This window comes from Bidens hawaiensis, unplaced genomic scaffold, assembly GCF_021521415.1.
Source record: "Bidens hawaiensis isolate Kalapana, Puna unplaced genomic scaffold, B.hawaiensis_p1.1 tig00000697_1, whole genome shotgun sequence".
Classification (NCBI taxonomy): Eukaryota; Viridiplantae; Streptophyta; class Magnoliopsida; order Asterales; family Asteraceae; genus Bidens; species Bidens hawaiensis.
The window spans coordinates 5,329,666-5,473,844 of NW_027491041.1; the positions used below are offsets into that span (position 1 = coordinate 5,329,666).

Here is a 144,179-nt window from a genome sequence, read left to right on the forward strand (position 1 = left end):
TGCTAGTATATGGTAGGCCTTGTCTTGAGATATATATATATATATATATACACATTATTGCTTGGCCTATATTTGACGATTTTGTAGTCGTTTCGACTACTGATGTTGCGTATGCCTACTTTTTGTTTGCATGCGTTGATGTTACGTGTTTGGCTTGGACGTTTGCTCGACCCTGATGATATACGTGGATGTTATATATATATATTGCTATATATATAGGGATGTACTTGAAAGGATGTTTACATATACATTTTGTATATGTATGTATGAGGATGTTTAGTTTTCGGTAATGATGATTTGATGGATGCACCCTTTTTCTTTTTTTAAAACTTTTTGTATGACTATCATAACTATTACTAGTGATATTATTTACTTAAAACTTGAACTCACTCAGCTCAAGCTGACTTTGTGTGCATGTTAGTGTGAGTTTCAGGTTAGGAAGAAGATGCCTTATCGCTTGGACGTGCACGAAGCTGCTTGGACGGTGAAGGGAATACGTGGATGGAAGAATGTAATTTGAACAATTTTATTTTAAATGGTTTTATGAATTATATTTAAAATTGGTTTTGGGCAAAATTCTCGGGTTTTAGGGAACTTACTTCACTATTATGTTTTCCGCTGAATTTACACTCTGAGATGTTTGTTTTAATGGAAGAAACCGTTTTCAAGTTTAATTGTTTTCATAAGTGTTTTGTATGTGTACCAACTGTGGTGTTCCCAGGGTTCGGGGCCTTACAGGTTGGTATCAGAGCCATGGTTCGAGGGATCTGGGCATCCCCGAATGCTTGAACTCGAACTGTAAGAAAAGAAACTAGTATGCCCGCCGCGAGTAGCAGCACGCCAAGAGGTAACTTTAAATTATTTAGTCATTCCTTTGTATTTGAAAGTTTTCAGTATGTGATTAATTGTAAAGTGTTAGATAGAATGCTAATGTGGGTAGGGGCAGGGGGTGCTTAGAACGGGCCGGTGAAGTAAACGACTAATAACACTTGATCAACGTTATTAGCGGTTTATCCTTACCTTCCATGTTTTAAATACCACTTGTGTCTGACTATGTTAGGGTTCCGTCTTTGTAGGGATAGGATTTAGCTAACTCTCGAGTCGTTAGCGTTAAAGTTTATCTTATTCCCTAAAATCTCCTGTTCATTTCCCATCCTCTCGAACGCTTTGCGTGTAATTGTTTAGCTGAGGCGTAGCATACTGTCACTCTGGGTTCCTTGGTACTTGACCGCTTAAATTTCTCGCTCCTTCAAGAATATATGAGCAACTGTTAGTAGGAGCGTGATGTTATCCCAGATACCTTTCTAGTTGATGAATTACCGGCATCAGTCTTATTTGATTCGGGCACCAGTAGAAGTTTTGTGTCTACCACTTTCTGTTCCTCGTTGAATAAATCACCCGAGCGCGTAGTCGATGGGTTTGAGATTGAGGTCGCCGTAGGAAAATCCATGTCCGTGTCTAGGGCTATTCAGGGTTGTTCCATCGAGTTGTCTGGTTATATATTTCCAATGCGATTGTATTTGATGCCGCTTGGTTGTTTTGATGTGGTGCTCGGGATGGATTGGCTCACGAATGTTGATGCTCAGATCATTTGTGGTCAGAAACTCGTTCGTCTAAGGGCCCCGAATGGGATTCGAATTACGGTCTTTGGTTATCGGAATGCTGTGACGCCACATATTATATCCATGCTTAAGGCGGGGAAGTTGATGCAGCGGGGGTGCGGGGCGTATCTGGCGTATGCTATGAATGTGATGTAAGGCCCCGTTACCGGTAACCCTACTTTCGTGTTGGATTTACTCATAAACACAGTTCTAAATATCAGAGTTAATTAAAACATTTACGCGGAATATAAAACTTTCATAAAACATTACAATATTTCATAACTTGTCTCAAAACGTCCTTTGTCTTTCACATTAAAACATTAAAATTAAAACATCGTAAGTCTTCAGATGCCAGGCTCTTATTCTTCTGCCATGTGTCCCCGCTCAAGCCAGCTGTCTCATCCTACTCACCTGCGTGCATACTAAAAGTCAGCTACGCTGAGTGAGTTCTAGTTAATCACATAATCATACAATACATTCTTTACACTTCATACTTAACCTCTTAACTTTCTTTCATACACACTTAAGTGCTTTTACTTTCATTTTTACCTTCATACTTTCTTTACATACATAATCATACGTTTTAAAGAGCCTTTCGCCCTATAACCTCACAGATATTATAAGGGTCTGGTCCCTAGTTTTCGAATATTAGAAGGGTTCGATTCCCTAACATCACAGATATTATAAGGGTCTGGTCCCTACCATCACAGATATTATAAGGGTCTGATCCCTAGTTTCGAATATTAGAAGGGTTCGATTCCCTAACATCACAGATATTATGAGGGTCTGGTCCCTAACATCACAGATATTATAAGGGTCTGGTCCCTAGTTTCGAATATTAGAAGGGTTCGATTCCCTAACATCACAGATATTATAAGGGTCTGGTCCCTAACATCACAGATATTATAAGGGTCTGGTCCCTACCATCACAGATATTATAAGGGTCTGATCCCTAGTTTCGAATATTAGAAGGGTTCGATTCCCTAACATCACAGATATTATGAGGGTCTGGTCCCTAACATCACAGATATTATAAGGGTCTGGTCCCTAGTTTCGAATATTAGAAGGGTTCGATTCCCTAACATCACAGATATTATAAGGGTCTGGTCCCTAACATCACAGATATTATAAGGGTCTGGTCCCTAGTTTTCGAATATTAGTAGGGTTCGATTCCCTCTTCGTTCCATACATTATACCCCGAGTATTTTTAGGGCTCGGTACCCTTTTCGTAACCATACAAACATACATCATACCTCGAGTATTATTAGGGCTCGGTACCCTTTTCGTAACCATACAACCATACATCATACCTCGAGTATTATTAGGGCTCGGTACCCCTTTTCGTAACCATACGACCATACATCATTATTTCCTTCTTTTATTATCTCTATCACGTTCATACGCATAAGCATTCATATTATACTTACCTTATACATAGCATTACAACCTGACAGTACGTGCAATATCCGAAGATCGTTCACGTACCATCAAGCAATCATTCATACATAACACATATCACATAGGGCATACACTTATCACTTAGGATAAATGTATTAACAACACATCAAGTATGCACACAGCCCCGAAAACATAACAAGGAATGGGGCTAGAAACTCACCTGAACACGGTTACGTTAACCGTTAATCGTAATTCCTTTCTTCAGTTGTGCACGGCTGACTGTATAACAAGTATACGTATCAATTAACTATCACTTTTCATAATGTATGTCTATCTTTATATGACCCACAACGAACGGGGGTCCGGGGGCAGCGCCCCTGGCAGCGGGGTCTAGGGGCGGCAGCCCCTAGCAGGGTCCAAGGGGCAGAGCCCCTGGCTGGGGTCGAGCTGCCAGGTCAGCTTGGAAAAATTTTATTTCCATTAACTGTCTTAACACATTTTTCATTAGATTTTTAGTTTACTTCCTAATCGAACTTGGCTTTAGGCGAAGTTAAACCTTAGGCGAACTTAGCTTTAGGCGAAGTTAAACCTTAGGCGAACTTAGCTTTAGGCGAAGTTGTCATCAGGCGAACTTGGCCTCAGGCGAAGTTGTCATCAGGCGAACTTGGCCTCAGGCGAAGTTGTCATCAGGCGAACTTAGCTTGCAGGCGAAGTTCATCAGGCGAACTTAGCTTGCAGGCGAAGTTCATCGCTTTGAAGGCGAAGTTGCCCAGATGCAGGCGAAGTTGCCCAGACAGCCGCTGTTCGGTTTCTTTCCAGCATTTTGAGCGATTTTAACACCCTTCTTATGGTTCAATATCACCCACTACGCTTCCCGACCATTTTCGGTCGCTTATACACTAAAAAAGCTTGGATCTTTAAACTTCAAAGATCAAGAATCATACCTTTTTGGGCTTGTTTGGATCTCGTTTACTTGCTAGTACACTAATCGCTCTCTCTCGGACCTGCCCGACTCTTCCCTTGGCTCGGCCGGCCGGCGGCGGTATGCGTGTGGTGTGTGTGTGTTTTGGGGTGTTAGGGAGTTTGGTGAAAATGAAGATATTTTGGGATTTTGGGGGTATTTATATCTCTGAAATCCCATTCTCATTTAACCCATCTCAATTAATCCACGTCCAAGACCCGCTCCCTACCCGATATTAATTAATTACGCGAAATCACTAAACATAACTTCCTTTATTCATCATTAAAATTTTTAGGATGTTACATGTGAATACCGAGGTGGCTACCGTCGGTGATGTTCCTATTGTTCGAGATTTCCTGGATGTATTTCCAGATGATTTGTCAACTGTGCCGCAGGATCGCGAGGTCGAGTTCCAGATAGACCTTGTACCGGGCGCCAAGCCCGTTGCCCGAGCTCCCTACCGCCTAGCGCGAATGAAATGAAGGAACTTATGGCTCAGTTGGAAGACTTGCTCGATAAGGTCTTTATTCGACCGAGCATCTCGCCTTGGGGAGCCCCGGTCTTGTTTGTTAAGAAGAAGGACGATAGCATTCGAATGTGCATTGACTACCGTGAGGTGAATAAGCTCACTGTTAAAAATCGGTACCCGCTCCCGAGGATCGACGACTTATTTGATCAACTCCAAGGGGCTAATTGGTTCTCGAAGATCGACCTTAGGTCCGGGTATCATCAGCTGAAGATTCGGAAGGAAGATATTCCTAAGACTGCCTTCCGCACTCATTATGGACATTACGAATTTCTGGTGATGTCTTTCGGTTTGACCAACGCACCGGCTTCGTTCATGGATCTTATGAACCGGGTGTGTAGAACGATGCTCGATCGTTCGGTTATTGTGTTCATCGACGACATTCTTGTGTACTCTAAAAGTGAATCCGATCACGCCGATCATCTCAGGGAAGTGTTGGAGGCTCTGCGGAAGAACAAATGTATGCGAAATTTTCTAAGTGTTCCTTCTGGTTACGTGAGGTTCAGTTCTTGGGCCATGTTATTAACCCGAGTGGTATTCTGGTTGACCCTGCAAAGGTGGAAGCCGTGAATGAATGGGAGTCTCCTACGTCTCCAACTAAAATCCGTAGTTTTCTGGGTTTAGTGGGGTATTACCGCAGTTTTATTCCCGATTTTTAGGAAATTGCTTCTTCACTGACCAAGCTGACTAAGAAGAGTGTTAAGTTCGTTTGGGGTACGGAACAGGAGAAGGCTTTTCTCGAGATGAAGAACAGATTGACGCATGCCCCAATCTTAGCTTTACCTGATGGCACCGATGATTTGGTGGTGTATTCTGATGCCTCTAATCAGGGGCCTGGGAGTGTTTTGATGCAGCGAGGTCGAGTCATCGCTTATGCCTCACAGCAGTTGAAGCCTCATGAGGCGAATTATCCTACCCACGATTTGGAGCTAGCAGCGGTGGTGTTTGCGCTTAAGTTGTGGAGACATTATTTGTACGGTGTTCCTTACGTTATTTATACCGACTATAAAAGTTTAAAATACTTCTTTGAACAAAAGGAACTGAATATGCACCAACGACGATGGTTGGAGTTGATTAAGGATTATGATTTGGATATTATGTACCACCCCGGTAAGGCTAACGTGGTGGCCAACGCGTTGAGCCGGAAGGAGAGACCGAAGCGGATTCATGTGAAATCCTACCAGCTTATTCTCAAACCCGACATTTTGAAACAAATAGCCAACGTCCAGAATGAAGCGTTGCAGGTGGAATGGATTATGTCAGAACGTGTTTGGGGTCAGGAGAAATTGTTGGAAGACATCGATGACGGGGTGAAGTAAAAGGATGGTCGTTTATGGTTACCAAGGGATGGGGGATTCAGAGATAAAATTTTGGATGAGGCACACAAGTCGCGCTATTCTATTCACCCGGGCGCGACCAAGATGTAACAAGACTTGAAGAAAAATTATTGGTGGCCTGCGATGAAATTTGAGGTGGCTCAGTATGTGAGTAAGTGTTTGATGTGTCTACAAGTTAAGGCCAAGCATCAGAAGCCATTTAGGAAACTTCAGTCGTTGGAAATACCTGAGTGGAAATGGGAGCATCTTACTATGGATTTCGTGACTAAACTGCCTCGTACTCATAGGGATAATTATGACACCATTTGGGTAATCGTGGATAAATTGACCAAGAGCGCCCATTTCTTGCCGATTCGAGAGACTTTTAATTCTGAGCAGCTAGCCGATGTGTTTATTCGTGAGATCGTCTCTAGGCACGGGGTGCCGGTATCTATTGTTTCGGATAGGGATACGCGTTTCACCTCCAGGTTTTGGAAAAGGTTTCACGAGGAGATGGGCACCAAACTCCTCATCAGTACTGCTTATCACCCGCAGACGGATGGTCAGTCCGAGAGGACCATTCAGACTCTCGAGGATATGTTGCGGGCTTGTGTTATCGACTTTGGTGGTAGTTGGGACCGTCACTTACAGTTGGTGGAGTTCTCGTATAATAACAGTTATCACGCCACGATTGGGATGCCACCGTTTGAGATGTTGTATGGTAGGAGGTGTAGGACTCCAGTCTGTTGGTGTTCCATCGGTCAAAAGCAGTTGGGTAGTTTAGAGGTGGTCGAGGCTACGACTGAGAAGCTCGACAAGATTAAAGCATTTATGAACGCCGCGCAGGATCGTTAGAAGTCTTATACAGATAAAAGGCGAAGGCCAATTGTGTTTGAGGCTGGGGATCGAGTTATGTTAAAGTTTCTCCCTGGAAGGGCATTATTCGTTTTCGTAAGAGGGGGAAGCTCAGTCCGAGGTTTATTGGCCCGTTCCGAATATTGGCCCGAGTCGGTGAGGTAGCATATAGGCTGGAATTGCCCGAGGAGCTCGCGGGGATTCATCCTACTTTTCATGTGTCCCATCTGAGGAAATGCCTAACGGATGGAGAGGCCCATGTGCCTCTTGATGATATTGAACTCGATAGTAAGCTGAACTACGTTGAGCAACCGATTGCTATTCTTGACCGTCAGGAGAGGCGTTTGAGAAATAAGGTAGTTAGACAGGTGAAGGTGCAGTGGAAACACCGTAGGGGTTCCGAGGCCACTTGGGAGTCCGAAGGCGTTATGATGAAGCATTATCCGCAGTTTTTTCTGTCGCATCGGGATTCGGGAATGAATCCCATTGTAAGGGGGTGGACTTGTAACGCCCGTTAATTCCGGTTTCAAGAATTAAGGATTGTAGAGTATGTATAATTCTCGGGATTTATCTGACGTTCCTCAGAAGCCTTTACGTCATCCTGGTACGTCTCATCGCTTAACATTTCTTTCAAGTTGCATTATTATTATTTTCCGGGGGGCTAGAATGAAAAAGTTTTATGATATAACACTAAACAAAAAAAACTAAACCCTAGTTCAGCAGCAGCAGCGATCGGCCACTTCTAGCCGCTCCCCCTTTCATTGCTTTGACTTTTTGATCGATTCCAAGCTCCTAGAAGTAGTTCAAGGTATGTACTACAATCCCTAACACTCTTTTTGCTCACCCCTAATCGTTTTGATGCTCAATTTTGCCAAAACTTTTCGTTGGACAGATTTTTGGCCAAGGTGTAATTGACCCACTTCCTGTGAATAAAAATTAGAGTTTCCGGTGTAGAAAGATCCCCAGGTATGGCATTTACATCATATTAAAATTTTGTGGTCATTGGAGGTGTTTAGGTCGGTCAATCGATTTTAGTTCGAAAACTAGGGTTTATCGGGTGTAGAATTGCAAATTGTTGAGTTTGATGCGTTTATTGATCGGGTGACCGACCGAATCAGTTTGCACAGCCCTAGGGGGGTTTAAAGGTCTGTGGAAAAATTATTTTTTTGATGCTCGGGCTGTTGTGGTTAGTGCTTCGTCAATCAAGTCGGCGGTGCGCGAATTTTCGTTTAAACGTTAAAGTAAGAGTTGTAAAAAGGAATCGTCAACCCTATCAACTCGGGTGACATAATCTTGATGAATGAAAAGATCTAAAATGGAATTTGGTCCATTCGGGCTGATTCGTTTAACAAATGGTTTTAAGGTTTATTACACGCGCATTCGACCCGATTTGATTATCCTTGGGCTTTGGGCCAAGTGTTGGGCCTTGGGCCAAGTTGTTGGGCCTTGGGCCAAAGCGTTGGGCTTGAACGGCCCATTAGGCAAGAGTGTTCTTACGGTCTAGTTTAGTAACGTGTTGTGTATAATTTACAAGCCCTCGCTTGTGATCGTGCACTTAGGGATTTCCTAGCTCGTTGCAGGTGTTCGATTGATTCCAGGTGAGTTCATGATGCCCTTTTTAACTCTTTTTAAATTTTGGGCTAGCATGCACACCTAAGTGTTTTGTTACATAATGAAATCTTTTAGACGATTTTATATAGGCTTGCTAGTATATGGTAGGCCTTGGGATGTTAAATATATATACATATATATACACATTATTGCTTGGCCTATATTTGGCGATGTTGTAGTCATTTCGACTACTGATGTTGCGTATGCCTACTTTGTGTTTGCATGCGTTGATGTTACGTGTTTGGCTTGTACGTTTGCTCGACCCTGATGTTATACGTGGATGTTATATATATATATTGTTATATATATAGGGATGTACTTGAAAGGATGTTTACATATACATTTTGTATATGTATGTATGAGGATGTTTAGTTTTCAGTAATGATGATTTGATGGATGCACCCTTTTTCTTTTTTTTAAACTTTTTGTATGACTATCATAACTATTACTACTGATATTATTTACTTAAAACTTGAACTCACTCAGCTCAAGCTGACTTTGTGTGCATGTTAGTGTGAGTTTCAGGTTAGGAAGAGGATGCCTTATCGCTTGGACGTGCACGAAGCTGCTTGGACGGTGAAGGGCATACGTGGATGGAAGAATGTAATTTGAATAATTTTATTTCAAATGGTTTTATGAATTATATTTAAAATTGGTTTTGGGCAAAATTCCCGGGTTTTAGGGAACTTACTTCACTATTTATGTTTTCTGCTGAATTTACACTCTGAGATGTTTGTTTTAATGGAAGAAACCGTTTTCAAGTTTAACTATTTTCATAAGTGTTTTGTATGAATACCAACTGTGAGATTCCCGGGGTTCGGGGCCTTACATACTAGACGAGAATAGATGAGGATGAGATAGCAATCACCAAACATAAAATAAACACTTAAGCACATAGAGTATAATCATGAAGCTTGCAATAATCACGCATAGACATAAATTGAATTGTTTTTTCAATAGATGAGGAAATAAAACATGAGTAAAGTTGATACGGTATACATGCTACCCCCAAAATATAAAAGATGAAAAAAGGGGGTATGTAAACTCACCTTAGAGATAAGGTAGACGATAACGGGGAGACAGCTAAAGTGAACAAGTTAGTTAGTTTCTGCGACGAGTCCAGATGATATGCCCTAATTTTAAAAGTGTGATTAAATAATTAAACTAACGACATAAACGAAACAAGACAAGATTGCAATGGTATATAATGGAATTGGGATCGAGAAGGCGCTAAATATATTTTACATTAACTTCATAAAGTTGTAATAAAAGCGTAATCAATTTAAATACTATTACAAGTTAAATGTCGATTTTAAGTAATAACTATCACTTTAATATTACATATATATTCATAAATTAAACGAACACTCATTTCAATGTTTAGCGATCACCGGTTCATTTAGACGAGTAAAACTATATAGTTTAACTAATTATAAAAAGAAATATTAGATTGAGACGGGAATATATATATATATATATATATATATATATATATATAAGTTTAGGTAAAAAAAACATACATCAAGGTAAAATGGTGTTCGGTCCGTTAACGAGTAAAAATAGTTATAATTCAATTAAAAGGTGCTAGTTATAATTAATGGAAATAAGGAAAAACAAAAATGATAGCATAAAAAAAAAGAAAACTAACTCTGCTTAAGGAGGGAATCGAACCCGGGTCTCTCCTGGCCTGTGACATAACTCAACACGCACCAGCGAACTGGGCTGATGCTTCATCTTGTTAGTAGATACTGAATCCAATTAAACAGACAAACAGATTGATCCCAATTCCTAACAAACCCTAGATCTATTCCAACCCAAAATTGAAACCCTTTTGCCCTCTGTTAATCGGAATCAAAATAGGGCTTTCGTTAAACTCACACTTCCACCCAAAAAGCATAGCTTAATTACCAGAGATGATGATGAAATGAAAGAGAATGATAGTTAGGGTTTGCGGCTTGAAAACGGATCACGAACTGGATCTTGCACAGCTTCTGGATAATAATTGAGTTAGGGATTCATTCCGCGATGGTGTTAGGAGCTTGCAGGTGAATTTAATTGTATTATAAACACATATTTATAGGGTTACCATGATTCAAAAGCTGCGGTTTTGTTTAAAGTCAAATTAGCTGTCCAATTCGATAATGTTTTCTATAATTGAAGTGTCGGTGTGACGCGATTTGGTCCAAGGATTGATTTGGTATGTTGAATCCATTGATTACGCCGAAAATTGTGTTTCAAGAGAGGGGGCTGTCGGTTACGGATTTGGAGCAAGGAAGGAGAAAGGAAGTTTGTAAATTGGCAAAACTGGTCCCTAAGGTTTATTTTTGATAAATAAAAAAAAAATAAAACTATACTTGAGCGGTTACAATGCACATGCTTGATGGTTATATAGAAAAGTCATTAATAGACAAAAATGGATTTGAATACGTGTAATGAAAAAATGTAATAAAATAAATAATAGGTTGATAGAAAAGTATGAAACCAAAAATTTAAATGGACCGGGTTTTCGAGTCAAAAATTTAACGAATGTTACATGTGACATTCGTGACAAAACCAGATACACCTCAGTATTCACATATCGAATAAGTGATTAACCGCTTATTGCTTAACAAACGAACGAATAACCAAACGGGTCTGTTTATGACCCAGATATACTTGTTTAATTACACGCTATGATTTTAAACTCGAAAGATAGTTACGAAACAAACATTGTATCATCCGTTAAGTCGAAAAATACTTACAAAATACTTACGTGACATGTTTTAACAGATCCTAGAAAATATTTTCGATTTTTACAAACAAATACTATGTTTTACTAAATTTACAAGAAATTAGCCGAAAAACGCTCGTTTTCGCACTATATGTCATACCCGATACATTTTTCTTGCCAAAAACCAAACACAAAATAAATTTGGAATCGGCATTTAATGTTCAGGCACCCAAAATGAGGCAAATGGGCCAAAATGGGGCCCAAGGGGGCCCTACTATTTGTGGCCGCCACATTTGAAATAGGACCACCCTTAGCCCTTCTTTATACTTAAGTCATATAAACTAGATATTTTCCATTTATTTCATCATAATCAGGACAGAAGCTCCTAGCCTCTTCATCACATTCTTAAAACCTAAGGTAAAACCCACGAAATTGATCATTAAAACTTATTTTAACCATGGATTTTTCTTAAATATTGAACTTTGATTATCAAAAATTAATTCTAACCTAAAAATTGTCCAAAAATATGTTTTGATCCTACACATGGTTAGGAATCTGGTTTGATATATTTTTTTTATATAAACACGGATTAGAGGGTTTAAATCGCGTTTTTACCGTTCAAAAGTTCCGTTTAAAGCCCTAACCGAAACCCTAAATTTCAAGGCTGATCTTTTGATGATACATGCTTTGTTTTATGACATAGGACATGTAGTTACATTATTTAGAAGGAAAAGAAATCGGAAATTTGAGAAAAATAGTTGAAACGAGCGAAAACCGCAAAGGTAATGCCGAAACACTCGTTTGGGGGCTGCTTTAGATTAGATTTTGACGTGCTTGTTTTTAGATTGTGATATTTTGTAAGGACATCAAGGATCATATGAATGAGTCCTTGTCCGAATTTGGTAATTTTTCAACCATCCAAGAATATTTGGCGAATTTATTACCGTTTAGGGACGTTTATTTGGGAAAATAACTAAATACTTGAAAAATTATGAAATTTTGTGGAGAACTTCGGTATCACATAATATTATCAAATATAAAATTTGGGGTCATTTGGATAGACCTAGCTATGTTTTCTAGATTGACGTTTATTCAAGTTTTTATAGTCGTTTTTGGCTCGAAAAGGTAACCTGGTAAAGCTATTAGGTTCTGGAAATTTTGCAAGGTGTTTTGGGAAGAATTTGGATCACTCAGTAATTTTATTGGATTTTTCAGAAATCCTTTGGTATAAACTGACGATTTACGGGTTAAATATAGCATATAAAATGAATTTTTATAAATTAATAGTTCTGTAAATAATTCCAGAAATATTTTTATAAAAATCCACATATTTTACTTGATAAGTATATAAATTTTGATAATTTAAAGATAATGGATAATTAATTGTGCTTAATTGAAGGTTAAACAAATTCAGTTATGATAAAAACCGACGATTTCATAATTAACGAACCTGATGGAATATCAGAACACCAAGAGTGATCAAAAAGCATATGTCTGGGTTAATTAAGTAAAACCGAACTTTTATGAGAAAAAAGGACAATTTGGATAAATTGTGCACTTTTCTCCAAACCAGACTAAATAAACGGAAACGAGCCTCGTAGCGAATCCAGACATCTAATCTACGATCGACGTTTATAAATTTAATCATTTTATCAACTAACGCGTTTACAAATTCATATGGTCATACCTTTTTTTCTAACGCGTAAACGATCAACTTGGCCCAGCAGGTGAAACTGGAAAACTGAGCCAAGTTATGTTGTATACATGAGACATTTAACAACGTCAAAATCTAAGCCTATTAACATGTTCTGGGCGTGACAGCCATACCCAGACTAGATACACAACCCAGTTTAGTATGGAGATTATAATAATATTAAAATACTAATATTATTATAATATTGATTATAAGGACTAAGTGATAGCGTGTGAAACAGACCACGAGCTGATATCGCAAAGAGTATCTACTAAACCCAAACACATAAAAGTCACCACGAACACAATGATTAACTTCGAGCGGATTGCTTGTGAATATTACTATTGGTTTGACAAACCCAAACGGAGCCAGCACGGTTTGTTGAGACATAACACCGTTTGCACATGACCATAATTATACAAACATGTTATGTAGTGTTAGACATAGCTCCTTGGTGCGCATGGGAAATGGAGGCACATGGCATGAACGAACAATCAAAGCTTCACTAAAGCTTAGCATAATTACATCATAAACATACAAACAAATGTACTGATAAGTGTACATACATACATACATACATACATACATACAAACTTACATGCGCACATACAAACTATGAACTGTGATTATGCATAACTGATTTCTTGAAACTCGTTAAACTCAGCAACTCTTGTAGTTGACCCGTTTTAAACGTGCTATTCAGGTATACCGAATTTGGATTAGAAAGTTAATGTGCAACGTGTTGGACTAGCAATCAATGCTATGTAAATTGATGTAAGTGTGCTAGTAAGAAGAAAAGCAGCATAACCGGCTGGTTCAGATTTGTATTACCTTGTTTGTAAAAGAAGTTAGAACGATGTAAATATTGTAAATTAGTTTGTATTGTTCTTCATAAACATGTGGTTGATACTAGATTTGTCTGTTACATTTTCGTTTAATGCTTCCATGATTTTCATGTCGGGGTGTTCCAACCGATCTGAGATTCTCATCCATTCTTTATCCAGTGCTGCATCCAGTTCAATTTCCTATTCCTCCTCCACAACAAGCTATTTCTACTGCAAGCCCCACTTTGTCTATTGGAACAGTGGCGAGGCTTACTCATATATTTATCCTCCATTCATGCAGTTCAGCAGATCGTAGGTCCTTTGATGCGTCTCCATCCTGGTCTACAATTTACCAATTCAGCATCAAATGTATCATGTGTTAAACTTGGTAAATTTTCAACAAAACTTGTTTAAGGCTGATCAGATTCAGATGATGAAAGGGTTACTGGTTTTGAATAAAGAATTAAGGCTCTGATAGCTGCTCAGGGGGTAGAAGATTGAACAACAAGATTATGTGATCCTTCAATTTCAATGTGAAGAGGATATGCTGAAGAAATTGAAGGATCAGGATCATGAACATGATCCCAAAGTGGTCCGTTCTGATTAGGAACTCGGTGCTTCAACAGCTGGTCCAATACCTAATGAGGGGGAGCCATGTAGTAAACAGATTGTGGTATTTAGAGATTATACCGAAGTCCAACCCGTCAACACACTGAAAGTGAAGACTATATCATTAGTTTTCATGACCGGGGTTGTGAAAAGTATGGTTAACACTCATGAGATTGAAGAAGGCGAGTTTGCTGATCATGGTTTAACAAAAAAATAGATCTCCATGCTGATTAACACAAATAAAAAGGATGTAGAGGAATGGGAGAAGTGGGTGGATGTTGAAATTGAGGATGCTAGAGATGTAGATGTTGATCCAAGTATTCCATCTGGGGATAGTTGTTATGATGATGTTGAGATGGAAGACATAACGGCCGAGGAATATCCTGACATAACATGAAGAACAATTTAGATGATGGATTCCTTTCATTACTATTGAGCATTATAAGATGGTTGAGGAACAGTTGCAGAAAGAGAAAGAGAAACAGAATGAGAAAGGAAAGTGACCAGAACCAGTTGAACCAAGACATACTTTGGATGGTATGTTTCAGTACAACACGAAGAAATTAAACAAGTGGACAGAGACATTGAGATATGCTCCAAATCAAGATTATCTACGGTCGAAGGCTAGGTTGTCTGCATAATAGATAAAGAAGTTTGTTGCTGTGAAGATGATTGAAGGTGATATTGTTTCGTGGATGTATAAGCCCGAGCTGAAAGTCTACATAGTCAAGTGAGAGAATGGTGTTCAGTATTTTTTTTTACTAACATTCTCTCCATGCCACATCGGGATGTCCATACAATGGCCTTTAGATGATTTTTGAACCCCTGGAATTGTCAGTTAATTGATTCGTTCTATCGGCAGTTGTTTCATGAAGTTCATCATGGGTTAAAGTTTTTCAATCTCTAGGTGCCTAAATGACAACATGTTGACACGATTGATACTCATACGGGGTGGAGAAAGCTAGTTTTAAAAGTGAAGCCACCGCGCACTATGAAGAAAGCTGATGTGAAGGCTTTACCATGAAGCCTTAATAAGGAATTCAATCGGTGATACTATCATGAAAAAAATGATGAAGCCGTGATTGTGTTGGGCCTGGTGACAAGATAAACTTTTTTCGGTTTTTGGATTCGATGTTGTTTAACCATCTAAGTCTGATAACGACATTTTATTCAACAATCAAATTAGATGTCCGTGTATATCATGCGTTAGGAACTCATAGCTGTACTAGTTTGAAGACCAACCATTTTAAGATGTGAAGACCGACAAAGCTCGAGACGAGGGGGAATTTCTTGATACATCTATAGGCATCTCGGTCTTTGTTTATCATTTTTGTAACAGTGCTAATATGCATTGGGATTAGTTTACAAAAAATGTAAAGTTACATTATCTATGGAAAATTTAGCGAATAAATTCTATTTTTGTACCTTAGGCCTCTAAGGATGATAGTGTAACACCCCGGCCCGGATGGGCTGACGTGTCACAATAAACATGGTTTCTAAACAAAAGACATAATCCTGCCCAAAGCAAACTTAAGGAGAATTTACATAGTAACATGGTTAAAAGATATTTTATTATAATCCTGATGTTTTATTCTTCTCTCTTAATCCTGCCCAAAGTAATCTGCGGTCCTGTATACAAAAATATAAATAACGGAATGAGCCGAATGCTCAGTACGGAATAATAGGCTCAACCAATTAATAATTTAATGACACATAATTTAGATTGAACTTATGGTAAATGATACTACACAAAGTAACCTTATAATTATATAAATTAAATCGTATCATACGGATGTACCCATGAGCGAACATAAACGTGACAACATACAGGTAGCTACTCCTGCATATTTTTCACATAAGATGGCGAGTTGGCATACCCGCTATCCATCTCCTTAATCATATTCTAGGATCGATCCATACGCCTCCTAATAGCCATATGTACCACACATGTAATTAAGAGACGCCGTGAACTGATCTCACCATCACGGGTGGTGCACATGTTGTCGATGCCGCAACAACATGCTCGTGGGACTCTCCACGAGAAGCGACACTCAGGGTATCGGAATACAAAGGATCTTACTCACATAACTCATAGCAAATATATTGTCGTAACATATACCGGAACATGCGCTAATGAGGATATTTAAACATAATACTATCGCATGACATGAAAGTTAAATCCAATGTTATAATCAGAATTGAATCCGATGGACAGTCAAGTGAATTGATAATCCAAAAACGTGAGTTTTAAAATATATATGAACTCAATATATAAGTTTATATTATTTAATATGAAGTAATAAGGAGTGAGGGTAAAGATCCCTATCTTTATAGTTCTGAAACGATATCGATCAGTTTTATAAGCGTTTGCAAAGATCTACATACGAGTTATATTCTTTTAGAAATATGTTTGTTGGGTTTAAAGCATGTATTACAAATACTAAATTCTGTAAATTCATTTTTCATTTTCATTTTTTTTTTCATCTATAGCATGAATTAAGGTTACTTCACTAATCACGAAGAGTTGGGGTTTGCTACACTTATGACCTGGAATGTAGCGCTCATCACAATAGTAGCAAAGTCCCTTTTCCCGTCGCTCCCTTGTTTTTACACCTGATAACCGGCGAACAGGGTTTGGGGCTGGCAGGGCAAGAGGTTGGGTTGGAGCCGGGCCTAATAGACCAGCTGTGGTCTGGTTCTTAGGTGAAGAATTATAACTAGGCGCCCGGGTTGAAGAAATGCCCCGACGTTGCAGGTTCACCTTATCCTCGACCAAGCGCGACGAAGCGATTGCATCTGCCAAGGTGCGAGGTTTCTTGAGCTTTACTTCTAAACGAATCTCCTCCTTCAAGCCACCAATAAAACAACCCATTAAAAAGGATTCTGGGAGACCGTCAATGCGTTGCGACAACCGTTCGAAAGCCTCGATGTAGGCTGCCACTGTTGTTACTTGTTTGAGGCGATGGAGAGACTCTGAGGAGTCCTCGTACTCAGTCGGCCCAAAACGAATCAGCAAAGCCGTGGTAAATTCTCTCCATGTCACAGGACCTCGTGTCTTTATAAACCACCGGTGCCACTGTAGGGCAATACCGTCAAGATGGATCGAAGACAGAGTGACGCGATCTTCCTCCGCTACGTTTTGAAACTCAAATAATTGTTCCGCCTTGTATATCCAGCCCGTAGGATCTTCACCACCACTAAACTTGGGAAAAAGGAGTTTGAAATAGGGTTTCCCTTCGGTACCGATTGTCATTTGCTTCCCGGAACCGGAAGCATCATCTGAACGTTTCTCTTTATTGGACCGAACCTCCATCACCAACTGGTTGAGCATGGAAGTGAGTTTTTCGATGGATTCGTTAGTGCTTTGCTGAAACTGCTCTGAGAGTTTTTCGATGGATTCGTTAGTGTCTCCATTGGATCAGGGCCTCTCTGATACCACTGTTAGGTGGGTCTAACGGTTGATTCAATAGCCAAGAAAATAGAAGGAAATCTAGAAGGAATAAAGGAAGAATATTTGAGGCAAATTTTCTGTTAATTTTTAAAATCAAACGATTACAATTTAAAAGGAAACAAAAAGGAAAAGTCAAAGTTGTTCCTAACAATGCGGAAATAAACGTTACTGGAGATGAGGGCATCCCCATGATCTCCTTTATTTATACAAAAATCAAAATACTAAATCAAAGATAAGTTGCAACTAATTCCATTCATGCATGCACGTGCTTTATTCCAAGTTTGGCTTGAATGGCTCCGACCCGTGTCACTACTTCGACCCGTAACACAAAATCGCTTACCTCGCCTTTCAGTTTGGATACAGCATTTACACACAAAAAATCATGTGAATAATGATTGAAAAAAAAAATCCATTTTGGCCTTTCACTAACGCAACTTTTTTAAAGAGGTAGTGAAATGGGCTAGTTAAATGCAACTATTTTTACCAACTTAGACACTTTTGTACCTGATGGATCAAACATATATTTCCAAACTTTTAGAAGTGTGTAAACTGTTTCATATGATTACCTAAAACAAAATGGTAAAAAAAGTCATTTTGTTCTTTTGTTGGACTTGGAAGTATGACCACCACATATAGTCATATAGATGTCTGAATTGGCTATTTTTAAATTTTCCAGCTCTTTGTTATACTAGAAAAAAACTATTAACATCTAACCACAGCAAATCAATATTCTACACTACTATATTATTAAACATGCTACTTCGGATAAAACAGTTGCACAATTATGAAAATTTAACTTCGCCTTCACACTGTATCATCTCATGAAAACCAAGATTAAGTGAATACCGCTCGAATATTAATAACAAAATCCCCGCACCATACAAACATAAGAACATTTTCTGCGCTGAATCTCCACAAGTACTGCGTTGTTGTAATTATTATTATTATTATTATTATTATTATTATTATTATTATTATTATTATTATTATTATAAACACCAAAGCTTCCTTAGACACTTCGTCGTCTTTTTTCCGCCCACATTTTAGCCTCGGCAACAGCCCGCTGATGATCAAGATCCCGATTCAACAACTTTGGAGTTTGCGTTTCCCGAGGCGAAATCCTGTTTTTGGAACGTTCAATCTCTTCGAATCTGCTCCGACTGAACCCATCACCTTCTGTATTCTCTGAAATTCTACTGGTTCCCTCACCATGACTGTAGCGGGTGCTTTGGCTTGGTCTCACATTAGAATCATGGGTGGTGTTTGCAAGATACGATAATGTGGTAACCACTTCCCCTATAAGTGGTCGAGCCGCAGCCTGTATTTGGATGCATATGCGTGCAACCCCTAGAGCCTGGTAGAGATCATTCATTGACTAATGTCCCACGAGCCTAGGGTCTGCCAATGTTGAGTATTTTCTTCGGTTCTCGAATAGCAGGCGTGCCTGCAAATACCCAAAACACGTGTAGTTTACTCATAATTTTGATGTGCTTCATAGTAAATAATATATAACATGTAATCACATTTGACGCGATACTTTTTTTATAACAGTTAACAACTTTTGGACAAAAAAATGTCTCGGGTCAACTCAAGCTATCCCGTTTCAACTCATAACAAAATTACTTCCATATTAAAAAAAATACAAAATAAAAAATACCATGATTGCCTTGACGGTTGGGTTTTAGGTTTTTGAAAAACCAAATTGTAGGTGCTTCTTGCTTTTAAATATGATTAAAACTGGAAAAATCGAACCAAAGTGAATTTATGTATATTTTTATTTTTATTTTCATTTTTGGAAATTTAAGGGGGTGTTTGGGTGAGCTTTTAAAACTTGCTTATTTGGTTGTTTGATTGTTGAAAAGCAAAATGTGTTTGGCAAAGCTATTCCAAAAACTTCAAATTGGAGCTTTTGAAAAGTTGCTTTTGCTTTTCAAAAAGCAAATAAGTAAAAATATAATTTAAAAAGCTCAACCAAACACCCCCAAGTAACCTAGAATAATTTAATAATTATTGTAACCCAAATACATTATCCCAAATGCATAATAATCAGTTAGTTATTAATTAGCAAAAAAGAAAATAAAAATGAAGCCAAGCTCAAACCAGAAAAACAAAACTAAACAATTTTCAAGAACTTAAAAAATCTCGAGTTTTGGTTTGCTTTGAGCCAAAACCAACCCATATGCACCTTTGATCGTTACCCAGTCCGCTTAATTAAGCACGTACTATATAGTCAACTTTTGTGAACAACACTATAATATTTAAGGAAAAGAAAGGAAAAAAAAAGAAAAAACATTATGGAAACAATTACGGAATTACCCAAGAGACCAGATTCTGCAGTCCTTGGGGTGCGGCGCTGTCAATGGCTTTCCGACCCGTAATAAGCTCTAAAAGCACCACCCCAAAGCTATAAATGTCCGACTAACTGTGAGATAACCCATCAGTGCATATTCAAGAGCACAATAACCATGTGTGCCCATGACCCGTGTGGTCAAATGAGACTTATCTCCAGTGGGGCCTTGCTTCGCTAACCCAAAATCAGAAAGCTTTGGTTGAAACCCCTCACCGAGCAAAATATTTGATGATTTGAAATCCCTATATTTAACGGGTGGGTTAGCCATATCATGAAGATATTCCAAGCCTCGAGCCGCACCCGCTGCTATTTTCATTCTCGTGTTCCAATCTAATGTTGTTTGTTTGGGTGGGATATCTTCAAAGATAAATGAATTGTTGAGTAGAATTACTAATTATTATTATTATTACATGATATTGATAATAATCAGAAAGTACAAAATATGAGTACCATGAATATGATCTTCTAATGACCCCAATGGCATGAACTCATAAACGAGAAGTCTTTGGTAATCATCCACACGAAATCTGATTAACATTACCAAATTGGGATGTTGTAAGCGGCTAAGCATAAGAACTTTGACTAAAAACTCGCGGTCATCATGTACCCGTTTCTATCCAGTTGTTTTATATCTACAATCTACAAAACAAAGGAGTTATAATTAATAAGCTTATTGTTTAACCATACCATCATTTCCTAAAATGTTGCTATTATGAATTTTATCATTCAATGTATTCTTTTGTATTGATAAAAGCTGGAAAGAGGACATAATATTCTCCGTTTTGATATATCTTTGTAAACCATACCAGCCCGCTATCTGGAAGACGTCCTTTGTATACCTGACCAAACCCTCCTTCCCCAAGTAAACAATGCGGGGCTATTTGTTTCAGCTGCCAACTCCTTGAATTTGAATGTATGAGCTGCAGTCTGACCACATGACCTGTCTTTAGAACCCGATAAATGGAGTTCAATCTTCGGCTTGTGTTCCTCCCTAGAACCAAAACATGAAAACAAGCCATTAACTTAAAATTATTTTGGTTAGACATTTGGATTGGTTTGTAAAGAGAATATTATTGCAAGTTAAATTTAATATGTTCCTATATTCTTCGAATAATAAATGCAACAATCCTATATTTAGTAGCCTAACATCATTAATATTGAGAAAAAGAAAATAAGAAAGGAACAATTTTCTACGTGCTAATATAACAATCATATATTTAGTAAACTAACATCATTTATTTATGCTTAATATTAAGAAAAAGAAAACAGAAAAGGAACAATGTTATACGTGCTAATGTAACAATCCTATATTTAGTAAATTAACATCATTAATATTGGCTTAATATTGGGAAAACAAAACAAAAATGGAAAAATGTTCTACGTGCTAATCTTCTACCGAAAAGTAAACAATGGCGCAATTTGAACATGTCTCGGGTCAACTCAACCTATCCCGTTTCAACCCATAACAAAATTACTTCCATATTAAAAAAAAATACCATGATCGCCTCGACGGTTGGGTTTTAGGTTTTTAAAAAATATGCTTGTAGGTTCTTCTTGCTTTTATATATGATTAAAACTGGAAAAATCGAACCAAAGTGAATTTATGTATTTTTTTTATTTTCATTTTTGGAATTTTAAGTAACTTAAAAGAATTTAATAATTATTGTAACCCAAATATGTTATCCCAAATGTATAATAGTCCATTAGTTATTAATAAGCTAAAAAGAAAAATAAAAACGAAGCCAAGCTCAAACCTGAAAACAAAACTAAACGATTTTCAAAAACTTAAAAAGTCCTGAGATCTGGTTTGGTTTGAGCCTAAACCATCCCATACACACCCTTTATTGTTACCCAGTCTGCTTAATTAAGCACCTACTATATAGTTAAGTTTTGTGAACAACACTATATTAATTATGAAAAAAGAAAAGAAAAAAACAAGAACAAATGACAAGACCCGAGCCCCGGTGCGGAAGCGTGAATAATGGTCGTTATTAAAGGCGGAGCTTGGATCTGGGCTAGGATCGAATCGTATTCACTCTTGAAGGTTGTTTGGACGGATGAGTGGTATTGGGAGGGAGCCTGAATCGATTACAATGAACAATAAACTGGACGAACAAATATATGTAAACGAAACATAAAGATAAAGAAGTGGCAGTATGATTTCATTAGTCACAAGATTGTCATACATAGCACTCATACATACACACATACATACAATAAAGCCATCCACCGGAGGCGGCGGCTCTCTCATAGGGATTAAACCCTAGATCTCACCTAATACACAATACACTCATGCTAGACAAATTAACAAATACAACTATTTATACTAGTCAAGCATGTCTTGGTCTTTAAGCCATCCACCCTTGGTTGAGACCAAAAATATTATTATATTTTTCACCCATAATAATAATAATTCGATGCGTCAGTTTAAAATATAAGTCCCAACAATCTCCCCTTTAGACCGATGCCATCGAATTTCTTCCATGATCACCTCAAAAACTCATTGTGTTTCGTTGAAATTCTCCCCCTCACGTTAAGCTTCTCCCGTTGTTCATTTTACATCATTTCTCCTATATCACATTTGGATACATTTGTGTAGGCATATGAACGAGGATTTGAACTTCAAAGATCAACTTCAAGTAACAAGGTCATCACAAAAAGAAATAAACTCAATGTGATCATCAAATAATCTTCCATTCTTCAAATCTGTTTCTTCCCTTGTAAATCATCTTCAAACCATTCCCTGAATCAAGATAGCATTCATGTCAACCATAACCTGTTCTTGAGTCTCAATAGACTGTCTTCATAGGAGGTTAAACTCTACCGATCATCTGTTCACCATGTTACTAGTCATGACTCTATCTTCTGAACGGTACTAGGAAATCTGAAAACTCACAAACAATGAAATATCTCTAAAGAATCTTGAATTATTGATCATGATAAACTTTTCCTTAACTTGAGTCTTTTCACTTGATTTGAAGCAAGAAATTTGCAATGAAATTCAAGAATTTTTACTCCCCCAATTTCGTTGCAACTGTCTTTGAAAATTGTGTCTTCAAATCAAGTATGGGTGAAACAACCTTGACCATCCTTATCAAGATTTTTGATTCTGTAATAAACAAAGATAAACAAAACATCTTGTTGGTTGACACTCATAAGTGATTAAATCCGTAAGCTTGGTCAACACTTGTTCTTGTAAAGCTCTTTGATGAAGTTGTGAAAAATTGATAAGACTTTGATTTCCATTTACTTGTTGATGATTGGATAAAATTTACCAAAATACCCATGGTATATATCTTCCGTAAAGATCAGCTTGGTCAAATGGTCAACGGCACCAAATATTTCAAAAGTTTTTTCAAAACTCGTAATTCATTCACGAGCATGGATTATTGGTTCACGAGCCCCGGTGCGGTAGCGTGAATAATGGTCGTTATTAACGGCGAAGCTCGGATCTGAGCAAGGATTGAATCGTATTCACTCTTGAAAGGTGTTTGGACGGATGAGTGGTATTGGGAGAGAGCCTGAATCTATTACAATGAACAATAAACTGAATGAACAAATATATGTAATCGCAACATAAAGATAAAGAAGTGGCAGTATGATTTCATTAATTACAAGATTGTCATACATAGCACTCATACATACACACATACATACAATAAAGATCAGCCACCTCCGGGAGAGCTAATCCCGGAGGCGGCGGCTATATCATAGGGATAAAACCCTAGATCTCACCTAATACACAATATATTTATGATAGACAAATTAACAAATACATCTATTTATACTAGTATAGGATGTCTTGGTCTTCAAGCCATCCACCCTTGGTTAAGACCAAAAATATTATTATATTTTTCACCCATAATAATAATAATTCGATGCGTCGGTCTAAAATATAAGTCCCAACAACAAACATGATGGACACAATTACAGAATTACCCAGGATACCAGATTAGGGCTGTTCATTTTACCCGAAACCCAACCCGAAAAAACTCGTACCCGAACCCGAACTAACCCGACCCAAAAAACTCAAAAATCAGCACGAAAAAACCCGTACCGGAACCCGAACTAACCCGACACGAAAAACCCGAACCCGAGAAAAGACTAACCCGAACCCGAACCGAAGTAATTCGGGTTGGTTTTCGGGTTTGATTTATAAGTTTTGTGTCAACCCGAAAAACCTGAATAAACTTTTAGTTATGAAATTAAATATATTTTTAGGTATATTAGGCTAAGTCTTAGTCACTCAAGTTATCAAAATTTGAGCCTAATCAACTATTGTCATTCCAACTATTATGAATCGATTGTTTATTGTCAATTTATGTTTTCCGTTTATTATTGATAGCAACCATAATCGGACAACCATGCTGTATTGTGGTGCGGTGCTGCTAATGGCTTTCCGACCCGTAATAACCATGTGTGCCCATGACCTGTGTGAGATGACTCGTTAGTGTATATTCAGCAGCACAATAACCATATGTGCCATGACAAGTGTGGACAAATGAGACTTATCGCCAGTGGGGCCTAGCTTCGCTAAACCAAAATCTGAATACTTTGGTTAAAACCCCTCACCGAGCAAAATATTTGATGATTTGAGCTCCCAATATATAACGGGCGGGTTAGCCTTATCATGAAGATATTCCAAGCCTCGAGCCACACCCGTTGCTATTTTCATTCTCGTGTTCCAATCTAATGTTGTTTGTTTGGGTGGGATATCTACAAAAGATAAATGAATTTTTGAGTTGAATTATTATTATTATTATTATTATTATTATTATTATTATTATTATCATCATCATCATCATCATCATCATCGTCATCATCATCATCATCATCATCATCATCATCATCATCATCATCATCATCATCATCATCATCATCATCATCATCATTATTATTATTATTATTATGTGTCGAACTCAACCACAAAACTTAACCTTGTTGGCTAAAACTCACCTTTGGCTTTGGGTTTGGTTCGGATCTGGACAACTCGAGGATCTAGACGTGATTCTTGTTGTTTGAAGACACTTGACCACCAAGATCTTCCTTAATTTAGCCCGGAATCGGATTCGGGTCTTGAGAGAGAGTATGTGTGTATTCTATGGAGTGTGTGTGTGTTGTGTGAAAAAATGGTGAAGGGATGGGGGGGTGGCCTTATATAGAGAGCTATGGACCCCACCACCCACTTCCTTCACCAATCCTAATCCTTATCAAATATAAACACGCACCCATTTAAACAAGCGACTCACACGAAACAATAATTTTCTTTTATTTAGTAATCTCGCAATACGGATGTTACACTGCCCATGAACTGTGTCATATGAGACTTATAGCCAGTGGGGCCTAGCTTCGCTAAACCAAAATCAGAATGCTTTAGTTGAAACCCCTCACCGAGAAAATTATTTGATGATTTGAGCTCTCAATATATAACGAGCGGGTTAGCCTTATCATGAAGATATTCCAAGCCTAGAGCCGCACCCGCTGCTATTTTCATTCTCGTGTTCCAATCTAATGTTTTTTGTTTGGGTAGGATATCTGGAAAGATAAATGAATTGTTGAGTTGAATTACCAATTATTATTTTCATTATTATTATTATTATTATTATTATTATTATTATTATTATTATTATTATTATTATTATTATTATTATTATTATTATTATTATTACATGATATTGATAATAATCAGAAAGTACAAAATATGAGTACCATGAATATGATCTTCTAATGATCCCCATGGCATGAACTCATAAACGAAAAGTCTTTGGACATCTTCCACACAAAATCCGATTAACTTTACAAAATTGGGATGTTGTAAGCGGAAAGCATAAAAACTTCGACTAAAAACTCGTGGTTACCCTGTAACCCGTTTCTATCTAGTTGTTTGATAGCTACAATCTACAAAAGAATGGAGTTATAATTAATCAGCTTATTGTTTAACCATACCATCATTTCCCAAAATGTTCTAACTATTATTAATTTTATCATTCAATATATTCTTTTGTAATGATAAAAACTGAAAAGAGGACATAATATTCTCTGTTTTGATATATCTTTGTAAACCATACCTGCCCGCAATCTTGAAGACGTCCTTTGTACACCTGAGCAAACCCTCCTTCCCCATGTAAACAATGCGGGGCTAAAATTATTTGTTTTAGCTGCAAGCTCCTTGAATTTGAATGTATGAGCCGCTGTCTGACCACATCACCCGTCATTAGCACCCGATAAATGGAGTTCAACCTTCGGCTTGTGTTTTTCCCTAAACCGAAAACACGAAAAACAAGTCATTAACTTAAAATTATTTTGGTTAGACATTTGGATTGGTTTGCAAAGAGAATATTATTGCAAGTTAAATTTAATATGTTCCTATATTCTTTGAACAATAAATGCAACAATCCTATATTTAGTAGACTAACATCATTAATATTGAGAAAGAGAAAATAGAAAAGGAACAATTTTCTACGTGCTAATGTAACAATCCTATAGCAAACTAACAATCCTATAGTAAACTAACATCATTTACACTGGCTTAATATTAAGAAAAAGAAAATAGAAAAGGAACAATGTTCTGTATGCTAATGTAACAATCCTATATTTAATAAACTAACATCATTAATATTGGCTTAATATAGAGAAAAGAGAACAAAAAAGGAACAATGTTCTACGTGCTAATCTTCTACCGAAAATAAACAATGGTGCAATTTGAACATGTCTCGGGTCAACTCAACCTATCCCGTTTCACCCAATAACAAAATTACTTCCATATCAAAAAAAAATACAAAATAAAAAATACCATGATCGCCTCAACGGTTGGGTTTTAGGTTTTTGAAAAATGAAATTGTAGGTTCTTCTTGCTTTTAAATATGATTAAAACTGGAAAAATCGAACCAAAGTGAATTTATGTGTTTTTTTTTATTTACATTTTTGGAATTTTAAGTAACTTAAAAGAATTTAATAATTATGGTAACCCAAATAGGTTATCCCAAATGTATAATATTCAATTAGTTATTAATTAGCAAAAAAGAAAAACAAAAACGAAGCCTAGCTCAAACCGAAAAACAAAACTAAACGATTTTCAAAGACATAAAAATTCCCGAGATTTGGTTCGGTTTGACCCTAAACCAACCCATACACACCCTTTATTGTTACCTGGTCTGCTCAATTAAGCACCAATTATATAGTTAAGTTTTGTGAACAACACTATATTAATTATGAAAAAAGAAAAGAAAAAAAAAGAACAAACATGATGGAAACAATTATAGAATTACCCAAAAGACCAGATTAGGGCTATTTATTTTACCCAAAACCCGAAACCCGACCCGTAAAAACTTGAGAGAGAGTATGTGTGTGTTCTAGGGAGTGTGTGTGTTGTGGGAAGAAATGGTGAAGTGATGGGGGGATGGCCTTATATAGAGAGCTATGGACCCCACCACCCACTTCCTTCACCAATCCTAATCCTTATCAAATACAAACACGCACCCATTTAAACGAGCGACTCACACGAAACAATAATTTTCTTTTATTTAGTAATCTCGTAATACGGATGTTACACTGCCCATGAACTGTGTCATATGAGACTTATAGCCTGTGGGTCCTAGCTTCGCTAAACCAAAATCAAAATGCCTTAGTTGAAACCCCTCACCGAGCAAATTATTTGTTGCTTTGAGCTCCCAATATATAACGAGAGGTTAGCCTTATCATGAAGATATTCCAAGCCTAGAGCCGCACCCACTGCTATTTTCATTCTCGTGTTCCAATTTAATGTTGTTTGTTTGGGTGGGATATCTGGAAAGATAAATGAATTGTTGAGTTGAATTACCGATTATTATTTTCATTATTATTATTATTATTATTATTATTATTATTATTATTATTATTATTATTATTATTATTATTATTATTATTATTATTGATAATAATCAGACAGTACAAAATATGAGTACCATGAGTATGATCTTCTAATGATCCCAATGGCATGAACTCATAAACGAGAAGTCTTTGGTCATCATCCACACAAAATCCGATTAACTTTACAAAATTGGGATGTTGTAAGCGGCAAAGCATAAAAACTTCGACTAAAAACTCGCGGTCACCCTGTAACCCGTTTCTATCCAGTTGTTTGATAGCTACAATCTACAAAAGAATGGAGTTATAATTAATCAGCTTATTGATTAACCATACCATCATTTCCCAAAATGAGACTTATCGCCAGTGGGGCCTAGCTTCGCTAAACCAAAATCGGAATACTTTGGTTAAAACCCCTCACCGAGCAAAATATTTGATGATTTGAGCTCCCAATATATAACGGGCGGGTTAGCCTTATCATGAAGATATTCCAAGCCTCGAGCCACACCCGTTGCTATTTTCATTCTCGTGTTCCAATCTAATGTTGTTTGTTTGGGTGGGATATCTACAAAAGATAAATGAATTTTTGAGTTGAATTACTAATTATTATTATTATTATTATTATTATTATTATTATTATCATTATTATCATTATTATTATTATTATTATTATTATTATCATTATTATTATTATTATTATTATGTGTCGAACTCAACCACAAAACTTAACCTTGTTGGCTAAAACTCACCTTTGGCTTCGGGTTTGGTTCGAATCTGGACAACTCGAGGATCTGGACGTGATTCTTGTTGTTTGAAGACACTTGATCACCAAGATCTTCCTTACTTTAGCCCGGAATCGGATTCGGGTCTTGAGAGAGAGTATGTGTGTGTTCTAGGGAGTGTGTGTGTGTTGTGGGAAGAAATGGTGAAGGGATGGGGGGGATGGCCTTATATAGAGAGCTATGGACCCCACCACCCACTTCCTTCACCAATCCTAATCCTTATCAAATATAAACACGCACCCATTTAAACGAGCGACTCACACGAAACAATAATTTTCTTTTATTTAGTAATCTCGTAATACGGATGTTACACTGCCCATGATCTGTGTCATATGAGACTTATAGCCTGTGGGGCCTAGCTTCGCTAAACCAAAATCAGAATGCTTTAGTTGAAACCCCTCACCGAGAAAATTATTTGATGATTTGAGCTCTCAATATATAACGAGCGGTTTAGCCTTATCATGAAGATATTCCAAGCCTAGAGCCGCACCCGCTGCTATTTTCATTCTCGTGTTCCAATCTAATGTTTTTTGTTTGGGTGGGATATCTGGAAAGATAAATGAATTGTTGAGTTGAATTACCGATTATTATTTTCATTATTATTATTATTATTATTATTATTATTATTATTATTATTATTATTATTATTATTATTATTATTATTATTATTATTATTATTATTATTATTATTATTGTTGAACTCATAAACGAGAAGTCTTTGGTCATCATCCACACAAAATCCGATTAACTTTACAAAATTGAGATGTTGTAAGTGGCAAAGCATAAGAACTTCGACTAAAAACTCGCGGTCACCCTGTAACCCGTTTCTATCCTGTTGTTTGATAGCTACAATCTACAAAAGAATGGAGTTATAATTAATCAGCTTATTGTTTAACCATACCATCATTTCCCAAAATGTTCTAACTATTATTAATTTTATCATTTAGTATATGTTTTTGTAATGATAAAAACTGAAAGAGGACATAATATTCTCCGTTTTGATATATCTTTGTAAACCATACCTGCCCGCTATCTGGAAGACATCCTTTGTACACCTGACCAAACCCTCCTTCCCCAAGTAAACAATGCGGGGCTAAAGTTATTTGTTTCAGCTGCAAGCTCCTTAAATTTTAATGTATGAGCCGTAGTCTGACCACATGACCCGTCTTTAGAACCCGATAAATGGAGTACAACCTTTGGCTTGTGTTTTTCCCTAGAACCAAAACACGAAAAACAAGCCATTAACTTAAAATTATTTTGGTTAGACATTTGGATTGGTTTGCAAAGAGAATATTATTGCAAGTTAAATTTAATATGTTCCTATATTCTTTGAACAATAAATGCAACAATCCTATATTTAGTAGACTAACATCATTAATATTGGCTTAATATTGAGAAAGAGAAAATAGAAAAGAAACAATTTTCTACGTGCTAATGTAACAATCCTATAGCAAACTAACAATCCTATAGTAAACTAACATCATTTTTACTGGCTTAATATTAAGAAAAATAAAATAGAAAGGGAACAATGTTCTGCATTCTAATGTAACAATCCTATATTTAATAAACTAACATCATTAATATTGGCTTAATATAGAGAAAAGAGAACAAAAAAGGAACAATGTTATACGTGCTAATCTTCTACCGAAAAGTAAACAATGGTGCAATTTGAACATGTCTCGGGTCAACTCAACCTATCCCGTTTCAACCAATAACAAAATTACTTCCATATAAAAAAATACTAAATAAAAAATACCATGATTGCCTCGACGGTTGGGTTTTAGGTTTTTGAAAAATGAAATTGTAGGTTCTTCTTGCTTTTAAATATGATTAAAACTAGAAAAATCGAACGAAAGTGAATTTAAGTATTTTTTTTTATTTTCATTTTTGGAATTTTAAGTAACTTAAAAGAATTTAATAATTATGGTAACCCAAATAGGTTATCCCAAATGTATAATAATCAATTAGTTATTAATTAGCCAAAAAGAAATAAAAACTTAGCCTAGCTCAAACCGGAAAACAAAACTAAACGATTTTCAAAAACTTAAAAATTCCCGAGATTTGGTTTGGTTTGACCCTAAACCAACCCATACACACCCTTTATTGTTACCCGGTCCGCTCAATTAAGCACCTACTATATAGTTAAGTTTTGTTAACAACACTATATTAATTATGAAAAAAGAAAAGTAAAAAAAAGAACAAACATGATGGAAACAATTACAGAATTACCCAAGAGATCAGATTAGGGCTATTCATTTTACCCAAAACCCGAAACCCAACCCGAAAAAACTCGTACCCGAACCCGAACTAACCCCACCCGAAACACTCGACACCCAACCCGAAAAAACCCGTGCCCGAACTAACCCGAACCCGAACCGAAGTAATTCGGGTTGGTTCTCGGGTTTGATTTATAAGTTTTGGGTCAACCCGAAAAACCTGAATAAACTTTTAGTTTTGAAATTAAATATATTTTTAGGTATATTAGGCTTAGTGTTAGTCACTCAAGTTATCAAAATTTGAGCCTAATCAACTAATGTCATTCCAACTATTATGAATCGATTGTTTATTGTTAATTTATGTTTTCCGTTTATTATTGATAGCAACCATAATCGGATAACCAAATTTTTATTTTCATTAACGGTCCTTTAACAAAAACGCATCAGAAAATTAGTTTCATGAAATTTCGCATGGGAATTTCGCTTCGCATGGGAATTTCGCTTCGCATGCTTTTTCGCTTCGCATGGAACATTTTCGCTTCGCATGGAACTTCTCGCTTCGCATGGAACTTTTTCGTTTCGCATGGTCATGTGATGCGAAACAACCTTTTTCGCTTCGCATGGCTGTGCGATGCGAAACAACCTTTTCTTCGCTTTTACCATTTTAAAGCCATTTTTCTCCTTATTTCCTCCTTAGGACCCGGTTTTACCCTTTTTATGGGTTTTGGGTCGTACCAACTTTGTATACCCGTGTTTTATGAGGTCCGAACATCACCTTTTTGTCCTATTTCATACTCGTGAGGCTAAGACTCATCCAGTTTATGTTTTTCTTACATCCTACAACCCGATCTACTAAGATATCGATTTACATGTCGAACTCAACCTCAAAACTTAACCTTGTTGGCTAAAACTCACCTTTGGCTTCGGGTTTGGTTCGGATCTGGACAACTCGAGGATCTGGACGTGATTCTTGTTGTTTGAAGACACTTGACCACCAAGATCTTCCTTAATTTAGCCCGGAATCGGATTCGGGTCTTGAGAGAGAGTATGTGTGTATTCTATGGAGTGTGTGTGTGTTGTGTGAAAAAATGGTGAAGGGATGGGGGGGTGGCCTTATATAGAGAGCTATGGACCCCACCACCCACTTCCTTCACCAATCCTAATCCTTATCAAATATAAACACGCACCCATTTAAACGAGTGACTCACACGAAACAATAATTTTCTTTTATTTAGTAATCTCGTAATACGGATGTTACAAGTCTACCCTCCTTAAAAGAGGTTTCGGGGACTATTACTACTAAACAAATGCGGGTAAAACATGCGCATCTCTTCTTCGACTTCCCAAGTAGCATCCGATCCCTTACGACGCTTCCATATCACTTTCACTAGGGGAATAACCTTATGATGGAGCTGCTTTTCCTTGCGGTCGACTATATCGATGTCTAGTAGTGGCATATGGGACGTGTCATCAGCTAGACATTTTCTCAAGTGAGATACATGAAAGGTAGGGTGAATTCCTTTTAGCTCTTCAGGTAGGTCTAGCTTGTAAGCCACCTCGCCTACACGGGCCACGATCTTGAACGGTCCAATGTACCTAGGACTCAACTTTCCTCTTTTTCTAAAACGAATAATCCCCTTCCAAGGCGAGACTTTAAGCATCACGTGGTCTCCAACATTAAACTCAATCGGTCGTCTCCGCTTATCGGCATATGACTTCTGGCGATCTTGAGCGGCTTTCATCCTTGCCTTGATCTGGTCAAACCTCGAAGAGGTTTCTTGCACAACTTCTAGACTCCCAATCTTTTTCACGGGAGTCCTACATCGTCTACCATACAACATCTCGAAAGGAGGCATACCAATACTTGAATGGTAGCTGTTGTTGTAAGAGAATTCTGCTAAGTGCAAATGATCATCCCAGCTTCCTCCAAAGTCTAACACACAAGCACGTAGCATATCCTCAAGGGTTTGGATAGTCCGCTCAGATTGTCCATCTGTTAGAGGATGATACGCCGTGCTGATGTTCAGTCTCGTCCCTATGGCTTCATGGAACCTCTTCCAAAATCTTGAAGTAAAAAGGGTATCTCTGCCTAACCCAATCGATAATGGAACCCCATGCTTCGCCACAACTTCTTTAATGAACATATTTGCTAACGTTTCTGACGAGATAGCCTCTCGTATAGGCAGAAAGTGAGCACTCTTTGTCAAACGATCCACAATCACCCATATGGTATCATGATTCTTAGCTGTACGCGGTAGCTTAGTTATGAAATCCATGGCGATGTGTTCCCACTTCCACTCGGGTATCTCTAACGGCTACATCTTTCCATATGGTTTCTGGTGTTCTGCTTTGACTTGCAAGCAAGTTAAGCACTTGCTGGCATAATCCACCACTTCATTCTTCATACTCGGCCACCAGTAGTCCTTCTTCAAGTCTTGGTACATCTTAGTTGATCCTGGATGAATCAAGAATCGAGACTTATGGGCCTCGTCTAGGACTCGATTTCTAAGATTTCCATGTCGAGGGATCCACATTCTATCAAATCTGGCCTTTACCCCATGAGTATTATCCATCAACTCGGTTTGTTGCCCAAAAATTCTCTCCTTCTTCATCAACCCTTCATCGGCTAACACTTTCATCTGCACTTTGTTGATCTCTTCGAAGAAATCTGAGTTGATGATCAACTTATAAGACTTGATTGTCGCGATAACTTCTGCTTTCTTCCGGCTCAAGGCATTGGCGACCACGTTAACCTTTCCCGGATAATACTTGATCTCACAGTCATAATCCTTTATCAGTTCTAACCACCTTCTATGCCTCATATTCAACTCTTTCTGCTCGAAGAAGTATTTCAAACTCTTGTGATCTGTATAGATAGTACACTTAGTACCGTACAAGTAATGCCTCCAAATCTTAAGAGCATGCACTACAGCTGCTAACTCTAGATCATGCGTCGGGTATGTACTTTCGTGAACTTTCAGTTGTCTAGACGCATAGGCTATGACCTTACCTCGTTGCATTAACACGCAACCTAACCCTTGGTGTGAAGCATCAGTACAGACTACCAAATCCTCCTCACCATCGGGTAGAACAAGGATTGGAGCCTGCGTGAGTCTCTTCTTTAGCTCTTTGAATGCCTCTTCCTGAAACTTACCTCAACTGAACACCACAGTCTTTCGGGTCATACCGGTCAACAGTGAGGCTATCTTGGAGAAGCCTGGAATGAATCTCCTATAATAGCCAGCTAACCCTAGGAAACTGCGTATCTCGGTTGGGTTTCGCGGAGTCTTCCAATTCATTATCGCTTCAATCTTGGCTGGGTCTACAGCAATCCCCTCAGGATTAATTATATGACCTAAAAATTGTACATCTCGTAACCAAAATGCTCATTTTGAGAACTTAGCGTATAGTCTCTCCTTTTTCAGAACTTCCAACACATCTCTCAGATGCTCAGCATGGTCAGACTCGCTCTTCGAATCAATCAATATATCGTCGATGAAAACGATAACCGACTTGTCTAGCATCGGCCGACATACCCTATTCATCATATCCATAAATGTTGCGGGAGCATTTGTTAAACCGTATGACATCACTAGGAACTCGTAGTGCCCATACCGCGTTCGAAACTCTGTCTTAGGGATGTCTGCCTCTTTCACCCTCAGCTGATGATAACCTGATCTGAGATCTATTCGCGAGAACCAGCTTGCACCTTGTAGCTGATCAAACAAATCATCAATCCGTGGCAACAGATATCTATTCTTTACCGTAAGCTTATTCAACTCCCTGTAGTCAATGCACATTCTCATGCTTCCATTTTTCTTCTTAACAAATAACACCGACGCGCCCCACGGGGAAACACTCGGCCTTATGAAACCGTTGTCGAGGAGTTCTTGCAGTTGGGACATCAATTCCTTCATCTCGGATGGCGCCAGACGATAAGGTGCTTTCGCAACGGGCTGTGCTCCTGGTGTTAACCCTACCTGAAATTCTACTTTTCGTTCCGGTGGTAACCCTAGAAGGTCCCCAGGGAACACCTCTGGGTAGTCACACACTACAGGAGCATCTTTCATTTCTTTCGTCTCGGCCGTAGCTTTGACAACATACGCCAGGTAGGCACTACATCCTCGCCTTAACAAACGTTCGGCTTTTATCATCGAAATGACGCTAGGCCCTGTACTTTCTCTGTCACCGTAAACCGTTACCGTACCACCATCTGAAGACTTCAGTCTTACCAATCTACTTTTGCACACTATCTGGGCTTCAAATTCAGACAGTCAATCCATCCCCAACACTACATCAAATCTTCCTAAGGTCATCACATACAGGGTAGCAGGAAATTCGTGTCCTTCCAACTCTATTTTACAACTCTTAACCGTTCTCAAAATTCTAACCGAGGTCTCACTAGCGGTCTCTACCATAAAAGTTTCAGGCACACGACAACATTTCATTCTGGCTTTCTTACAAAACGGAGTAGCTACAAAACTCCTAGTCGCACCTGAGTCAAACAATACGGAAGCAGAAATACCATTTACTAGGAATATACTTGTCACAACGTCGGGGATATGCTTAGCGTTTTCTTGTGTCAACATGTAGGCTCTGGTCTTTGGCCTAGACTGCTCAGCATCCTTCTTATCGCTTCCCCCAGCTTCAGTACATTCTCTCGCCATGTGGCCTGTCTTGCCACACTGGAAACATGCCGGTTTTGCATTACATTCATTGGCGTAATGCCCCACTTTCCCACACTTGTAACACACATTCGACCCAAACTTACACTCTCCTCCATGAGCTTTCCCATATTTGTGGCATATATCAGAACCAGTTCCCCATCTACACTCACCACCGTGCATCTTCCCGCATGCCTTGCACGGCTTCTTCTCCCACACCTTCTGCTTCTTCTCCCTTGAGTTCCACAACTGAGTACCCGGTCGCTTAGCAGGAGCAACCCACTTCTTCTCCTTCTTCTCTTCCACTACCACCTCGTCCACGGCCAGGTCATCATAAACCATTTCTGCGAGTTCGACAGCAGAATCAAAAGTAGGGGGTTTACTGGCCCTGACAAAGGTGCGAACATTTGGTGGTAGTCCCCTCAAATAGCACTTGACCCTCTTGGCCTCGGAGTTCACCATGTCAGGAACGATTCTTGCATACGGTTAAACTCTGTAGTGTACTCTCGGAGGCTCATCTTTCCTGCCTTCAAATTCAGGAACTTCATCTCTGCCTTCTCAACCTCAGCATCCGCACAAAACTTGCTCATGACCATCTCCTTCAAGTCTTCCCATGTCATAGCCTTAATCTCAGCAGCGGTCTTCCTCTGCTCAACAGTTTCCCACCAAAACATAGCTTCGTCCTCAAATGACTGGGTAGCAAAACCTACCGCTTGATTGGGACCGCACTCGCTAATTCGGATAACCTTGTCCATCGCGGTTATCCATTGGAGAGTAGCGATTGCATCCCCTGTACCAGAAGACTTTGGTGGGTCGCAACCTTTGAACAATCTGAAGCTGCACCCACCTCGGCCCCTCTTACCAGCATTGACCTTCGCAGACCGACCTTCACTTGATTCCTCTCTCACAGTCTCTTCATCTTTCTTACTACTTTCCCCTGTCCTCTCAGCGGTTCCTGCACGACTCTCGGTTGACTTTTCCTGTTGCTGATTCTGTACAGCAGCAGCCACTGCCTGAGTAATGGCAGCTTGGATAGCAGGGTCGAGCTGATACCCTTCATTTCTCTCAGTTAGGCTTCTTCCCTCCTCAGACTCGGTAATCGGTCCCTCGGGTGGTACTCAGGTAGCACGTGGTCTACCACGGCATCTCGAACTTTCTCCTTGCCTAGCAGTCTTCTTAGTACCAGCCATTCGTATTCAATAGGAAAACACAAACGTCGTCACTACAGGAAATATTTAGTACGAGGATAGTAAGGCTAACAGGTAATAACAGTGGCCAGTTGTGATTAGCTGATCACGTTACTCTCCATGTCCTTTACACTTCCCTTTGTGAGTCCACTTGTGCTAGGTTCTACTTATAACAATTAGACAATCGTACATTTCACATCGTCACATAACAAGAATTTCTAAATCCAGTTATTAAGTTAGCTTTCTTACTCATTCTTTACTATACACAGGATCAACTTACACAGGGTGATCGCTTTCTAAGCTTACTTGGGAGACACATGGCATTCTTGGACTGGCATCTCCTTTCTTTTCTTCCTTAAGTCCCATTCTCTGTTCGAGTCTAAGCATGTAGGATGCTTATTCTCTCAAACTTATGCTCTGATACCAATTTGTAAGGCCTCGATCCCGGAAACCCTACCTTGGCCAACTTACTCATAAACATAGTTCTAAAATCAGAGTTAATTAAAACTTTCGCGGAATAATTAAAAACTTCATGCATTACATTACAAACCATCGAATCTTGTCTTAACATACAAATTCTCCATTCATAGACATAACATAAAACAGTCATGACGGTTCTTTATAGATACCCGTCTCATTAGCTCATGCCATGTGTCCCTCCTCAAGCCAGCTGCCTCAACCTATTTGCCTGCATGCATACTAAAAGTCAGCTACGCTGAGTGAGTTCTAGTTAAGCAGGTACATACATTTCATTCTCATTCTTTACATTCTTACTTCCATACATTCCTACTTTTACTTACCTTCATTATTTTATACATACATAACCTTCCTACGTTTTTAAAGACCCTTTCGCTCTATAACCTTCGCATATATTATTAGGGTATGCAACCCTTCATTTTTCGCCTATATTATTAGGAAAGGCAACCCTAATTCTTCGCCTATATTATTAGGGTAGGCAACCCTTAATTCTTCGCCTATATTATTAGGGTAGGCAACCCTTAATTCTTCGCCTATATTATTAGGGTAGGCAACCCTTTACTCTTCGTCTATGTTATCAGGGTAGGCAACTCTTTATTCTTCAGCTCTACATATCATACATATCATTCATACACTACACATATCGTACATACCTTTCTTTCATTAGCTATATCAGTTCTCATATACCTCTTCACACATACGTTTAACTCTTTCTACACTAATTAGGTATATTTATAAACATTCATACGGCATACACCTACCACTTAAGGTAAGTGAATTAACTAATCACATTGAGTATGTGTAGGTCCCCCCGGGGGCGTCGCCGATCGATACGAGATCCGCACGAGGTCTAGGAGTGCGGAATCCTCCTAGACTCGTTAATGGTGTACAAGATGAAGAACACAAACACGTACACGAACAAATACAAGAACGGGATAAACAAATCTGCAGATTCTTTATAATAATAATTAAACAAACATGTTACATACCGTAACATAAACAGAAACACGTCCGACCCGAGGTGAGCTCTACCTCGGGTCGTCCCTAACGACACTCTCTCTCTGTTTGTTCTCTCTCGACACTCAAACTGTAACACACAACTCTCTGAATTACTGGATTCTTAACCTAAACAAGACACACGTATATATATATATATATATATATATATATATATATATATATATATATAAACTTCAGTAGGCGTCAGTATGCGAAGTTGTTCATAACTTCGCCTATGGCGAAGTTGTGATAACTTCGCCTAAGGTGAAGTTGTCCTAACTTCGCCGTTGGCGAAGTTGTTCTAACTTCACCTATGGCGTCTCCGCTGGTCTGAATTGCATAGCGACGGTCACAAAATGCACCAACAGTCTACCCTTTGACCGTTGCTCTCAATTCTAACAAACACGAAAGATCATCTGTTACAAAACATGCACCAAGAGACTCCCTCTTAACTGATGATCTTCTGTTTGCTCATCAACCAGCCGTGTCTGAAACTGTCCTGTAGCTTCACAAATCTACCAATCACCCAGCGTCTTCCATATCAGATCTCCCCTTCAGTGTAAGCTTCTCCGACTATAATGATTGAGGTCTTTGAAATGCATGCATCCTCGTGCCAATAGATCATCTCAACCAATCACGTGAGTCCATCTGACTTCACCAACACGTGAAGTTGGGCGTCCTCCACAACTTCACCAACTCGTCGGCATACGATAAGGTTTAATCTTCAACTACTCAACATCAAGTGATCAATTTCATCACAAAACCACCTTGACAGAATCTAACACATGACCATTAATTAATCTGAAGCATCTTCAATCACCAGGGATAACGATCAAGAACATAAACACGTACACGAACAAATACACGAACAAATACAAGAACGGGATAAACAAATCTGCAGATTCTTTATAATAATAATTAAACAAACACATTACATACCGTAACATAAACAGAAACACGTCCGACCCGAGGTGAGCTCTACCTCGGGTCGTCCCTAACGACACTCTCTCTCTGTTTGTTCTCTCTCGACACTCAAACTGTAACACACAACTCTCTGAATTACTGGATTCTTAACCTAAACAAGACACAACTATATATATATATATATATAAACTTCAATAGGCGTCAGTAGGCGAAGTTGTGATAACTTCGCCTAAGGTGAAGTTGTCCTAACTTTGCCGTTGGCGAATTTGTTCTAACTTCGCCTAAGGCGAAGTTGTTCTAACTTCACCTATGGCGTCTCCGCTGGTCTGAATTGCTTAGCGACGGTCACAAAATGCACCAACAGTATGCACACAGCCCCAAAACATAACACAGAAATGGGGCTAGAAACTCACCTGAAGTCGGTTTCTCTCGCCGTTAATGGTAACATCCTTCTTTAGTTGTGTACGGCTAACTGTACAATACATTACACGTGTCAATTATCTATTACCACTACTTCTTACATTTAAGTTTACGAACCCCCAACTAACTGTCTAGGGGCGGCAGCCCCTAGCAGGGTCCAAGAGGCAGAGCCCCTGGCTGGGGTTGAGCTGCCAGGTCAGCTCGGAAAAACACATCAGAAAATTAGTTTCATGAAATTTCGCATGGGAATTTCGCTTCGCATGCTTTTTCGCTTCGCATGGTCATGCGATGCGAAATAACCTTTTTCTCTTCGCATGGCTGTGAGATGTGAAAAACCTTTTTAGCTTCGCATGGCTGTGCGATGCGAAACAACCTTTTTCTTCGCTTATACCATTTTAAAGCCATTTTTCTCTTTAGAACCCGGTTTTACCTTTTTTTTGGGTTTTGGGTCCTACCAACTTTGTATACCCATGTTTAATGAGGTCCAAACATCACCTTTTTGTCCTATTTCATACTCGTGAGGCTAAGACTCACCTAGTTTACGTTTTTCTTACATCCTAAAACCCGATCTACAAAGATATCGATTTGCATGTCGAACTCAACCTCAAAACTTAACCTTGTTGGCTAAAACTCACCTTTGGCTTCGGGTTGGTTCGGATCTGGACAACTCGAGGATCTGGACGTGATTCTTGTTGTTTGAAGACACTTGATCAGCAAGATCTTCCTTACTTTAGCCCGGAATCGGATTCGGGTCTTGAGAGAGAGTATGTGTATGTTCTAGGGAGTGTGTATGTGTTGTGGGAAGAAATGGTAAAGGGATGGGGGGATGGCCTTATATAGAGAGCTATGGACCCCACCACCCACTTCCTTCACCAATCCTAATCCTTATCAAATATAAACACGCACCCATTTAAACGAGCGACTCACACGAAACAATAATTTTCTTTTATTTAGTAATCTCGTAATACGGATGTTACACTGCCCATGAACTGTGTGTCATATGAGACTTATAGCCTGTGGGGCCTAGCTTCGCTAAACCAAAATAAGAATGCTTTAGTTGAAACCCCTCACCGAGAAAATTATTTGATGATTTGAGCTCTCAATATATAACAAGCGGGTTAGCCTTATCATGAAGATATTCCAAGCCTAGAGCCGCACCCGCTGCTATTTTCATTCTCGTGTTCCAATCTAATGTTTTTTGTTTGGGTGGGATATCTGGAAAGATAAATGAATTGTTGAGTTGAATTACCAATTATTATTTTCATCATTATTATTATTATTATTATTATTATTATTATTATTATTATTATTATTATTATTATTATTATTATTATTATTATTATTATTATTATTATTATTATTATTATTATTACATGATATTGATAATAATCAGAAAGTACAAAATATGAGTACAATGAATATGATCTTCTAATGATCCCAATGGCATGAACTCATAAACGAGAAGTCTTTGGTCATCATCCACACAATATCCGATTAACATTACAAAATTGGGATGTTGTAAGCGGCAAAGTATAAGAACTTAGACTAAAACCTCACGGTCACCCTGTAACCCGTTTCTATCCAGTTGTTTGATAGCAACAATCTACAAAAGAATGGAGTTATAATTAATCAGCTTATTGTTTATCCATACCATCATTTCCCAAAATGTTCTTACTATTATTAATTTTATCATTCAATATATTCTTTTGTAATGATAAAAACTGAAAAGAGGACATAATATTCTCTGTTTTGATATATCTTTGTAAACCAGACCTGCTCGCTATCTGGAAGACGTCCTTCCGGACCAAACCCTCCTTCCCCAAGTAAACAATGCGGGGCTAAAATTATTTGTTTCAGCTGCAAGCTCCTTGAATTTGAATGTATGAGCCGTAGTCTGACCACATGACCCGTCTTTAGAACCCGATAAATGGAGTTCAACCTTCGGCTTGTGTTCTTACCTTGAACCAAAACATGAAAAACAAGCCATTAACTTAAAATTATTTTGGTTAGACATTTGGATTGGTTTACAAAGAGAATATTATTGCAAGTTAAATTTAATATGTTCCTATATTCTTTGAACAATAAATGCAATAATTCTATATTTAATAGACTGACATCATTAATATTGGCTTAATATTGAGAAAGAGAAAATAGAAAAGGAACAATTTTCTACGTGCTAATGTAACAATCCTATAGTAAACTAACATCATTTATACTGGCTTAATATTAAGAAAAAGAAAATAGAAAAGGAACAATGTTCTGCATTCTAATGTAACAATCCTGTATTTAATAAACTAACATCATTAATATTGGCTTAATATAGAGAAAAGAGAACAAAAAAGGAACAATGTTCTACGTGCTAATCTTCTACCGAAAATAAACAATGGTGCAATTTGAACATGTCTCGGGTCAACTCAACCTATCCCGTTTCAACCAATAACATTTTTGGAATTTTAAGTAACTTAAAAGAATTTAATAATTATGGTAACCCAAATAGGTTATCCCAAATGTATAATATTCAATTAGTTATTAATTAGCAAAAAAGAAAAACAAAAACGTAGCCTAGCTCAAACAGGAAAACAAAACAAAATAATTTTCAAAGACAAAAAAATTCCCTAGATTTGGTTTGTTTTGACCCTAAACCAACCCATACACACCCTTAATTGTTACCTGGTCTGCTCAATTAAGCACCTACTATATAGTTAAGTTTTGTGAACAACACTATATTAATTATGAAAAAAGAAAAGAAAAAAAAAGAACAAACATGATGGAAACAATTACAGAATTACCCAAAAGACCATATTAGGGCTATTTATTTTACCCAAAACCCGAAACCCGACCGGTAAAAACTTGTACCCGAACCCGAACTAACCCGCCCCGAAAAATTCGAAACCCAACCCGAAAAACCCGTACCCGAACTAACCCGACACGAAAAACCCAAACCCGAGAAAAGACTAACCCGAACCCGAACCGAAGTAATTCGGGTTGGTTCTCGGGTTTGATTTATAAGTTTTGGGTCAACCCGAAAAACTTGAATAAACTTTTAGTTTTGAAATTAAATATATTTTTAGATATATTAGGCTTAGTCTTAGTCACTCAAGTTATCAAAATTTGAGCCTAATCAACTGTTGTCATTCCAACTATTATGAATCGATTGTTTGTTGTTAATTTATGTTTTCCGTTTATTATTGATAGCAACCATAATCGGACAACAAAATCACGTCTGATTGAAGATGAGTATGGTTCGAGATAGTTACTTAGTTTTACTCTTCTTTTGATTGTTTTATTACTTTATCAAGTTATGTTGGTTTATTATTTGATTATTTGCGTTATGAGCAAAGAATAATATGTTGGTTTAATTTTACAATGGAAGTTTTTTTAAATATTTATGTTTTTTTGTTTCATTTTCTAGGATACTCGAAACCCAATTAACCCAACCAGAAAAAATCTGAACCCGAATTACCCGAACCCGAAAAACATGTAAGAGATTTGGGTTGAGCTTCGGGTTAAGATTTAAAACTTTGAAGCCCGAAGAACCCGAAATCCGAAGAACACCCCTAGACCAGATTATGTTGTACTTGTGGTGCGGTGCTGCCAATGGCTTTCCGCCCTTAATAACCATGTGTGCCCATGACCTGTGTGAGATGACCCGTCAGTGCATATTCAGGAGCACAATAACCATGTCTGCCCATGAACTGTGTGTCATATGAGACTTATAGCCAGTGGGGCCTAGCTTCGCTAAACCAAAATCAGAATGCTTTGGTTGAAACCCCTCACCGAGCAAATTATTTGATGATTTGAGCTCTCAAAATATAACGAGCGGGTTAGCCTTATCATGAAGATATTCCAATCCTAGAGCCGCACCCGCTGCTATTTTCATTCTCGTGTTCCAATCTAATGTTGTTTGTTTGGGTGGGATATCTGCAAAGGTAAATGAATTGTTGAGTTGAATTACCAATTATTATTATTATTATTATTATTGTTATTATTATTATTATTGTTATTATTATTATTATTATTGTTATTATTATTACATGATATTGATAATAATCAGAAAGTACAAAATATGAGTACAATGAATATGATCTTCTAATGATCCCAATGGCATGAACTCATAAACGAGAAGTCTTTGGTCATCATCCACACAATATCCGATTAACATTACAAAATTGGGATGTTGTAAGCGGCAAAGCATAAGAACTTAGACTAAAACCTCACGGTCACCCTGTAACCCGTTTCTATCCAGTTGTTTGATAGCAACAATCTACAAAAGAATAGAGTTATAATTAATCAGCTTATTGTTTATCCATACCATCATTTCCCAAAATGTTCTTACTATTATTAATTTTATCATTCAATATATTCTTTTGTAATGATAAAAACTGAAAAGAGGACATAATATTCTCTGTTTTGATATATCTTTGTAAACCAGACCTGCTCGCTATCTGGAAGACGTCCTTCCGGACCAAACCCTCCTTCCCCAAGTAAACAATGCGGGGCTAAAATTATTTGTTTCAGCTGCAAGCTCCTTGAATTTGAATGTATGAGCCGTAGTCTGACCACATGACCCGTCTTTAGAACCCGATAAATGGAGTTCAACCTTCGGCTTGTGTTCTTACCCTGAACCAAAACACGAAAAACAAACCATTAACTTAAAATTATTTTGGTTAGACATTTGGATTGGTTTGTAAAGAGAATATTATTGCATGTTAAATTTAATATGTTCCTATATTCTACAAACAATAAATGCAACAATCCTATATTTAGTAGACTAACATCATTAATATTGGGTTAATATTTAGAAAAAGAAAATAAAACAGGAACAATTTTCTACGTGCTAATATAACAATCCTATATTTAGTAAACTAACATCATTTATATTGGCTTAATATTAAGAAAAAGAAAACAGACAAGGAACAATGTTCTTCGTGCTAATGTAACAGTCCTATATTTAGTAAACTAACATCATTAATATTGACTTAATATTGAGAAAAGAAAACAAAAAAGGAACAATGTTCTACGTGCTAATCTTCTACCAAAAAGTAAACAATGCTGCAATTTGAACATGTCTCGGGTCAACTCAACCTATCCCGTTTCAACCCATAACAAAATTAATTCCATATTAAAAAAAATACAAAATAAAAAATACCATGATCGCCTCGATGGTTGGGTTTTAGGTTTTTGAAAAATGAAATTGTAGGTTCTTCTTTCTTTTAAATATGATTAAAACTGGAAAAATCAAACCAAAGTGAATTTATGTATTTTTTTTATTTTCATTTTTAGAATTTTAAGTAACTTAAAAGAATATAATAATTATTGTAACCCAAATACGTTATCCCAAATGCATAATAATCAATTAGTTATTAATTAGCAAAATATAAATATTAAAACGAAGCCAAGCTCAAACCGGAAAACAAAACTAAACGATTTTAAAAAACTTAAAAAATCCCGAGATTTGGTTTCGTTTGAGCCTAAACCAACCCATACACACCCTTTAGGGTTTGATTTATAAGTTTTGGGTCAACCCGAAAAACTGAATAAACTTTTAGTTTTGAAATTAAATATATTTTTAGGTATATTAGGATTAATCTTAGTCACTCAAGTTATCAAAATTTGAGCCTAATCAACTGTTGTCATTCCAACTATTATGAATCGATTGTTTATTGTTAATTTATGTTTTTAGTTTATTATTGATAGCAACCATAATCGGACAACCAAATCACGTCTGATTGAAGACGAGTATGGTTTGAGTTAGTTACATAGTTTTACTCTTCTTTTGAATTGTTTTATTAATTTATCAAGTTATGTTGGTTTATTATATGCTTATTTGCGTTATGAGCATAGAATAATATGTTGTTTTAATTTTACAATGGAAGTTTTTTTAAATATTTTTGTTTTTTGTTTCATTTTCTTGGATACTCGAAACCCGATTAACTCAACCAGAAAAAACCCGAACCCGAAAAACATGGGAGAGATTTTGGTTGAGTTTCGGGTTAAGATTTAAAACTTTGAAACCCGAAGAACCCGAACGGAAAAACCCGAAATCCAAAGAACACCCCGAGACCAGATTATGTTGTACTTATGGTGCGGTGCTGCCAATGGATTTCCGACCCGTAATAACCATGTGTGCCCATGAACTGTGTGAGATGACCCGTCACTGCATATTCAGGTGCACAATAACAATGTGTGCCCTTGACCTGTGTGGTCATATGAGACTTATCGCCAATGGGGCCTGTAACATTTCGGTTTTTTTTTTATCATATTTGGTTATTCCGTATGAATATTATTCAGATCCAAATCTTTAATTATAAGTTATCAAGTTTCCTAATGTTCACATTTAAGCCCTCCATATTTTACTTCATATTTATAACATAAAAAGTACATAAAGTGATAAAAATCAAAACACAGGGACTAATTATGACAAATTGTGAAACCTGCCATTTCCACAATCGGAGCGCCGCGCGGCGGCGGGGCTGTGGATGGTCGTGCAGCGTGGTGGACTACCTACACGATTTTGTTAACCTTATCTCGTTCCTAAACTCGTTTAAGGCATAAAATCAATTATTGTCGGCATGTTTGAGAGAAGGATCAAGTAATCATTAAACAACTAAAATATAACCCTCAGGTCATTTCTTAATGATCAAGAATGAATCTTTTCGATTATTTCAGTGATTCTTCTATTAAATTCATATTTACTAGCTTAAACTGGCCAAAAGGGCCATAATTAGTTCGATTTATGTTTTTCTATATAAACAACACTTAGATATCTGCCACAAAACTTTACATAAACCCTAAGCAACATCCCTCATCCATCACTAGCCTCTGACCATCTCGAATCCTCTTGGTTTTCGGTGTTTTGTTGAAGAACCGTTCATAAAACGGTTGACTTTGCAAGTCTAAGGACCGTTGACTCGATATATCTATTTGTTAATTCACTTTCCGGGTAAGTTGTAAACTGAGTTTTCGTTCATAAACATTCCCTAGTCGATAACCTTCATTCAATTTCTGGGATTGAAGGGTATTGACTGGTCAATTGCTTTAAAACCCGATAAAGGGTAAAACAGTCAACAACTTTGACTTATTGTTTTCACACACTTCTGGTCGGATTCAATGTTCGGTCTAGAAGACTTATTCTTGATACAGAATTTTAAGGCTACTTACCAAAACCAGACTCCCGACTCGCTGTTCGGATTCTGGTCAGTACCAGCTCGCTTAAATCTTTAATTTAACATAACCGGAGTTCTAGATGTCCGTTTGGATTGATTCTAGCGGACACGAGTTCGTCTTTTCTTATGTTATCATATCTCAAAGTTTCAGGCTCTAATCATTGATCTCGTTCGACGCGTACTGGATGACTCGCTTAAACGTTTTAGGGACATATGCGTACTTACTCATATTTTCTATCCTATATATATAAACAAAATCGCAAACATAATCATTGTGTGAATATCAGTTGAATGCTATTTGCTAATTGCTACATATTTAATTGATTACTTGAAAACATTTGGAGATTCTCATTAGTATGATCATACGACCGTCTTAGTAACAGGAGCCTGATTCGCTTGGCAAAGGTAAACCGACAAATTTAGTCATTGTAATCAATGCCCGATTCGTTTGGCAATGATTCATTGGTACACTAGCGTGATTTGGTTATATACATGTTTTGTTATGATTTGATTTATTATTATCACATGGTTAGTTTACGCATTTATTACTTATCATTTATCAATTATCAATTATTATTTACTCAAATTTCCAAATTACTTACTCCCTAACGTTTAATAAGTATCTCTTGAATTTATATTTAAAGTTATCAAAACCTTTGTTTCTTTCAAAATGATGATTTTAAATGTGTTATAACCCACATGATGGAACGAGTTATGCGGACCTTCCAACGATAAGAGTAATTATGGCCCGGAACATAATTATTCACGTCCTCGCATGAAAATCATAACAAGTAAAATTTTGTGTCATGATTTAGAACCTAAGTTAAGTTGGGTAACGGTACGAATAATAAGAAGATAAGGACATGGTGGATACGCTGCTGGTACATCTTATATATAGGTGCCCTTATCGGATTATCATTTGAAGCGTTGCTTTGGTTATTAAAAGTTCTATGTTATGATATTTTCCTTAAAAGCTTAAAACGTTTTCAAAACGATAATGTTTTAGTTTTCCTTAATTTCGGGACGAAATTCCCTAAAGTATGGGAGACTGTAACATTTCAGGTTTTTTATCATATTTGGTTATTTTGTATGGATGTTATTCATATCCAAATATTTAATAATACCTTGTAATTATAAGTTATCAAGTTTCCTAATGTTCACATTTAAGCCCTCCATGTTTTACTTAATATTTATTACATAAAAGGTACATAAAATGATCAAAATCAAAACACAGGGACTAATTGTGACAAATTGTGAAACCTGCCCATTTCCACCACTGGAGCGCCATGCGGCGGCGGGGCTGTGGACGGTCGTGCAGCGCGGTGGACTACCTGCACGATTTTGTTAACCATATCTCGTTCCTAAACTCGTTTAAGGCATAAAATCGATTATTTTCGGCATGGTTGAGAGAAGTAAGGACCAAGTAATCATCATACAACTAAAATATAACCCTCAAGTCATTTCTTAATGATTAAGAGTGAATATTTTCGATTATTTCAGTGATTTTTCTATTAAATTCATATTTACTTGCTTAAACGGGCTAAAAGGGACATTATTAGTTCGGTTTATGTTTTTTTATATAAACAACACTTAGATATCTGCGACAAAACATTACATAAACCCTAAGCAACATCCCTCAGCAGTCACTAGTCTCTGCCCATCTCGAATCCTCTCGTTTTTGGTGTTTTGTTGAAGAACCGTTCATAAAACGGTTGACTTTGCAAGTCTAAGGACCGTTGACTCGATATATCTCTTTGTTCGTTCACTTTCCGGGTAAGTTGTAAACTAAGTTTTCGTTCATAAACACTCCCTAGTCGATAAACTTCAATCAATTTCTGTGATTGAAGGGTATTGACTGGTCAATTGCTTTAAAACCCGATAAAGGGTAAAACAGTCAACAACTTTGACTTATTGTTTCTCACACCTCTGGTCGGATTCAATGTTCGGTTCAGAAGACTTTTATTCTTGAAACGAAATTTTAAGGCTACTGACCAACACTCGACTCCCGACTCGTTGTTCGGATTCTGGTCAGTACCGGCTCGCTTAAATCTTCAATTTAACATAACCGGAGTTCTAGATGTCCGTTTGGATTGATTCCAGTGGCCACGAGTTCTTTTTTACTTATATTATCATATCTCAAAGTTTCAGGGTCTGATCATAGATTTCGTTTGACGCGTACTGGACAACTTGCTTAATCATTAGTTCGTTATCTTAGTTATTAATCACTCGCATTAAATCTAAGGTGAGTTTGATTATTCCCCTATTTATACACTGTTTTCAAACGTTTTGGGGACATATGTGTACTTACTCATATTTTCTATCCTATATATATCCACAAAATCACAAACATAATCATTGTGTGAATATCAGTTGAATGCTATTTGCTAATTGCTACATGTTTAATTGATTACTTGACAACAATTGGAGACTCTCATTATTTTGATCATACGACCGTCTTAGTAACCGGATCCCAATTCTCTTGGCAAAGGTAAACCGACAACTTTATTCATTGTAATCAATGCCCGATTCGCCTGGCAACGATTCATTGGCACACTAGCGCGATTTGGTTATATACATGTTTGTTATGATTTGATTGATTGTTTTCACATGGTTGGTTTATCACTTATCATTTATCAATTATCTATTTATGTATATTATTATTTGTTGTGTCAAAATTGGTGATCATCTCACTCAACATGTGTTGTTGACAAACTTCATTTTCTACGTAGATGCAGGTTGCTTGAAGTGGAAGTATGGACACTTAAAAACACCTTAGGGTTATGATGAAGACAAACATGGATTTAAACTTGTTATATTTATTTACTTGATTAGTTTTGTTGTATTTGGATATTGTGTGTATTCTTGAATAAAATAATTAATTATATATTGTCACCTTTTATGTATGATCGTATCTTCAAGCTGTGAGCAATCGGATCACGCCCTGACATTTCCGCCTTAGGTTGGGGTGTGACAGGGCCTAGCTTTGCTAACCCAAAATCAGAATGCTTTGGTTGAAACCCCTCACCGAGCAAAATATTTAATGCTTTTAGCTCTCAATATATAATGGGCGGGTTAACCTTATCATGAAGATATTCCAAGCCTCGAGTCGTACCCGCTGCTATTTTAATTCTCGTGTTCCAATCTAATGTTGTTTGTTTGGGTGGGATATCTGCAAAGATAAATGAAATGTTGAGTTGAATTACTAATTATTATTATTATTATTATTATTGTTATTATTATTATTATTATTAATATTATTACATGATATTGATAATAATCAGAAAATACAAAATATGAGTACCATGAATATGATTTTCTAATGATGCCAATGGCATGAACTCATAAACGAGAAGTCTTTGATCATCATCCACACAAAATCCGATTAACTTTTCCAAATTGGGATGTTGTAAGCGGCTAAGCATAAGAACTTTGATTAAAAACTCGCGGTCACCCTGTAACCCGTTTTTATCCAGTTGTTTGGTAGCTACAATCTACATGAAATGTTCTTACCATTATGAATTTTATAATTTAATATATTCTTTTCTAACGATAAAAAATATAAAGAGGACTTAATATTCTCTGTTTTGATATATCTTTGTAAACCATACCAGCCCGCTATCTAGAAGACGTCCTTTGTACACCTGACCAAACCCTCCTTTCCCAAGCAAACAATGCGGGCTAAAATTATTTGTTGCAACCGCAAGCTCTTTGAATTTGAATGTATGAGCCCAGTGTGACCACATGACCCGTCTTTAGAACCCGATAAATGGAGTTCAACCTTCGGCTTGTGTTCTTCCCTAAAACCAAAACACGAAAAACAAGCCATTAACTTAAAATTATTTTGGTTAGACATTTGGATTGTTTTGTAAAGAGAATATTATTGCAAGTTAAATTTAATATGTTGCTATATTTTTCAAACAATAAATGCAACAATCCTATATTTAGTAGACAAACATCGTTAATATTGGCTTAATATTGAGAAAAATAATATGAAAAAGGAACAATTTTCTACGTGCTAATGTAACAATCCTATATTTAGTAAACTAACATCATTTATATTGACTTAATATCAAGAAAAAGAAAACACAACAGGAACAATGTTCTACGTGCTAATGTAACAATCCTATATTTAGTAAACTAACATTATTAATATTGGCTTAATATTGAGAAAAGAAAACAAAAAAGGAACAATGTTCTACGTGCTAATCTTCTACTGAAAAGCAAACAATGGTGCTATTTGAACATGTCTCGGGTCAACTCAAGCTATCCCGTTTCAACCCATAACAAAATTACTTCCATATTAAAAAAAATACAAAATAAAAAATACCATGATCGCCTCGACGGTTGGGTTTTAGGTTTTTGAAAAACGAAATTGTAGGTTCTTCTTGCTTTTAAATATGATTAAAACTGGAAAAATCGAACCAAAGTTAATTTATGTATTTTTTTTATTTTCATTTTTGGAATTTTAAGTAACTTAAAAAGAATTTAATAATTATTGTTAGCCAAATATGTTATCCCAAATGTATAATAATCAATTAGTTATTAATTAGCAAAAAAGAAAAATAAAAACAAAGCCAAGCTCAAACCGGGAAACAAAACTAAACGGATTTCAAAACACTTAAAAAATCCCGAGATTTGGTTTGGTTTGAGACTAAACCAACCCATACACACCCTTTATTGTTACCCGGTTCTCTCAATTAAGCACCTACTATACAATTAAGTTTTGTGAACAACACTATATTAATTATGGAACAAGCATGATGGAAACAATTAAAGAATTACCCAAGACACCAGATTAGGGCTGTTCACTTTACCCGAAACCCCACCCGAAAAAATCATACCCGAACCCGAACTAACCTTACCCGAAAAACTCGAAACCCCAACCGAAAAAACTGTACCCGAACCTGAACTAACCCGACACGAAAAACCCAAACCCAAGAAAAGACTAACCCAAACCCGAACCGAAGTAATTCAGGTTGGTTCTCGGGTTTGATTTATATGTCCTGGGTCAACCCAAAAAACCTAAATAAACTTTTAGTTTTGAAATTAAATATACTATTAGGTATATTAGGCTTAGTCTTAGTCACTCAAGTTATCAAAATTTGAGCTTAATCAACTGTTGTCATTCCAACTTTTACGAATCAATTGTTTATTGTTAATTTATCTTTTTCGTATAATTATTGATAGCAACCATAATCGGAAAACCAAATCACGTCTGATTGAAGACGAGTATGATTCGTGTTAGTTACTTAGTTTTACTCTTCTTTTGAATTGTTTTATTACTTTATCATTTATGTTGGTTTATTATTTGATTATTTGCGTTATGAGCAAAGAATAATATGTTTTTTTAATTTTACAATGGAAGCTTTTTTTAAATATTTTTGTTTTTTTGTTTCATTTTCTAGGATACTCGAAACCCAATTAACTCAACTAGAAAAAACCCGAACCCGAAAAACATGTGAAAGATTTGGGTTGAGTTTCGGGTTAAGATTTAAAACTTTAAAACCCGAAGAACCCCGAACGGAAAAACCCGAAACCCGAAGAACACCCCTAGACCAAATTATGTTGTACTTGTGGTGCGGTGCTGCCAATGGCTTTCCAACCCGTAATAACCATGTGTGCCCATGACCTGTGTGAGATGACCCGTCAGTGCATATTCAGGAGCACAATAACCATGTGTGCCGATGACCTATTTGGTCATATGAGACTTATCGCCAGTGGGGCCTAGCTTCGATATCCCAAAATCTAAATGCTTTGGTTGAAACCCCTCACCGAGAAAAATATTTGATGATTTGAGCTCTCAATATATAACTGGCGGGTTAGCCTTATCATGAAGATATTCCAAGCCTCGAGCCGCACCCACTGCTATTTTCATTCTCGTGTTCCAATCTAATGTTGTTTGTTTGTAGCATACGTTAATTTTCAAACCCGAAACCCGACCCGTTTAAAATGTTTGATGTAATTCGGACCTTCAGTTATTATTAAAGACGGTTATTATATTGAATATGATCATTATGTTGTTTATGATTTTCATGATGTTTTATTAATATTATTATCTCATGCATTAGATTTAAGTCAAGTTCAATTCAATTCATTTATGTTTTGATTAAATTTCAACTATTATTCTTTCATTAATTATGATTAATTGCATACTTTGAATATTCAACTATATTTATTTATTTTGACCAATTCCATGAATTTTGCCCGTAAGACTTGTCTTTTGACTTGGATTAGAAGATCTTTAATTCACCTAGACTATATAATGTGTAACATCTTTACCTTTCATCAATTCTTGGTCAAACTATTTAATTTAATCATTAACTTTTGCTTAAGACTTGGCTAAAGACTAGCTTGACCAATTAATATGGTCAAGCATTGTTACTAATGACTCTTGCACTAGAAATTCATGTCATGCATTTGCAAATCTTTTACCACAACCCAATTAACTCCCACTCATGCTCTAGCTCTCTTTTGGTGTTCAAATCCATTGTTTAATTATTAAAAGTCAAATTGCTCAAGTCTTGCTCTTTCGTTAATCAATCATCGAGTAATGTTTGTTTTTTATTTTTGAAACACAAATTGGTCATAATATTATTGTCAAACCCAATTTACATTCGTGATGGCGAATCATCTTTGTTAATCGGCCCGTCTAATGTTCGGTTATAAAAACTTTATGTTAAAAAAATAACTCTTGCAAACTAATAAACAAGACTAAACTTTTCTATCATCTCACCTCAACTTACCATTTCAAACATGTTAGACACAAACCCGACTCAAACCGAGTTCGTGTCTGACCAAAAGCGAACCACTCGCTCAAATCATTTTCTTGAATAATGTTCGGATCGGAAACAAACCGAACCCATTTAAATTAACTAATAATTATTATAAACTACTCTTTTCCTAAGGCTAGAATAAATCAACTTAAAACCAAAGAATTAACTTTTTTTTCCTTTCAACTAATAAAAAAAATTATATAAATTGAGTATAAATAATATCTCACTATTTTTGCTTAAAAACTGAACTTCCACTCTCGTAAAATATTAATTAAAAATCGTTAATAATATTTATCGTAACGTTTAAAATATTAAAACTCATTTTGTTAATCCGTCAAATAAAATTCTACAGTTGTAATTATTAATTCAAGAATCCCGAACAAGTTAACGTTGTTTCTTCATTAATAACTAATATTATTATATTATTAATCGTGTTTCCGTTAACTTATAAATATTAATATAATAATCAAAATCTATAAAACAAGTAAAATAATTAAAAAACTCACAATATAAGCTTATACAATATTTAATCCCGTTAGATTGTCGATTGAGTCTCGTATTTATTTACCGTAGTTAGTGTGAATTACTCTTTTGGACTTTTGTGACGCTTTCGGTTTCTTTGTCATTCTCAATCTTTTTGACGATTTCGGATTCTCTTATCACATCAACAAGGTGCGTTTTCGTAACCTCTTTTTACTTTTACACGTTTTGGGGTGTAGCACGTCCAAACTTGGTTTTCTTGTGTCAAACAAAAATTCACATACATTTCTTGTATGTATTGGTTTGTACCATATTGCTTGTAAACTATGTGATTATGTGCTAGTTGTTTACTGTTTTTGTTGGTGGAGACTCATACTCATAGTGGGAGGGTCCGAAGGGACATACCTACGCCGTCCATTTGTTAACGGCGGTATCATACACATATTCATAGTGGGAGGGTTCGACGGGATGTACCTGCGCCGTCCATTTGTTAATGGCGGTATCATTATCATATTCGATACTCCAAGTAGCTCGGCGAACGGGGGTTCCTTAGTAGATTTGACTTATGTCAAGCGAACAGGAATATCATGTATTATTTTTCTTTTGCTATTTGATTGTGACTATACATCTTGACTTGTGAATTTTACACTTTACGTATTATATATATGCAAAACTTTATGAATTCTCACCAACATTATTGTTGACAAATTATATTATTTTAAACGTGCTGCAGGTTGAAGTCTAAGGATTGAAGACTAGATTAGTTGGACCATTAAGGTATTAGAAAGATAAAATAATGAAATTCAATGTTTATCATATTGTTTTTTTATTGTGTATTTGTGATGTATTGAAATGAAATAAATATAATTATTGTCGCTTTAATAGCGTTACGAGCTTATGAGTGATCTGTACGTCACACCCGGGCGTATTCCGCTTTAGCCGGGGTGTTACAGATTGGTATCAGAGCCATAACTATAAGATAGGTTGTTAGGCATATTGGCCTAGTATAGTTATAGTTTATTTTAGGGCCCAAACTGCATGTATACTCTATGTGCTATGTGCTAGCACTTACAAGTTCATTCATTTGCTTTTATTCATATTTATAATATTTTCATAACGTCACTAGCACACATGTCCACATACAAACTCCAAGGCTTAGGCCTAAAACAAAAATTTTCAAAAACTTCCAAATCGAATTTTTACTTGGGTTCTTCCGATATTACTTCCTCATAAATCGTATCTTCATGCTTTCAAACGTGATCATGTCCTCTTAGTGATAAGGATATGGTTACACTCCTTAGAATGTCATAAAAGTCATGGTTATTCATGCGACGTGTGACTCCGACCCTCAATGTTTTACAATGTGTTTTAACCGAAAGTCTGTCAAGTCGTGGTGATACACGGATACCCAGCTTTTGGTTCAATTTAATTTTGAATTTTGACTTTTGTGCTGGAAGATAAGAGTCCATGGTAGTTCATGAAAACTCTAAGTTCCACACAACGCTTATTTTATTTTTACAAGTTTTCATATTTAACGAACATTAACAAGGACATTAATACCATACACAATTCCGAGACTCACGATTCTTGTTACACTTGTTCGCAGCATGGCTTCTCGATTTCAACCCACAAAACGACAACCCAAATCATCAACCATTTGACCATTGAAATTCCGACCATGATAACCCAAAAATTCATCACTAACCACAACAACAAGAACAAACACCAAATCTATGCTCTAACCAATCCAAAACCCAACACAAACCAAAGATACTCAATCACACCCGCTATGCTAAGGAAGGGCTAACTTGTTTCCACCGTGCAATACGTTAAACTGCTTTCCATGATCACTTGAAGCTTACGCGTAGCCTTGCACCAATACGTATTCCCAGTGTACTTGTCAAACTATCTATTTAAAAATAACAATGCATAATTTTTCGCATTTATTATTATTATTATCATTATAATGATAACAGTTATTATTTTATGAACCACTTATCTTTTAATTTCAAATCCTTGATTATTTTAGAATAGTTAATTAATAAGTATATAATCAAGTTGATTTTCTTCAAAAAGGACTTTAAGTCAAACCAATGGTTTATTATTATTATTATTATTATTATTATTATTATTATTATTATTATTATATATATTTTCAAGGTTAAATAAACCATTAAAAAAATCTTTTGTTTCAAATAGTCCTAAACCTTAGTTGGTTATTATACTACCACTACTATATTTCTACATACAAAAAAAAATCATTTTTATTTGGCGATCATCTATAAAGTTTTCCTAGAATGCCACCCAAAAGAAAACCTTTTACATTAAAAGTTTTATAAATTTCGCAAGCGTTAGCGTTAATTCAGGACTTTCATTCAAAAAAAAAATTAAACACATCAGGTTTTTGTAATTGGTTTTCACAAAGTAAAACGAATCTCAAAAATCATTATATTCTCCCACGTTTTTGTCAATGCCAATGAGTTTCGGTTAAAAAATCATGGCACCACCCACCCTAGCTCCTATACCCATAGACCGACGACCTACCCTCGAGAAGACAAGCGTTGCGGGCAACATTTTTATTTATCCTTTTCACATTTATTTATTATTATTATTATTATTATTATTATTATTATTATTATTATTATTATTATTACTTTTTTGTCTTTGTTCTTTCTGTTTGAATATTGTCTCAATGTACTCTAAATTTTCAATGAAATTAATAGATTTATGTTTGCATTTGATTGATCAAATTTACTATTCTCACAAAACACGACACGCATTCCACACGTTGTCTATAGAATAAGATTTAGATAACTTGAAATGATTCATCTAACGGTCTATGACTGGTTAACCCCAAACGTAAGCGTTAGTTGAACCGGGACCATGTTCATAGTTATGTTCATGGTTATCTAATAGAAACCGTAATCACACTTTTGGCTGCCTATGACCGGTTTACTTTCAAGCCAGGGCAATGTATTTAGCTAAAGACATAGCTATCTAATAGGAGTCTCATGGACTTGTTTAATTTCAATGATTTGATGTTATATTTGCGATTTACCAATATCTCGATGCGGACGTCTGAAACATAAACCCCTTCCCCGAGGTTATCATATGTTTTCATTGATAGTTTCTTATGGTTATCATATGTTTTCGTGAATTTTAGTCTTTCATGACCCCGATGTGTTCATGTATGATGAATATTTCTCATTTAAGTAAGGCCCCCGACCCGGGTGCCCTACTTTCTCGCTGGTTGGATTTACTCATTCACATAATTCGTAAAAATCAAAGTTAATTTAAAACCTTTCATGGAAATAAAAGTCATTCATTCATGCATAACTTAGACATCTTATCTTAACATAACATAACATAACATAGGTCTTTAAACATAAAACATAAATGACACGGGTGTCTTCTTCGTAGCGATGCCAGTCTTCCTCTTATTGCCACGTGTCCTCATCAAGCAACTTGTCTCATTCTACTTGCCTGCGTGCATACTAAAAGTCAGCTACCCTGAGTGAGTTCTAGTTAATTAACATACATTACATTCACTTACTTACCAATACGCGTCCGAATATACGTTTTAATACTTACCTGCTCGTCTATCATTCAATCATACATATATGCATACATTCATACTTCCTACTGACCACATACCTCGGATACTATAAAGATCCGGTCCTCACATAGCTTGGATATTATAAGGGTCCAGAACCTACATACCTAGGATTAATAAGGATCCGGTGTCCTACATACCTTGGATATCCTCAGAGTCCAGTCCCTACTTACCTTGGATATTATAAGGGTCTAGTGCCCTACATACCCCGGTAATTATTAGGGCCCGTTGCCCTCTAACATACCATACCATTCTACCTTCGTTACGTTTTCTTTCTACTTCAATCATAACTAATTTAACAACTACGTGTATACTAGTTAGAAAATCCATATCATTCACATCCATACGCAAACATATATCTATTATACACTTACCATTTAAGTTAAGTATATAAATTTAAACAAGTGTTAGTATGCACACAGTCCCGAATACATAACACATAAAAAGGGCTAGAACTCACCTGGATTCTGTTACGTTCTTCGTTGATAGTAATTCCCTTCTTGAGCTGCGCGTGGCTAACTGTTTATTAATGTACACACGTATTAATCTCTATATTTGTTCCTTTTCTTATTTTATTAAGTTAACGAAGTTAACTTTTAAGTTAGCCGAACCGATAAGTATTCGTCTTTAACCGTTCATATTAATATACTTAAATTCTCGTTTATTGTTTATTATTTATTAATATTATATCCATTTCACTAATATTAACTCATGCCTCAATGCGTTTACGAGTTAACGTCGTTAAGTGAGTTCGGGTCTCGGGTCACTTCATTGCTTATACTTTCTAAACGAGCCGGGTCTCGGGTTTATCCAAGTCCTTACCTTCAAATATTATCTTTATTTTTTTATTAATTTTTATTATGATCGTGTTATCATTATTTTTTTAAATTATTATTATTATAATTATATAACCCCCCCCCTTCACCCACTCCCTACCTAGCCTAACCATGAGCCGCCCCCCCCCCCCCTTCGTTCCCTTCTTCTTCCTCTTCAAATCACTCGCCGGCGCCGCCGGCTCTCTTACCCCCAGCCACCCACTGCTGTTCCCTTGCCTTCGCCACTCCAGAAGCTCCAGCAACTGATGTAGTCTAAAATATACAAATTATTATATATATTCCCTATACTTTTGAATCCTTTTGAGCCAATTTTTTATTGAATATTATTATTAGTTGGTTCATGTTTAGATTTTAACGTTTTTATGAGACATTGAGCTAAAATAGAATATTTTTATTGAACTTGAGCTCAACGAGTAAAACTTCAAGAATATTTGTTTTCCATGATTGTTATTTTTCTTAGAATTAATTTCATGTTATTCATTTTAAATATAATTACTTAAATAATAAACATAATATATTTAAAAATCAATCAAGGGCCATCCACTTCTTTACTTTGAACCAAATGTGTTTAAACTTGAATTTAATAAGATTTCTTTATAATATATGGATTGGTATTGCAGCCCAAATGAAGATGGGTTTTTAACAAGATTTGGAAATAGGTCACGTGGGCAGGAAACTTTGACTTGAAGAAAAGTCCACCGCCAAAGAAAGTGAAATATAAAAACAAGAGTTTGTTTTTTTAGGAGGGGGGTTCGGCATCCGCAATTTTTATTTTGGAGAGAGGCTGCCATGAGTTGGAGAGAGACGCAACAGAAGGCAAGGAGGAAAAAGAGAGAGCTAGCACTTTGGTTTAAGTAGAGATAGCGTTCGGGTTCAACACCTACTCATCCAAACATCCTTATTATTTGGTTTGAATTTATTATTTTCGTTATGAATTTATTGTTTGAACCTATTTGTTATCTTTTGGTCTTGAGTATGGTCGTTGGCTAAAGCCATTAGACCGCCTAGGCTTATGATGAAACTTTTATTGACATTTGATTTTATTTGGGATTTGCTTTTCATTATGGTTCATGAATCAGTAAAAAGTTTAATATTATTTATTTGATGCATATGTGTGCCCGGTTTTATTTGGTGAATTTTATTGTTTCACAGAGTCTTTGGTGATTGCCCGTCATACAATAGGATTCTGTTAGGTCATTTACTGTGTGTTCTTGACTAGTTTGTGATTGATTTATAATAAGATCATATAAACAAAATTATTAATCAAATAAATAAAAGTGTGCTGCTAACGTATAAAGTTGTAAGGTGATAGGTTATTTGGTAGGTCTTGGTTGATTAGGATTGCTAGATTTAGTTCTTCGTAAGGAGTTCGTCTAGGTTTGACTTTTCAGCTTTGTCTATTAATGTCGAATAAATTTATTAAGCTGCCTTTGATTTCCGCACTGTAAGGTAGGATTTCGTTTTTAAGGTACTCTTCATAATTAATTAGATAACCGTAATGAAGTTTAATATAAAAGCTGGTGTTTTTAAAAACTTAATAGAAATCCATAGGTGTCTTCTTGAGAAGGGTCATGGGTCTGTTTGGGTTTTCTTTTAAGTGAATATTTTATGATCCCAGTTCCATAATAAGCATTTTCCGAATAAGTAATAACTAAAACATTGGGGATTCTAGCCTAGGAGGTTTTCCATCATTATCTGAATTAAGTTTAAGTTATAAGTTTAGTCGTCTTTAGTTTTAATAATTAGTTTTATCTTAGTTTTAGTAAAACCCCCCCAATAAATATAAAATAAATAGTCGTGTTTGTAGTTAAGTCTAATTTAGCTAGTTAACGTATTTAAAAGAGTCTCGTGGGTTCGATATCCGGACTTACTTAGCTGTACTAGAGTCGACCGGTTCACTTGCCGGTTAGTAGTTTAAGAGTCTATACTTAGTATCTAGATTAGCATATTTTATTTAACTACTTTTAGCACATCAAGTTTTTGGCGCCGTTGTCAGGGATTCTTGGTGATTGCGTTCATTAGCTTTGATTAGACTTGCTTGATACATCCATGCTATTTGTATTTTTTTCTATCATTATTTTTATTTTTATTTTTTTTAGTCGTAGGAGTGTAAGTAGATTTATAATTTATTCTATTTTTCTTTTTCAATTTTTCGAGTCTGTTTTTTAGTAGTAGGAGTTTAAGTAGTTTTTATTTTATTTTATTTTATTTTTTAGGATAATATAGTTTAGTTTAATTGCTTGAAATTAGTTTAATTTTTTCTGTAATATATAGTTTATTTCACTATTATCTGGTGCCTGTGATCCTTTTCTGTTTAAGTTTATCTTTGCAGTGATCTTCATGGAGTGCTACTATGAGCCCAAATTTTGCCCGATATATGATAGGATGGGGAATGTTGTTGGTTGTAAAGACTCATCTGGTGCAATGATGGATTACATACCACATGCAGAAGAGATATTCATTGATTCATGCGCGTCGTCCATAGCATTAATCCAAGTACATCGCTTTGGATTTTTATGGATAAGTTTCGGTCAGGCTTAAAAAGTCGAATACAATTTAGTGAGCTGATGATAGAGTTTGAGGATGTTGGATTGCAGAATCAGATAGAGGAGTGTATTCCCTCTTGGGAGGATTATTTTAGGGATGAGTTTGGTGAAGATTTGGTGGGTTTAGCTGATATTGATGAGAGAGATTTTAACCTCGAAAGAGATATTAAGGAGCTTGAAAAATTTTTATTCGGGGAGCCGGTTGAGAAGCTAATTGTCAATGAGGAATCACATGAGATATCCGAAGAATTGAAGAATAAAGAACTGCATCTCATTGTGAAACATCATCCGTGTGTGCGTGATAAAATTGGCAGGTTTTTAGAAATACTAATTCGTGGATCACCACGTAAATCAAGAGCCCCAAGAAGGAGGATATTTGGACTTAGGAATCAAAGTGTGCCAAATTTGTCACGTCCTCAGCATTTCAACAATTGGTGGATTGAGTTGAATTCATATTTTTGTGCTCACATGAGTTTGGAAACTAATTTCTTCCCAACTAGCGGTAAAAGGAGAGTGTTGAAGAGCACTGATGGGAAAAGGATAAAGGAGAAGCCTCCTGATTGAGGTTTCGGGAACGAGTTTGGCCGAAGACTCTTTTATAAACTTAGCGCTTCACGAGAGGCAACCCAGTACTATGTTTCCATATTACTTTTATTTTTATTTTTATTTTGCTTTTACTTCTTTGCTCTGCCGGGTGTTTCTTCTCTTACTTGCAGGTTATTCCACGGTTGTGTATGAGATGGTTGGTGAGATATGGTTTTAATTAAGTGTGGGGATGGCACTCGATTCAGTATGGTCGCTTTCGTTCATGAGAGATTCAGTTATTTCAAGATAGTTTGCTGATTGGGTTTGAATTGGAAGGCGTGGAACACGGCTCGCGAGGCATATCGTCAAATTTACCAGGGGAGTCTATTCCAATTCATTACTTTATTTATTATTATTTTTTTGCATACTTTTATTGGTATTTTCCTTTTTCTCACATTGAGGACAATGTGAAATTTAAGTGTGGGGATGGGAAATTGATATTTTTCTGCAAAAATAAAAATATAAAAAAATATATGAAAATAAAAGCCTAAAAAAAAATTTTAAAAAGATGTACCAAGAATTTAATGAAAATTTTTTGCACTATAATGGAAGATGACAGTATAATTGGAAATTGGTTTTTCAAACTACTAATAATACGAGATAATATAAAAGAAAGCGTACTAAGCTTGGGTTATGTCGGTAGGCCAACTAGTATTGAAAGGTTTGCCATTGCATATTCTTAATAAACCTAATAATCTTAGATTTTGTGGGTTATCATCCTAAGGGGGATAGTGAAGCTGAAATTCGATTAGGCATAGAGAGTATTACCATAAGCTAATTACCCTAAGGTGGTGAGAATTGAATGCACTTTAAAATTAGCACGCCACTCCGTTTTATGAAAAATAAATAAAGAGTGGTGGCGCCCCGCCATGTCCAATTTTTATATGAGCTTAGAAATTAGTTATATGTTTTTAGGTTAAAGATGCCTAAGTGCACAATGAAAAAATAAATAAATAAATAAGTTTTCCAAACGTTGATCTGAAAAGAAAAGGTGAGAAAAGTTATGTAATGAAAAATGCCAAAGAAGCATTCTCAAAAATAAAAAAAGAAGCCAAAGTGCACATACTAGACGAGACTGATAGTTTACGTGTTACCAAGGGGATAACGACTCCGAGGATACACTATTGGGGCTCAAAGTTTTTAGTCAATAAATATTTTCTTAGGGCATATATAGGACAAAGTCCAATAATATTTAGGGCATGCTCGTACGACCTCACTTGACCTATCATCCATAATTCCATCTAAGTGTATTTTCTTTTTACCATTAAGGGGTTGTTATCTTACGGTGATATGTTGAACCAATTTTTTTCAACTCGATTATTTTTTAATTGTCTTTACTATGCTTGAGATGGGGTAAGTGGATCTTAACTATAAAGGTGTGAGACCCATAGGTTTTTGGTATCACTTAAACTTAAATGCTTAATGTGCGTGGGGGCTTGATAGGCTGGTGGCTGGGTTTAAGTGGACAACAATATCGGCAATCGCGGTTTTTACGTTTCTCTGTGTTTTAAAATAACCTATATGTTTCTAAGACCATATTTTTCGATTATAATTCCATTGCAAATAGCATTTTCAGGGACAAAAAAGGTATAAGTGTGGGGATATTTGATGTAGTCTAAAATATACATGTTATTATATATATTCCCTATACTTTTGGATCCTTTTGAGCCAAGTTTTTATTAAATATTATTATTAGTTGGTTCATATTTAGATTTTAACATTTTTATGAGAAAATGAGCTAAAATAGAATATTTTATTGAACTTGAGATCAGATCAACGAGTAACTTCAAGAATATTTGTTTGCCATGATTGTTATTTTTCTTATAATTAATTTCATGTTATTCATTTTAAATTAATTATTTAAATAATAAACATAATATATTTAAAAATCAATCATGGGTCATCCACTTCTTTACTTTAAAACAAATGTGTTTAAACTTGAATTTAATAAGATTTCTTTATAATACATAGACTGGTATTGCAGCCCAAACGAAGATGGGTTTTTAAGAAGATTTGGAACTAGATCACGTGGGCAGAAACTTTGACTTGAAGAAAAGTCCACCGCCAAAGAAAGTGACATATAAAAACAAGAGTTTGTTTTTTTAAGAGGGGGGTTCAGCATCAGCTATTTTTATTTTGGAGAGAGGCTGCTGTGAGTTGGAGAGAGACGTAACAGAAGGCAAGGAGGAAAAAGAGAGAGCTAGCACTTTGGTTTGAGCAGAGATAGCATTCGGGTTCAACACCTACTCATCCAAACATCTTTATTATTTGGTTTGAATTTATTATTTTCGTCATAAATTTATTGTTTGAACCTATTTGTTATCTTTTGATCTTGAGTATGTTTGTTGGCTAAACCCCTTAGACTGCCTAGGCTTATAACGAACCTTTGATTGAAGTTTGATTTTATTTGGGATTTGCTTTTCATTATGGTTCATGAATCAGTAAAAAGTTTTATATTATTTATTTGATGCATATGTGTGCTTGGTTTTATTTGGTGAATTTTATTGTTTCACAGAGTCTTTGGTGATTTCACGTCATACAATAGGATTCTGGTAGGTCATTTACTGTGTGTTCTTGACTAGTTTGTGATTGATTTATAATAAGATCATAGAAACAATATTATTAATCAAATAAATAAAAGTGTGCTGCTAAACTAAAAAGCAGTAAGGTGATAGGTTATTTGATAGGTATAGGTTGATTAGGATTGCTAGATTTAGTTCTTCGTAAGGAGTTCGTCTAGGTTTGACTTTCAGCTTTGTCTATTAATGTCGAATAAATTTATTAAGCTGCCTTTGATTTCCGCACTGTAAGGTAGGATTTCGTTTTAAAGGTACTCGTTCATAATTAATTAGATAACCGTAATGACGTTTAATATAAAAGCTGGTGTTTTTAAGAACTTAATAGAAATCCATAGGTGTCTTCTTGAGAAGGGTCATGGGTTTGTTTGGGTTTTCTTTTAAGTGAATATTTTATGATCCCAGTTCCATAATAAGCATTTTCTGAATAAGTGATAACTAAAACATTGGGGATTCTAGCCTAGGAGGTTTTCCATCATTATCTGAATTAAGTCTAAGTTCTAAGTTTAGTCGCCTTTAGTTTTAATAATTAGTTTTATCTTTGTTTTAGTAAAACCCCCAATAAATATAAAATAAATAGTCGTGTTTTTAGTTAAATCTAATTTAGCTAGTTAACGTATTTAAAAGAGTCTCGTGGGTTCGATATCTGGACTTACTTAGCTGTACTAGAGTTGACCGGTTCACTTGCCGGTTAGTAGTTTAGTTAAGTTTAAGAGTCTAGAATTTATTACTTAGTGTCTAGATTAACGTGTTTTTATTTAACTACTTTTAGCACATCAGCAACCATGAAGAAGAGGGGCATTTCGCATATCACATGTTCGCACGGATTGCGACGCGATACACGGGATCGCTTCGCACGGGATGCGACGCGAAACCCTGGAATCGCTTCGCACGGGATGCAATCCGAACTCCGAAATCGCACGTCACTAGTTCGCAAGTGGTTTAGGCCAGATCTGGTTTACTTACAACTCGAGCCGTTCGTTTTCGACATGAAAGTCAGGAAGCTGGTCTCACCTCAGGGCTCGTGCCGCTTTTCCGTTCAACGAAGACGGAAGGGGGTACGCTTTCGGACTCGTTTTCCTTAAGGGTTTGGCTGTGCGAAGTTAGGTTTGTTTCGGGTCCTGGTTTGGGTTTTTAGTTACGAGGCTCCGAGTTTCGTTGAACCCCATTCACATTATTTTGTTATTGCTTGCATTTAGTTACTTCACAACTACTATTATTGTTGTTATTATCATCAGATTTATTTATTGCTTGCTCATATTGTTTTGTTTATCTCGGTTTTGATTTGGCTCGTGTTCCTTTGTTATCGAATCTTAAGATGGAACGAGATGAGAAAGATAAACTAATATAAATTCTAAACATACCTTAAAGGTTAGATCTTGAATAAACAGAGTTTGATTTGGAATGTTTGTATTCAGGAGGTTTATGTTATGTATGGGTGTGTGTGTACAATGATTGGAATGATGATGGTGGAATGATAAGGATGGAAATCTAGGGTTTAGGTGTTTAAATAGGCAAAGCCCAAAGGCTTTTAGGCCCAATTCATTCTTAAGTCCATTAATCCTCCTTACCCTAATCCACTAGCAACATATTATTTAATTAATTTAAATAATGCCCAACTATACGATAAATAATTAAAACTCGAAACATTTATTTATTCATGTATTGAAACTCGGGCGTTACAAGTCTCTCTCCCTTAAAAAGGTTTGTCCCCGAAACTTGCTTATTACATAAACAATTGCGGGTAGAACTTACGCATCTCCTCCTCTGGTTCCCATGTCGCATCGGATCCTTTGAGATGTTTCCAGATTACCTTAACTAAGGGGATTACCTTTTGACAAACTTGCTTATCCTTACGGTCAACAATTTTGATTAGTTGCTCGACGTAATTCAATCGCTCATCCACTTCGATGTCCATCAACGGCACTTGAGACGTCTCGTCAGCGAGACATTTCCTTAAGTGCGAAACGTGAAAGGTAGAGTGAATCCCTTTCAGTTATGTAGGTAGATCGAGCTTATAAGCCACTTCTCCTACGTGAGTTATGATCTTAAACGGTCCAATATACCCCGGACTCAACTTTCCTCTCTTCCTAAAACGAATGATACCTTTCCACGGCGAGAACTTAAGCATCACGTTGTCGCCAACGTTAAACTTGATCGGTCATCGTCGCTTATCGGCATAAGACTTTTGACGGTCTTGAGCAGCTTTCATCCTTGCTTTAATTTGGTCAAACTTTGAGGCGGTTTCTTGCATAACTTCCAGACTACCAATTTCTTTCTGACCAATCTCTCCCCAACAAACGGGAGTTCTACAACGTCTACCATACAACATCTCGAACGGAGGCATACTAGTGCTGGAATAAATAGTTGTTATTATAAGAGAACTCTGCTAAGTGAAATGATCATCCCAACTTCCTCCAAAGTCTAACACACAAGCACGTAGCATATCCTCAAGGGTCTGGATAGTCCACTCAGACTATCCATCTTTTTAAGGATGATACGTTGTGCTGATGTTTAATCTAGTTCCCATTGCTTCATGAAACCTCTTCCAGAATCGGGAAGTGAAACGAGTATCTCTGTCAGATACGATCGGCAATGGCACTCCATGCTTCATTACAACTTCTTTAATGAACACATTTGCTAACGTTTCTGACAAGATGGCCTCTCGTATAGGCAGAAAGTGAGCACTCTTAGTTAAACCATCCACAATCACCGAGATGGTATCATGATTCTTAGCTGTACGCGGTAGCTTAGTTATGAAATCTATAGTGATGTGTTCCCATTTCCACTCAGGTATTTTTAGTGGCTGTAGTTTCCCATATGGTTTCTGGTGTTCTGCTTTAACTTGTAAGCAAGTCAAACACTTGTTGACATAATCAACTACTTCATTCTTCATACCCGGCCACCAATAGTCTTTCTTCAAGTCTTGATACATCTTGTTAGATTCTGGATGAATCGAATATCGAGATTTATGAGCCTTGTCTAGGATTCGACTTTTGAGATTCCCATGGCGTGGAATCCACATTCGATCGAATCTGATCTTCACACCCTGTGTATTATCTATCAACTCTGTCTATTGCCCCTAAATCCTCTCTTTCTTCATTAACCCTTCATCTGCAAGTACTTCCATCTAGACTTTGCTGATTTCTGTAAAGAGATCTGAGTTGACAATCAGGTTGTAGGACTTTACGGTTGCTATTACTTCTTCATTCTTCCAGCTTAAGGCGTCAGCAACTACATTAGCCTTTCCCGGGTAATACTTTATTTCACAGTCATAGTCTTTAATCAACCTCTAACCACCTTCTTTGTCTCATAGTTAACTCCTTTTAATCGAAGAAGTATTTCAAGCTCTTGTGATCCGTATAGATAGTACACTTAGTACCGTACAAGTAATATCTCTAGATCTTAAGAGCATGTACTGCAGCTGCTAACTCTAAGTCATGCGTCGGGTACATACTTTCATGAACCTTCAATTGTCTAGACGCATAAGCTATAACCTTCCCTCGTTTCATTAGCACGCAACCTAACCCTTGATACGAGGCATCAGCACAAACTACTAAATCCTCGTTACCGTTGGGTAAAACAAGAATTGGAGCTTGCGTGAGCCTCTTCTTCAATTCTTCAAACACCTCCTCCTGATACATACCCCAGTTGATCACCACAGTCTTTCGGGTCATCCCGGTCAATGGTGCGGCTATCTTAGAGAAACCTTGAATGAATCTCCGATAATAGCTGTCCAACCCTAAGAAACTACGTATCGCAGTCGAGTTTTGCGGCGTCTTCCAATTCTTTATCGCTTCAATCTTAGCTAAGTCCTAAGTAATCCCCTCTGGATTGATTATGTGACCTAGAAACTGCACTTCACGCAACCCAAACGCACATTTCGAGAACTTGTCGTACAGTTTCTCTTCCTTCAAGACTTCCAATACTTCTCTCAGATGCTCAGCATAATCAGACTTGCTTTTCGACTAAATCAATATATCGTCAATGAAAACGATAACCGACTTATCTAACATTGGCCGACATACCCTATTCATCATGTCCATGAATGCCGCGGGAGCATTCGTTAGACCGAACGACATCACGAGGAACTCGTAGTGTCCATACAGCATCTGAAACGTTGTTTTAGGAATGTCTGTCTCTTTCACTTTTAACTGATGATAGCCCGATCGAAGGTCTATCCGCGAGAACCAGCTAGCACCTTGTAATTGATCGAACAAGTCGTCAATCCGTGGGAACAGATATCTATTCTTCACTGTAAGCTTATTCAGCTCACGGTAGTCAATACACATTCTAATACTTCCGTCTTTCTTCTTCACGAACAACACCGGCGCGCCCCACGGGGTAACACTCGGTCATATGAAACCTTTGTCGAGGAGTTCTTGCAGTTGGGACATTAGTTCTTTCATCTCGGACGGCGCCAGTCGGTAAGGTGCTTTCGCGACACGCTGTGCTCCTAGTTATAACTCAATTTGAAATTCTACCTCTCGTTCCGGTGGCAATCCCGGATGGCCCTCAGGGAACACCTCGGGATAGTCGCACACTATAGGAACATCTGTCACTTCCTTTGCCTCTGCTGAAGCGTCGACAACATACGCTAGGTAGGCACCGCACCCTCGCCTTAACATCTTATCGGCTTTTATCATCGAAATAACGTTAAGCCCTTTACTTTCCTTATCACCATAAACCGTCACTGTACCATCATCCACGGATTTTAACCTTATTAACCTACTCTTACACACTATCTGAGCCTCAAACTCAGACAACCAATCCATTCCCAAAACCACATCGAACCCTCCTAAGGTCATTACATAAAGGGTAACAGGGAACTCACGTCCCTCTAACTCTATCTTACCGTCCTTAACCATTCTCATTATCCTAACAGAGGTATCACTAGCCGTTTCTATCATAAACGTTTCAGGCACACTACTACATGTCATTTTAGCTAACTTACAGAATGTCACATCTACGAAACTTCTATTAGCACCTGAATCGAATAGAACAGAAGCAAAAATACCGTTATAAGAATGTACCTGTCACAAGATCAGGAATCTATTTAGCTTGCTCCTGTGTCAGCATGTAAGCCCTTGTCTTCGGCCTGTTCTTCTCAACCTCTCTCTTCCAACTTCCTCTAGCTTCACCCTTAGTGCATTCCCGAGCCATATGACATGTCTTACCACATTTGTAGCAGGTGGGTTTTGTGTTACATTCATGAGCATAATGCCCCACCTTCCCGCACTTAAAACAGACATTTGACCCAAGTCTGCACTCTCCTCCATGAGGCTTCCCACACTTATGGCAGACATCAGTACCTCCACTTAAATTCACCACCACGAATTTTCCCACAAGTCTTGCACTGTTTTCTTTCCCTCACCTGCTGTTTCTTGTCTCTCGGGTTCCACAACTGAGTACCGTACCTTTTTCCATGATTATCCCACTTCTTATCTTTCTTCACTTCCACCACAACGTCGTCCACCGCCAAGTCATCATAAACCATTTCCGCCAGTTCGACCGCGAAATCAAAAGTAGTAGGTCTATTTGCCTTGACCAGTGTGCGAACATTCAGTGGAAGTCCTCTGATATAACACTTGATTCTCTTGGCTTCAGTGTTCACCATCTCGGGCACCAGTCTTGACATACGGTTAAACTCAGTAGTGTACTCACGGTGTGTCATCTTTCCTTCCTTCAAGTTCAGAAACTTCATCTCCGCTTTCTCAACCTCAGTATCAGCATAGAACTTCCTCATCACCATCTCTCTCAGATCATCCCACCTCATAGCTTTAATTTCAGCAGGAGACTTTCTTTGTTCAACAGTTTCCCACCAAAACATAGCCTCATCAGCAAATGATTGGATAGGGAAGCCCACAGCTTGGTTGGGACGGCACTCGCTAATGCAGATAACGTTATCCATTGCGGTTATCCACAGAAGAGTAGCGATTGCATCACCAGTGCCAGTTAGCTTTGGTGAGTCACAACCTTTGAAGGTTCTGTAGTTGCAACCACCTCGGCCTTGCTTACCACCATTAACCTTCACAGGAAGAACTTCACTTGATGCCTCATCCTATGTCTCGGTCTCCTTCTTAGTTCTTACTACTCTCACCAGTCTTCTCAACAGTCTCAGTACACGGCTTCCAGTAGACTTGTCTGATTGGAGATTCTTCACTGCAGCAGCAATAGCATGAGTAATCACGGCTTGTATAGTAGGATCTAGCTGATACTCTTCTTCTCTCATAGTTATGATTCTTTCTACATTGGTCTCAGTAATCAGTTCCTCAGAGGGTGCTCGGTTAACACATGGCCTACCACGGCATCCCTTGCATCCTCCTTGTCAAGTATTCTTAGTACCAGCCATTTGAATTCTAAAGAAAAAACACAAACATCGTCACGTGAGGAACTATTTAGTATAAGGATAGTAAGGCTGCAGGTAATAACAGTGGCCAGCTGGTATTAGCTGCTCACGTAACTCTCTGTGTCCTATACACTTCCTTTCGTGAGTCTACTTGTGCTCGATTCTAATTAAGGCAATTAAACAGTCAAACATTTCAAACATAAGCAAGCAATTCTATCTTAAACCTTTCGTATAAACCTCTTACTTATCCCTACGTTATACGTAAGAAATTTCACGTATTAGGCTTGCTTGAGTGACACATGGCATTCTCTTACTGGCATCTTCTTTCTTTCTTCATTTCGTCCCATTCTCTGTTCGAGTCTAAGCATGAAGGATGCTTACTCTCTCGAACTTATGCTCTGATACCAACCTGTACGGCCCCCGACCCGAGTGCCCTACTTTCTCGCTGGTTGGATTTACTTATTCACATAATTCGTAAAAGTCATAGTTAATTTAAAACATTCCGCGGAAATAAAAGTCATTCATTCATACATAACATATACATCTTGTCTTAACATAACATTCATAGGTCTTTAAACATAAAACATAAATGACACGGGTGTCTTCTTCACAGCGATGCCAGTTTTCCTCTTATTGTTAACATCAGAGTTAACAATAACCAACGAAATAATTGAGTAAACATAAATAACGCCCAATTATACGATAATTAATTAAAACTCAAAACATTTATTTATTAATGTATTGAAACTCGGGCGCTACATATCCTTAATACCAAGGGTTTTCGTTTGACTTTAATCCTCTGTTAATTTATTTCATCTTTCAACCATTGGTTTGGATATTCTAAAATTCTAGAACATCGTTATTTAAGTTTACTCAATTATTTCGTTGGTTATTGTTAACCCTGATGTTACATTATTTATCTTGATATTTGACCTCAAGGTTTCGCTTATATATTTTTATTAAATCTTGATCTGTATAGTTTATTGTTCTTGAATTTTAAAGTTTTCAAATAAGGACTTATTATATTTTTTAAACCCACACAATTAGGCAGATTATGTGGACCATCCAACGATAAAGGTAATTATAGGTCGACACGTAATTATCTAAGTCCTCACATGAAAGACATAATAAGTACGTTGTGTGAAATAACTCAAAACCTGGAATGATTTTAAAAGACGGGACAAATGAAATATGATAAGGGCATGGTGGATATGCTGCTGGTAAATCCTATATATAAGTGTCTTTATCATATTTCTATTTGTGGCGTCTTTCGGGACATTTAAAGATCGACGTTATTGTTTTTATTTAAATATGCATATAAAAATCGTTAAAACTTTTATGCAACTCCTCATATTAGTTGCTTTCTTTTAAAATTTTACTTTTTATTTTAATTTCGAGATGAAATTTCCAAAACTTGTGAATCCTGTAACATTCGTTAATTTTCAAACCCGAAACCCAACCCGTTTAAATGTTTGATGTAATTCGGATCTTCAGTTATTATTAAAGACGTTTATTATATTAAATATGATCATTATGTTTTTTATGATTTTCATGATGTTTTATTAATATTATTATCTCATGCATTAAATTTAAGTCAAGATCAATTCAATTCATTCAGGTTTTGATTACATTTCAACTATTATTCTTTCATTAATTATGATTAATTGCATATTTTGAATATTCAACAATATTTTTTTATTTTGACCAATTCCATGACTTTTGCCCATAAGACTTGTGTTTTGACTTGGTTTAGAAGATCTTTAATTCACCTAGACTATATAATGTGTAACATCTTTACCTTTCATCAATTCTTGGTCAAACCATTTAATTTCATCATTAACTTTTGCTTAAGACTTGGCTAAAGACTAGCTTGACCAATTAATATGTTCAAGCATTGTTATTAACGACTCTTACACTATAAATTCATGTCATACCTTTGCAAATCCTTTACCACAACCCAATTAACTCTCACTCATGCTCTAGCTCTTTTTTGTTGTTCAAGTACATGGTGTGATTATTAAAAGTCAAATTGTTCAAGTCTTGCTCTTTCGTTAATCAATCATCGGGTTATGTTCGTTTTTTATTTTTGAAACAGAAATTGGTCATAATCTTATTGTCAAACCCAATTTACATTTGTGATGACGAATCATCTTTGCTAATCGGCCCGTCTAATGTTCGGTTATAAAAACTTTATGTTAAAAAAATAACTCTTGCAAACAAATAAACAAGACTAAACAATTTTATAATCTCACCTCAACTTACCATTTCAAACATGTTAGATATTCCAACCCTCGAGCCGCAACCGCTGCTATTTTGATTCTCGTGTTCCAATCTAATGTTGTTTGTTTGGGTGGGATATCGCAAAGATAAATGAATTGTTGAGTTGAATTACTAATTATTATTATCGTTATTATTATTATTATTATTATTATTATTATTATTATTACATTATATTGATAATAATCAGAAAGTACAAAATATAAGTACCATGAATATGATCTTATAATGATGTCAATGGCATGAACTCATAAACGGGAAGTCTTTGGTCCTCGTCCACACAAAAGCCGATTAACTTTAACAAATTGGGATGTTGTAAGCGGCTAAGCATAAGAACTTCGACTAAAAACTCGCGGTCACCCTGTAACCCGTTTCTATCCAGTTGTTTGAAAGCTACAACCTACAAAACAAAGGAGTTATAATTAATCGGCTTATTGTTTAACCATACTATCATTTCCCAAAATGTTCTTACTATTATGAATTTTAGCATTCAATATATTCTTTTATAATGATAAAAACTAAAAAGAGGACATAATATTCTCCGTTTTGATATATCTTTGTAAACCATACTTGCCCGCTATTTTGAAGACGTCCTTTGTACACTTGACCAAACCCTCCCTCCCTATGTAAACAATGCGGGCTAAAATTATTTGTTGCAGCTGCAAGCTCCTTGAATTTGAATGTATGAGCCATAATTTGACCACATGACCCGTCTTTAGAACCCGATAAATGGAGTTCAACCTTCGGCTTGTGTTCTTCCCTAAAACCAAAACACGAGAAACATGCCATTAACTTAAAATTATTTTGGTTAGACATTTGGATTGGTTTGTAAAGAGAATATTATTGCAAGTTAAATTTAATATGTTCATATATTCTTCAAACAATAAATGCAACAATCCTATATTTAGTAGACTAACATCATTAATATTGGCTTAGTATTTGGAAAAAGAAAATAAAAAATGAACAATTTTTTAAGTGCTAATGTAACAATCCTATACTTAGTAAACTAACATCATTTATATTGGCTTAATATTAAGAAAAAGAAAACAGACAAGGAACAATGTTCTACGTGCTAATGTACAATCCTATATTTAGTAAACTAACATTATTAATATTGGCTTAATATTGAGAAAAGAAAAAAAAAGGAACAATGTTCTACGTGCTAATCTTCTACCGAAAAGTAAACAATGGAGCAATTTGTACATGTCTCGGGTCAACTCAACCTATCCCGTTTCAACACATAACAAAATTACTTTCATATTAAAAAAATATACAAAATAAAAAATACCACAATCACCTCGACGGTTGGGTTTTAGGTTTTTGAAAAATGAAATTGTAGGTTCTTCTTTTTTTTAAATATGAATAAAACTGGAAAAATCGAACCAAAGTGAATTTATGTGTTTTTTTTATTTTCGTTTTTGGAATTTAAGTAACTTAAAAGAATTTAATAATTATTGTAACCCAAATACGTTATCCCAAAAGTATAATAATCAATTAGTTATTAATTAGCAAAAAAGAAAAATAAAAACGAAGCCAAGCTCAAACCAGAAAACAAAACTAAACGATTTTCAAAAACTTAAAAAATCCCGAGATTTGGTTTGGTTTGAGCCTAAACCAACCCATTCACACCATTTAGGTTTACCTGGTCCGCTCAATTAAGCACCTACTATATAGTTAAGTTTTGTGAACAACACTATATTAATTATGAAAAAAGAAAAGAAAAAAAAATAACAAACATGATGGAAACAATTACAGAATTACCCAAGAGACCAGATTAGGGTTGTTCGTTTTACCCGAAACCCAAAACCCAATCCGAAAAAACTCGTACCCGAACCCGAACTAACCCTACCCGAAAAACTCGAAACCCAACCCGAAAAAACCCGTACCCGAACCCTCTAACCCGAACCCAAACCGAAGTAATTCGGGTTGGTTCTCGGGTTTGATTTTTAAGTTTTGGGTCAACCCGAAAAACATGAATAAATTTAGTTTTGAAATTAAATATATTTTTAGGTATATTATGCTTAGTCTTAGTGGCTCAAGTAATCAAAATTTGAGCCTAATCAACTGTTGTCATTCCAACTATTAGGAATCGATTATTTATTGTTAATTTATGTTTTCCGTTAATAGCAACCGTAATCGGACAACCAAATCACGTCTGATTGAAGACGAGTATGGTTTGAGTTAGTTACTTAGTTTTACTCTTCTTTTGAATTGTTTTATTACTTTATCAAGTTATGTTGGTTTATTATTTAATTATTTGCGTTATGAGCAAAGATTAATATGTTGTTTTAATTTTACAATGGAAGTTTTTTTTTAAATATTTTTGTTTTTTTGTTTCATTTTCTAGGATACTCGAAACCCGATTAACCCAACCAGAAAAAACCCGAACCAGAATTACCCGAACCCGAGAAACATGTGAGATATTTGGGTTGAGTTTCGGGTAAAGATTTAAAATTTTGAAACCCGAAGAACCTGAACGGAAAAACCCGAAACCCAAAGAACACCCCCTAGACCAAATTATGCTGTACTTGTGGTGTTGTGCTGCCAATGGCTTTCTGACCCGTAATAACCATGTGTGCCCATGACCTGTGTGAGATGACCTGTCAATGCATATTCAGGAGTACAATAACCATGTGTGCCCATGACCTGTGTGGTAATATGTCACACCCCGACTAGCACAATACGGAAGCGTAAAACGGGAATGTAACAGACACCTCTGGTATCAACACATTGTTTATAAAGAAACATTACAAACTAATTTACATTATATTACATTTCTTCGTTCTATCATTGTTTTACAGTCTAGGTGGTACAAACAAAACTAGTTCGTTAACTAAACGTTCTTACTACTAACGTCTTTGCTTTTATTCACATAGCATCAACCACACACTTCAGGCAAGTGACAGATCACCCAATCATTCCGATTTAGGTACACCTGAAAAGCAGTTTAAAACGGGTCAACTACTAGAGTTGGTGAGTTTCACAAGTTTCAAGAAAACAATAATGAGTATTCACAAGTTAACACTTGTAATCATGAAATAAGTATGTATGTATGTAAATGATGTAATTATGCTAAACTACAATGAAGCCTTGACTGTATGTGCTGCGTGCATCCATTTCCCATGCTCAATCAACCACTGTGGCCCCCTTTCCGCCCACAACATGCCCCGGTAGCTATGTCTAACACTACATAGCCTGTTTGTATAAATATGGTCATGTGCAAACGGCGCTATGTGACACGGCAACCAGGCCGATTCCGTTTGGGTTTGTCAAACCAATAGTACTATTCACAAGCCACCGGCTCGAAGTTAATCACTGTGATCGTGGGGACTTTCGTGTGTTGGCACTTAGATAATTCACATCAGTACATGTTTCAGGTATGTATATGTAATCAAACATGCTTTTCACCCTAAAAGTTCGTAAAACAGTTTAAAAGTGGGGTCATGAAACTCACGGTTTAGTAGATATTCAGTACTGTATCAACTCGCGGTTTGTTCAGTCCGCTATCAGTAGTTCCTATAATCAATATTATAATAATATTAATATTTTAACATTACTATAATCTCAATACTAAACTTGGCTGTATAACTAATCTGGGTGTAGCTGGAACGCCCAGAAAGTGGCAATAGGCTTAGGTTGTGATGTTGTTCAATGTCTAATACTTAAAACTGAACTTGGCTCAGATTCCCGTTTTCCCAGCTGGGCCAAGTTGTTCGTTTATGCGTTCAGAAAACAGTTATGGGAAAATAAGCTTGGGTAAATGTATTGGTTAATAAAATGATTAAGTTATAAAGAAAGATCACATACTGGGGTCCCGGATTAGCCACGGGGCCCGTTTCCGTTTATACTATTTGATTTGAGAAGAAACGCGCACAATCCACTCGGATTGTCCAGTTTTCTCATAGAAAAGTTTATTTTTACTTAATTAGTCCAAAAATATGATTTTTGATCACTCTTGGTGTTTTGATATTCCCGCAGATTCACTAGTCGCGAACTTGCCGGTTTTTATAAAATCTGAATTTGTTTAATATTCAGATTAGCATAATTAATTAACCGTTAATTATTAAATTATGAAAATTTAACCACTTATCAATTAAAATATGTAGATTTTAATAAAAATATTTCTGGAATTTATTTACTGATTTATTAATTTATAAAAATTCATTTTATCAGCTATATTTCGCTTGAAAATCGTCCGTTTACCCCAAACAATTTCCAAAAATTCCACAAAAATTCCTGAATACTCAAATCATGTCCCAAAACAACCTGTATCAATTCCAGAATGTAAAAAGCTCGTGCAATATTCTTTTCGGCCCAAATTCGGCTGTAAAAATTCACACGAACGTAAATAAACAAAACACCTTTAAACTTCTCCAAATAATCCCAAAATTCATATGTGATAAAAATACGTGAAATCTGAGTTTCCAGAAAAAGTTCATAATTTTTGAAGTATTTTAGCTATTTTTCCCAAATAAACGTCCCAATTCGGTAATAAATTCGCCAAATATTCTCGGATGGTCAAAAAATTACCAAATTTGAACAGGGACTTATTGACATGGTCCCTGATGTCCCTCCAAAATTTAAAGTCCTAACAATATGCACATCACAACCTTAACCTAAATAGCCCGTAAGCGAGTGTTTCGGCATTACCTTAGCGGGTTTGGCTCGTTTGCGACCTTTTAATCAAGTTTTCAGGTTCTTGTGCTTCTAAACAAGCTAGGTACAAGTCCTATATCACAAACCAAGCAATTTCATCAACATAACAGCCCTTAAGTTGGGGTTTCGGCTAGTGTACAAAAACGAACTTTTGAACCGTAAAAACGTCGTTTCAACCCTTTAATCCGTGTTTATGGCCAAAAAAAACTATCAAAACAGGTTCCTTACCATGTGTATGATCAAAACATGTTTATGGACCATTTTTAGGATTTTTACATGGTTAGGAATGATTTTTAGTAACCAAGACATGTTTTTATGGTATTAAACAAGTTTAAACAAGTTCAAAAGCTACTTATTTAAGCCCTTTTACCTTAGGGTTTGGAGGTTTTCTGGAATTTTAGGATACAGCTACTTGGACCTCAGAGTTTATAAACCAAATTGGATAAACAAGCTTCATAAACAAGTTATATAAAAAAATGGGGGGTGGGGTGGGTTGCCGATCGGAACTCCTTTTGGGCCCATGATGGGCTGTTTTGGCCCATTAATCTGGTTTGTCAAGCCCAATTACGAAAAGCCAGGTCCAAATTTAGTTCGGGTTCGGTTTTTGGAGCGAAAAACTTATCGGGTGCGTTAAACAATGCGAAAACGAGTGTTTTTCGGCTAGTTTTGTGTAAAATTATAAAAATATATTATATGTTTGTAAAAATCAAAAAATATTTTCACGGATCGCTTAAAACATTTCAAATAAGTGTTTGGTAAGTCTTTTTCGGCTTAACGGATGATACAATGCTTGGTTTGTAACTATCTTTCGCGTTTAAATCTATAGCGGGTGGTTAAACGAGCATGTTTTCGTTTAACTTGTTTGCTATCAAACTAAGACCATATTTCTAATATTTTAGCTTGTATAGATCGTATATCACTTATAAATGGCCCCCCGAGAAAACTGGGTCATAACCCGACCCGTTCGGTTGATCGTTCGTTTGTTACGCAACAGGCGTTTATTTGCTTAATCGGTAAATACGTACTGAGGTGTACCTTGTTTTGGCTCAAATGTCACATAATATGAGACTTATTGCCAGTGGGGCCTAGCTTCCCTAATCCAAAATCAGAATGCTTTGGTTGAAACCTCTCATCGAGCAAAATATTTGATGATTTGAGCTCTCAATATATAATGGACAGGTTAGCCTTATCTTGAAGATATTTCAAGCCTCGAGCCGCACCCGCTGCTATTTTCATTCTCGTGTTCCAATCTAATGTTGTTTGTTTGGGTGGGATATCTGCAAAGATAAAGGAATTGTTGAGTTGAATAATAATAATAATAATAATAATAATAATAATAATAATAATAATAATAATAATAATAATTTAACCATACCATTAGCTTATAATTTAACCATACCATCATTTCCTAAAATGTTCTAACTATATTATGAACTAAGATAGTGGCTCGTGTTACACACGTGTGGAAAAAATTTCAAACATCATATATATATATATATATATATATAGCCATCATAAGAATTCTTTATATTGTTTTCTACAAAACCACAAAATGTATGAAAATATATATAAATGGTGTGAAATGAGAAACAGTATAAATATAAAAATCATTGAATTGCTAAAGTAATAGTTATAATAAAAAAGGTAGCAAAAACTAGTTATAAATAATTAATTGTAGTCAAAATCGGTTTTTAAATCATTTGAAAGAAATAGTTGGTTATTATTCTAGAAAATATTAATTAGTGAAGTTATGATTCTAAAAATGTTAATTAGTGAATTATGTGACAATTCTAGAGATGGAATCTTGTAAGCTTATGTGGACATCCTATTTGGAGGCCATGTGGATATCTTGTTTTGTTTTAATAGTATAGTAAGAAGATTAACATTTGGATTAACATTAACTGATTAATTATGTGGAAATTATAAGCGAGGAAAGTGGATGACATGAAATATTAGGTGGACACCCGAGGAGAATGACAAGTGGACAAATTGGTTTTGGTTTAATATATTAGTTAGATCAGATCTAAGAAAGTCAAAGTAAATGTTAAGTTACGAATTCAAAACTTTAAATATTAAGTTTGACCAATGCTTGTGTTATATATTGGTTTAAATGTTAATTAGCATTATGATTAAAATTAATTGATTAATTATGTTGAAATTATAAGCATGGAAAATGGATGACATAGAACATTAGGTGGACACCTTAGGAGATAGACAAGTGGACAAATTGGTTTTGTTTTAATATATTAATTATATATTAGTTAGATTAGATGTAATAAAGTCAAAGTAAATGTTAAGTTTTAAATTCAAAACTATAAATGTTAAGTTTGACAAATGTTTTTGTTATATATTGGTTTAAATGCTAATTAGCATTAGGATAAAATTATTTGATTAATTATGTGGAAATTATAAGTGTGAAAAGTGGATGACATGGAACATCAGGTTTGCACCATAGGAGAAGGACAAGTGGACAAATTGGTTTTGCTTTAATATAGTAGTTAGATTAATTATGTGGAAATTATAAACATGGAAAGTGGATGACATGGAACATTAGTTGGACACCCTAGGAAAAAGACAAGTGAACAAATTGGTTTTGCTTTAATATATTATTTAGACTAGGAAATAGCCTGTGCGATACATCGGTGGTTAAAAAATAAAAATAAAAAAGTTAAACTGAATAATATGTATTATAACATACCTTATGAATTCATAAAATATAAATAATTTTCTAAAATACATAGATTAGTAAGAATAATTTGTATTTGTATTTAAAAAAATTGAAGGTTGTGAATCTTTACCAATTAAAAAAAAGAGAATGTTACCAACAATTCATTTTAGTTTAATTGGTAAGCCACAAACAATTTAAAAGCAAGATAACGACTTTGATTCCCACCAACAACTTATTTTTTATTTTATCATTCATAAAGTGGAAATTATGAAAATAGAAACTTGTACACTTGCCAGTCTATGTGAAGGGTATAGTTGAATGACATGTGAAAGGATTGTGTTGCTTTTATAATATAGGTAGATTTTATCATTTAATATATTCTTTTGAACAATACGGGCAATACCCATAATCAGAGGCGGCCCAACAGGCTTCTTGGGGCTTTAGGCCAGTGGCAGAGGTATAGTCAGGGGTTCGGGTTCGTCTGAACCCGGTCTTTTTTCGGTTTCATATATACTCTATACTATTGTATTAACGAACGAACCCATTCTTTTTTGTCGACCGAACCCATTATCATTAAAGAATATTATTATGAAGCATTTACCTGGTATTTTTTTAGCCGGCAAGAAGATTGAAGAAAGAAGACGATAGAAAGGTTCAAAAAGAAAATGATACAGAAATAATGTTGAATAGCTTTTATTATTAGGATTCTATTTAAAAATAAACCACTAAACCTATCAAAACCTATGCATGTGTAAGTGTGTAACTATTTATTTATTTATAGGTTTTCTTTATTAGCTTTTTTTAATTTTTTGATTTTTTGATTCTTAATTTATTTCCAATATTTTTTTATCATATGTTCGCTAACTTGAAAATTAAATAAGCCTATCAAAGTATTTTTACCTATAATATTACTACATATTATTAATTTATACACCATTTTTCTATTAGTACCATAAATATAGATATAACTAATTTTAAAGATATATATGTATTCAAAACTTCAAACTAAGCGTTAAGGTATCAAATTCTTTAATTTAAAAATTTTGAGTTCTAAAACGATGAACTTTAGTGTTTATGTTATAACCAACTAATTATAACTTAGTGAACATTATTATAACCCTGCGTTAAAAGTTCTGGTTCTGCTATTAAACTTATAAAAATTTTAATTAGAGTATTCTAGTAAGTTTTTTATAAAATTTATAAACTATAAAACTTACTAATATACTAAACTCAACTTAATTCGGCAATTGACTCAAAACATTTTATTAAAGAGAACTCTAGAATTTCAAACAAAAAAATGGCCCTCAATTCACTTATAAAACCTAAATAATAATTAAATAAAATATGAAATTGAAAATAGCTACAAAATAACAAAACCAAACGTCCAATGATCTACACCTCCTGACTTCTGAAATTTGACCTTTTGCTTCGCCCATTTCACGTCTACGTCAATTCCAGCATTATCATCCATCGATTCTCCAAGGCTCTAGCCACCACTAAGATGACAACCGGTGTTTTCTATTTATAATGACTTTATATTTTATTAAATGTTGACGATACACTTTTGTTTTAATAATGATATTGCATTTTTGTATGCGCTCCGACCCGACCCATCTCTACACGAAAACTTTAACGTTGGATAGTTATCAAATCCAAGCATCGAAACATTCCGAACCCATATGAACAAATTCCTGGCTCCGCCATTGCTTTAGGCCACCAATTAATTAGGACTCCGTAAAAACATTTATATTTATATTTATCGAGATACATATTAATCTATAATATATATAAACGAAACCCCTAAAATCCTACTTGTTATAACATCCAAATTAAAAATTAATCTAACCAATTATTTGATATGAAAATCTTATAAAATAGGGATATACTAAAATTTAATATTCAATTTAAAAAGAAAAAGATATTATTTATAATTAATAAACAATTTTATAGTAAAAAACATAAGCGGGTCATGGGTTACCAAATCCTGATAGATTTTAAACGGGTTATAGCATATCATTTATTTATGAAACCTTTTCATCATCAAATCCTAAATATATTATTAACTTTCTTACAATAAAGAAACTTAAAATCCAAAAAAATAAATATTAAAAAACGAAAAATGTAAAACAACCATCATCTCAAACCATCAGATTACTTTATTTATAAATGAAGATTTCTCACGCATTTGACCCAAATTCACGGGTAAAGGTCTCACCAACCCCTGATAGCTCTTAAACTGGTTATAGCATCTCGTTATATTAAAAATTTAATTTAATAAAATATTAGATATAAAAATCCTATAAAATAGGGATACACTAAAAATTAATATCCAATTTTATTTAAAAAAAAGATATTTATTTATAATTAAGAAACAATTTTATAATAAAGAAAATAAACGGGTAATGCATATCACCAAACCCAGATAGCTTTTAAACCGGATTATAACATATCATTTATTTGTGAAACTATTTTATAATCAAACCTCAAGTATATTAATTATTAACTTTCTTACAATAAATAAAATTCAAATTCAAATATACATATATAAATATTAAAAACGAATAATGTAAAACAACCCCCGTAATACGAGGGATAAAATCTAGTAAATATATAATTCGTTTAAAACTAATATGTTACGGTAGATTACAATAGAGAGTAGAAAATATACATATATAAATATTAAAAACGAATAATGTAAAACAACCTTCATACTACGGAGGATAAAATCTAGTAAATATATAATTCGTTTAAAACTAATATGTTACGGTAGATTACGATAGAGAGTAGAAGTTTTATAGAGAAAGAGAGCAAGCAAGCTTAACATCAATTCAATGATGATTCTAACTGTGATATACGTTTAAGTACCCAAAGCAACTAAACAACCTAACGAACTATTACAAAAACCCCGTAACTATCAACAAATGACCATACAACACTTATTCTATTTATTACTAGTTACTCCATAACAATATTCCTCCTTTAAAAGGTGCTTGACGTCAAGACATTAGACATTAGCAGCAAGAGGAACTCCCATATGCCTAAGCTAAAATCTCTTCAACGGAAACATTACACAACACAACTCCTCGCCAACAGTTGCAATTAAATCATCACCTTTGAAGCTTGCTCTTTACTATATGCTTAAGATTAAGCAGAACATCCTTTCTGTATGTATTGCATCATCAAAACAAGTAATCTGCCCAATATATATCCATGTAAGACAACTGGCTGAATAAAGGGAAGCATCCAAGCGTTTAAACCTGCACTTACTTTTACCCACCGTTGGATGTATTTGCAGCCTTGTTTGATTTTAGTAATTACAGTTCGATTACCCATCTTAACATCTGGTTCCACTTTTACACTCATCTAATCAAATGGAAATGACAACTCCAATTCTTTGGATTTCCATTAGTTCCACGTATACACCCTTGCTTCAAGTAAATCTCCTTTTAAGCTTGTTTTTCCAATGAACACATCAGATGAGTAACTATCATTTGTTGGAAACACCTTGACCAGATTCATGTTTTGTTGATGTGGCATATTACCATCTCATAAGGAAAGCGATGGAAACTAGCTAGAAGAATAATTTGTAGATAGATTCCTAATTCACAAGATCTAATGGAGAAATATCACTTTTTTAAAGACAACATGGAATTATTTGTTCATCTGTTGGATGGTAAAGTCAACGCGGCTGACTGAGTTTTGACCCGTTAGAGTTACACCTTGCATAACGAGTGCGAAACACGTTTAAGTTAGTTAACCGGGAATGACATAAATTAACGAGATTTAATGCACCGGGCTATTGGTAACAAGAGATGTTATGGAACGGGCGTATTAGCTTAACTAGTTTATTAATAAACTAGTTAACCTATCATTACAAATAACCCTAGCCACCGAATAATAATCCCTCTCTTCCCTTACTCCATACCACCGGCCACCTGCCTCCTAACCGCCGCCGCTGCTATCCCGTGGAACCCACACCACCACTGGCCACCTTGCTGCCACTGCTGTCTCGGAGCACCACCCCACTGCCGCTACAGCTCCCCTGTTGCTACCGTGGCTACTGTTCATTAGCCGCTACTGTCGTTGTGTTGCCGCCGCCACTACAGTTCACCGTCGTTGCCGCTGCCTAGAGCACCGCCACCGTCAGGTCTCGTTTGTCACCTAGCGTTGCTCGTTAACTCTCGGTGTCTTGACCGGTTATTTATTAACCGAGGTAAAATTATATATATATAGAGTAAAGTGTCATTTTCGTCCTTGTGGTTTGGCAAATAATGCGAATTTAGTCCAAAAAGTTTATTTTGTTGCATATGGACCCTCCACGTTTCCCAATTCTTGCCAATTACATCCAAATCACTAACTTCGTTAAATTGAATCGTTAACTCAGGGGTAGACATGTCTTTTCACTCTTTCTTTAATACACGGGTACAGTGCCAAAATCGTCCCTGAAGTTTGGTCACATTTGCTAATTTCGTCCAAAAATATTTTTTTCGCAATTAGACCCTGGATGTTTTCCAACTGTTGCCAATTTCGTCCAATTTGTTAACTCGGTCTAAATTTAACGTACACCAGGGGTGTTACTGTCCTTTTACATTACGCTGAGCTAAACCCCTTATATGACTAAAAATAAAGAAAAACAAACAAACGGATAATATATTTGATTCAAACATAGAAATCGTGAAATGTAATACATGTCATCAAACAAACACATAATAACAATAATCTAAACAAACATGTAAAAGGACAGTAACACCCATAAGTTAACATTGAATTTAGACCGAGTTAACAATTTGGACGAAATTGGCAACGGTTGGGAAAAATCGAGGGTCAACTTGCGAAAAACATATTTTTGGACGAAATTCGCAAATATGACCAAACCTCAGGGACGATTTTGGCACTTTACTCATATAATAAAGAAATAGTGAAAAAACATGTCTACCCCTAACTTAACGATTAAATTTAACAAGGTTAGTTATTTGGATGTAATTGGCAAGAATTGAGAAACGTGGATGGTCCATATGCAAAAAATAAACTTTTTGGACTAAATTCGCATTATTTGTCAAACCACAAGGATGAAAATGGCACTTTACTCATATATATATATATATATATATATATATATATATATATATATATAGCTTTACCCTTATGATCGCCGCCCACCTCTTCCATCTTAATATAAATTTGAATTCTATCAAAAGGAAGGGCTACTTCCTCGAGAAGGAAATTCTCGATTGAGAATCTGGAAATAATATTATCGATCTTGAAGAAATTCAAGAACCACAAACAACCGTTGAGGAAGTTGGAACGTCTGATCAACAAGTTGTTGCAGATACATCAGACATTAATACAAGTGTAGTCAGAAGTAAAAGGACTCGCGTACCGAATTCTAAATACCTATGGCATCTAGATGGTCCCGAAGTCCTCTTTGTAGCCGAGTCAAGTGACGATCCTGCTAATTACAAATATGCTATCTTAGATTCGGAATATGAGAAATGGCAAGATGCCATGAATGCTGAGATGTAATCTATGCCTGACAATCAAGTTTGGAACTTGGTTGAGCTACCCCGAATGTCGGGCAATAGGGAGCAAGTGGATTTTCAAAGGAAAACCGACATGCATGGAAATGTACAGACTTATCAGCTAGTCGCGAAAGATTTTACTCAAACTTAGGGTATTGACTATGATGAAACCTTCTCGCCTATTGCTATGACTAAGTCGATAAGGATATTACTTGCCATAGCCACGTATTATGGCTACAAGATATGGCTAATCTTTGTCAAAACTGCTTTTCTTAATGGACACCTTTCAGAAGATGTCTATATGGTTCAGCCTGAAGGTTTTGTTGATCCTAAATATCCCAACATGGTGTGAAAACTGAATAAGTCCATTTATAGACTTAAACAGGCATCTCACTGCTGGAATCTTCAGTTTCATGAGAAAATCATAGAGTTTGGTTCTATCAAAAATTAAAATGAGCCTTGTGTTTACAGAAAGGCTAGTAGGAGCACTCTATCATCCTCATCCTGTATATGGATGATATACTTATCATTGGAAACAACATTCCTATGCTTAAGGAAGTTAAGCACCGGTTGGGATCTTGTTTTGCAATAAAGGTCTTGGTGAAGCTCTTACATTCTTGGAATCAAGATCTACCGAGATAGGTCTAAGCGGCTTCTAGGGCTAAGTTAAAGTACATACATAGACAAGGTAATGACACACTTCTCAATAGATAACTCCAAGAAATGAGCTGTCCCCATGGCTAAAGCAACCTTGTTGAACAAAGCTCAATATCTGGCAACGAGCATTGAAACTAAGGACATGTAAGAAATTTCATATGCTTCAGCGATTGGTTCTATCATGCATGCTATGTTATGCACTAGACCTAACGTCTCGTAGGTTTTAAGCATGCCTAGTTGTTTTAAGTAAAATCCTGGCATTGCCCATTGGATTGTAGTAAAGAACATTCTAAGATACTTGGAAAGGACCAAGGATATGCTCCTAGTGTTTGGAGGAGTGGAAGAGGAGCTCACTGTAAGGTGTTACACTGATGCTAGCTTCCAGACTGACCGAGATGATTCTCGCTCATAATCAGTATTCACTAGAAAAGCTCCAAGTAGAGTGTGGTGGCGGATTCTACCAACGAATCAAGATGCATAGCTACATCAGATGCTGCTAAGGAGGCTGATTGGATGAAGAAGTTCATCACTGACCTCGATGTGGTTCCAAGTATTTATAAACCAATCGAGGTGTTCTGTGATAACATAGGTGCTATTACTCAGGCCAAAAGCCCAGATCCCATCATAGAGCCAGGCACATTCTAAGGAAGTTCCACCTTATATGGGAAATATTGGAAAGAGTAGACATCATAATAAGCAAAGTAGACACAAATCAAAACCTAGTTGACCCGTTCACTAAACCGCTGACTCATGACAAGCATGATCAATACGGAGATGCTATCGGTCTTAGATTAGCTAGTAGTTGGTTTAGATTTAGTATTTGGATGTGCGAGCATTTAAACAGTTATACTTTTAAGTTCTCTTTTGATTTAATGGTTAAATGCAAATGTTGAATAATATAACTGTGTTCGATTTTAATATGTTTAAATCCAGGAATGTTATATTCTAAATTAACCGTAGTCAGTCAGACTCATGGTAACGACTCTGAATTAAGACTATTCTGACTTTGTGTTGGTGCATTTTGTGACCGTCGCTATGCAATTCTGATCAGCGGAAACGAAGTACGAAGTTAGAACAACTTCGCCATAGACGAAGCGCCATAGGCGAAGTTATAACAACTTCGCCTACTGAAGCCCAGGGCCGAGAATGTTTTATATATATATACGTGTGTCTTGTTTAGGTTTAGTAATCCAGAAGTTAGTGTGTGTTTTGAGCAGTTTGTTTGGAGAGAGTAAGAGACAAGGAGAGTCGTGTGAGACGACCCGAGGTAGAGCTCACCTCGGGTCAGTCGTGTTTTCTGTTTGGTTACGGTATGTAACGTGTTTTGATTATTATATAAGAATCTGCAGATTTGATTATCCCGTTCTTGTATTTGTTCGTGTATTTGTTCGTGTACGTGTTTGTGTTCTTCGTCTTTACACCAATAAACGAGTCTAGGAGGATTCCGCACTCCTAGACCTCGTGCGGATCTCGTATCGATCGGCGACGCCTCGGGGGGACTTACATGTGGTATCAGAGCTCTGAGAATAGATAGGAGGTAGAGCTCTGATACCAATTGTAGGTTCCCTGGACGGATCACACGAGATATCGCGGTCTACTCAGGTGCGGAATCCCTGCGTAGATCGTTACGAGTGTAGAAAGCAAATCAAACAAACACGATATGATAAACGAACACGTTATATTGATAACCGAACACGTGATACGATATCACTAATACAGACTCTCGTCAACTCAAATGACTTACTGATTAACTGAACTCACAACTCTTTGATTAACCAACACTAAACAAAGCCGTAACATCTAATATAAATACACGACAACTTCGCCTGATATGTTCAGGCGAAGTTGTCCATAACTTCGCTTGTTCAACAAGTTCGCCTAGGCGAACTTGTTAACAACTTCGCTTTAAACAAAAACACAAATAACATTACAGACTCGATTACAGACACTAGACTATGAACTACTGACATTCATGCACCAACACTTTGGGCTCAAGGAGTTGACTTCCAAACTCACATATCTCATTATGAATGACGTTGGATGTAACTCACATCAAATCATCTTCGTGGATCTTAGTCATAAGATGTTTTCATATTGGTATACTCGTTTGGTATTGTGACATTTGAGCCAAAACAAGGTACACCTCAGTACGTATTTACCAATTAAGCAAATAAACGCCTGTTGCGTAACAAACGAACGATTAATCGAACGGGTCGGGTTATGACCCAGATATCTCGGGGGGCCATCTATAAGTGATATACGATCTATACAAGTTAAAATATTAGAAATATGGTCTTAGTTTGATAGCAAACAAGTTAAACGAAAATATGCTCGTTTAACTACTCGCTATAGATTTAAACGCGAAAGATAGTTACAAACCAAGCATTGTATCATCCTTTAAGCCGAAAAAGATTTACCAAACACTTATTGGAAATGTTTTAAGCGATCCGTGAAAATATTTTTGATTTTTACAAACATATAGTATGTTTTTATGAATTTACACAAAACTAGCCGAAAAACACTCGTTTTCGCGTTGTTTAACGCACCCGATAAGTTTTTCGCGCCAAAAACCGAACCCGAAATAACTTTAGAATTGGGTTTTCGAGTTCGGGCTTGTTGATCCAGAAAATAGGCTTAAAATGGGCCCAAAATGGGCCCATATGTCTTCCATCCGCAAGGATGTATTACCCACCCTTTAAGAAACTTTTAGTATATAATATCTCTAGATATTTTATGATCTAACTTTTTCCAGAAACTAAAAGAGTCCCCTGCTGTTCTTCAGTTATATCTCAAGAAATTTTGGTATTCGCCATTTTAATCAATTTTTATACATATTAAAGTGTGTTTAATACCATAAAAACATGTCTTGATTACTAAAAATCATTTTTAACCATGTAAAAATCCTAAAAATGGTCCATAAACATGTTTTGATCATACAAATAGTAAGGAACCTGTTTTGATAGTTTTTTTGGCCATAAACACGGATTAAAGGGTTGAAACGGCGTTTTTACGGTTCAAAAGTTCGTTTTTGTGCACTAGCCGAAACCCTAAGTTAAAGGGTTGTTCTATTGATGAAACCTGCTTGGTTTTTGATATAGGACTTGTATCTAGCTTGCATAGAAGCACAAGAACCTGAAAACTTGATTAGAAAGTCGGAAACGAGCCAAACCCGCTAAGGTAATGCCGAAACATTCGCTTGCGGGCTATTTAGTTTAAGGTTGTGATGTGCATATTATTAGGACTTGAAATTTTTTAGGGACATCAGGGACCATGTCAATGAGTCCCTGTTCAAATTTGGTAATTTTTCGACCATCCGAGAATATTTGGCGAATTTATTACCGAATTGGTACGTTTATTTGGGAAAAATAGCTAAAATACTTCAAAAATTATGAAATTTTTCTGGAAACTCAGATTTGATGTATTTTGATCACATATAAATTTTGGGATCATTTGGAGAAGTCTAAAGGTGTTTTGTTTATATGCGTTCGTATGAATTTTTATAGCCGAATTTGGACCGAAAAGAATATCGCACGAGCTTTTAACATTCTGGAATTGATATAGGTTGCTTTGGAACATGAATTGAGCATTCAGGAATTTTTGTGGATTTTTTGAAAATTGTTTGGGGCAAACGGACGATTTTCAGGTGAAATATAGCTGCTAAAATGAATTTTTATAAATTAATAAATCAGTAAATAATTCCAGAAATATTTTTATAAAAATCTACATATTTTAATTGATATGTGGTTAAATTTTCATAATTTAATGATTAACGGTTAATTAATTATGCTAATTTAAAGATTAAACAAATTCAGTTTTTATAAAAACCGGCAAGTTCGCGACTAACGAACCTGCGGGAATATCAAAACACCAAGAGTGATCAAAAATCATATTTTTGGACTAATTAAGTAAAAACAAACTTTTCTATGAAAAACCTGGACAATCTGGATGGATTGTGCGTATTTCTTCTTAAATCAAACTGAATAAACGGAAACGAGCTCCGTGGCTAATTCAGGACCCCAGTATGTGATCATTATTTATAACTTAATCAATTTATTAACCAATACATTTACCCAAGCTTATTTTCCTTTAACTGTTTCTGAACGCGTAAACGAACAACTTGGCCCAGCTGAGAAAACTGGAATCTGAACCAAGTTCAGTTTTAAGTATTAGACATTGAACAACATCAAAACCTAAGCCTATTGCCACTTTCTGGGCGTTCCAGTTACACCCAGATTAGTTATACAGTCCAGTTTAGTATTGAGATTATAATAATATTAAAATATTAATATTATTATAATATTGATTATAGGAACTACTGATAGCAGACCGAACAAACCACGAGCTGATACAGTACTGATTATCTACTAAACCGTGAGTTTCATGACCCCACTCTTTAAACAGTTTTACGAACTTTTGGGGTGAAAAGCATGTTTGATTACATATACATACCTGAAACATGTATTGATGTGAATTATCTAAGTGCTAACACATGAAAGTCCCCACTAACACAGTGATTAACTTCGAACCGGTGGCTTGTGAATAGTACTATTGGTTTGACAAACCCAAACGGAGCCGGCATGTATTGCTGAGAATTTACCCCGTTTGCACATGACCATAATTATACAACACGCTATGTAGTGTTAGACATAGCTACTTGGGGCATGTTGTGGGCGGAAAGGGGCCACATTGGTTGATTAAGCGTGGGAAATGGATGCACGCAGCACATACAGTCAAGGCTTCACTATAGCTTAGCATAATTACATCATTTACATACATACATACTTATTTCATGATTACAAGTGTTGACTTGTGAATACTCATTACTGTTTTCTTTAAACTCGTGAAACTCACCAACTCTAGTAGTTGACCTGTTTTAAATTGCTTTTCAGGTGTACCTAAATCGGAATGATTTGGTGATCTGTTACTTGCTTGAGGTGTGTGGTTGATGCTATGTGAATAGAAGTAAGGGCGTTAGTAGTAAGAATGTATAGTTAACGAACTAGTTTTGTTTGTATCACCTAGACTGTAAAACAATGATAGAACAAAGAAATGTAATATATTGTAAATTAGTGTGTAATGTTTCTTTATAAACAATGTGTTGATACCAGAGGTGTCTGTTACATTCCTGTTTTACGCTTCCGCGTTGTGCTAGTCGGGGTGTGACAAGTATCCTTAGACCTGAGATATATATTAGAACTTTCGTTTAATAAAGGTTGTTCTTTGATCACTGTCAACAGTTTTCGCATAACTGCCAGCTATAATGGCGTTGGTTGGGAATAATCTGAAGTTCAATGGGAATTGCATGTAATCAATAAGAGATTTTGTACTCTTACATGGTATGTAACAGCTAGATATCTTGGCGCTCTCGTTGATTCAAACTGTTAAAGTGTGAGGCCTCACCCAAACGTACTGTGTGTTTGATTGGACCACTTTGATTCTAGACCGTGAACAATAATGATTAAACGCCATATGTGACTGAATATGGTCCATGTCTTATTGTTCAATTGAAGTCTTATATGGAATAATGTATTCCAATATGTTTTGGTTAATGACTTTAAAATGTCATAACTTGTTGGGGGCAACCATGTATAGTTAGAGCATCGCTGCTTGTCTGTGTTGAGGAACTTAACCAGAAACCGTCCAAGTGGGGAACTATTGGATTAATGGACTGGTTCGGTAAAGTTATCATGGCTGACCGAGTTTTGACCCGTTAGAGTTACACCTTGGGTAACGAGCATGAAACCTGTTTAAGTTAGTTAACCGGGTTTGACCTAAATTGTCGACATTTTATGGACCGGGATTTTGAAAACAAGAGATGGGCTTGGTGGATCGTATTAGCTTAAGTAGTTTATAATAAATTAGTTAACGTATCATAAGAGATAACCTTAGCCACCGAATAATAATCCCTCTTTTCCCTTACTCTGTACAACTAGTCGCCGGCCTCCTAGCTGCCGCCGCCGCTGCTATCTTGTGGAGCCCACACCACCGCCGGCCACCTTTCCGCCGATTGTAAGGCCCCGTCACCGGTAACCCTACTTTCGTGTTGGATTTACTCATAAACGCAGTTCTAAATATCAGAGTTAATTAAAAACTTTACGCGGAATATAAAACTTTCATAAAACATTACATATCAATTCATAATCATGTCTTAAAACATTCCTCTTGTCTTTCAAAATCAAAACATAACTTATAAAACATATCAGATCTTCAGATGCCAGGCTTTAGTCTTCTGCCATGTGTCCTCCACTCAAGCCAGCTGTCTCAACCTACTCACCTGCGTGCATACTAAAAGTCAGCTACGCTGAGTGAGTTCTAGTTAATCATACAATACCATACAATACCTTATTACATACATACGTACTTAACCTCATAACTTTCTTTCATACACACATAAGTACCATACCTTCATTCTTACTTACATACTTTCTTTCTTACTTACATACTTTCTTTTCATTCATAATCATACGTTTTAAAGAGCCTTTCGCCCTATAACCTCACAGATATTATAAGGGTCTGGTCCCTAACATCACAGATATTATAAGGGTCTGGTCCCTAACATCACAGATATTATAAGGGTCTGGTCCCTAACATCACAGATATTATGAGGGTCTGGTCCCTAACATCACAGATATTATTAGGGTCTGGTCCCTAACATCACAGATATTATTAGGGTCTGGTCCCTTGTTTTCGAATATTAGTAGGGTTCGATTCCCTCTTCGTTACCATACAACCATACATCATACCTCGAGTATTATTAGGGCTCGGTACCCTTTTCGTAACCATACAACCATACAACCGTCATTTCCTTCTTTTATTAACTTTATTACGTTCATACACATAAACATACATATCATACTTGCCATATTTATAACGTTACAACCTGACAGTACGTGCAATATCCGAAGATCGTTCACGAACCATCAAGCAATCATTCATACATATCACATATATCACATATGGCTTTATAACGTTACAACTTGACAGTACGTGCAATATCCGAAGATCGTTCACGAACCGTCAAGCAATCATTCATACATATCACATATATCACATATGGCTTTATAACGTTACAACCTGACAGTACGTGCAATATCCGAAGATCGTTCACGAACCGTCAAGCAATCATTCATACATATCACATATATCACATATAGCATACACTTATCACTTAGGATAAATGTATTAACAACACATCAAGTATGCACACAGCCCCGAAAACATAACAAGGAATGGGGCTAGAAACTCACCTGGATCCTGTTACGCTCGCCGTTGATCGTAATTCCTTTCTTTAACTGGGCTCGGCTAACTGTATAATATTTACACATATCAATTAACTACTACTACTCGTTTTGTATTTCTATCTATATATGACCCACAACGAACGGGGGTCCGGGGGCAGCGCCCCTGGCAGCGGGGTTCTAGGGGCGGCAGCCCCTAGCGGGGTCCAAGGGGCAGAGCCCCTGGCTGGGGTTAAGCTGCCAGGTCAGCTTGGAAAAATTTTATTTTCGATAACTGCCTTAACACATTTTCCATTAGGTTTTTAATTTATTTTATAAACGAACTTGGCTTCAGGCGAAGTTATACCTTAGGCGAACTTGGCTTCAGGCGAAGTTAAACCTTAGGCGAACTTGGCTTCAGGCGAAGTTATACCTTAGGCGAACTTGGCTTCAGGCGAAGTTAAACCTTAGGCGAACTTGGCTTCAGGCGAAGTTATACCTTAGGCGAACTTGGCTTCAGGCGAAGTTATACCTTAGGCGAACTTGGCTTCAGGCGAAGTTATACCTTAGGCGAACTTGGCTTCAGGCGAAGTTAAACCTTAGGCGAACTTGGCTTCAGGCGAAGTTATACCTTAGGCGAACTTGGCTTCAGGCGAAGTTATACCTTAGGCGAACTTGGCCGTAGGCGAAGTTATACCTTAGGCGAAGTTACGCTTGAAGGCGAAGTTACGCTTGAAGGCGAAGTTCATCAGGCGAACTTGATCTTGCAGGCGAAGTTATCGCGCTGCAGATCTGTTTGCCCATAAATCCTTCGTTTCTTAGCCAAATAACTCGATTTTGGTACCCACGGAATCGTATGATCGGCGCCTACAAATCCCAACCATCAAATCGGCCTAAAATTGACGTTTTAGGGGTCCGATTTGAGCAGTTTGGGTTTCGGGTCCGGTTAACCCATCAAATCCTAACCATTTTCAGTACTATAAGCTTTGGTGGATTTGTTCTTACCTTACCAACTCAGATCTATCAACAAAATCTCGGGTCTCGGCTTCGAATCTTGATCGGTTAGTATGTGTGTGTTTTGAGGAGTGTGTGGAGTGTGTGTGGGGTTTGGTGAGAAATGAGATATTTTGGGATTTTGGGGGTATTTATATCCCTGAAATCCCATTCTCATTTATCCTATCTCAATTAATCCAAGTCCATGACCCGCTCCTACTCGATATTAATAATTAAAAACGCGAAATCACTAACATAACTTTCTTTATTCAACATTATAAATTTTAGGATGTTACAAGTCTTCCCCCCTTAAGGAGGTTTCGTCCCCGAAACCTAACTATTACATAAACAAACTAGGGTAAAACTTGCGCATCTCATCCTCGGCTTCCCAAGTAGCATCTGATCCCTTGCGGTGTTTCCATATTACTTTTACCAAAGGTATAGTTTTGTGACGAAGCTGCTTCTCCTTGCGATCAACGATCTCTATCGGTTGCTCGATGTAGTTCAATTGTTCATCAACCTCAATGTCCATCAATGGTACGTGAGACGTGTCATCAGCTAGACACTTCCTCAGATGAGAAACATGGAAGGTTGAATGAATTCCTTCTAACTCATCGGGTAAATCCAGCTTATAAGCTACTTCCCCCACACGATACAAAATTTTAAATGGTCCAATGTACCTCGGACTTAGCTTCCCTCTCTTTCTAAAACGGATAATTCCTTTCCAAGGCGAGACCTTAAGCATCACATAGTCGCCAACGTTAAACTCAATTGGTCGTCGCCGCTTATCTGCATAAGACTTTTGTCTGTCTTGAGCGGCTTTCATTCTTGCTTTGATCTGATCGAACTTTGAAGACGTTTCTTGAACCACTTCTAGGTTTCCCATTTCTTTCTGACCAATCTCACCCCAACACACCAGGGTTCTACATCGTCTACCGTAAAGCATCTCAAACGGTGGCATACCAATACTCGAATGGTAACTGTTGTTATAGGAGAACTCTGCCAGATGCAGATGATCATCCCAACTTCCACCAAAATCTAAAACACAAGCACGTAGCATATCCTCAAGGGTTTGGATCGTCCTTTCGGACTGTCCATCGGTTTGAGGATGGTACGCCGTACTGATGTTCAACCTCGTCCCCAAAGCTTCATGGAATTTCTTCCAGAATCTTGAAGTAAACCGTGTATCTCTATCAGACACGATCGATAACGGTACTCCATGCTTGGTTACAATTTCTTTAATGAACAAGCTTGCTAACGTTTCAGACGAGATGGCCTCTCGTATGGGTAGAAAGTGAGCACTCTTGGTCAAACGGTCCACAATCACCCAGATGGTATCATGTTGCTTAGCTGAACGAGGTAGCTTAGTTATGAAATCCATGGTGATGTGTTCCCATTTCCACTCAGGTATCTCTAGCGGTTGCATCATCCCATAAGGCTTCTGATGTTCGGCTTTGACTTGTAAGCAAGTTAAGCACTTACCGACATAATCTACTACATCATTCTTCATTCCAGGCCACCAGTAATCCCTTTTCAAGTCTTGGTACATCTTTGTAGCTCCAGGATGGATTGAGTACCTTGACTTATGAGCTTCATCTAAGATTCGACTTCTAAGATCACCATGGCGTGGAATCCACATACGGTCAAATCTAGTTTTAACTCCATGAGTGTTTTCCATCAACTCATCTTGCTGGCCATAAATCCTTTCTTTCTTTACTAACCCTTCGTCTACTAACACTTCAGACTGCACTTTGATGATTTCTTCAAAAAGAATTGAGTTCAAGATCAACTTGTATGACTTCACGGTTGCAAGGACTTCCTCATTCTTACGACTTAACGCATCAGCGACCACGTTAGCTTTACCGGGGTAATACTTAATCTCACAGTCGTAATCCTTTATCAATTCTAACCATCTTCTCTGTCTCATGTTCAGTTCTTTCTGCTCGAAGAAGTACTTTAAACTCTTATGATCGGTATAGATAGTACACTTAGTACCGTACAGATAACGCCTCCATATCTTAAGAGCATGCACTACGGCTGCTAACTCCAAATCATGCGTCGGATAAGTACTCTCATGGACCTTCAACTGTCTAGACGCGTAGGCTATCACCTTCCCTCGTTGCATCAACACGCAACCTAACCCTTGATGCGAGGCATCAGCACAAACAACAAAATCCTCATCACCATCGGGTAAAGTAAGGATTGGAGCTTGCGTGAGTCTTCTCTTTAATTCTTCAAAGGCTTCTTCTTGAAATTTTCCCCAACTGAATACTATCGACTTTCGGGTCATACCGGTCAACGGTGCGGCTATCTTGGAGAAACCTTCGATGAACCTCCTGTAGTAGCCGGCTAACCCTAGGAAACTTCGTATATCAGTCGGATTCTGCGGAGTCTTCCAATTCGTTATCGCCTCAATCTTAGCTGGGTCCACGGTAATCCCTTCCGAATTAATCACGTGACCTAGAAATTGCACTTCTCTTAACCAGAACGCGCATTTCGAAAACTTGGCATACAACTTCTCTTTCTTCAGAACTTCCAATACTTCTCTCAAATGCTCCGCATGGTCAGACTCGCTCCTTGAATATATTAATATGTCATCAATGAAAACGATAACTGACTTATCCAACATTGGTCGACACACCCTGTTCATCATGTCCATAAATGCTGCAGGAGCATTTGTTAGACCGAATGGCATTACGAGGAACTCGTGGTGTCCATATCGCGTTCGGAACGCCGTCTTAGGGACGTCTGCCTCCTTTACCTTCAGTTGATGGTAGCCTGATCTAAGATCTATTCGTGAGAACCAACTCGAACCTTGCAGTTGGTCAAACAGATCGTCAATCCTAGGCAAGGGGTATCTATTCTTTACCGTAAGCTTATTCAACTCACGATAGTCTATGCACATTCTCATACTTCCATCCTTTTTCTTCACAAACAAAACCGGTGCGCCCCAAGGAGAAACACTCGGTCTGATAAAACCCTTGTCGAGGAGTTCTTGCAGTTGGGACATCAATTCCTTCATCTCGGACGGTGCTAGACGGTAAGGTGCTTTCGCGACGGGCTGGGCTCCTGGTACTAGATCTATCTGAAATTCTATCTCTCGCTCAGGTGGCAACCCCGGAAGATCCTCAGGGAATACTTCTGGGTAGTCGCGCACAATAGGAACATTCTTCATTTCTTTCGTCTCGGCCGTAGCGTTGACAACATACGCCAGGTAGGCACCGCACCCTCGCCTTAACAAACCCTCGGCTTTTATCATCGAAATGACATTAAGCCCATAACTCTCCTTATCAGCATAAACCGTCACCGCACTACCATCCAATGACTTTAACCTTATCATCTTACTTTTACATACTATCTGAGCCTCAAACTCAGACAACCAATCCATACCCAAGACTACATCGAACCCTCCTAAGGCCATAACATACAAAGTAACAGGGAACTCATGTCCCTCTAACTCTATCTTACAATTCTTAACCATTTTTGTTATTTTCACCGAAGTGTCACTTGCGGTTTCTACTACAAAAGTTTCAGACACTCGGCAGCCTTTCATTTTAGCTAGTTTACTAAACGTCGTAGCTACAAAACTTCTATTCGCACCAGAATCAAATAATACAGAAGCGGAAACATCGTTCACTAGAAACATACTTGTGACGACATCCGGAATCTGCCTGGCTTGTTCCTGGGTCAGCATGTAGGCTCTAGTTCTGGGCCTAGCTTGATCGGCATCCTTCTTTCCACTACCTCCAGCTACACCTTCAGTGCACTCCCTTGACATATGGCCTGTCTTGCCACATTTGTAACATGCTGGCTTCGCACTGCACTAATTGGCATAATGCCCTACCTTCTCGCACTTATAACAGGCATTCGACCCCATTCTGCATTCCCCACCATGAGCCTTTCCACATTTGAGACAAACGTTAGAACTTTTACCCCACTTGCACTCACCACCATGCCTCTTTCCGCAGGTCTTACACGATCTCTTCTCCCACACTTTCTGTTTCTTATCCTTGGAGTTCCATAACTGAGTACCGGGTCGTTTAGCAGGAGTGACCCCTTTCTTCTCTTTCTCTTCGTCCCTTTCCACCCTATCATCCGCGGCCACGTCAGCATAGACCATTTCCGCGAGTCCAACAGCCGAATCAAAAGTAGCAGGTTGAATCGCCCTGACTAACATGCGGACCTTTTGTGGCAACCCCCTCACATAACATTTGATTCTCTTGACCTCAGTGTCAACCATGTCAGGCACCAACCTAGATAGTCGGTTGAACTCCGTGGTATACTCACGATGCGTCATCATACCGGCTTTTAAATTATGGAACTTCATCTCCGTTCTTTCAACCTCGGCATCTGCACAGAACTTCTTCATTACCAACTCTTTCAAATCTTCCCACTTCATCGCTCTGATCTCATCCTTAGTCTTTCTCTGCTCCACACTTTCCCACCAATACATAACCTCATCTACGAATGACTGAGTAGCATAACCCACAGCTTGGTCGGGACGGCATTCGCTAATGCGGATAACCTTGTCCATAGCGGTTATCCACTGGAGAGTAGCGATTGCGTCTCCTAAACCAGTCAGCTTAGGCGGGTCACAACCTTTGAAGGACTTATAGCTGCACCCACCTTGTCCTCCTCTCCTATCATCGACTTTCACAGACTTATCCCCACTCGAGGCCCCTCTTTCACCTTCCCCATCCTTTCTACCATCACCACCCGCCCCTTCAGCAGTTCGTTCACGGCTTCCAGCAGATCCTTCGGGATTCAGGTTCTTCACAGCAGCAACTACAGCCTGAACAATGGCTGCTTGAACTGCAGGGCTAAGTTGAACTTCCTCGTTGTTGTTCTGGTCTCCTCCAGCTGCGCTTCCTTCATCTTCGGTGTGGGAAGCTTCTTCCACCGAGGGTTGCCGGACAAGACGAGGCCTGCCACGACGCCCAGTGCGACCCCTAGTTTCAACAAACTCTCCAGCTCCAGCCATTAGTATTCTAAAGGGGAAAACACAAACATCGTCACTCAAGGAACTATTTAGTACAAGGATAGCAAGGCTAACAGGTAATAACAGTGGCCAGCTGTGACTAGCTGATCACGTTGCTTTCCGTGTCCTATACACTTCCCTTTATGAGTCTATTTGTGCTGGTTCTACTTAAGCAGTTAGTCAATTCAAACAATCAATTATTCCTATCCGTACCATTCTCATATCTTTTCTTTCTTATTAACATATATCATTTAATCATACCTTTCACCTTTACTGATCTTGCTTGAGCGACACATGGCATTCTTGAACTGGCATCTTCTTTCTTTTCTTACTTAAATCCCATTCTCTGTTCAAGTCTAAGCATGTAGGATGCTTAAACCTCTTGAACTTTGCTCTGATACCAACTTGTAAGGCCCCGTCACCGGTAACCCTACTTTCGTGTTGGATTTACTCATAAACGCAGTTCTAAATATCAGAGTTAATTAAAAACTTTACGCGGAATATAAAACTTTCATAAAACATTACATATCAATTCATAATCATGTCTTAAAACATTCCTCTTGTCTTTCAAAATCAAAACATAACTTATAAAACATATCAGATCTTCAGATGCCAGGCTTTAGTCTTCTGCCATGTGTCCTCCACTCAAGCCAGCTGTCTCAACCTACTCACCTGCGTGCATACTAAAAGTCAGCTACGCTGAGTGAGTTCTAGTTAATCATACAATACCATACAATACCTTATTACATACATACGTACTTAACCTCATAACTTTCTTTCATACACACATAAGTACCATACCTTCATTCTTACTTACATACTTTCTTTCTTACTTACATACTTTCTTTTCATTCATAATCATACGTTTTAAAGAGCCTTTCGCCCTATAACCTCACAGATATTATAAGGGTCTGGTCCCTAACATCACAGATATTATAAGGGTCTGGTCCCTAACAACACAGATATTATAAGGGTCTGGTCCCTAACATCACAGATATTATGAGGGTCTGGTCCCTAACATCACAGATATTATTAGGGTCTGGTCCCTAACATCACAGATATTATTAGGGTCTGGTCCCTTGTTTTCGAATATTAGTAGGGTTCGATTCCCTCTTCGTTACCATACAACCATACATCATACCTCGAGTATTATTAGGACTCGGTACCCTTTTCGTAACCATACAACCATACAACCGTCATTTCCTTCTTTTATTAACTTTATTACGTTCATACACATAAACATACATATCATACTTGCCATATTTATAACGTTACAACTTGACAGTACGTGCAATATCCGAAGATCGTTCACGAACCGTCAAGCAATCATTCATACATATCACATATATCACATATGGCTTTATAACGTTACAACCTGACAGTACGTGCAATATCCGAAGATCGTTCACGAACCGTCAAGCAATCATTCATACATATCACATATATCACATATAGCATACACTTATCACTTAGGATAAATGTATTAACAACACATCAAGTATGCACACAGCCCCGAAAACATAACAAGGAATGGGGCTAGAAACTCACCTGGATCCTGTTACGCTCGCCGTTGATCGTAATTCCTTTCTTTAACTGGGCTCGGCTAACTGTATAATATTTACACATATCAATTAACTACTACTACTCGTTTTGTATTTCTATCTATGTATGACCCACAACGAACGGGGGTCCGGGGGCAGCGCCCCTGGCAGCGGGGTTCTAGGGGCGGCAGCCCCTAGCGGGGTCCAAGGGGCAGAGCCCCTGGCTGGGGTTAAGCTGCCAGGTCAGCTTGGAAAAATTTTATTTTCGATAACTGCCTTAACACATTTTCCATTAGGTTTTTAATTTATTTTATAAACGAACTTGGCTTCAGGCGAAGTTATACCTTAGGCGAACTTGGCTTCAGGCGAAGTTAAACCTTAGGCGAACTTGGCTTCAGGCGAAGTTATACCTTAGGCGAACTTGGCTTCAGGCGAAGTTAAACCTTAGGCGAACTTGGCTTCAGGCGAAGTTATACCTTAGGCGAACTTGGCTTCAGGCGAAGTTATACCTTAGGCGAACTTGGCTTCAGGCGAAGTTATACCTTAGGCGAACTTGGCTTCAGGCGAAGTTAAACCTTAGGCGAACTTGGCTTCAGGCGAAGTTATACCTTAGGCGAACTTGGCTTCAGGCGAAGTTATACCTTAGGCGAACTTGGCCGTAGGCGAAGTTATACCTTAGGCGAAGTTACGCTTGAAGGCGAAGTTACGCTTGAAGGCGAAGTTCATCAGGCGAACTTGATCTTGCAGGCGAAGTTATCGCGCTGCAGATCTGTTTGCCCATAAATCCTTCGTTTCTTAGCCAAATAACTCGATTTTGGTACCCACGGAATCGTATGATCGGCGCCTACAAATCCCAACCATCAAATCGGCCTAAAATTGACGTTTTAGGGGTCCGATTTGAGCAGTTTGGGTTTCGGGTCCGGTTAACCCATCAAATCCTAACCATTTTCAGTACTATAAGCTTTGGTGGATTTGTTCTTACCTTACCAACTCAGATCTATCAACAAAATCTCGGGTCTCGGCTTCGAATCTTGATCGGTTAGTATGTGTGTGTTTTGAGGAGTGTGTGGAGTGTGTGTGGGGTTTGGTGAGAAATGAGATATTTTGGGATTTTGGGGGTATTTATATCCCTGAAATCCCATTCTCATTTATCCTATCTCAATTAATCCAAGTCCATGACCCGCTCCTACTCGATATTAATAATTAAAAACGCGAAATCACTAACATAACTTTCTTTATTCAACATTATAAATTTTAGGATGTTAATCCAAGTCCATGACCGGCCACCTTTCCGCCGATGCTGTCCCGGAGCACCACACCACCGCCGCTGCTGATCCCAAACTGCTGCGGCGGCTACTTTTCGTCAGCCGCCACCGCTGTCACTATAGTCCACCGACGCTACCTAGTGCACCGCCACCGTTGGGTCTTGTTTGTTACCTAGCTTTGTTCGATAACTCTCGGTGTCTCAACCGATTATTTATTAACTGAGATAAATATATATACATACATATATATATATATATACAGGGGATGGTTTAGGAGGGAAATGAGATTACTACGAGAAATAAATATTAGCCATTAGTTTTATTTTAGGTTTTAAATGCTTAAAGATAAATGGAAAAAATATTAATTCATGCTCTATCTTCAATTAATATAACTAATCAAATTATTATAATTGGAAAATATTAAGAATTCATTTATTTTTATAACTCATTTTTTCTCTCTTGAATTTTTATCCTACACAAGTACAATTTATTCATACATTAAAATTTCTTTCTATCCAAAACCAATTTCTACCAACACAATATATTAATATCCATCAACACGTAGTTACATTATGATGATTAGTACAAAAAACTATCTTCACGTGTTTGTATTGAATATCACCAAAAAAGTACACAACCTACACAAAAACATATAACATACACTTGTTCTAAGAATATGAAAACATATAACCTACACATGAAAAACATATAACCGAGACACAAAATTTGGCATCAATAAACTACACACGCACACAAAAACGTATAACCTACACACGAAAAACATATAACCTACACTCGAAAATTTTATCCTACACAAATAAAATATTCATACATCAATTTTTTTCTATCCAAAACCAATTTCTTCCAACTCAATATATCAATATCCATCAACACATAGGTATATTGTGATGAATAATACAAAAAAACTATCTTATATATGTTAGCATTAATTGTCAATAAAAAATATATAACCTACACAAAAATATATAACATATACTTGTTCTAAGAATAAGAAAACATATAATCTACACACGTATAGGATATGTGTATTTTTTTCTAGTTTATTTAATTGTTTATGTCGAATTATATATGTAAGTTGTATACTTTTTTTGTATGTTGTAAGTTTTTATTGCTCAAAACAAGTGTAGGTTGTATAATTTTGTATAGGTTGTATATTTATTATTTATATTTAATGGACACATTTGTATAGGATATTTTTTTAACTATTTATCAAAATAATTTTTCTAAGTATATCAATTGAAAAAAAATATTATGTCTTGATATTTATTGTTAAAAATTATGTGTTGATATATGCTAATAAATTGAGTAGAAATAAATTATTTTTTTTAATAAAAAGAAAAGAAATAGTATTATATGAACAAATTGTATTTTTGTTGTATAAATAAAGAGGGGGTAAATAAATATATATAAAACTAAATTTAGTGTTTTATCTTTTTAATTATTATAGTTAAATTAGTTAGGTATATTAATTAGATAGTGATTTATTATGGTTATAGTAGTTGTATTAATTGAATAAAGAGAATGCATTTATTGTTGTATTTATATTTATTTCATTTAATTTTAAATATTTAAAACCTAAAATAAACAAGTGGCCCATATTCATTTATCGCATTTCTCGCAGTAATCTCATTTCATTGTTGGTTTACATTTATATAAATATTTAGTTGGTCGTTGTTAACTATGTTCATATGATTTGTAATCGGATCCTGTCGGGTTTAGTTTTACCGTTGATTACTCATTTATATTCCGCTGCACATTTATTAATTAATAAGATTAATTATTATTTGTCACAATTATACTGGGTTTTAGTAAATAAAATTTGGACTGAGTACCACTAGAACCCAACATTATCATCTGATATCTATCACCCGGATAGACCTTTATGATGAAGATCATGATGATTCTCATAAGCTTACTCACATCAATTCTTTCTTCAGCTAACCTAGCCATTAGCCATTACCAAACTAGTGTTAAACAAAAACTTGAGTATAGTAGCTACTTAGTGAATGTAGAAACTCTTTACTAACATTTATTGTGACAAGCTTTAACATAATTACATATAACTTTGGATTGAAAATATGTTATATGCATCCAACAATTCCTTTCGAGTTATGTTGATTTCCACTCACATTTTCAACCAAGCAAAATTGCCAACCCCGGTTTCCATTCCGTTTAAATGAGTTAACAATTATTAAATCAATATCCCACTGCCTTACCTTCTCATGTTTAATCATCATCACTCTCCTTTGAACAAACACTTTTAAACTGAAAAGGATATAGTAACCCAAATTCATCTTTTAAACTGTTTGCCGCTGATTCACTTTTAAACTGTTTTCCCATCATTCAGTATTTATACGTTTCTCAATCTTCATTTTAAGTTTATGTATGTATGTATATACATACACCTTGAACATATATTATACATAAATCACACTCACTTTCAAAATAAAAGCCCTAAATTTTATAATTAGCATGACAATCGCTCGATACACAACAAGAAATACTCAACCAAAAACTTATTATTAGCCACAAATCCGAATAAATGATTAAGGTTTTGTAATGATAAAAACTAAAACAAGGACCTAATATTCTTCGTTTTGATATATCTTTGTAAACAATACCTGCCCGTTGTTTGGAAGACATCCTTTATACACCTGACCAAACCCTCCTTCCCCAAGTATACAATGCGGGCTAAAATTTTTTGTTGCAGTTGCGAGCTCCCTGAATTTGAATGTATGAGCCGTAGTTTGACCACATGACTCGTATTTAGATCCTGATAAATGGAGTTTAACCTTTGGCTTGTGTTCTTCCTTTGAACCAAACACGAAAAACAAGCCATTAACTTAAAATTATTTTGGATAGACATTTGGATTGGTTTGTAAAAAAGATTTCCGACTCTTTTTCTATTAGAAAGGAGAAGAGATGTCTTGATTGAAGAATGTTATAACCGTTAAATGATCAAATAAATTGGCTGTGAAGTAGTATTTTGAATATTGAATAAAAATAATTATTATTAAATAATTTTGATGTGTCTGTAATATAGTTTATTGTCATAGAGTTTTGTATTAGCCTTTTATTGTAATATTTCTCCATTTTATGTCTCGCGCACACCTGGTTGTGCATTAAGTTCAGTTTTACCATACTTTGACACCATAATTGTGGGATTTGAAGTTTTAAAGAGAATATTATTGCAAAGAGGACTTACGTGTTTTTATGGGAATTCGAGGATACATGGAATGATCTACTACACACTTCATTTAGTTCCCATGAATTTCTTGGATGAAATTACTCCATGCAACTTTTATTCCTAAAAGCTTGCCTAGAATGCTGTAGACGTCTTTATTACGGCAAGTTAAACCAAATTACGTTCCTATACTCTTCGAATAGTAAATGTAACAATCCTTAAAATACAATTTTCTTAACAATGTGTCGCAAGTGATACAATGCCTAACAATCTTCGTTGAATGATTATGATTGTAGTCGGTGTTACCCTACAACTTATGACGGTTATGGGCTCAGCCCAACCGTGCTATCTTATGGCCCAATGAAGCCAACTAGTAAATAAATAAGGCCCAATAACACCTAAATAAGGTATATATGGGCTTGGCCCAAATACTAAAGCCTAATATATTGAAATGATCCAATAAATGTTTTAGCTTGTTAACATATATCTTGCCCAATCGATAAGCCCAATTCATAAAACATATATTTCTGTAAGTCCCGGTGACGGATCTTTCAATGTAATATCAAGATACTCAATGATTAGGCGGAAACTAATCATTAAGTCGATCCTATAAAACAACCAAGAACACACGTAAAACCAATGAACAAGCTTCAAAACACACGTATATTATACGTCGGGTGCTTAAGCCCTTAACAACTTACACGGGTGAGAATAATAATAATAATATGAACAAACAACCCTAACTTCGTTAACATATGCTGTATATATATGACTACCGACTAAGCCCAAACCAAACTAAAACCCACCGAGATCAATTGATCTTGGTTTACAAACAAAAGCCCAACTAAACCCAAAACTAAATCCAACACTACAAAGCAAAAACCACATAATACGACCTAACATTCCCCCCATTGGTTTATTGCTTGATATCAGCTATTGTCAAAAATGCCAACCGTAGACGTCTAACATGCTTCAATACCTTCCTTTCTTACTTTTCGGCGTATATATTGTGGCTTCTAAATAGACACTTGGAAGTTAAGTGTCTTATTTAGTTCCTTTATTCCGGTAATACTAACGCTGGCTCATAATCCGGCACAAGTCAAGCTACTTCCCAACAGAAGTAGATGATTATGACTTTTGTTAATGAAAACAACAAATATTAGGCTTGATTGATTCAGACGCGTCAAATATGATGTTTCTTCAGTAGAACCAACGAATCCTCGGTCACGGTTTGACCGAGAATGCTTCAAAATGTCTTTAAGCCGAAGATCTCTCTGGTTGATCAAGAGAATCTCACGTCCACACCGAAAACCTGAGAGCACTATCCATTGACATTATCACATCAGCAATCACCATTGATGTCCAAACCTGTAACTGCAAAAAATGACTAAAACAACATTCAGTAACTTCAAGAGAAATCATATAAGCTTACCAAACTCATGAACCGATTGTATTTAATAATCCAATCAACATCACCGTAAATCCTTCAACCATACTGATTATGGAAACACCTTAGTTAGATTTCTTTACCTTTTAAAGGAGTCCGCTTGAAAACATAAGAAGACAAGAAAAGATTGATGGCGGTGAATAGGTGAGAGATTATATGGTTATAAATTCGGAAGATTTTGGAAGATATTGGAAGATGCAAATTTCAAGAATGATTAATAAAGTGCAATGAGTGGCTTTTAAACATCTGAGACACATCCATCTGGGCCGAGAACACATATGGACCAAGAACACGTATAGACTGAGAACATTTATCTTGGTCCGAGAATTCACATAAGTGACGTTTTCTGGGCCAACTTTACCGACCCGAGAACAAAATATCTGTTGGGCCAAGGACAGGCCCACTCACCAAATCTAGCAGCTTGTCAAGGATTCATGATAAAAAATAATCCCAATTAAAAAAATGATTTCTCAAAGACACTTGTTTCGACATGAAATCATATTGATTAAGATACTTTCACAATCATCCATTTTCAACATTATTTGACATAGTGAAAAGGTTGAAGGCAGGTAATTAGAAACTTAGCATGATTTTCATTACGCCAGTGATATGCTTAGGTTCAATTAGGCATAAAGCTTATATGGACATCACTTATGGACCTATGATGCCCCATATCTCTTCTCAAAGATTATTCAAAAATTTTTAAGCTTTAAGGTTGAACGTTGGACTTACATGCCATCTGGACTTACAAGCCTTCCATTCAGGGTGTTTAGGACTTATTTGTATGCCCCACCCCTATAGTTCCCTGGTGCCCCTTTAAGCTTATAAAATAAATTTAATTTGCAACAATTTTCATATATATGTACACAAGTTTTTTTTTTAATTAAATATTTTGGCGATCAAGACACTAACATACTCGTGTATGACTGGGTAATTAATTTTCTGCCTATCATTCGGAGAGATGTATCTAGGGACATGCAAAGCATCTTCAAAATGACTCTCCACAATAAGTTTAGCAGATTTAGTTTATATCATTTCAAACTTTTACTTATCATGGAAAGCTACCATACTCATCAATGACTTATCAAGAGGCTTTTTAGCCTAATAACTTCACATGTTAGGCACACATAATCAATTTATCTATCATTTCTCAAAGGTTGGATCAATTTTCATTTAAAAACATTTTACGCTTCTAGTAAGCTTTAGCTGAATAATAATATCACTTCCCAGATGATAACTTAGAACACAATTTTAATTCAATCACCCCTGTCACTTACAGTCATCAGATAAAAGGCTATCCTATATGTCTACAAGTAGACAATAGGACCAAACATATAATAATATATGTACTTCAAACTTAGGTAACCGACATAGTTTTCAGTGAAGGAACTTAAAATCAGATAGTTAAACCATAAGAAAAACTATATATATTTTTTTATTCAGTCGCTCCAGTCACTTTCAGTCCTTAGGTTAATGGCTATCCCGTATGTCGACTATTGACAACGGGACCAAACATAAAAATATATCCTTTTGAACTTGAGTGACCGGCATAATTTTAAGTGACAGAACAAAACAAATTTTTTTTTAAAGAACACACACAAACTTTTTTTGTCTATTTCTTTTTCTCCCCCCTAAATTTGTACAGAAATTAAGATAAAATCAAAAAATATTTAAGTACAAATTTAACCTCAAAAGTACTCGGTCTTCTAAACGTAACATCTTAAGATACCCTACAAGCACATTGAATCTGGCTGTTCCGACTGCTTTCGTAAATAGGTCCACCACATTATTATCAGCATGGACCTGTTCAAGATGAATTAGCTTCCGGTCGTAACAGTCACGAATAAAATGAATTTTGATATCGATGTGCTTGGTTTTAGAATGCTGAACCGGGTTTTTAACAATGGCAATTGCAGCATCATTATCACAGAAAATAGGAGTATCAAGAAATTCCAAACCGTAGTCCAGCAATTGATGTTGCATCCATATGACCTGAGAACAGCAAGCAGAAGCAGCAACATATTCAGCCCAAGCAGTGCTTGTGGACACCGTTTGTTGTTTCATGCATTGCCACGAGATGAGCCGATCCCCAAAAAATTGACATTTAGCAGACGTCGATTTCCTGTCAATATCATCACCTCTATAATTGCTGTCAGCAAAAGCATACATATTAAATTCTGAATTCTTGGGATACCAAATACCAAGCTTTGGTTTCCCTTTCAGATATCTAAAAATTCGTTTAACAACAATTAAATGAGAGTGTTTAGGATTAGCCTGGAAACGAGCACACTGACAGACTGGGAAGATGATGTCAGGGTGACTGGCAGTTATATACATCAGGGACCCGATCATTGACCGATAGTGTGTTTGATCTACGGGTGTAAGACCCCGAATCCCGGGAATCCTACAGTTGGTAATCATATCCAAAAATTCTCAAAAATTTAAAGTCAAACAATTTCATCTTATTAAAATCGTTTCAGAGTAATAAACAACGAAAAATCACAAGTACTAAAACCAAGTTCTCAAAACCATAATTTAAATGTTTAAAGTAATAAATGAAAAGAAAACAGTTTGCGTATTAATCTCCGACTAGTTATGCCTTAAACCGTCCAAGTAGTCTCGAGCACGTCCAAGCGTTAAACATCCTCCTCTAAACCTGAAAACTCACACTAACAAACACAAAAAGTCAGCTTAAGCTGAGTGAGTTCAAGTATTAATAATAGACATTTAAATAAATCATTCCAAGGGTTTAAATATAAAAACGGGATTATAAAACATTCCAAGAGTCTAAAATATAATACGGGATATGAACAGTTAGGCCATCATCAACACTAAGTATTCGTACTTAGACATCTATATATATCTATATATTTATATCCCTATAAATACCATCCAAATAATAACATCAGGGTCGAGCACATGTACAACCCAAACACGTAACATCTCATCTAAGTAATTACATCAGGTTCGAGCACACGTACAACCCAAACACATAACATCCGATGATGATCATGCCACACGAGCCTCCCCCCTCACGGGCTTTTCAGGGCCCGCCATAGGATTTAAGAACCTGAGTCGTATAGTTTGGCCCGGCCAAGATCACCATCCATCCGTATGCAAACACGACGTAGGCACACGCAACATCAGTAGTCTAAACGACCACAACATCGCCAAATATAGGCCATACAATAATTTATATATATATATACATACATACTATAACATTTCAAGGCCAACTATATACTAGCAAGCCTATATAAAATAGTTTAAACGTTTCATCAGGAAAAATCATTTAGGTGTGCATGCTAGCCCAAAACTTAAAAGAGTAAAAAGGGGCATCATGAACTCACATGACACAAGGCACGAATTCACCACGAGCTAAAGAGTCCCTAAGAAATCCCAAACTCAAACACCTGTCGGTTTACATTCAAACATTACTAACGACATCGAAAGAACTTGTTTATCCTACGAGACGTTCTAACATGGTTCGAGTTACTTAAACCCTCGACCTCATCAAACTAAATCACAACAGCCCCCGAGGCCTCACATTCACCAGAACGACCCTTATGTACTCCCGGGAATAAAGAATTCCCAAATTACCCCCGAAAGCACTAGGTGATACTAACACGCGCGTTTAAGAGTTGTTTAAGCACTTAACATCCAACTCAGCCCCGTGAGGACCTAATATGATAATTTCACAGCCTAAAAGTCCACACGACGCTACACGAGTCAAATGGGTCGGTAACTCGCAAGTACAACGCACTAACAATTCAATAAACGCAAATGCGCGTTGTACCGACCCGTTTGAGTAACCGACAACCAATTCAGCCCCATTAACTTAAGAAAATATTTTTTCACAGCCCTTAATTCATACCGAGGCTACACAATCTGAATTGGTTGTTAATTCGCTCAAACAACGCGTTAGGCACCACAATCAACAAACTAGACAACCGAAATCCTAGTTTTCAATTTGTCGACAATTGATCAATCAAGCGGGCTTCATAGCTCACGATACTAAAGTATAACACATATGACGTACCTAGGAAGATGACGGAGCAAAAACTCACTTCAAACAGCCCTGACAAGAACACCATTGAAGATCCACCGGTTAGGCCTAAAACGAACTTATCGATCAATAACAAGTAAAACGTGCAGATTTTAGCATGCGAAGATGCATTTAATTACATAGGATAACCTTTGAAATAAATTATTAAATTTTTACCAGACTTTATTAAATGTCTTAGGTTTATAAAAAGATTTTTATTATATTTTTCTAGTAGACACAAAATTTATAAAAATTCCTCCAACACAGCAAGGTACGTGCAGCTATTTCAGTGCGCAACAAAATGGTTTTATTTTTATAAAATTCATTACCAAACCAAATTAAACGATTCCAATTGGGTTTGATTCTTAACTCAAAATATTAAGCTACAGAAGTGGAAACAACTAAGTTGGACTTGTTGAAAAAGATTTATGATGTCGGGAAGACAGACCAGAATCCGTCATCCCGCATCAGCTTTGACACTCGATCTTATAAATTCATAAAAACCATTCAAATCTAGTTCAAAAATTACATATTATACCTTTCTGGAAACTAGACTCAAAGTAGAACATCATGGAAACAAGAATCGATGAAAAAAATGGATTATCATCACATTACAGACCCTACAATAAACGAATACGAATCTGTTAGCAAACTGTTATCATCAAAACTCAACCCTAACGTGTTCAATAAAGGGTTCCATGGTTAAAAAGAGTTGTAATATGCTAGGACCTACCTGGAATTAGACGTGGGATGGCTGAAATGGAGTTGGAGTGGCACAAAAACCAAGGAGGAAGCCCCTCCTAGCTGCCGATCGCAAAAGACATGGGGGGGGGGGCGGCTTAGGGTTTTAGGTTATAAACATTTTACATCTAGGTCCTCCAACTTATAAATTGTGATGTCTTGGATCAAAGGTTAAACAAATAGGCTTACAAGAAAGACAAAGAGGTCCCCAGGGAAGGCCAGATCGAGTCTCGGTAAAAATACAAACTTCATAAGGCCTAAATCTTTTCAACGAAAATTTACGGGCGTTACAACGGGTTTCCCATCTGGATCCAAATAAAGAATAGGTCTTTCAGCCACAGGAGTCGCCGCACCTTTGGAGTCTTGAAACTCAAACTTTGCTAACATGTTCTCCACGTATTTTCCCTAATGTAGCAGAATCCCTATCGAGCTTTGACGAACTTGCAGACCCAGAAACATTGTCATCACCCCCAATGAGCTCATCTCAATCCTTTTCTTCGTCACTTCCTCAAACTCAGAACAGAGAGCAGTGCTGGTAGAACCGAAGATGATGTCATCCACATAAACCTGAACCAGTATCAGATCCTTTCCAACAGTCTTGATAAACAATGTCTGATCAATGGTTCCATGCTTTTACCAGTGCTCCAACAGATGAGCTGTCAACATTGCATACCATGCTCGAGGAGCCTAATGAAGGCCGTAGAGAGCCTTGTCCAACTTATAGACATACGACGGATGCTTAGAGTCCACATTACCCGGTGGCTGATCCACATAAATTTCTTCTTGCACCTTGGCATATAGAAATGCCGTCTTCACATCCATTTGATAGATTGTGAAACCCATGTACGATGCATAAGCCAAAAAGATCCGAATGGTCTCAAGAATAGCCACTGGAGTGTACACCTCTGTATAGTCCAAACCCTCAACCTGAAGAAAACCACGAACCACAAGCCTTCCCTTGTTTCTAACAACAACCCCCCGAGTCATCCTTCTTGTTGCGAAAAACCCATCTCGTGACTAGCGACTTCTTTCCAGCGGGTAGTTCGACCAACCTCCAAACTTTGAGTTTCTTAAACTGATTGAGTTCCTCATGCATGGCGTCTACCCAGCTTGGTTCTTGCAAAGCCATGTCAACCGTATTGGGCTCAATTTATGAAATGAAGAAAGAATACAAGCAATTGTTGATTGTTTCAGTCTGACTTCTGGTTGAGACGCCAGCTTCAAGGGGAGAAATGGTACTATCAATTGGGTGATCCCGTTGAATTCTTGATGGAATAGAGTGATCAGGAACAGAACAATTTGCAGGTTGATTGGGTGGATCTTCGAGAACCTCAGAGAGAGGGTTCCTCCATCCCGATGCTTCTGTACTGTGCAAGTACGAGGTAATGGCAACATACTCATTTGGAATGGCATCAGGGAATAGAGTGCCCCCGAAAATCTGACGAGTGACGCTCTCCCCCTCAACTGGTGACATCTCTGCGGAAGAGGGTTCTTTTTGGGATATAGTCTCGGTAACAGTCTCTTCCAGATTCTCTGATAACGGCTGAGTGGTATCTGATGGTTTAGACAGGTCCACACTCAGCATGAGTATTAGCAGAAATATCTTCTTCATTATCAACAGCAGTAGAAATTCCCCCCTGAGTTATTTGAATCAATCAAGGGAAACAGATTGAATGGCTTGAATAGCTTGTCTTAGTCAAACAACCTGTCAGGCCCCACGCTAGCTGTCTCATTTTCTTCCAACCAACGCACATCATATGATTCGACGATTTGTATCGATGCCTTGTTTTAGACTCTGTAGGCAGTTCGACCAGCATAACCAACGAAATAACAATCATCTGCCTTGGCTTCGAACTTAGGAGTCGACTCAAGAGTCAACAAAGTGCACGGACACCCGAAGGCTCAAAAGTGTGCGACTGTGGGCTTGTGACCATAAACAATTTCATAGGGAGTTTTCATATGAGATTTGTTGATTAACACCCGGTTTTGAACGCAACAGGCGGTGTTGATCGCTTCAGCCTAGAAGAATAATGGTAACTTTGAATCACATAACATCGTTCTTGCAGCCTCAATCAAAGTACGGTTTCTTCTTTCAGCAACACCATTTTGCTGCGGGGTACGAGCTGAGCTATACTGACGAAGTATTCCTTTTTCGGCACAAAAATGATTCAGTGTAGAGTTCTTGATCTCCGTGCCATTATCACAACGAATTCCCTTGAGTTTCAGGTTCAACTAATTTTCCATAAGCATCACGAACTTCTTGATTAATTCGGCTGTCTCACCTTTATTCGATTAAGAAAAACACCCAAGTGAAACGAGAGTAGTCGTCTGTGATGACCAGACAGTGATTGCTACGAGATAGACTCAAGGCATGAACTGGACTGAACAGATCCATGTGAAGAAACTAAAAGACACTGGAAATTGTATTTATTAGCTTTGGCTTGTGTGCTTTTAGATGATGCTTGCCTAACGCACAAGCCACGCACTTCTCGATAGTCATGAAGTCATTAACTGGAAAGCCGTGAACAATATTGTTCTTCGCAAGACGATTCAGGGTTTTGGCATTGGAATGACCAAGGCGAAGATGCCACCGCATGGCATTATGTTCCGACACTTTAGAGAACAAGCATCTAATTTTGTCAGGAACGTTTGTTTTCATGTCAATCAGGTAGGCATTATCTTTTCTGTAAGATCTGACCAGGATCCACTCCTCTGGTATGACAAAACCAGGTTTTAGAATCAAGCATTCTTTGTTGGTATAGTGTGTGGTAAAACCCTTATCACAAATTTGTGACACGCTGAGCAGACTGTGCCTTAATTCCGGAACATAGTTAACGTTTTTGAACTTTAGAACCCCATTACTCACGGTCCCCTTTTGTGTAATCTTCAATTTCTCTCCTCCCGCAAAGGAAAAATATCCACCGTTAAAGATTTGAATGTGACTTGGCTAAGATATGTCCCCCGTCATGTGCCAGGAATAGCCATTATCAACAAACCACGGTTTGATAATATTTCTCCATAGCTGTTCCTGTACGATGCGTGAGATTAGTTAGTTTTGGGTACTAGTCCATAGTAGTTCTGGGTAAGCCTGACTTGGTTAACTGTGTTACGGGTTTCCATGACATATCCTCACTATTATCAAAAATCGAATCTGAAGACGTTGAGGACTTTGTTACCGGAGACTTGGGCAACCACTTGTATTTTGGTTTTGAAACTTTGTGATTTACACAAGTGGTTGACTCAGTCTCTGATCTACGGAAAGGAGACATGTTTGACTTTACCCTAGTAAACGTTCTCGGTTCAGAGGCCCACTTTGGTCTTGGAACCAAGATCGTGTTTCCTTTCCGCTTTTGGGTTTTGATGGGCTTAGACTTGGTCTGATGTGAACTTGACCTGTCAGCCTTGTTTTTCCTCCAGTCACCATCAGAGGGCTTTGCCTTGTAATACCTCATGTTATTTGAGTTAAATCTTATGGAGGTATTCCGAGGAATAGTCCTATGATGGCATCTGTAATATGGAACGTATGGAAGTTTAGAGCAATTTCTTGCAATGTGATCGGGAATGCCACAATTGAAACAGGTTTGCCTTTTAACGTAAAAATTATTGTGGCCGATTCCCGGTCTTGCTCTGTTGTGTGAGCTTGTTTTTTCATCTTTGGACTTATCATTAGAAACTTCACATTTAACATTACAAGAACCCTTTTCTTTCACAAACTTAGGTGACAAATGTTTATTTTGTTTTCTAAGTTCATCAGTTTTATTAAAGGACATATCGCTGCCTTTTGAAGTTCTAGAAAAAGTAACCAAATGATTGACTTTGCTCTTAAATGCAGAGGCCACACACACATCAGTAGCATTGTTATGTAAAACAGACAAAAAGAGGCAAATTTAAAGAAACCGCAGAGTGAATAGGTGATTCATCATCTTTCTCAGTCCAGTCCTCAATTATTACTTCATATGCACACGAGCTAGACATATTAGAATCGTTCACCACTGAGGTTGATTAAGTTGCCGAGTCTGTATCAACCTTACCCTTTCCAGTTGCAGTTGACTTACCATACTGCATACATTTTTATTTTTCTTCCTCTTCCTTGGTTAGTGGAAGACATGTATAATTATTGTTATATGGAGGGGGAACCGAGTTATATCCAATACCCACACCCTTATTTTCTTTCCATTTTAATTGTTCTCTGTCATTGACTCAACAACGGCGCTAGAGACATCAAATTTTTTAAAGTTGAACACAGCATTTTCGAATTTATTTGTTAACTTGGCTATCTCAAATTTTAATGCTTTTAACTCGGTAGTTATTTCAGCGATTTTTCTCTTTAGCATCTATATGGTGACAACATTTTAGGCTAAAATCCGATTGCAGTTTGGAAAAATCTTGTTTTTGTGCCTCTATTTTATCTTTAAGGCCTGTTCAAGTTTCTTAAGTGTTGAGTTTTCATATTTAACACCCTCCATCTCCCTGATTAAATTACTATTATGTATTTTATACAAGCCTACTTTATCAATGCACGATTGAGAACAAAGTACAGGACTTACCTCAGTAGGATTGGTGGAGGTGAAAGCCATGAAAGCATGTTGAAGATCTCAGACCTGCTCGTTATCTTCGTTCTCTTCTTCCTCAACATCCATCTCAGCAAAGTTTGCAACTTGATCACTCAAATTCAATGCTGCCATTGATCTTCCCAAAAAAATTCTGAACCGCCAAACCTCTCTCACCTGTACTTGAGCTAGCCACATTCTCTTCTCTTCCACCATTTACCGGGATCATTACCCTATCTCTATTTCCTTCCTTGGCCGGATTGGTACACCCACGAGCAAAATGACCTGGCTCATGATAGTTGTAGCTCCCTACAAAACTTTTGTTGAATCCCACTTTCTGATTTCAGGGACATTCCAGTTGTTCCTGCCTGTCTTCTTGGTGAACTTCTTGGCTCTAAAGACAGCCATGGCGATTTACCAAGAAATATCCTTCTCCTCCACATCATCAGGATGTATCTGATCCAGCTCAGCAGCCACAACGGGTCGTACTAGGTCTCCAGCAAGAAAGGCATTATAGCAGTTCATAAAACCTACCATTAAAGCTATGTTCTCTTGAGTCTCTTTGGAAATAATAGGAGTTTGAATAGGAGACTGGCTGGAGGTGGTTACGGGAACTTGCTATTTCGATGCGGGAGTTGGTTGTGGAAAGAAAATGGTAGCAGCTGGTGTAGATTACAGAACAGGCTGACTTTGAGATGACCTGAACATGGAGAAGGTCTGCTGAGACTGCTGCGGTTGAGTTGGATGACTTTTGAACAGTGAAAAATCGTCTTGTGAGACTAGAGCATTGTTAGCCGCAACACCATGACCGATAGTATTGTTGGTACTTGCATGATTCACAGCACACTGCTTGTCATCCATGTCACAAGCCTTGATAATCGCCATCACCTTAATATTATAACTAGGTGATACAAACTAAATCCAGTTGCATTAATTCACCCAACATTGATGGCACAAACTAAATCCAGTTCGTAAGCGACTTTACTTCTTACTAGCACACTTGCATCAATTCACCCAGCATTGATCGCAAGTCAAACACGTAGCACATTGATTTTCTATTCCAATCCAGTACCTGAAAAACATGTTAAAACGGGTCAACTACAAATAGTTGGTGAGTTTCACGAGTTTCAAGAAATCAGTTGTGCGTACAACAATCACAGTTTGTAAATACGCAAGTATGTATGTATGTACGTTCGCAAGTCCGTTTGTTTGTATGTTTATGATGTAATTATGCTAAGCTACAGTGAAGCCTTAACTGTTTGTGCTGCGTACCTCCATTTCCCACGCTCAATCAACCAATGTGGCCCCCTTTCCGCACACAACATGCTCTGAGTAGCTATGTCTAACACTACATAGCGTGTTTGTATAATTATGGTCATATGCAAAAGGGATAATGTCTCAACAAACCGTGCTGACCCCGCCTGGGTTTGTCAAACCAATAGTACTATTCACAAGCCACCGGCCCGAAGTTAATCACTGTGCTAGTGGGGACTTTTGTGTGTTAGCACTTAGATAATTCTCATTATCAAACAGTTCAAAGTATATATAGATACGTATCAACATGTTTTTCACCCCAAAAGTTCATAAAAGCAATTTAAAAGTGGGGTCATGAAACTCACGGTTTAATAGGGATTCAGTAGCATGACAGTTCAGGTTTTGCTTAACTCGTAATCACGGGTCCCTATAATTAATATTATAATAATATTAATATTTTAATATTATTATAATCTCAATACTAAATCGGGCTGTATAGCTAGTCTGAATATAGCTGTCACATCCAGAAAGTATCAGTAGGCTTAGATTGTGATGCTGTTCGATGTCTAATACTTAAACTTGAACTTGGCTCAGTTTCCCCGTTTTTCCAGCTGGGTCAAGTTGTTTGTTTATGCGTTCAGAAAACAGTTATGGGGAAGTGAGCTTGGGCAAATGTGTTGGTCGATAAAATGATTGAGTTTTAAAGAAAGATCACACATTGGGGTTCCGGAGTCGCTACGGGGCCCGTTTCCGTTTATTTAGTTTGATTTGAGGAGAAACGCGCACGATCTATCCAGATTGTCCAGTTTTCTCATAAAAAGGTTCGTTTTTAGTTAAATAATCCAAAATATGATTTTTGATCACTCTTGGTGTTCTGATATTCCGGCAGGTTCGTTAATCACGAACGTGCCGGTTTTTATCAGAATTGAATTTGTTTAATTTTCAAATTAGCATAATTAATTATGAAAATTTAGCCACTTATCAAATAAAATATGTATATTTTTATAAAAATATTTCTAGAATTATTTACTGAATTATTAATTTATAAAAATTCATTTTATCAGCTATATTTAGCTCGAAAATCATCCGTTTATACCAAACGATCTCCAAAAATTCCACCAAAATTTCTGAGTGATCATAATCTATCCCAAAACAACTTGGAAAAATCCCAATCTCTAACAATCTTGCCAAATATCATTTCCGAGCCAAAAACGACTATGAAAATTCAAATAAACGCAAATACATAAAACATACTTAGAGTTTTGAAAATGATCCCAAATTTCATATGTGATCATAATATACCAAATCTGAGTTTCCCACAAAATTTCATAATTTTTTAAGCATTTAACTATTTTTCCCAAATAAACGTCCCAGTTCGGTAATAAATTCGCCAAATATTCTCGGTTGGTCGAAAAATTACCAAATTTGAATAGGGACTCAATGAAATGATCCCTGGTGCCCTGCAAAATTTTATAACCTAACAATATGCACATCACAATCGAATCTTAAACAGCCCGTAATCGAGTGTTTCGGTATTACCTTAGCGGTTTCGGTTCGTTTTTGCCTTTCTAATCAAGTTTTCGGGTTCTTGTGCTCCTATGCCAGCTACATACAGGTCCTATATCACAAACCAAGCAAGTTTCATAAAAAAACAGCCCCTTAACTTAGGGTTTCGGTTAGGGTATAAAACCGAACTTTTGAACCGTAAAAACGCCGTTTAAACCCTCTAATCCGTGTTTATGGCCAAAAAAACTAACAAATCAGGTTCCTAACCAGGTAAAAGATCAAAATATATTTTTGGACCATTTTTAAGGTTTTTGCATGGTTAGGAATGATTTGTGGTAATCAAACTAAGTTTTTATGATATTAAACTTGATTAAAACAAATTAAACTTGATAAAAAATTGATTGTTATCTTGTAACTTGGCTGGAGAACTCGATGGGCAGAAGGAATATTTAGAAGTTGCAAGAGTTATCAACTTGCAGATATTTAAGGTTAATTAAACAATGAGAAACAAAGAAAAGGTGGGGGGTCTCCTTTGCCGGTCGCAAGCTAGGGGCCCCACCTTGGGCTTTATTTTGGTCAATTTATCTCGATTTGCGTGTCCATACGTGAAATGCCAAGTCCAAATTTATTCTGGGTTCGGTTTTTGGCGTGAAAAATATATCGGGTACAACAAACAGCGCGAAAACGCGTGTTTTCGGCTATTTTTGTGTAAATTTATAAAAACATACTATTCGTTTGTAAAAATCAAAAATATTTTAACGGATCGCTTAAAACATTTCAAATAAGTGTTTGGTAAGTCTTTTTCGGCTTAACGGATGATACAATGCTTGGTTTGTAACTATCTTTCGCGTTTAAATCTATAGCGGGTGGTTAAACGAACATGTTTTCGTTTAACTTGTTTGCTATAGAACTAAGGCCATAAAACTAATATTTTAGGTTATATTAAACTTATATCACTTATAGTTGGTCCCCCGGGATATATGGGTCATAACCAGACCCGTTCGGTTAATTGTTCGATCGTTACGTAATAAACGTTTAATCGTTAAATCGATAACTGTATATTAGGGTGTACCTGGTTTTGGCTCAAATGTCATATTCTCCCCCCCGTTAGAAAATTTCGTCCCCGAAATTTGATTATGCCAACTTTACGTTCCTTAGGGACAACCAGGAGTATTTGTTTTCGTTTTCAAGTATATATAATTTCCCGTTAAGGCATTTTACTGAACTTTAACCATTGAAATTATGTTGAGTCGTAACTGTTTGACTTTCCCACCTGTTATGTTTACGGGTTCTTTATAAAATTTAGTTATGTGCGAGTTTCCAAGTGGTACTATCTTTGCCTCGTCATTAAACCACTTGGTTGTTTCGGCATATAATAAATTCGTCCGTAGAATTGAAATCGAGAGTGGACTCGATTCTTGAGATAGTTTATTCATTATGTTACGGGTTTAATTTTTGAGAAAACCTTGTACGGTTCTATGTATGTTGATGTCAACGTATTAGTTTCCCCAAATTGAATAACAATTTTCCGGAATCAAATCAGATTTTGCAATTTTAATGTTGCCAATTTTTAAACTAATAAAGTATCAATTCATGTTCTTGCTCATATTTACCGGTTATAGCGCTGCTCGCATAATATTATGATAACTATTAGTATTCGAGGATTAGACCAGTGAAAACGTTGGTCCTAAATTTCTCTAAGGTTCGGTAATTCTTTTAGTGTCTGCATAGTTTGTCCAAATCGATCGTTTGTTTGGGAACGACTGGTCATGGTTAAACCGATTTAGTTTATTAAGTTTGTCAGAACATAAGAGGCGATATGACTATCTCAGTCAGAAGTAATCGATATAGGCATCCCATGTCGAGGTATGATTTGTTACCATGATTGTAGGCATGTCTTTCAGTTGGGGGAGAGTATGCAATTTAATTTAGCCGGCCAATTTAGTACCCGAACTATACTATGTTCTCGGAATGACCAAGTGTGTTATGAGGATTATTATAATCTATTCCCATTTCTATTGGGAGTTTCCGGTTGTTATAACATTATTGAGGGTTTTAGGTACTTTATTTTAGTTCTCGCACAATTCAAGTATTTATCGATATATGTAGTTACAACTTTCTTCATACCGGTCACCATTAACATTCCTTAATTCCTTGTACATCTTACCGAATCCTGAATATTTGGAATATCTAGACTTGTGTACTACGTCCATGACCAAGCCTCGTAAGTTACCAAGATTTAGAGTCTAAACTCGGTTTGTTCGAGGTATAGAATTTCTTCTGTTTTCCTTATTAAAGTTCTTCTTGTCCCCATACAGGATTTAGTTTTCTAAATATTATACTTTTACAGTTTTATTTTGGGCGATATGAATAGGCCAGATTATGTTTGCCTAACCAATCGTTTTAAATACTTGTACTTTCCAATGTTTAACTTTATTCCTTCATCTGAAGGCATTGTTTATTTATTTACTTATTTTTCATTTTTTTTATTTTTTATTTTTATTTTTTTTTACAATTGTTCCATACTCCGAGTCAAGGAAAGTGTAATTTTCTCATGTGTTTTTGATTGTTAGGAAGTGTATGTTATAACCTTGTTTCTCTGCATTAGTACACATTCTAATTCTTCTCGGATGTATCACATAGATTAGAAGATCATCAGTCCTTTCTGGGAGATTTAGCATGGGGTTTGACAAGTTTCTATTTTAATGATTATAAGTTATTTCTTGTTCTCTTTCCCAATCATAAATTCAGTTTTCTTGGGTTGAAACGGTTAAACGTTGGGGTTAAACTGGAAAGTGTACAATGAAGCACCGATAACACTCAGCTAGTTCCAAATTTTGGCGAATTTCTTTTGTTGACTATGGCGTTTATCAGTTTTGCTCGGGTGTATGTAAATTCTGTGTCAACTAATTACATGTTCGAAAAAATCAGATTCCTTGTAGCTAAAATTCATACTTGGATAATTCCTTCTGCCTCAACGCCTCCAAGATTGATCATAATTGTTGTTCAGGTTCCTTTTCAGTTTTCGAATACATCAAGAGATTATTATTAATGTTATAATGAATTTGTCGCAGTACGGTTTACAACTCGGTTCGGGTGATTCATGAAAACGGCGGGTGTATTAATCGGTCCGAAGGCATAACTAAGGGTTAGTAGTGATCATACCGAGCTCGAAACGCTGTTTTAGAAACACCTTCCTTTTGGATCTTATCTTGAAGATAGCCGGATCGGAGGTCGATTTTCGAGAAGTAATTCACTCCCTGTAGTTGATTGATCAAATCGTCACATCGTGAGAGGGGATATTATTATTTATTTATTTTTTATAGCAATTTTGTGTATTTCCCAGTAATCAACGCACCTCATAAAACTTCCATCATTCTTCTTTACAAACAACGCCGGTTCTCCCGAATGAGGATAGCTAGATCCTATGACATCTTTATCTAATAATTCTTGTAGCAGGCTAAATAATTTTTACATTTCGGAGAATGTCAGACGATAAAGTGTCCTGGGTAATAGGAGTTGTTCCTGGGATTGGGTCAGTTCGGAATTCGACTTGTCGGATAGTGGTGTTCCGGGTAGTTCATCAGAAAGACATTGGAGTATTCAAGTACTATAGGGATATCCCATATATGTTTCATCGAGGTTTTTATGGTTACATTTTCCAGAAATGATATACACCCTTGGCGTAAGCGCTTTAATACTTTAAGATGAGACACGAGAGGTGATATTGCACCAAACTTCTCTCCTTATACCATAATTGCTTCATCATCCAAAAGAGGAATTTTAACTATTTAGTCATCACACACGATGTCAGGCTTGTATTTAGCTAACCAATCCATATTGACAATTACATTGATGCTTCCCAACTAGACCGGGAATAAGTCAATAAAATTGGTCGGTTGTTTAGGATAACAAGATAGTTTTGGAGTATTTAGTTAACGGTTCTAGGTTCACCGTTAGTGAAGTCCATAGTATAAGGATTTATTAGTTCACTAACCGGTACATTCTTTGGGGATAAGAAGTTAGTGGGGATAAGACTTCTATCGGTACATATATCAAGTGAATTCGAAACATATTAAGTAGGAATTACAGATGTACCATTCACTACGTAAAAGTCTTGCTGTGTTTTATCGGGTCCGATCACTAATCATGGCCTTTCACCGAGTTAGACGTTGATGTTCGTTCTTGGTTTAACTTGGGATAGTTCTTTTTGAAGCGTTTCGTACTTCCACACTCAAAGCGAGCATGAGGGTTTGTCATAGGTTGTGCGCGAATTGATTGTGTTTGGGTTAACTGGGAAGGGTGAGGTTAGAAGGGTTTGTTTACAGCACTTATAACGGTTCCACAACTACAGGTACACCATCCAGCCTTCCTGGTTTTATGACATGCCTTTATTCGACATACCCTTTCGCAATGGTTCATTGTATATGTTTAATTTTGAACTAAAATTAATTGTCGTATTATTATGAGTTGTAGGGTGCGCACGTTTAGATTATTGTATCTCTTGTACCCTGTTTCGTGATTAGTTCGTTTTATATGAGATAATTTTCCCGGGTTTTCTCAAAACCCTATATCTGACCAAATAAAAAGCTACCACACTTGCTTGTGTCATGGAATTTTTAAAGATTTAGTGGTAAACTGAATTAATTAAAGTTCCAACTTCTGGGGCTACTAACTATGACACCAGTCGAGCCAGATCGTAAAACGGTTCGTGTATTGCAGTTGATCCGCCCTTTCATTTTTGATTTTGATTTCTCGGTTGTGTTTTTAATTTCTAGATTTCGTTCCTTGGACGAAAATGTTTTAATAAAAGGTTTTTAAGTTTTATCCAAGTCATACAGTTGGTTGCCTCTTATTCCCGAATTTGTACAATCGTTTTCTATCACATATGTGATGATTAATTTCTGGTATTGATAACATATTTTATCGTCTCAATTCATTTTACTAACCCCTTTACTCTTTTAGCGCCCCATAATTTATAGGTTTGCAATTTAATTTGTTTAAACGAATATTCCCATTGTGAAGGATCACTGTTTTTACGACTAGTATTCGTGTTCGTAAGAGATTTTTATTGCCAATAGCATTTAGTGGGGGAAATTATCATTATCGGTAGTAGCATTAGTGCTCAGTGGGGGAGTATTATTCGTGACAATGTTCGTATTTATCATGAAAAATAATATTTGTAACCGTATTAGTATTGGGCGGCGAAATAATATTCGCGGCCGTATTAGTGTTTGGCATTTAATTTGTGTTAATTGTTGTATTAATGCCGGCAGCAAATCGCGCTGCTATTGTCAGAGTTACTATTTGCAGTTGCCGAGCAATCATTTCGGCCACAACTGCCTCAAATCTCGTTTTCTTTTCTTTTTTTTTTCGGGGCCATTCTATAATGATGAACAACTAAATTTCACGTAATAGAATTTTCCCTATAACTTATTGCGCAGGGAGTCACATTAACTAACAGTCAAGTAATTCAAATAGCAGACACGTATTACACATACCAAATCATGTATCCATGTACTCAGGATAACACATAAATTTAGCCTAACAAGGCCATTGTTTGAATATATATATATAAAATATTGTCATCATGTGACAAGTAATTTTAACCCAGTAAGGGTCAATGTTCGTATTTATTATATTCAAATCGTCTCTCATATCAGCATAGCGCACTACCAAATGCTTGCATGGGGTATCGAAACTATACACAACAGTGTCATACTATCCTTGTCTATATGAGCACACATTATAACAATCACGAATAGTTCACAACTTGTACAACAATTATTCAGATGTAATCCCACCATTGGGTAACTGTTTTATCATGTCTCTCCCATAAGCAGACATTTGTTCGTTATGAGTTTAAACAATATGTTATAGTCGGGAGGCATTTGTATACTCCACTTGACCTTTGGGTGTTATTAAGTATAATTATAGAAAATTTTTTTCATCAGGTCATTCAGTATACGCATGCTGCTGGGTCTACTAAAAGTGACAATTTATTAATTGGGAGTAAGTATGTTCTTTACAAGCCAAGACACATTATCGGTCTGCAAGCGTGCGGGTTCCCCTTTATAATAAACTGATTAGAGTGACAACAATATGGGAGTGGTTAGGGATACTCATACATAGATGATTTGATGAATTTATTAGTTAAGGAGGGCTCATCAAGGTCGGTGATACTGGTGATGTATAGAGGAATTATTATTTTAATAGTTGATGTATGGTATATGTAGGTGGTCATGGATTATTATATTATTAAAAATTTAATAGGATAGCGGTTATATTTATGATTTGATAAACCATTCTCTTTCCTAAGTATTTTCTTTGGAGTAATGTTTATTTTTAAACAATGGAAGTGGAGAGATTGCTAGAAAACAGTTCAATTTACTGCTAAAAACTTGTATAGGAGATAAATATTAGGCCCGAATCGAGAAGTGTCGTGTTCCCTTGAGATGGACGTACGTATATCATACCTTCCACGGTTCCTTTGTGGGTCTGTTAATCAATCATACAATAAGACTTAGTTTCGACTCGCTAGAACGTCCTTGCATTCCCGTTTACAGGCAACATCAGTTCTTTACCCGATATGAGGCTACCGATTTCGAAAACTTTCGGTTCCACAATTTGTTATAAAAATAATATTTTTCAATAGTAGGAATCAGAGTAGAGAATATTATTACTTAAGGCCAAATAAAATATTTTATTTGTTATAGTCAGGTACAGTATTAATTAGGATAAATATAATATTATTTTTAATAAAATACAATTTTAAATTAATATTGATTATAATCAATTATAATATTTGTTACACGGAGACTTAGTATTATCGACAGTACAGTACGTACACGTATTCGTACACCTTATTTCAGATAAACACGTATGCGTGTTATATATATATATACATACTCAGCATTACCTTTTATACACATGTGTTGCTATTTTTACCTACCCGTACGTTCCGCGACTTCTCCATGAATTCCCTCGTACAAGCAAGTCTGTTATTATGTTCCGGACCACAATAACTCACTTGCCCTACGAGTTCATCCCAGCATCCATCAGTATATAAAAATAATTATTATTTAATTATTTTCCCAGAGTAAATCAAGCCTACGGTTATATTTTAGGTAAATTAAGGGACAATTTAATCCTTTATAACCAATGGATCTGATACCAATTTCTGTCACACCCCGTTAAGCGTTTTGCGGAAGCGTAAAACGAAAATGTAACAGACACCTCTGTATCAACCACATTGTTTATAAAGAACAATACAAACTTATTTACAATATTTTACATCGATCTTACTTTGTTTACAACTAGGAGATACAAACTAAATCCAGTTCGTAAGAGACTTTACTTCTTACTAGCACACTTGCATCAATTCACCCAGCATTGATCGCAAGTCAAACACGTAGCACATTGATTTTCTATTCCAATCCAGTACCTGAAAAATATGTTAAAACGGGTCAACTACAAATAGTTGGTGAGTTTCACGAGTTTCAAGAAATCAGTTGTGCGTACAACAATCACAGTTTTTAAATACCAAGTATGTATGTATATACGTTCGCAAGTCCGTTTGTTTGTATGTTTATGATGTAATTATGCTAAGCTACAGTGAAGCCTTGACTGTTTGTGCTACGTGCCTCCATTTCCCACGCTCAATCAACCAATCTGCCCCCTTTTCCGCCCACAACATGCCCCTAGTAGCTATGTCTAACACTACATAGCGTGTTTGTATAATTATGGTCATGTGCAAACGGGATAATGTCTCAGCAAACCGTGTTGGCCCCGCCTGGGTTTGTCAAACCAACTGTACTATTCACAAGCCATCGGCCCGAAGTTAATCACTGTGTTAGTGGGGACTTTTGTGTTTTAGCACTTAGATAATTCCCATCATCAAACAGTTCAGAGTATATATAGATATGTATCAACATGTTTTTCACCCCATAAGTTCATAAAAGCAGTTTAAAAGTGGGGTCATGAAACTCACGGTTTAATAGGGATTCAGTAGCGCGACAGTTCAGGTTTTGCTTGTCTCGTAATCACGGGTCCCTATAATTAATATTATAATAATATTAATATTTTAATATTATTATAATCTTAATACTATATCGGGCTGTATAGCTAGTCTGGATATATCTGTTACATCCAGAAAGTATCAGTAGGCTTAGATTGTGATGTTGTTCAATGTATAATACTTAAACTTGAACTTGGCTCACTTTCCCCGTTTTCCCAGCTGGACCAAGTTGTTCGTTTATGCGTTCAGAAAATAGTTATGGGGAAGTAAGCATTGGTAAATGTGTTGGTCGATAAAATGATTGAGTTATAAAGAAAGATCACACATTGGTGTTCCGGACTTGCTACGGGGCCCGTTTCCGTTTATTCAGTTTGATTTGAGGAGAAACGCGCACGATCTATCCAGATTGTCCAGGTTTCTCATAAAAAAGTTCGTTTTTACTTAATTAATCCAAAAATATGATTTTTTTATCACTCTTGGTGTTCTGATTTTCCGGCAGGTTCGTTAATCATGAACGTGCCGGTTTTTATCAGAATTGAATTTGTTTAATTTTCAAATTAGCATAATTAATTAACCATTAATCATTAAATTATGAAAATTTAGCCACTTATCAAATAAAATATGTAGATTTTTATAATAATATTTCTGGAATTATTTACTGATTTATTAATTTATAAAAATTCATTTTATCAACTATATTTAGCCCGAAAATCGTTCGTTTAAACCAAACGATCTCCAAAAATTCCACCAAAATTTTTGAGTGATCATAATCTGTCTCAAAAAAATCTGGAAAAATCCCAAACTCTAACAATCTTGCCAAATATCATTTCCGAGCCAAAAACGACTATGAAAATTCAAATAAACGCAAATACATAAAACATACTTAGCATTTTGAAAATGACCCAAAATTTCATATGTTATCATAATAAAACAAATCTGAGTTCCCCACAAAATTTCATAATTTTTTAAGCAATTTAAATATTTTTCCTAAATAAATGTCCCAATTCGGTAATAAATTCGCCAAATATTCTCGGTTGGTCAAAAAATTACCAAATTTGAACAGGGACTCAATGAAATGATCCCTGGTGTCCCTACAAAACTTTATAACCTAACCATATGCACATCACAATCGAATCCTAAACTGCCCGTAATCGAGTGTTTCGGTATTACCTTAGTGGTTTCGGTTCGTTTTCGCCTTTCTAATCAAGTTTTCGGGTTCTTGTGTTCTTATGCAAGCTAGATACAGGTCCTATATCACAAACCAAGAAAGTTTCATCAACAAAACGGCCCCTTGGTACTATTCCCACCTGTTGAGTCGTAACTGTTTGACTTTCCCACCAGTTATGTTTACGGGTTCTTTACAAAATTTAGTTATGTGCGAGTTTCTAAGTGGTACTATCTTTGCCTCGTCATTAAGCCACTTGGTTGTTTCGGCATATAAGAAATTCGTCCGTAAAATTGAAATCGAGAGCGGACTCGATTCTTGAGATAGTTTATTCATTATGTTACGGGTTTAATTTTTGAGATAACCTTGTACGGTTCTGTGTATGTTGATGTCAACGTATCAGTTTCCTCAACTCGAATAACAATTTTCAGAGGTCAACAATTCATTACGTACATCGGTATAGTTCTTTTATTAGTCTTATACAGCTTTCAGTTTGTTTTTGAATCTTATGAGCCTAATCGGTGGTTTTCGGAATCAAATCAGATTTTGCAATTTCAATGTTGCCAATTTTTAAACCAATAAAGTATCAATTCATGTTCTTGCTCATGTTTACCGGTTATAGTGCTGCTCGCATAATATTATGATAACTATTAGTATTCGAGGATTAGACCAGTGAAAACGTTGGTCCTAAATTTCTCTAAGGTTCGGTAATTCTTTTAGTGTCTGCATAGTTTGTCCAAATCGATCGTTTGTTTGGGAACGACTGGTCATGGTTAAACCGATTTAGTTTATTAAGTTTGTCAGAACATAAGAGGCGAAATGACTATCGCAGTCAGAAGTAATCGATATAGGCATACCATGTCGAGGTATGATTTGTTACCATGATTGTAGGCATGTCTTTCAGTTGGGGGAGAGTATGCAATTTAATTTAGCCGGCCAATTTAGTACCCGAACTATACTATGTTCTCGGAATGACCAAGTGTGTTATGAGGATTATTATAATCTATTCCCATTTCTATTGGGAGTTTCCGGTTGCTATAACATTATTGAGGGTTTTAGATACTTTATTTTAGTTCTTGCACAATTCAGGTATTTATCGATATGTGTAGTTACAACTTTCTTCATACCGGTCACCATTAATATTCCTTAATTCCTTGTACATCTTACCGGTTCCTGAATAGTAGGAATATCTAGACTTGTGTACCACGTCCATGACCAAGCCTCGTAAGTTACCAAGATTTAGAATCTAAACTCGGTTTGTTCGAGGTATAGAATTTCTTCTGTTTTCCTTTTTAAAGTTCTTCTCGTCCCTGCCAGATTATGTTTGCCTAACCATCGTTTTTACATAATTAATCCAGATTGTCCAGGTTTCTCATAAAAATGTTCGTTTTTACATAATTAATCCAAAAATATGATTTTTGATCACTCTTGGTGTTCTGATATTCCTGCAGATTCGTTAATCACGAACTTGTTGGTTTTTATCAGAATTGAATTTATTTAATTTTCAAATTAGCACAATTAATTAACCATTAATCATTAAATTATGAAAATTTAGCCACATATTAATTAAAGTATTTAGATATTTATAAAAATATTTCTGAAATTATTTATTGGTTTATTAATTTATAAAAATTCATTTTACCTGCTATATTTAGCCCGAAAATCATCCGTTTATACCAAGCAATTTTCGAAAATTCCACAAAAATTCCTGGATGCTCAAATTATATCCAAAAACCATCTTTATCTATTCCATAACATAACAACCTTGTTCAATATTCTTTTCGGGCCAAAAAAAACTATAAAAACTCATATAAATGCAAATGCATAAAGCCTACTTAGGCTTTTCCAAATGCTCCCAAATTTCACATATGATCAAAACATACCACATCTGAGTTCTCCAAAATATTTCATAATTTTCAAGCATTTTAACTATTTTTCCCAAATAAACGTCACAATTCAGTAATAAATTCACCAAATATTATTGGATGGTCTAAAAATTACCATATTTGAAAAAAGACTCAAGGATATGGTCCCTGATGTCCCTATAAATTTTCTTGACCTAACAATATGCACATTATAATCGAATTGTAAACAGCCCGTAATCGAGTGATTTGGTATTACCTTAGCGGTTTTGGTTCGTTTTCGCCCTTCTAATCAAGTTTTCGGGTTCTTGTGCTTCTATGCAAGCTAGATACAGGTCCTATATCACAAGCCAAACAATTTTCATCAACACAATAGCCCCTTAACTTACGGTTTCGGTTAGGGTATAAAATCGAACTTTTGAACCGTATAAACGCCGTTTAAACCCTATAATCCGTGTTTATGGTCAAAAAAGAGTATGATTCTGATTCTTAACCATGTGTATGAACAAAACATATTTTTGGACTATTTTTAGGATTTTTGCATGGTTAGGAATGATTTTTGGTAATCAAGGTTCATGTTTAATGTAATAATTATGTTAAAAACCAAGGATTAATGATCAAATTAAAAAATGTTACCGTAAGTTTCTTGAGTGTATGAAAGAGCCAATGATCAAATTAAAAAATGTTACCTTAAGTTTCTTGAGTGTATGAAAGAGCCAGAAGGTTTTGTCCAGAGATTTTGAGAAACTTATGTTAAAATATCCATTTTATTACTTAAATGTGAAGAAAACTTTAAAGTGATGTCTTTTCAATTCTTGCGGCCGGGAATGTTGGGCCCTAATTTGGGCCCAAATTTAGCCCATTAATCCTACTTTGAGAGCCCAAATGTGAAATCTCGAGTCCAAATTTATTTTGGGTTCGGTTTTTAGCGCGAAAAATATATCGGGTAAGACAAACAGCGCGAAAACGAGTGTTTTTCGGCTATTTTTGTATAAATTTATAAAAACGTAGTATACTTTTGTAAAATTCGAAAATATTTTCACGGATTTAAAACATTTCAAATAAGTGTTTGGCAAGTCTTTTTGGGCTTAACGGATGATACAATGCTTGGTTTGTAACTATCTTTCGCGTTTAAATCTATAGCGGGTGGTTAAACGAGCATGTTTTCGTTTAACTTGTTTTCCATCAAACTAAGGCCATAAAACTAATATATTAGCTTATATTAAACGTATATCACTTATAGATGCCCCCCCCCCCCCGAGGTATCTGGGTCATAACCAGACCCGTTTGGTTAATCGTTCGTTCTTTACGTAATAAGCGTTTATTTGCTTAATCGATAAATACATATTGAGATGTACCTGGTTTTGTCTCAAATGTCACATTCTCCCCCTGTTAAGAAATTTCGTCCTCGAAATTCAATATGCCAGTTAAAAGCTTCTTAGGAACAAACAAGAATATTTGATTTCGTTTTCAAATGTATATGATTCCCCGTTATAAGGCATTTTACCGAACTTTGACCATTGAAATTCTGTTGAGTCGTAACTGTTTGACTTTCCCGCTTGATATTTATACGGACTCTTTACAAAGTTTAGTTATGTATGGTTTCCAAGCGGTACTATCACCGCCTCGTCAATAAGGCACTTGTTTGTTTCGGTATATCGGAAATTACTAGTAGGACTAAAACTCGACTCTAAATATGGTTTTAGCTTATTTGCCATGAGATTAAATTTCAGGATAACTTTGTACGGTTCCGTATATGTTGATGTCAACTTATCAGTTTCTCAACTCAAATAACACTAAAGGTCAACAATTCGTTATGTACATCGATATAGTTTTATCTGTGGTTTCTGGAATCAAATTGGATTTCGCATTTTGAGTGGTGTCAACTTTCAGTCTAATAAAGTATCAATTCATGTTCTTGTTCATATTATACCGGTTACCGTGCCGCTCGTATAATATTATGATAACTATTAGTATTCGAGGATTAGATAAGTGGAAATGTTGGTCCTAATTTCTCTAAGGTTTGGTAATTCTTTCAGTGTTTGTATAGTTTGTCCAAATCGTTCGTTTGTTTGGGAACAATAGGTTGTGGTTAAACGGATTTGGTTTCTTAAGTTTTTCATAACATAAGAAACGAAATGACTATCTGAGTCCGAAGTAATCGAATTAGACATACCATGTCGAGGTATGATTTTGTTGACATAATTGTAGGCGTGCCTTTCAATCGTGTAGTTGTTATGGATCGGGAGAGAGTATGCAAATTAAGTTAGTGGGTCAATTAGTACCCGGACTATATTTCATTGTAGGGATGATGATTTATGAAAGGGTGTCACGAGGCTCAGAGTAAGCTGTTCCCACTTCTACGGGAGTTTCCGTTTGTTATAACAGTATTGAGGGTTTTTGATTCTTTGCTTTACTTCTATCACTACTCAGACATTCGGCTCACCAATAATATTTATTTGAATGTTTGTGCATTTTATTGGCACCTAGATGAATAGAATTTTCTTGGACTTATGTGCTTCGTCCATAATCAGGTCACATAGTTTACGAAAGTTGGAATCTAGACTCGGTTTGTTTGAGGTATAGAATTTCATCATTTTTCTTCTCAAAGTTCCGTTTGTTCTCATGCAATTTTTTTGTTTTTCCTAGTGGTCTAGGGCTTCATTCTGGACGATTCAAATTGGTTCGGTAAGGCTAGTTTGGGCAATCATTCCCAGTGCTCGTACTTTTAGCGGTTTAATTGTGTCCTTTCTGATCAAGACATCTGCTACTATATTAGCCTTGTCTGGATGGTAACAAACTTTTAACTCATAATCATTCAGCAATTCCACCCTTCTTCTTTGCCTCATTTTTTTATTTTTATTTTTTTTAATATTATATTGTAGGCTCTTTGGGTCAGTGTAGCTGTACATTGGGTGCCATACAGATAGTGCTTTCAGATTTTAAGTCCAAAAATAACCATTCCCAATTCTATGTCGTGGGTAGTAAAATCTTTTCGGGAAGTACGCATCCTAAATCTTTTTGGGATGCCTTACAAATAACTACAAGGTCGTCAGTTCGTTCCTTTTGGGAGACTTAGTATCGGGCTTGGTATAGTTTCCGCTGTTAGCAATTGAAGAGCCGTTCCTTGTTCTTCTCCCCAATCATAGATTCGGTCTTTTTGGATTGAAAGAGTTAAAGGTTGAGCTATACTGGAAAATTTTCAATAAAGTGTCGGTAATACCCGGCTAATCCTAAAATTTGGCGAATTTCTCTTGGTGACTAAGGTGCTTACTAGTTTTGTTCGGGTGTATGTGGATTCCGTGTCAACTAATAACGTGTTCTAAGAATCGTATTTCTTGTAGCTAGAATTCATACTTGGACATATTAATATACAATTCCTCCTGCCTTAACACCTCTAAGATTGATCATAAATGTTGTTCATGTTCCTTCCCGATTTTCGAATATATCAAGAGATCATTACTAACGTTATATTGAATTTGTCGCGGTACGGTTTACAAACTCAGTTCGGGTGATCCATGAAAACCGTGGGTGCATTAATTGATCCGAAGGGAATAACTAAGGGTTCATAGTGACCATACCGAGCTCGAAACGCTGTTTTAGAAACATCTTCCATTTGAATTTTAACTTGAAGATAGCAAGATCGAAGATTAATTTTCGAGAAGTAATTCGGCCCTTGGAGTTGATTGAACCAGTTGCCTAATTATGGGAGAGGATATTGATTTTTGATGACAATTTGTGTGTTTCCCAGTAATCAACGCACATCCTAGGCTTTCATCCTTCTTCTTTACCAACAGCTCCGTTGCTCCCCAATGATGATAGTTAGGTTCCAAGGTCCTTGTCTAATAATTTTTGTAGCTGTATAATTAGTTTTTACATTTTGGAGAATGTCAGACAATAAGGTGTCTTGGTAATAGTAGTTGCACCTAAGGTTATGTCAGTTCGGAGTTCAATTTGTCGGATAGTGATACTCCAAATGGTTCATCAGGAAAGACGCTATAGTATTCGAGTACTACGGGGATATCTCTTATATGTTCATTGGGATTTTTATGGTTACATTTATCCCGAAATGTCATACATTCTTGGCGTAAACAATTTAACACCTCGAGCTAGGACACAAGGAATAATATAGTGCTAGATTTTTCTCCTTGTACTGTAATCTCTTAATTATTTGATAGAGGAATCTTAACTATTTCTTTCTTACAATTGATATGTGCTTTATACTTAAATAACTCGCCCATTCTGGCATTTACATCGAAACTTTCTAACTTTACCAATAGTAGATCAATAAGAATCAATTGTTCATTTATGATGATAGGAAAGCTTTGGAGTATTTGGTTAACAGTTATAGATTTTCTATTAACGAATTCTATAGCATAGGGTTCTACTAGTTCACTAACCAGTGCATTTCCCGGGGATAAGAAGTTATTAGGAATGAGAATTCTATCGGTACCTGTATCAAATGAGGCTGAAGTATACTTGGTAATTATAGGTGTATTCTTTCACCACAATTAAGTCTTGTCGTGTACTATCTGATCCAATCACTAAAATGGCCTCTTGCCGAATTAGACGTCGATGTTCGTTCTTTGTTTAACTTGGGACTGTTCCTTTTGAAACGTTTCGTACTTCAACACTCATAGTAAACATAAGGGTTTGTCATAGTTGTAATCGAATTGGTTACGATTAGGTAACTGTAAGTGATGAGGTTAGAATGGTTGGTTTACAGTGTTCATAATGGCTTTACGGCTACAAGCATAGTATCCAATCTTCCCGGTTTTATGGCATGCCATCATTCGACATACCCTTTAGCAAAGGCTCATTGTATATGTTTAATTATGAACTAGAGTTGATTGTCGAATTATTTTGATTCGTAGGGTGCGCAAGCTTAAATTGTTGTAGCTCTTGTACTCCTATTTCGTGATTAGGTTGTTTTGCACTAGATGATTTCCCGCTATTCTCAACACACCTTTACTGTCCGAATTCAAAGTTACCATCCCGACTTGCGTCCCGGTATTCTCAAAAGTTAAGCAGCTAACTAGAATAACTAAGGTCTATACTTCCGGATTACTAACATTATTACTAGTCGAACCAGATCATTAGAACGGTTTGTGCATTCCAATTGACCCCCCCCCCCCTTTCATGTTGGATTACATTCCTTGGACAAAATATTTCAATATAATGGTTTTAAGTCTTGTCCAGGTCATGCAGATAATTGCCTTTTGTTCCCGAATTCGTACAATCATTTTCTACCACACAAGGGCGTGGCTGGTAGTGTAATAGTAAAATAATTAACAATACAATTTGATGGGAGCTACTAGTACGGATATTAGGCTTTATCGTCTCGATCCATTTTACTAATTCTTTTGATTCTTTAGTACCACTAAAATTTACATGTTTGAATGACTTGAATCGTTTAAACGAGTATTCCCGTCGTGAAGGATCACGACTGTTACGACTAGTATTCGTGTTCGGTAAAAGATTTTTGTTGCTAAAGGCATTTAGTGGAAGGAATTATCATTTTCGGTAGTAGCATTAGTGCCCAATGGGGAAGTAATATTCGTGACAATGTTCGAATTTATCATGAAAATGTCATTTGTAACTGTTTTAGTATTGGGCGGCGAAATAATATTCACGATCGTAATACTTCTTGGCCTTTGATTTGTATTCATTGATGTATTAATGCTGGCAGCGAATCGCGCTACGATTGTCAGAGTTACTATTTGCAGTTTCCGAACAATCATTTAGGCCACAACTGCCTCAAATCAAGTGTTTGTATTCTTCGAGGCCATTCTATAATGATAAACAACTAAGCTTCACGTAGTAGTAATTTTCCCTATAACTCATTGCGTAGGGAATCACATTAGCTAATAGTCAGGTAATTCAATTAGCAGACAAGTATTACATATACCAATTCATGTATCCATATACTCAGGATAATACATAGATAAACACATTCATCCATACAGTAGAAATCATTCAAATAATCACATAGAGTCTGTCGAGCATGCTCAGAGGTTCATCGAGCTTACTCGAAAGTCAGTCGAGCAAACTTAAAATTGATCATTTCAGTGCATGTGCTCGAAAGACTTAGATGCGTGCTCGAGCAGTATACTTCAAAAGTTTTCCACAACACATGTCCATGCTCGACCACAGGTAACACATCATTTGTGATCGATTTACTTGAGATACATCAAGTATGGTTTGTTTATGCTCGAAGAGCATTAAACACACCATTCAACACAGAATTATGCTCGAAATACTTGAAAAAGTTTTTCAAGACAAAATTCTGTGCTCGAGCAGCTGAGCTATGACATCTGTGCTCGAATGACTTTGAATAGTCTTACAAGAGCCTTTTCTTGTGCTCGAAGAACAAGCACACTATCAAGCACAGATTCATGCTCGAAGTACTTAGAATCACAGAAATACATCATGCAAGCAAAAATTAAGGTACCAATAGTTGTAATTAGCAGTTTTAACAAAATTTCCACACACAGATAGTCACACACAAGATTCATGCAATTTGAGTAATCAGTCAAGCATAGCAAATCATCATGCAAACTTTCAAAGTTAGTAACACAGATAATCAGTAAGCACCTCACTTAAGCACACATCCTAAATCAAACTTCATCAGCATTTATCATTCCTATGCACTTTAACAGAAAATGAAAACTGGATTTTCTAAAGGTTTGGTGAATAAATCAGCCAAATTATCAGATGTATCTACCCTTTTCATTTCTGTTAAACCTTTTTCCTGACAGTCCCTAATGAAATGATGTCAAATTTCAATGTTCTCAGTTTTAGAATGTTGGACTGGATTCTTAACAATGAACATAGCAGCAGTATTATAAATTAAAATAGGTATAAGTAAGAAATTTAGACCATAATCCAGCAGTTGATTCTGAATCCACAGAACCTGTGCACAGTAGGCAGGAGCAGCAATGTACTCAGCTTCAGAAGTAGAGATTGACACTGTAGTTGGCTTCTTGCATTGCCAAGACACCAGCCTGTTCCCTAGAAACTGGCATCCTCCAGAGGTTGATTTTCTACTCATGTTGCAACCATCATAGTCACTATCTGTGTAGGCCATCAAGTAAAAGGAAGGGTTCTTTGGATACCAAATCTCCAAATCTGGTTTTCCTTTTAGATATCCGAAGATCCTCTTAACTGCTATCATATGTGAGACCTTGGGATTAGCTTGGAATCTAGCACAGACAAACATAGCAAACATAATATCTGGCCTAGATGCTGTGAGATACATCAGTGATCCTATCTTGGCCCTATATTAATGCTGGTCCACTGGCTCCCCTTTCTCATCAGGTACCATTTTCTCATGTGTGTCCATTGGTGTAGACACTGTCTTGAAGTCTTGGCACTTGAACTTGTTAAGAATCTCTTGTACATAATTTGATTGATTAATGAAAATTCCATCAAATTTCTGTTGCACCTGAAGTCCAAGGAAGAAATTCATTTCCCTCATTGAGCTCATCTTGTACTTGGATTTCATCACTTGCTCAAACTCCTTATACATTTGTTCATTTGTAGAGCCAAAGATAATGTCATCCACGTACACTTGCAACAGCAGCAGATCCTTGTTCCATCTTTTGTAGAACAGGGTCTTATCAATAGCTCCTCTGCAGAAGCCATTTTTCAACAACTGGTTTGATAACTCATCATACCAGGCCCTTGGTGCTTGATGCAGTCCATAGAATGCTTTGTTGAGTTTGTAAACCTTGTTGGGATGAATTGGGTCTTCAAATCCTGGAGGTTGAGTGACATAAACTTCTTCATTAATCTTTCCATTTAAAAATGAAAACTTCATATCAAGTTGATAGACTTTAATATTCATTGATGCTGCATATGCAAGAAAGATCCTGATAGCCTCTAGTCCTGCAACTGGAGCAAAAACCTCTTCAAAGTCCACTCCTTCTTCTTGTAAGCATCCTAGACCAACTAATCTTGCTTTGTTCTTTATCACAATCCCCCATTCATCTTTCTTGTTCCTGAACACCCATTTTGTTCCAATAGCATACTTGCCTTTGGGCTTTTCAACCAAGTCCCATACTTGTAAGTCTCTGAATTGGGCTAACTCTTCCTGTGTAGCTTCTACCCAGCTGTTGTCCTTTAAAGCTTGATTAATGTTCTTTGGTTTAACTTGTGATAGAAAGCAAGCATACAGGAAGATGTTTGCTTTTTCAGAACAACTTCTTGTCACTATTTCATGCAACTCTCCTATTATATTCTATGCATGGTGATTTCTTTCAACAGAGGTCGTCGGAACAAGTTGTTGTGCAGACACGTATGTCTCAAGATTGGTCATATTTAACTCAGCAGATTCACTTTCAATTCTCTCTTGAGCTTCATCAGCTGCTTGAATTTGATTAATCTCTGATGATGATGTATCATTTGACCCAATTTGTAGAGAGTCAAACAATGTCTGAAACTTATCTTCAAATTGATTTATCCCTTCAGGCTGAGCAGGTTGTTGACTTTGAATGGGTTCACTCTCCATATCACTTGGACCTTCATTAGAAACTTCAACTGCAACATCTTTTTCGTTCATCTCAACTTCAGCAGTTTGTTGGTTGCTTCTTTCAAAGTTAAATCCATTTGGATTAGGAGCAATAGATGACCATAGCTTGTCCAAATCAACTTATTTTTGTTTTCCCTTCTCTTCAAAGCTAGTTCTGTGCATACTTTCATGCATATCTTCATTATAGATTTTGAAAGACTTGATCATCTTCTCCAAGTCAAAAAGCCATTTGGGACCTTCAACATTGTTAAAGTGGTTTTCATTGAATATTATGTTTGAAGAATCAACGACCACCATGTGCTCCTTCACATAAACTCTGAAAGCCTTTGAATGAGATGAGTAGCCCACAAAGAAACATTCCAGAGATTTTGACTGGAATGTGTTTAGATAGTCCTTTGTATTCAACAGTGAGCATCTGCATCCAAAAGGCTTTAAGAGCTTCACATAAGGCTTTCTTTTGAAGATAATCTCATATGGAGTCTTATTTTGAGCTTTGTTTAGTAGTACCCTGTTCTGCACATAACATGCAGTGTTGATTGTTTCTGCCCAGAAAGTGACTGGCAGATTTGCATCAGTAATCATGGTCCTTGCAGCTTCAATTAATGTTTTGTTTCTTCTTTCAGCAACACCATTTTGCTCAGGAGTTCTGGGTGCACTGTATTGTTGAAATATCCCCTTAGAAGTGCACAATTCATCCATCATTCCATTCTTGAATTCTGTCTCATTGTCACTTCTAATGACTTTTACCTTTCTTTCAAGTTGATTTTCCGTTTTCAGCACATAGGTTCTGATCAATTCTGGGGTTTCATCTTTGCTGCCCATGAAGTATACCCAAGTAAACCTTGAGTAATCATCTGTGATCACTAGGCAGTATCTCTTCTTTCCAATACTTGGAACATTTACTGGACCAAACAGATCCATGTGTAACAGTTCCAAGACCTCGTCAATGGTGTTTATCATTTTGTTCTTATGTGAAGATTTATGTTGTTTCCCTTTGAGGCAATATGTGCATTTTTCTTCAACCTTGAACTCTCTTGTGGGAAGTCTAACAACATGTTCACCTTTCACTAGCTTGTTCATGTTCTTCAAGTTGACATGACACATCTTCCTATGCCACAGTTTGGTCTTATTTTCAGTGGCTTTGGAAACAAAGCATGAACCACCTCTAGATGTAGCAGTGTTCATTCTTAGCTCATAGAGGTTGCCATTTCTTGGAGCCATCATCATGATCATCTCAGTTGGAATCACAAACTCAGGCTTTAAAATCATGCAGTGTTCATCATTGAAGGCCACCTTGTACCCTTTGTCACAGACTTGAGAAATGCTGAGTAGATTATATTACCGTCCTTCAACATGCAGCACATTCTCAAAGGATACCTTGCCATAGGTGAGTGTTCCACTTCCAACAATCTTCCCTCCATTTTCATCACTCCCAAAAGCAACTGGCCCTTCATATTTTCTTTCATAATTGATTAGAGCGCACTTGTCATAGGTCATGTGCCTGGAACATCCACTGTCCATGTACCATAAATCATTACTATTCAAGGACTGTTCCTGCACATAACACACAAAAATGAAATCAGTTGGATTCTAAGTTACAAACTACATCAGTTTGTAATTCAGTATCAGGTGAAGATTCATCAAGAGTTGGAACTGGATATGGAAGTGGGTCTTTATACACAACTTCACATTCTTCTTCTGAGTCTGATTCTGACCCAGCTTTCACAACTTGTGACTTGATTAATTTATCAGTTCGCTCAATCACATAGTCTTTCTTTTCAGTGAACTCCTTCTTAGTTTTCCATTGAAACCCTCTTGGTTCATAACCCCGCTTCATCAAAAATTTCTCATCCCCATTAAGAAAACCAGGTCTAATCTTTTTTTTTCCTTTGTCATTTAACCTTCTGTTCTTTGCGGGTTTGCTTGATACCTTTGCATCATCCTTGATCTTCAAGACTTGTTTCATTCTCTTTTGTAGCACTGATCTCTTCTCTTCATCATTTGAACTGCCCTTTTCTTCATTCAAGTATCTTTGATACATTTCCTTGTATCCTTTCATGTCAAAGCCACATACCACATCAGGAACCACGAACTCTTCTTCTTCAAACCAGCAAGAGTCAGTGTGATGACCATAGGCATCACACTTCTTGCACCAGACCTGGCCATAGCTCCCCATGTCTTCAAGCAATTGCTTATCTTTAATTTTGTCACTGGGTTTGGGGAAGTCAAAGCCTAGCGAAGTTTTTGGACACAGAGAGTTGCTGAAATCCATTTTGATTGGTTTGTTCAGATCAGGCTCCAGATGATATTTCTCTTTAACAAACACTACAGGCTTTAACTTGGATGAGGTTCTTGAACAACTTCCATTTCTTCTCCAACAAATCTTCTCATTGGTACATACTCCACATCTCCAATGTCAAATAGTTCATGGCTTGAGAAGACTGGATAATTTGGAGGATGTGACTGATCATAAGAAGATTTCATTGCCTCTTCATTTCTTCTCTTGATTTCTGGCTGTGGTCTAGCACGAATGTCAAACACCATATGTTCTTTTCTAATCTTTTCATAGTGATTTTTCAACATTGGAGTCATCTTTGGCAGAAGAGGAATCTTTTCATTTTTTTCCTTGTTTAATTCCTTCTTTTTCTTGCCCTTGGATGATTTTGTGCTGCCACAGCTGCAGTTACTATCCTCACTGGAGTATCACTCCATTTCTTTTTCTGATCATCCTTCTTTGCGTTCTTCTTCATTTCTGGTTCCTCATTTTGGTTTACAGCAAACTTTCCATACTTATCCACAAACACATCATCATACTGTTTTACAAAAATAGCTTTATCATCAAACACATTCTTGAATTGTTTCAGATATTCACTCCTACTCTCCTAGTCTACTTTCAGTGGGTAGCTGTCACAGAAAGGTGGTGGCACCTTTTTGTACTTCTCTTCCTCAGTCATCTTATCCACAAAACCCACTATATTTCCTGTAGAAACAAGGTTCTTCAATAATTCCACTTGAATTAACAAGTCAGCATTCTTCAATTTCTCTTCAACATACATCTTTTTCAAACCCTCAATTTCAACTGTCATTTTTGATTGGGTTCGGTATGTCTGCATACAATCCTCTTCAAGCCCCTTGATTTGATTCTCATAAGTTGCTTCACTGGCTTCATATACATTTAAGAATGCTTCCTTTCTTCCACACTCAGTTTTCCATTTTCCAACCTCTTGATTTAGTTCATCAATGGTAATAAGAAGATCAGAAATTGAAATATCATATTGTACCTGCACATTTGAAGATTCAGGCTTGTCCTGCACTTTGGCCATAAATGTAACATTTGCCTTCTCAATCTCAGCTGCATGGTTGCTCCAATCAAACTCCCCATCCTGAGGCACCCTTGTTACTGCAACATTTCCTTGATCCCTAACCTGATTCACATTGTTTTGATTAACTCTGTTCTGATTAGTGTGAATCTGCATTTGGTTGTTTCTTTGGGGTTGAAAGGTTTTTTGCTGGGGTCTGTTTGGATTTTGATAGGGGTTTTGGTTGGTGATCTGATTTCACTGGTGCTGAAATTTCTAATTCTGATTTTGATAGAATTGGTTCTGATTTACTTGGTTACAAACTTGCTTTGGCATGTTGCACTCTCTAGCAAAATGTCCTGGTTGTTGACAATTATAACAGATTGCTTTTGACTTGTCAAAACCTATTCTCTCATTTGGTCCATTAAAGCTTGTTCTTCTAGTTCTGTTATACAACCTTTTGCTCCTCACGGCAAACATAGCAGCCTGCAACTTGATGTCCATGTCTTCCAAGTCATCAGCATCGATTGCTCAAGATCTTCCTGCACAATACTTATGTTGATCAGGTTCTTAGCGACAAAGGCATGATATGACTCAGTAAACATAGATAACAATGCTTGATAGTCTGTTCCTTGAGCATTATTGTTCTGCATAAATGTTGACTGCCCATTTGCAGTAGAGAGAGTATCATCTTCAATCAGCTGAACATTAAATCTTGATTGGCCACTACATGTTGAACTTGTCTCGGATGGCTCTTCAATAATAGGCTGCTGGTTCTTGATTGAGATGTTGTCCATTGGAGCTACAAGAGCATTGTTCACTTGAAAACTTGGCTTCTCCTCTCTAATTAAGTGGTTTTCGATCATCTCATGTTCTGCAGCCTTGAGAAATGCAATCACATCATCCAACTTAAAGTTGGGGAAACTCATTTTTTCCTTGATGATGTTGTTGGCTGTGTACCACTCACCAGACAAGGACGATAAAAGCTTCTTGTTTAGCTCGAAATCTGAAATCTACAGGTCAGTTGTTCTTATGTCATTAACAATCACCATGAACCTTTGCAGAACTGATTTCAGTCTTTCTCCATCCTTAATATTAAACCTGTCAAGCTGTTGCTTAAGTCTATCTTTCTTGATATCTCTTAGTTCAGTGTTTCCTTCAAACATATCAATAACTGCATCATACACTTCTTTAGCAGTTTTGTGATGGTTGACGGTTGTCAGTATCTCCCAAGACAGACCTAACTTCAGCATAGATAGTGCTTTGTCATCTCTCTTTTTCATCTTCAGCTCAACGGTGGCATTGTTGTTCGGAGAAGTTGTAGGAACATAGTTTCCGTCAGTGATAGAAGTCCAAAGCTCTGGGTCGTTGTAGTTTACAGCTGCTTCGAAGAGCACCTTCCATTTGATGAAGTTTTCTTGTCCAAACAATCTAGGAATCTTGTTGGTAGAGACTTCTTGCTCTTCCATTTCAGCAGATCTGGGATTTGTAGAAGAGAAACAGAGTAAAGCTTCAAGATTTTTCACAAACCTTCTGTCCCGTGGCCTTCTGCGAGCTTCCAAAGCTCTTATACCACTTTTCAGGATCGTGATTCGGGTGAAACCTTAGAAAAGGTTGACAAGAACACGACGAATCTGTCACCCAAAGGCCTATTGAATATCCCTGCGGAATCAGGATATCCAACAAGTGGGAACGAAGGTGAGATATGGCGGACACGAAACGATAATAGATAGTCAATAAAAGCACATTCAAAGACAAAGATTCACTATATTAAATGAGTCATTAATGAAACAGTGAAAGCAATGTCTAGGGTTTCGTGTATGACGGCGGCGGCTGTACTAGGAAACAAAGAGAATATTATTTTAGAATGTTTCTCGTATTGTGTGCGTCGTTATCCGTCTTGTTATCCGTGCCATAAATGGAAACTTAGGACCCTATTTATAGACCCTGATATTCCTTCTAGAAGTTCCTAATCATTACATAATGAAATACAAAATAATACAAGTGTTGAGTCCTTGAGCAAGATAAAAATCTTGCTCGAGCAGACTCACTACGCTAGGTATGCTCGACGATTGTCCTCGGGCATACTTTACTTAGAATATCTTCAGTGAAGATATTCTCCTCCAGCAAGCTTCATTCCTCTTGACTAATCCATGCTTTGCTCGAACTAGTCCATCGAGCAAGCTCATTCTTCTTGACGTCTTCAGTCTTGTCCTTAGACTTATTCAGCAATCTTTAGCATGCTCGGATGTAAATCTTGCTCGGGGAACTGAACTGTGCTCGAAGTCCTTGCTTTGATCACGTGACATCTTATTGCATCCATGCTTGTCCCCATGTGCTCGATCATCCTGTGCTCGTAACACTTGGTTAAAACTTGTATGATCAAGCTGTTTGCTCGATTGGCAATCCATGCTTGATAGAAGAATACTCTTGCTCGTTGAAGT

General features: G+C 36.7%; 2 pseudogenes; both read right to left on the minus strand.

Moving 5' to 3' along the window:
• Positions 1–18,564: 18,564 nt before the first annotated feature.
• LOC143531784 (serine/threonine-protein kinase PBS1-like) lies at positions 18,565–50,328 on the minus strand (annotated as a pseudogene).
• Positions 50,329–52,145: 1,817 nt separating this feature from the next.
• LOC143531794 (serine/threonine-protein kinase PBL27-like) lies at positions 52,146–112,228 on the minus strand (annotated as a pseudogene).
• Positions 112,229–144,179: the final 31,951 nt, after the last annotated feature.